Below are 144,179 nucleotides of genomic sequence, written 5' to 3' on the forward strand. Positions count from 1 at the left end.
AGCAATCTATCAGCATAATCCACTAATCTCATAGTGATTTGCTAAAGTCATTAATGTCATTCCAGTTATGAACATCATCATAGGGACTTGTCTCATTCATCCTCATTATGGTTTTGCTCAGCTTATTACATTTCAATCAAAATTCAGGAATCATTATTTTTCAATCAGAATCCAAATCAACTCATCAGTTCTCAACCAGAATTTAAAAATCATATGAACCACATTCGAATTCATCATCTGGATAGCATTTATGCTTATAATTTCAAGTCTTAGATTTACTCGTATATACTGCCAGTAAAAGAGCTACAGTTATACTCTCTGTATATACAAGTAGTCATGATCCTTGGAATTATAAGGTAAATACCATCATGTCTAGGCCTCAAGCAAGTCAGCGATTCCATGCAATTGCGGTACTTCCATTTGAAGACCCAATTACTAATTTGTGAATTTCAATCTGAATAACAATTTGTATGAATTTTATCATGCAATTACAATCTTTTACTGGTTCTTCATAAATTTTTGACATTTTTAGCTTCTCAGTTGATCCTCATTAGCCAATTCGCTTTGATACTAGGTGTAAGATCCCCGTCCCCACCGCACAACGAATTCAGTAGTGCTAGCAGCAGAAGTAGCACTTCTTGTGTGGGGCGGCAGGGTCCCACACTCGGGGCCTCGCCCACGGATATCCGGACAAGAGACTAATCCATCGGTTCTTCCAAAACCGAACCCAAAAAAAAATTCCTTGCTCGAAAAGCACGGGCGATTCCTCCAGGATAAATTTTTCTCTAATGTAGTCAAAAGTCTTAACTAACTGAACTAATCTGACCAAACCCGTAAGTCCCATAGTCAGATCAGGAAAAGATTACACTTGGATCATAGAGACCAATGCTTTTTTCCTCATTGAGAGGTACAACCTCTTTTTCATAGAACAATTTTTGTCCGGAATTTACTTCATCTATCGTACCTTAACTAACTGAACTGATCTGACTGAACCCGTAAGCCTTAACTAACTAAACTAATCTGACCAAACCCAAGCACTTGAAAACTCAAAGGTGAGATAAGTATAATAATAGGATGTTAAGAATGTCCCTACTAGGGCCATTCTACATCTAACATGCCTTTCATATTATTGAATGACCCTTGGGTCATTCTACCACGCACAATCTTTCTTGAATGTAGCATAAAGGACATGGAATGGCTCTAGGGACATTCTGTATCCAATGTAGCAAAAGAGTATGGAATGGCCCTAGGGCCACTCTACCATGCGCATTGTTTTTCTTATAAAGTGCAAGGGTTTCTAGAATGGCCATAGAGCCATTCTACCAGGGATGTATTTTATGAGTTTTTAATTATTTCTTCAAGAAGTACAAAAGGGTCTCGTGATAGTCTCTCATCATGGATTTTTTGGTGTGGTATAATCCACCCTAATTAATCTTGTTAATTATGTGCACCACCATGGTTAATCCTAAGTTTTAGCATTCTTAACACTATGAAATCCCCGTAAACTCAGTTTATTTTCCAGCACCCATATAATGTGATCACTTAGTTTGCACGAGCATATATCCTACTTGAAAGAGTGCCAAGTCTATATAAGCCATCTCCTAACTATCTGGCCACACTCGGCCATCCAGTGTCTAATCTGGGAACCCAAGTGCTCACTACCACAACGGCTACTCCTCATAAAGGGAGCCGAGCACATCGTTCACTTGTAAAAACGTCACAAAGGTGGAGTATTAAGGAACTATTTTTCCAATAGAAATGCCATCGAATAGTCGCACAAGAGTGAGATAAAAGGCTTGAACACAAAAAATGGAAGTTGTTCTAGAAGACCCAAAGAGGAACACCCACAGAATGTGATCACTGTAACTCAATCCATGAGATATTATTAATATTGTAACAAGATAGAAACATGCAGAATAGGCAAAAAAAACATCACACAAGGAGAATACGCTGACATGTCAAAGCAAATTACAAATGCCATCAAGGCCTAAATGATATGAGAAAGATGAATTGAAAGATAATCTAGAAGACAGTAAACAATCTACAAATTAATTAGAAAGGGAAGATGATCCACCCAAGCTAGATCCATGCAAAAAACTGCATGATTCTCATTATCAAAACCATGACCAACATATCATGTTTGATTAATCAATCATAGTAGCAAGAATGCCAAAAGTGTTGGCAAATAAGCCAACATAGAAATTATGGGTCAAACATTAAACGTAACTGTATACAATATATACAAACGATCATTTAGAGACTTTCAAGAATGTTGATCAATGCACAGTTTACTAAACATCATAGCACTCACAAGGTTACACAAAATTGTAAATATGAATCACACATAGTTGTATGTTGCTTTCTTCTTTGGATGTCTAATGATAATTGTATTAATATTGATAACAAACTTAAGCACTTAGCGTAATACATAATGGAATGAATTGAGGAATAGAGCATCACCTACGATTCTTCATGACTATTCAAGTCTCATTCCTAAGCTACCCCTAAACTAAGGTATAAATGAATAAGGTATGAGTGACTAATAATACTAAGGAAATTTTCCTAAGCTAATATACTCCAGTAGAAGGAATTGGAAACATAAGCTTATAGTCTCCCTATGGGCTTATCAGACGTCGTACAAAAAGTAGCAACTCGTTATACCTTGTTTTGGCTAACCTATGGGGTCGATACGGTGATGCCCATAGAGTATATCGTTCTGGTTTGAGAACTAGCACCAATGAGAGATTAATAGAAAATGCTATGATTGAGAGGTCAATTAACCTAGAAAAACTAGAAGAGACTTGACTATTAGCCATGCATGGGCTAATGGTGGAAAAGCTTAGACGTAAAAAATGGTTTGACCAAAACATCAAGGACAAAGATCTTAAGGAGGGAAACTTAGTGCTATTAATTGGAATGGGGAGTAATAAGAAAAAAAAGTTAAAACTTTGAGGATTGGGACCCTTTTGGATCACTAAGATTACTCCATAGGGCTCAATCAGAATTGAGACCCTTGATGGAGTCGAGACCAATGGGTACATCAATAGGAGCAAGCTCAAAAATTATTATGGACCCATGACTCACGACATGCTTGCGCAAATACACAAAAAGAAGAAAGGAGAAGGATGTTTAAATGTGTGAATTCTTGTAACAATAACCATGTAGCCAAAAAGGGTATATGTTATGCATGTAGGTTCTATGGAAGAGTAGGAGTACGATCTCCCTACCATGCAAGCTTTTCCTTGCAAGCTTTTTGGACCTTTTAGCAAAAGTGTGAGCTTTTTTAACCTTCTAGAAAAAGTTTGAGCTTTTTTTAGCATAGTTAAAAACTTATTCTCCCACAATGAGCACAGACTACTCCTTCATATATATGCATGGAGATATTATCACACATTACACATGCATATTAGATTAATCCATCCTAGTATGCACATAACCATACCACTAGTATATAGTAGTTGTAACATTACTCAAGTATCACAAGATAATGTAATCTAAAATAAGATTTTAGCACTTGAAAAGGGACATTTAGGGTTGATAAATTACAGCTATGCACAAAACCTAGAACTTCTGTACACCAACATGGACTTTTCCCTACATAAAATCCCAAAACACTATGAAACACTATCTTAACCCATTTGATCTTTTTGTCCACTATGAAACCCTATTTTCAACATGCCCATCCCTTGTATTGCTATCCCAAATAATATTAGCTATGTCCTTTTTGTGTGTATTCCTTCTTCCCACATGCCCATTCGTCTCCATTCTCCTTCTCATATGCCTCCATGTTTCTTTATATATAGTCTAATAATTCCTCCCCTATTATACATGCCATGTCCACTTGCATCCTAGATTCCATCCCTCCATGCTACCAATGCATAAGAGAACTCTCACAACATGCTATTCTTGTTTTCCTTCATGCTAGCATGCATCCAAATGCGACAATGATGCCATGACCCTTAGTAGTGGCGCCTCATAATTTCATTTTTTTTGACATAATGAGCTTAGAAGGCCCTAACATGGTAAAAGCAATTGTAAACATACCTATGTCTCAATGACGTTTTTTGGACCTCATTTTTAAAAAACAGGGATTCTAGGCATCCCAAATAGGTAATTTATTTATCCAATGCATGCTTATAATGTCCTAAGCATATTATTAGCCTTATGTCATGGATACTAAGCATTAGAGTCCACCATTATGCTTATGAATGGCAAGATTAAGCATGAAGTAGCTTATAAATGATTCAAAATTAAGATAATGCTTCCAATGTTGCATTAAGGTGCTCTAATTAAGCATTGGTGACACCTATGAATGCTTCAAAATCAAGATAATGCTTCCAACATGCTTCCAATGTTGCATTAAGGTGCTCTAAATCAAGCATTGTTGACACCTATGAATGCTTCAAAATCAAGATAATGCTTCCAACATGATTCCAATATTGCATTGAGGTGCTCTAAATCTAGCATTAATGACACCAACAGCATATAGAAGAGTGGTCATTTTCAATCTATCAAATCAAGCAAGCTCTCAAGTCTTTCTATGAGTACAAGTCTCAATCTTGTAAACCTAACTAAACTTGAGTCTAAAGCTTTCTCCTACACACACTCATGACAAGTTCTCTTTACTTTTATCCATCTTAGCTCATCTTCTTCTTCATCATATCCATATCCATCTTAGCTCATCTTCTTCATCATCATCTCCATAGCTATGTTAATCTCTTTCACCATCATCAAGTGTTGAGCCTTGAGCCACATCAAAGGACACCTTCATAGAGCTAGAGCTTAGGGCTTTTTGAGTCGTGAAGCACAAGAGCTTTGCAAGGGATTATGGAGCAAAAGATAACACTAACATCAAACCCTATAAGCAAGTGCAAGAAAGAACCAGCAACATAGGAGAAAGGAAAGGAAGAAATGTGCAACACAATCGTGCAGGAGCTCGCATCAAGCTTGTGGAAATATAACACACCAAGCCAAGAAGATGCAACTTGCAAGATAGTATCGGAGTGGATGTTGAAGGGCTATGTGCCAAGTAGCCCAAGAAGAGGCAGATAAAAGCAAAAAGTGTAAAGCATTCAGTTGATTGTGCACAATAAGGTAGTAGCTAAGGCTGGTCAGTAGCTCATGATGAGTTCCCTTCACTTCTATCCACCGTAGCTCATCTTCTTCATCATCATTTCCATGGCTATGGAGAGCTCTAGATCCATGTCTTTTAACATCACCTAACTGGGAACATATTAGACTATAACCATCAAAGACCGTATTGATCTTCACACGAGCCCTACAACCTGAGAATAACGTATCCTCAGCTTCTTGTCGCAAGCACTCACTAATGTGGTCACATAGCGTGCATCCTATTTGGTAGAGTGCCAAGTCTACATAAGCGGTATCCTAACCATCTAGCCACATTTGTCTATTCTAAACTTGGAAGCTTCGGGTGCATAGGTGCTCACCACAACAACTACTCCTCATTTGGGAACCTTACAAAATAAAGCACGTAACATGACGGTGGAGCATTGAGAAAATGCTTTTCAAAAAATCAAATCAAGCAAGCTCTCAAGTCTTTCTATGAGTCAACCTTGTAGCCTAACTGAACTTGAGTCTAAAGCTTTGTTAGTACACACACACTCATAATGAGTTCCCTTCACTTCTATCCACCTTAGCTCATCTTCTTCATCATCATTTCCATGACTATGGAGAGCTCTAGATCCATGTCTTTTAACATCACCTAACTAGTACCATATTAGACTACAACCACCGCAGACCATATAGATCCTCAAACGAGCCCCACAACCCCGAGAATAACGCATCCTCGGCTTGTTGTTGTGAGCACTCACTAATGCAGTCACATAGTCTGCATAAGCGTGTATCCTATTTGGTAGAGTGCAAAGTCTACATAAGCGGTCTCCTCACCATCTAGCCACATTTGTCTACTCTAAACTGGGAAGTATCACGTGCCTAGGTGCTCACCACAACAACTCCTCATTTGGGAGCCTTACAAAATAAATCACATCCATCACTCATAGTAACAATATGAGGGTGGAGCATTGAGAGAATGCTTTTCTAACATGTCATTATAGCACCATATGGGTTTACAAGGACAAATAAAACTCTAATGATACTTTGGAGAAATAGAAGACACTTGAAAAAAGATTTTGCACATGTCAAAGGACTCAACGTTCCTAATTCCAAATGCCTCACATTCACCAATCTCACGTTAACTTTGGAATAGTTTTTTGTTAACCATTGAAGCTCCTTTCCCCAATGAACACGTGTGTCATTAGATCTATTGTATAACTCATATGTACACGACTTACATCCATCTATATTACATCACTAATTCTCAATTGTTATTATTGTGCAATTTGAGTTGAAATATTGTGTTTTGAAAGATCCTACTTAAAAGTGGTTTCTATGTATCCTCTTACAACCTAAGGTGACTGGTGATGTCAACTTATACGCTTTATGTGGCAATGTACTTGAAATGAAAATCACTTATCAAATATTGTCAATATGATGTTGACATAATTGAACGTCTTTCATAAACAAATACAACATGAAATGGTGTAAACATGCCCACAATCCCTGAAGACCTATGTGATAAGATGCAAGAATTTACAAAAGCACCACACATCTTTATTCAGTGTTATTTGTAACACAAGAAAAGTAGAAACCTTAATGGCTCAATTAGACATGTAACTTCATCTTTTTTCACGTAATTGCACATGAAGTGCTGCAGTACAGTGCTTGACTAGCATGTAACCTCATGTCTTCCCATTCCCATTCACCAATTTCACATCAACCTTGCCATTGAAGCTCCTTTCCCCAGCAGACCGATCTATTGTATAGTTCATGTATACAACTTACATCCCTCTGTTACATCACTGATTCAGTATCTTTCTCCATCTTTGTTATTATGCAATTTGACTTGAAACATTGCTTTGAAAGATCCTACTTGTAAGTGTTCTCTATCCTCTTACAAACTCAAGGTGACTAATGATGTCAGCTTGTCTGCCTGATGTCTCATTGTACTTGAAATGAAAATCACTTACCAAATATCATCAATATGCTTTGACATAATGGAACGTCTCTTATAAACAAATACAACATGAAATGGTGTAAACAAGCCCACAATCCCTGAAGACCTATGTAATCAAGAAGATGCATGAATTTTCAGAAGCACCGCACATCTTTATTCAGTGCTGCTTGTAACACGAGAAAGTAGAAGCCTTCCTGGCTCGATTAGACATGTAACTCCAAGTCTTTTTTCCCATAATTGCACGTAGAAGTGCTTCTGAACGGTGCTAATAAATCAAACCAAGAGAGGACACTTAACAGCCTGAGGATTATCTTTGGCCAAAAATAAACACTAAAATTAACTTTTCTTGTAGAGAATTAAAATCAATTAGGGTAAAAATTCACACTCAAGTGACATGAGCCTAACACTTCAGCAGGCACTGTGATACATTCTTTGAGATCCTCTTGTGATTAGCAATGATGAATCACATGAGCTCGACTAATTAAGAGAGTTCTAATGCAGATCTTCACTAGGAAAAAAACACACTTCTCGAGTATAAAGCCTCCATTGAATTCATGAAATGTAATGTATGTATACATCATAGGTTGCTTAGCCGCTTTAGCCACAGTTACCCAGCAAATCATCACATCAGTGAGCTTTCGATTTCTGAATGTCATAAAGGACACAGACTTCTGCAGCCGAACGTATCTACAACCAAAAATCAAATAAATTGCCCAATGTCAATACATATACATCTCCAAATTCACCCCCCCCCTTCCCCCAAAATGTGCACACGTGTTCTGCTTTCCAGTGTTGCAACTCCTACAAGCATCCTTGCTGTGGAGTACCACTAGCTATATAAGAGTGCTTTCTTCACTAACCTCCTAGCCTAGCCCTAGCCTTCTTAGTAGAATAAAAACTAGTCTTCCCAGATTCAGACCTACCTGATTAGTACCTACATGGAACAGCTTCAATTCATGCGTGCTAAAGCAGCCCCTTAGTAGGAACCTTAAGCTCCATACTTCCAAGGGTTTTCCCTTGGGCATACCTTTCTTTTTTCTCTTTTTCTAGATCCTTCTATTAGCTAAAAACAGCAGCCATAGGCTAAGCGTACATGCTCGGAACCCTTGTTGGGAGAGGGAAAGGGGTGGGGAGGGGGAGGGGGAGGGGGGAGGGGGGGGGGGGGGGTGCACTCAATGGCCTCTCTGTGCAACGGGCCTGCCATATATGCCATGACGCTATATCCCATCTCTGACTAGTCCTGGGAGGGCTCTGACAATCTGCCAAGAGTGGGTACTCAACAATCCTGCAATAAGAGAGTCGGAGAGCCTGTCCTCCTGCCTCCTTGTAGGAAAAAGCGGAGCCTCAGTCACCTAGGCTACTGCCCCCACGTGATGGTACGCGCGGCATGAACCGTACCGTCGTGTAGAGGCGAAGGATCCTCTGCCAGTCCCAAAGGCAGTGCCATGCGTCTCATGGGATGGCTGCACCGCACAACTGTGCCAGTCGTCCTCCAATGGCCAACCAAGTGCCAATGGCGAGGCTGCAGTCGGCTACAATTGCCTAAGGAAGAGTGCGATCTTCCTTGGCCGATAGTTGTCCCATAGGCACTTCCAAAAATCTCCGAGGAAGTGGGAAGAGATGCTCTAGGAGGCCCAATGGCTGCTGTTGCCGAGGTACCATCGATCTAATGCATCTAGATCCTACAACCCATCCTCACCGAGGAATGAAAAAAGGGGGTGCTTGGGCTCGTGGGGCTGGAAGGGTCCTGCCACTCCCACTCACCTGGGTCCCACTGGACACATGTTGCTGGACACGCCACTCCCACTCGCCTGGGTCCCACTGGGCATATGTCAGTGGACACACGTCAGCGGTCGACTCTCCCAGAGCCAAAGTCGCCAAGATCTGTCGTGGGCCACCTTGGCTGGAGGAGGGTCAATGTGCCTACTAGTGATCTCATGGAAACCAATAATCCTCAACCATTGGAGCCATCCACAACTGAAATCCTCACTAGGGGACAGGGTCAACCGGCCCTCAGGGCCTACTGAAAAAATGAGTGCGGACCTGTCTGAACCGAGGACTGCTAGAACCACTGGGGGGTTGGGGGGGTGTGGGGATCTTGTAAAGGGGTATGCCAATCAAGGGGGATAATTCAGTCGATGGCGAGGATAATCTGCTCTAGGCCCCGGATCCCAGCGAGGCATCTATCTTGGCATTTGTTGTGTCTCTTTGGTTGGGGGGGGGGGGGGGGGGGGGGGGGGGGTTGTCGTCTTCTGAAGCTGGCCCGCTCTCCCAAAGACTGAGTGGGTCGTGTGCTGAGGGGCCCCTACACAATGTGAGAGCGAGTGCCCAAGGGGTGGTGCCACCAGGCATCTTGAAGTGGGGGTTCCAAATCAACGACTCGCTCAGTCTCTCTTCAGTGAGGGCTGGCTTGAGGTGACCCCAAGGACTGATCAAACTGGCTGCAAATCTCTCCTCGAATGAGGCCCACAAGCGCGGGCCTTCATAAAGATCCACCCACAGGGGTCAACATCCACCAAGAGACAGGGTGCAGGCCAAAATCCGAGCACCAAGGAAAGCCCTGTAGGGCTCACCTCCTGGCTAAAGGCCTCGAATGACCAGCTTGCCCAAAAGGGCTTTGCTCTGAATAGCTGGATCAATGATGCCCAATCCACCACGATGACGAGGCTGGAAACATATGATGAAGGGTACTCAGGCCATGAGCCGTGTCATTACGTCAATACAATGCTTCCACGTGAACACATGTTTGCATATCCCTTGGCAATGTGTACACCGATGATTTCAACAATGGCTTCTGCTCCCATGGGCACAATGTACACTATTGGAGTTTCTGAAATCATGGGAGAATTGCATCACCCAGCATCCACCTATACTCCTCCAAGAGTGCATGCTATGCCAACAAGTAGGAGAGCTGCCATGAGAATTCCAGTGTCTGCACCAATGGAAATGCAGAATGAAATGATGGCGAAATTGTGTCACCTAGCATCCACCTATACTCCTCCTGCAAAGATGGTTTCAAACCATCCACAAATCGCTCAACCTACTCTGACGGTCCTTGGGAGCATGAGCAAAAGCTTCCAAAAACAAGCGAGATAGTTATCGATTTGCCATGTTTTTGTATAAAACGCTCCCACGGTTTCTTCAGTTCATGCTATTAATCTACTGGAATAAATTGCTTCAAGACCGCCTTGCAGCAGTCATCCTAGCAAGTTAGTGGTGCCTTAGGTGGTCTTCCCACCACAAGAGAGAGGCACCCGTCAAAGCCGTTCACACCAAATGGAGCTGAAAGATATCGGAACCACCTGATGCTCCCAACGTGGCAGCCATCTCACGGGTCCAATTGGTGACACAACAACTTGTTGAGCAACTTTTCAGGTTGGATGGATTGTTTTTGATATAGTCACTGATGGGAGTCGAAGTTTTCTGGACACTTCTGGTGGCGGCTGGTTTTCCAGAGATTGGAGACTACGCTAAGTATGAGTTCCTCGGATCATCCTCAGTCTAATGGGGAAACCAAGAGAGGGTGAATCGCGTTTTGGAGGATATGCTTTGTGCATGCGTCTCCAAAAGACCATCAGATCCCGATGGTCAAGTTTGCCTATAAAGTGCTAAGCATGCAGCTACTAGAAAGTGTCCGTTTATGTTGATGTTTGGATACCAACTGATTTTTTTGAGAGTGCCCAAGAGTTATTAGGCGTTAGGTATCGGGAAGGTTGGGAAGTTATCCCCTAGGTAGTGTGGACCTTACAAGATCTTGAAAAAAAGTGGTGATGTTTCTTACAAACTAGAGTTGTCTCCGAATGTGAAAGTTCATTCGGTCTTTCATGTCACTCGATTGAAAGATATGGTAGGAGCCGAGGATAACCTTGTTACCCCTATGGAACTTCTCCAGGTTGATGGTTGTCCTGTGTTCCACATGAACCCAAGAGGGTGATAGATTTCAAAGAAAGGCAACTTAGGAACAAGTTGATCCCTGAATATAAGAATAAGTGGAAAGACAAGCCAGAGGAGGACACGACTTGGGAGTATAAGCTCCTCTAATCATCCTCAGTCTGATGGGCAAACCGAGAGGGTGAATCGCATTTTGGAAGATATGCTTTGTGCATAGGTCTCCAAGAGACCATCAGATTGGGAGAAGTACATCCCGATGGTCAAATTTGCCTATAATAATGCTAAGCATGTGGCTACTGGATACAATCCGTTTATGCTGATGTCTAGTTACCAACCTAGATCTCCAGTAGCAGTTGGACTTAAGAGTATTCATATTGACGCGGCTAGAGATTTCATAGCAGAAATGCTAGTCAATGTACGAGAAGCTATCAGGAGTGCACAAGATTGTGCACGGTTTTATGCTGATAGTCACCGAGGCATATTGCACATACGATACAAAGACATGTCAAGATCATTTAATAGAGAATCTAAAGCTTCAAAGCTAAACGATAGGGGTTGTACAAGTAGGACCGCATTTGGCTGCTGGGTCATTTTAAACACTTTTGACCGAGCAGTTTGACTACATTTAGATTGCAGTTTGACATGTTTATCCACTCCCCCAGTGTGTACTCTCTTTCACCAATAAAAAGACACTTTTTACTGAGCAGTTTGACGTGTGCTACCTTGTCCACTCCCCCAGTGTGGACTGTCTTTCAGTCATAAAAAGATCATACCCACAGAAGGCTATTGTAGACAACATACCTGCAAAAAATTTACCAATTGCTTGATTGCCCATCCAGGTAAAGCCACCAGTCCCAGAATGACCCAAGGAGATGATCTTGTGGCAGCATTATGTACCACCTGAACCTCAAAAGCAAGTTTTAGAGTAGTCTTTCACTCTCATACTAAAAAGAACTCTGTCCAGTAGAGATACAGGTTAGGACACTTACATCGAAGACATTGCTGAATTGCTCTTCTGCAATAATGTACAAGATCAAATACAATACCTACAGATGCACCTGAGCTTCAGTACACCGTCATCAAATCTCGACTTCAGTTTAACACCAACCTGAAACATGAATATTAAAAAGGTTGACACCAATCAATGATTAGTTTGTAAAAATCGGGATCTTACTTCGGCTCCAACACAGCAGTAGCCCATAAACATCCGATGCTGATAATATGCCTTCAGCAGTTTGCTCTTGCTGTCAGCCACATCCTTGTGACTTGCTTTGCTTGCCAGAAACATACTGCAAAATTCAATATCCTCCCATGAGGACAAGCTAATGCGCCCAAAAAAAACATCACCTATAACACAATTCCATACCTTTTTAAGTCCTAGTTGCCAACCTATGCATATGTCACATGCACACACATGGACATGGCTAACCTCATAGTTAATCCCTGATTAGGCAACAATCTTAGGGTAGGATTCGGGCACTAGCAGGCTCAGGCAGGGAAGAAGCAGCCAATCCAAAAGCATCAGGCATCAGGAAACTGGCCGACAGCAGCCACTCAGCTATGGGCATCATCAGTGCTGGCCGACCAGTATATTCAGGATTTAGTAGCATTTTTGCAAGAGTCATGGATCAGCAGAACTGGCCTACAGCAGTATTCTGGCCGACCTGTGCATATGGAGCCTATAGAAGGCTAGGCCCAAACATAGTCTTAGTCATCTGACTCCCACTCTTGGGGCAGGTCATAATCCATCGTTAGGTAGTTTTTTGGTCAAGAATTCAGTCCTCTTTTGGAAGGCCAAAGGCCATGGAAGTTGTACATACATATACATCTTTTTATACCATATCAGTATAATGAAAATTATGTTGTCTATTCATTGCTATTGCATTAGTGTTCTTAATCAGTAGGCTTAGGGCTGCATCAAGTACAGAAGGCTTCATGCATGCAACATTGGTATAAAAGCATTCAAGCTCAGCCATCTAAGTGCTAAGTTGTCCCAAGAACAGTGCACATGAAAGAATGCAGCCAGGGTAGCATTGATGAGGTGGTCGGCAGCAGGCAAAGCAAGAGAAAGCATTCCCTAGGAGTTGTGTTCTCAAAGGAGCATACCATTGGCTCTCAGAACAATTCCAAAGGTGGGCCATCAGGCATGATCATTCTTAGCAGGACACTATACTGTGTTAAGGGAAAGGGATTGCAGACATGGGGACAAAATAGAACAGATGCACAATTCTCTAACAAAGCTTGGAGTGCAATCAGAGCAATGACAAGGTTTTCAACTAGTCGGGCATCAGGAAGCTGGCCGAGAGCAAGTACTCAGCTATGGGCATCATCAGGGCTGGCCGAGAGCAAGTACTCAGCTATGGGCATCATCAGGGCTGGCCGACCAGTATATTCAGCAATTTTACACAGCGTGGATCAGCAGAACTGGCCAACAGCACTATCATGGCCGACGATAAAAGGCTAGGCCCAAACACAGTATTAATCATCAGACTGCCACTCTTGGGGTAGGTCATAGTCCATCATTAGATAGTCTTTTGGTCAAGAATCCAGTCCTCTTTTGGAAGACCAAAGGCCATGGAAGTTGTACATTCATATACATCTTTTTGTACCATATCAATATACTGAAAATACAGTTCATCTCTCTCTTCTCTCTAGTGTCTATTCATTGTTATTGCATTGGGCTAACCAACGCCCCGGCGGCCACCTTTTGCATGATGATGAATGATATCTTTAAAGATTATCTAGATGAGTTTTCGATCATATATATAGATGATCTGCTCCTATACAAGACTTTGAGTGAGCATAAAGAACACTTAAGAAAGGTCTTCCAAATGTTACGGCATCACAAACTGTATGCCAAGCCAGAGAAATGTGAATTTGCAGTCACTGAAGTGGAGTTTCTGGGCTTCATGGTCAATCAAAAAGGGATACAAGTAGACCCCAAGAAGATAGAGGCAGTGGTGAAATGGAATGCACCCCGAACTATGTGAAGTTCGTGAGTTCGTAGGTTTCACACAATTCTGTCGAAAGTTTATCAAAGATTTTAGCAAGGAGACCCCAAGAAGATCGAGGCAGTGGTGAAATGGAATGCACCCCGAACTGTGTGAAGTTCGCGAGTTTGAAAGTTTATCATTTTAGCAAAATCGCCACCCCCCTCACTGATATAACCAAAGGCATCAAGCCTTTTAAGTGGACAGATATAGAAAAGAGCGATTTCGAAAAGATTAAAGTCGCAATGTGGAGTACCCCGGTGCTTAAGCTCTCAGAGTTCAACAAGGAGTTTGAGATCCACACGGACGCATCGGACAGGGCCCTTGGAGGAGCTTTATTACAAGGCGGGCACCCTGTCGCATATGAGTCTCGCAAGTTCAGCGATGTAGAACGCCGATAGACCACACATGAAAAGGAAATGCAAGCAGTGGTTCATTGCCTTAGGAAGTGGCGTCATTATGTGCAAGACAAGCACACGAAAGTTCTTACAGATAACATATCTCTCAAGTACTTTCAGACGCAACCCAAGTTGTCACCAAAACAAGGCAGATGGCAGGATTTCATCACAGAATTTGACATAGACATTATTCACAAGCCAAGGAAACAGAACTTGATGCTAGATGCTCTAAGCCGTATGCCGCAGTTGAATGCAGTGAGTGTTGCAAATGGGACAGTGTTATCGACAAGATCAGAGATGCTCAGAAGTTAGATGCAGCAGTCATTCGCATGGCCACAAAGTTGCACAATGGTACATCAACCGTGGGTTTATTTGAATTCAAAGATGGAATATTCTACGCCCACCAAAAGGTGTATGCGCCCAATGACCCAGACCTCAAAGCCATGCTACTTTGGGAAACCCACGACTGTAAACTGGCCGGGCATGGTGGGCAGAAGCACTCGCTCGAGCAGCTTCGACGTCATTTCTTCTGGCCACGCATGACTGAGGATGTCATCGAATATGTTCGTACATGCCCAACTTGTCAACTTGTGAAGGCACAGCGAGTCAAACCGGCTGGTTTACTGCAAACCATGCCCGTCCCGTAAAGGCCGTGGGACATTGTCAGGATGGACTTTATTGTGGATCTCCCAGAGTCCCATGGACACAATACCATATTTGTGGTAGTGGATTATTTTTCCAAGCAGGCACACTTCATTCCATCAAAACCACCTCTCACGGCGTATCAGACTGCAAAGCTCTATTTTAGTCAGGTGTTCAAATACCATGGGCTACCAATGGCTATTGTGTCAGACAGGGACAGCAGATTCATGAGCAACATGTGGAGAGAACTGTTCAAGTTAATGGACACACAGTTGCGCATGTCTTCAACATATCACCCACAAACAGATGGTCAAACGGAGCGAATCAATCAAGGCATAGAAGACTACATTCGCAATTATGTTCGTGCCGATCAGAAGGATTGGGCGAACTACCTAGAAATTTTAGAATTCCATTAGAACAACTCCGTGCACAGTGCTACCGGGTACACGCCGTTTGAGTTCGCCACTGGTAAAGAGGTCATTACACCTCTCGCCATTGCCACAGGAGATGTGCATGCCGAAGATGCAGATGCAGAGGACTTTTTGCAGAAATGGCAGAAGAGAATGCGGGTTGCACAGTAGAATCTAGAACAAAGCAAAGTCAGATATGTCAAACATGCCAACAAGAAGAGACGTGATGACGAATTTCATGAGGGAGACTTGGTCCTGGTTAGTGCCCAAAACATTGCACTACCTGCCAAACACCGAAATTCAACCATCACTTCTATAGCCCATACAAAGTGCTCAAATCTTACAATGGAGTCACCTACAAAATAGATCTGCCCGCAACAGTACACATACATAATGCATTTCATATAAGCCTACTCAAGAGGTTTGTCCCCGATACCACGTTTGGTCGCCATGTACCGATGCTTGCAGATGGTGCAACAACTGCCGTTACGCCTTTTGAACCAGAACTAATATCTAAATCACGGTTCCGGCGGGGAACGCCAGAATTCTATGTGAAATGGAAACATCGCCCCATGACAGATTGCACATGGGTGCCAGAAGAAAAAATGATTCAAATGGCACGTCCGTTGGTTCTGCAGTTTTACAACATAGTGCCCGTTGAGGATGATGTACATCCAGAATAATGGCTTGAAAGAGACTTCAAGCTCTTCAAAAGGGGGGTGAATGTGAGGCGTGGGATTTTTGGGATTTCTATCCGGCCTCACATGGTGCTCTCGAGGTATGCTTGGACGCCCCGAATTCTTTGCATCTAGATGGGAGTACCTTGAGGTGGAGTAATGTGGCCTAGCCTAACCTCTCCTACCTTCATTTAGATACAAGACCGCTTGTGGGCAAGGGATCCTGCGCCTCGGATACCCGCAAGTCACTTTCTCTCATCACTCTTGTGATCCCATTGTAATCTCGTCGCGTGTCGGCGTTTTATCAATACAAGTTTCGGGTTGGAAGCCCGAATTTGGGTGACACCGTTTTCCATTGCCGTTTGTACATTTTTGGTCATAACTCCTTGATACGGGGTCCGATTTCGAAGTTCTAGTACTCAAAACGACCGGCTCGTCGTCCTCTTCGAGACGAGCTATAGGTCTTGGTGTGCAGCATTCAGCAAGTACTCTCTGTTTTCACTTTTGTACTGGATTTTCTAGTCCCGAGCGGGAACTCACGCCCAAAACGCGACCCTAGATCATAAACGGCTAGAAACGGCGAACGCAACGGCTAGAAACGGGTAGAAAAACGGGCAAAAAATCGCGCAACAGCTCCCTGCCATCCCCCCCAGAGTCGTCCCCCACCGGTTTCGGCGTCCCTCCGTTCCAAGCACTCGTCCCTTCCGTCCCCTGTGACTATGCTTGCACACCAGAGTGGAGACCTCTAGGGATGCAACTGTCGTAGCAAGGAGCTGGAGGTCCACTCCTGGTGGCAGCCTCGATCGGGGATGATAGAGCAGTTACCATGGAGTCCTCCTGAGGGGTGAAGACCAAAAGGGACCAACCAAAAGGGACCAAGGCTTGCCAAATGATAAAATTCCCAAGAACTAGAGGAAGCTGCCAGATGAAAACGGAGGGAACAGAGAGTCAGAGCCGAAGGGTGACGGGGGGACAGGAGAGGCGGCGGGGGAGGGAAGTGGGGGGGGGGGGGAGTTTACTATGGGGAGCTAGGGCGAGGAGAAAGAAAGAAAGAAAGTTATTAACGTCTACAAAAGGCCAAAATGACCTATGAGACCAAAAGGTTACATCATGTCCATGAAATACATCATCATGGGTACTAAAAATAAAAATCAAAGAAAGTGATAAGGGCTGAAATGTCCGATCTGATCCCAAAACAAAAAGTGTCCAGCTCTCATATCACCCTAAAATATCCCGCGTAGGATACTACGACATGGCACCCAATGTAGTAAAGCTGGGCCAGCAGGAGAAAGTCATGTGGTGGTGGGAGACGATGGCTTTGATCCTCCTGTAGTGATGCGGGCATGGGCGGGGACCATGAGGTCGAGGGCACCGGGATCTGCATAGCTCAATGGCTCTATCTAGTGGCTGAGCTCCTACATCAGCCTGAAGGTCGGGTGTAGTGGGTGAATCTGCCCTCGTCACTCTGGTCTAGAAGAGGTCCGTGAGAGCTCTGGTCTGGAAGAAGTCGGTGAGAGCTCTCTGTACTAGTCCTTTGATGGGTACCTACTACCACTAGTCTAGGCCACAAAAGGAACTCCGTGTGTCTGCGAAGCTCCAAGAGGAAAATTCCCAAGCATCTCTGGTCTGGGAAATCCATGATCCTAGAAAGTGGTCCAAATCCATCTCGGAAGAGGCAGTGGAACCTCCCCCTAATCTGATAGTATACTAGGCAACTGCATACATAGTGGGCCTCTGTCTCAGCCTCTATGTGACAAAGTTGACATATCTTGTCCTCTGGTGCAACTGCCCTCGCTCCATATCTGGTTGTCTCCACTATCAACTGATGGGATGAGGTGCGGATCTGTCCAATCGCGTATCGCACCCCAAATGACAGATGTGTCCATGTAGTGCGGGCATGTGATGAAGACGCCCTCTGTCAAGCGAAGAAAATGGTCCTTGTAAAAGGCCATCTTCATCCTAATGGGCTGAACGGGTGGGTGCCAAGTCCTCTAAGTATCAAGTCTCACTATGTCCTTCCTGATGACCCTGTTCAGCTCTGTGCAGCTGAGAGCAGAGGGGGCCTCTATGCCATACTGGAACGGAGGGAGTGCCTCCCTCTGCATGCCATGCATACCAAACCAAGTGCTCACCTCGGCATACCAACGCTACGTGTCTCCAGCTAGTGCCAGCTGTCTCCGGGACTCTAGGGCGAGCCTAGGGTATCTGTCTGGTGGGAGCTCCCATAATCTGTGCCAGTATGTCACTGTTTGGAAAATAGCCTCTGCCACAATCGGTGCAACCCCTATCTCCACCCGCACAATCTCATGTGGCACTGATGGCTTACTTCTAATCATGCGTGAGATCATCATCACTAGCGACCTCTCCATCGGCTTCCACCCATCACATATATCCTCCATGTCTGTCTCAGTTGGCTCCTCCCTCCATCTCCTCCTGGGGTATAAACTATGACCCTAGATGGGAGCTCCACATAGTGGTGCGGGTGTGACCAGTGTGTCAAATAGCCAGAGCTTTGTCTTCGGCTCCTTAAACTGTATATGTGAGCACTACCTCTCAAGTGAGCCCAAGGCTGCATAGCCACACATCAATCTAGTTTCGGCTACCATCCGCATAGAGAAACATGGTCCGGTAAAAGTGATCCCAAGGTATACATAAGAGGTCACATGGTCCACTGGCTCCCCACTACATGTAAACTGTTCTGCAGATCTGTGTATCCACTACAAGGAGGTGTTAAAGATCATAACCTTGGGGGGGGGGGGGAGAGAGAGAGAGAGAGAGAGAGAGAGAGAGAGAGAGAAAGAAAGATTTTATTAACGTCTTCCAAAAGACCGAACTCGGCCTATGAGACAAATCGGAGTACCTGTATGGGGTATCCTCTGCTGTCATCCCAACAAAATGAAAAAGTACTGAATAAAAAAGCTGAATCTGGGTGTGCAGGGGATGGAGCTCTATTACTAGGAGAATGCAAAGCTATATGCATGGAGTATACAATCATGATATGCAACCTAGCTAGCTCCATCCTGTACCATACTGGGGGTATAAAATGGTATACATCAGTGAAGGGGGTGTCCACAGCTCCCTGAAGAACATGCCTGGGTGTGCTCTGAAGCGAGCCAGTCGCTCTGCACCCTCTCTGTGAAACTGAGCTCTGATCTCTGTCATCTCTCTCTGGTATAGGCGTGGTGTCCGAAAGCCAGGTGTCCTCTGTCTCCTGCGGGCTCTAAGTGTCTCTGCTCTCTGGAGAGTAATTCCCTGCCGTGTAGGGGCTGGTAGGGGTATGGATCTCTGAAAAAATGTAGTAATCTGTGTCTGTCGCCCCCCCTCTGGAGCTGTCTGAGCCTGTAATAATGTCTCTCTGTGGCGCTGTATGTCTAGAATGTATCTCCCCAGTATGCGCTGGTCTGCTGTCTCAAAGATCTGGCGTAGGGAATGTGGCTCTCTGAATAAAATGGGATATCTCTCTCTGATGGCTTTATATGCTCTGCATCTGCATACATAATGCTCCTCACTCTCCACCTCCTCTCTGCACAATCTGCATACCCTCTCCTCTCGGGGGATCCGTGCTGCTCTGCCAGTCTCAATCTCCAATCGGTGTGATGAAACTCTGGGCTGACCAATAGCCACTCGGGAGCCGTGTGGTAAAAAGCCCTCCATGTATCTAGGCCTCTCTATAAATCCATCAACAGTGATACTCATGAAGTGATCTCTGTAGTATAGCATCTTCGGTGGAAGAGGCTGTGTAGGCGATATCCATGTCTCTCGTGTGTAGAGCTGCCATAGATCCTGTCTCAATACTCTGTTCCTCTCACTATGAGAGAGACGGATATGTGGTGCATCCCTGTCATACTGGAATGGTGGTAGATGATCCATGTCTAGGCCATGCTGTGAGAACCAATGTGTGACCTGTGCATACCATGATCCTCTATCTCCTGCCTCAGCCAACTGTCTAGATGCCTGAAAAGCTCTGTATGATAATCTGTCCTGTGGCATCTCTCTGAATCTGTCTAGCAGGCATATAGTTTGAAATATGGCCTCTACCATCATAGGAGGCGCAGCAAACTCCGCTCGGATAATGTCATGAGGTACTGACGGTTTGCTGCGTATCATGCGTGCCATCATGAGGGCCTGTGGTCTCTCTATCTGTGTCCACCAATGGGTAGCAAGGCCTGGCGCCCATACTGCTGCTGCATACATCAGTGCCGGTGTGACTAATGTGTCAAATAGCCACCCCTTCGTCCGGGGCTCCTGAAAATGCGCCTGGTGGCACTGTCTCTCTAGCATAGCCAATGCTGCATATCCCCGTGTCAATCTAGCTCTGGCTGCTGAACCCATGGTAAAGCGTGTGGCTGCTGCAGAGAAGGTAACCCCTAGGTACACATATGATGTCACCACCTCCACCTGGCATCCTGCAAGAGTGAATGTCAGCTGACTCCTGCCCTGTCTCGATGTATGAAAGACCATAACCTTGGTTTTCCCAAGGTTCACAGTAAGACCCCTCTGTGTGCAGAAATCATCGAGTGCATGTAGATGCTGCTGTAGACCACCTGGGGACTCAGACACTGATACAATATCATCAGCATAGAGCATAATATGTACTGAGGTACCTGCTAAATCAACTCCCTCTCCGCCTCCCCGTGTAATGAAGTCAGCCACCTCATCAATGTATAACCCAAATAGCGTGGGGGAAAGTGGGCATCCTTGCTTCACACCAATGGTGCTAGCAATAGTCTCGGACATACCTCCTGGACATCTGACTCGCCCAAAAACCTGCTCATATAATGCATAGATGCCCCATGTCATATCTCCTGGTATGCCAAGAGACTGCAGGCGCTGAAAGAGCCTCTCTCGTGGTACTGTGTCAAATGCCTTGCGGAAATCCACAAAGCAGCAATAGAGCTTTCTCTTCCTCACTCTGGCCTGATCAATCATACATCTCAAAGTAAATACATGGTCAATGGTAGAGAAAGCTCTCCTGAAGCCTGCCTGCCCTGATGAGCGTAAACTTGCTCGCTCAGCATATAAGCTAAGCTCTTGCTCCAGCACTGCACCATAGAGTTTGGCCAGCACGTCGCCAACCATAACCGTCCCCTGTAGTTGCTCGGATCAAGCATATCCCCTGTTTTGTGAATCGGCACAATGGTGTGCATCGTCCACTCCGCAGGCAAACCCTCTGCTAGTGCCCTGTTAAACAGGTGTGCAAGAAAAGGAGCTAAAGAATCTACTGCATATATGAGATGCTCACCCTCCAGGCCCATATGGTCGGCGGCCCGTCCATGCTGTAGGCGGCGGATAGCTTCCTGTACCATCGAGTGGGTAAAGAAGCTAGCTGTGGTAGGTCGAGGCTCCTGTGGCTGAGGTATAGGTGGCTGCTGTGGGGCATGGTATAGACCCTCTGCATATGTGTGCCATGTCTGTGGGTCTGCAATAGGTGTCGGGGTCCGGGGCTCTCTGAAGTGCCGCCATGAGACAGGGCTATCTCTACTCATGAAGAAATGAAAGATCTCTAGCTCCTGTATCTCTGCGAAGGCCCGCCTTTTGCGGCGAGTAAGCCTCCTCATCTCTCTCCTCGACTCCTGCTCTTTCTCTCTCTCCTGAGAGAGAGAGAAAGAAAGATTTTACTAACGTCTTCCAAAAGACCGAACTCGGCCTATGAGACAAATCGGTGTACCTGTATGGGGTATCCTCTGTCATCCCAACAAAATGAAAAAGTACTGAACTAAAAAGCTGAATCTGGGTGTGCAATAAGTACAATGAGTGGTGAAGGTGATGGAGCTCTACTACTAGGAGAATGCAAAGCTATATGCATGGAGTATACAATCATGATATGCAACCTAGCTAGCTCCATCCTGTACCATACTGGGGGTATAAAATGGTATACATCAATGAAGGGGGTGTCCACAGCTCCCTGAAGAACATGCTTGGGTGTGCTCTGAAGCGAGCCAGTCGCTCCGCACCCTCTCTGTGAAACTGAGCTCTGATCTCTGTCATCTCTCTCTGGTATAGGCGTGGTGTCCGAAAGCCAGGTGTCCTTTGTCTCCTGCGGGCTCTGAGTGTCTCTGCTCTCTCTGGAGAGTAATTCCCTGCCTTGTAGGGGCTGGGAGTGGGATGGATCTCTGAAAAATGTAGTAATCTGTGTCTGTTGTCCCCCCTCTGGAGCTATCTGAGCCTTTAATGATGTCTCTCTGTGTGGCGCTGTATGTCTAGAATGAATCTCCCCAGTATGCACTGGTCTGCTGCCTCAAAGATCTGGCGTAGGGAATGTGGCTCTCTGAATAAAATGGGATATCTCTCTCTGATGGCTATATATACTCTGCATCTGCATACATAATGCTCCTCACTCTCCACCTCCTCTCTGCACAATCTGCATACCCTCTCCTCTCAGGGGATCCGTGCTGCTCTGCCAGTCTCAATCTCCAATCGGTGTGATGAAACTCTAAGCTGACCAATAGCCACTCGGGAGCCGTGTGGTAAAAAGCCCTCCATGTATCTAGGCCTCTCTATAAATCCATCATCAGTGATACTCATGAAGTGATCTCTGTAGTATAGCATCTTCGGTGGAAGAGGCTGTGTAGGCGATATCCATGTCTCTCGTGTATAGAGCTGCCATAGATCCTGTCTCAATACTGTGTTCCTCTCACTATGAGAGAGACGGATATGTGGTGCATCCCTGTCATACTGGAATGGTGGTAGATGATCCATGTCTAGGCCATGCTGTGAGAACCAATGTGTGACCTGTGCATACCATGATCCTTTGTCTCTTGCCTCAGCCAGCTGTCTAGATGCTTCAAAAGCTCTGTATGACAATCTGTCCTGTGGCATCTCTCTGAATCTATCTAGCATGCATATAGTCTGAAATATGGCCTCTACCATCATAGGAGGCGCAGCAAACTCTGCTCGGATAATGTCATGAGGTACTGACGGTTTGCTGTGTATCATGCGTGCCATCATGAGGGCCTGTGGTCTCTCTATCTGTGTCCACCAATGGGTACAGACCATGAACTGATGCAAACCCTAAGGCTTCTACTGACTCTACATGCATGAATGATTCTCTTCAAGTGGGTTAAAGGACTTGACTGACTGATTGACACTCTACGGCTGAGGAATAACCTACGTAGCTCATGCCTGACATATCCCGGACTCGAGCTTACAATGAGGCCACGGCATATGACAATATCATATCCTAAAGGATCCTACTGCTGTACAATGATGCACTAATGATGAGCCATCTTGTCACCATGCACTACAGTGCAGAGTGCATGTGACATTCTCTCCTGCTTAGATTGGCGGCAGGTTCATGGCTTCCAAGTAGTCCGCCAATAACTAGGAGTACTCTTGAAAGAACTCCTCGTCTAGCCAAACGGCTTCATGGGTACCTCGATCTTGGAACTTCTTGTAGAACTAATGGAGTCTTCGACTGAAACCATGCTTTCAACGATGAAGAAGTATATGCTCAGGCTCAATGACTCTTGCTTCATCAACCACGTCTGGCTGTTGTTCATCTGAAACATCAACAACTTCTCGTCCAACATATGGTTTTGGCCAAGAAACATGAAAAACATCAAGCATCGTCCAACTGTTAGGCAACTTTAACTTCATGGAGACATCACTTAGCTTCTTAACTATAGGAAAAGGTCCAGAAAGCTTGGGACAACGTTTGCCCACTTGTTTCAATCTCTGTTTCGTGATATGCAAATAGACCCTATCTCCTTCCTTGAAGTGGACATCTGGTCGAGACTTATGTGCCTATCTGTGCACTAAATAATGCCTAGGCTCAAAAATGAGGACCAAACTGTATTGAGTACCAAACTCTGCAAAATCGACATACTGATCTTTCATGCTATCTAAGTCTTTTCCAAAGATTTTGAGAATGGTAGACTCTTGCATGGTCTAGATGCTGGTCTTTCTACTAAGAGCATCTGCCACTAGGTTATGCTTACCAAGGATGTACTTGATCATTCCTCCAAATTGGGAAAAGAGCTGACTCTTGCTGGCTTGCCAATCACTCCACTGGACACTTGGAATCATCGAGAGCCACTTAAGTGCGTAGTGGTCTGTATTGACTGTGAAAACTCATCTATAAAGAACAGGTTGCAAATGTTTGAGTGTTGTGATCACTGACTGCTTTTCTAGCTTTCCCTTGAAAGTCTTGGAAAGACGATAGGAAAACTTGGTTCTGCCCCAGGGACCAAAACGATAAGATGATCCTCAGGACGAGAGAGTGGGAGACCGGGCGGGAGATTCTCCCTAAGCAGAATATCCTGATGTCAAGAAAGGGGATATGCTAGCTAAGGGACCAAAACGATAAGATGATCCTCAAGACGAGAGAGTGGGAGACTGGGCGGGAGATTGTCCCTAAGCAGAATATCCTGATGTCAAGAAAGGGGATATGCTAGCTAAGGGACAGAAGAAGAAGATGAGACAGTTGTTATCAATGAGATAGAGGTTGTCTTAGCATGAACATAAATCAATGCTCCTTCCACTACCTTGTGGATATCTCGTCGGGCCTAGAGATAAGAAATCAATGGAATGCCAAGAATGCTCCTATCCCCACGAATCATAACAAGCTCTACACATAGTAAAAGTTTCCTATCCCCAATTGGGAATGGGTTCATGCAAGCAAAACCACTGGATTCCTAAGATCATGTCACACCCCAAACGATGCGAGACAATGAAATCTCGCTAGAAAGAGGCCTTTTGAACCTGAAAAGAAAACTGTTGTGTCTTTTGAGATTTGTGCATGCGGAGATGAGATGTAAAGCCGTCCATTTCCAAACGATAGGGCACTAATGTACATCTCATTTTAGTAGCCAACTGGGAAGAGATGGCGTCCTCAGAACTGCCCATGTCAAAAAGGACTACAAACTAGCGGCCTTCGGCAAAGCCATAAGTTCAGATCAGGCTTTTCTGTGTGGCTCAGCCTCACTCTTCTGCTTAGCATCAAAGGCACGGGATGCATAGAAGGTAAAAGCTGAACCGCACTGGTGGTAGTAGGCGGTGTAGCTGTGAGGTCAGCCTAACGCCAATCTTCTTCAAGCTTGCATTGAGCTTCCTCATAGTCCGTCTGTCTGCTTTCTCTTGTTGCTTTCTTGCTACTGCTTCAGCTTTTTCTTCTCGTCGTCTGGCCTCATCTTCTCGTTTTTGTTGTTCCATCTGAAAGAAGAGAGATGAAGTCGGGGATAGCTGGTGGATTGGGTTTTGTTGCAATAGCCTCCAAGAGTTCGAGACACTCCATGACAAGTTGGTTCTGAGCTCGGGGTACAGCTATGGTATCTGATGTGGGTGGAAGAGCATGGTCTCCTTCGAGGGAGACGTCCTCCTGCTAATGCGTACTCTCCTCCATAGACATTTTTCTGAAGTGAGTGGTCGTGCCAGAGCAACACATGACCATCCAAGGATGCTCTCACACTAGGATGCAGTGTGTGTGGACAAGCTAAATCTGATACCGATGTAACATGCAACGGAATTATGCGTAGATGTAGAATCCTGTAACTGTATCCTGAGTTTCTTGAGTCTTTAGCAATCCACTTTATCACTCACACTTAAAGAGACATTTTTCTGAAGTCGGTGGTCGTGCCAGAGCGACGTATGACCATCCAAGGATGCTCTCACGCTAGGATGCAGTGTGTGGACAAGCTAAATCTAATACCGATGTAACTTGCAACGGAATTATGCGTAGATGTAGAATCCTGTCACACAAAGTCTTACACCGCCTTCTGTATCCGGAGTTTCGTGAGTCTTTAGCAATCCACTTTATCACTCACACTTAAAGAGATGAAAGAGAAAGATAGAGATCTGTACACTTTATTGGGTCCCAAATTACCCATTGAAGGGCCCCCTCTTGTTGCTAGGAGTATTTGCTTTATCAATTGAATGATTGACTTTGGATTGTAGATAAGATAAGCCAAACGCAAGACCTTCGGAAGACCAAGAATCGGGCTGACAATACACTATTGTAGAAGCACCAATGATGTCCAATCTCAAAGCCAATGCACTCTTCCAAGGGGCTGTAGAAAGGCTGCAAACTGTGGCGGAGAAAGGGGCTGAATTGGGACTGTTCTAGGCTGTGAATATGCAAGGGGAATCACTGAATATCCTGTGTTTACCTTCACCCGGGAGGATGGAGAAAACGATGAATGATATGAATGCTGAAATCTGTTGTAGGGCTGAGATACGCAAATGGACTGAAGCGCTTCTTCCTTATGCTGATGATGATGCGTTTTGCTGAAGGGTGGATGCTTGTATGCTGCAAAACGATGATGCTTGATGTGCTGAATACTGAATCGATGATGAATGAATGATAAAAACAATCGCTTGCTATTTATATGGAGGTAGATGGCTGGTCGGCTGGCTACAGAGCTGGCCGACTGTAGCTACATGACTTGTTCATGATAATAATGAGGATAATGCTGAATAATATGCTAAATAAGCTGGCCGACTTGGCATTAAATGCTGCCGACTGGATGATGAATATGGATAAATGATGAAATATTATTCTAAGGCTTATGCAATGGTTCACATGCACATGACATGAATGCTATGCAAATGCAGACCATGAACTGATGCAAACCCTAAGGCTTCTACTGACTCTACATGCATGAATGATTCTCTTCAACCGGGTTAAAGGACTTTACTGACTGATTGACACTCATAAGGCTGAGGAATGACCTACGTAGCTCGTGCCTGACATATCTCGGACTCACGGTCACCGCGAAACGTGGTTGGTGAAACGTTTCATGCATGGAGTGAAACGTAGAACATTTCAAGGAAAGCAGTTTTTTTTTTTAAAGCAAAAAGAGACTTCTATTAAGTATGAGAAAAACATACAAAAATCACAGCTATAAGCCCATCTTCTCAACATTCAAAAATGGGCATTCAATTCGATGCCCAAATTTGGGGGTTTTGTCCAATTTGGGACAAAATTCCCTAATTGGTTGCCCAATTTGAGCAAATCTCAATTTGGATCCCCAAATTGGTTGCCCAATTCTTCCACCAATTCGAGGGTTCGGGCAAAATCCCTAAATTCAGGGTTGATTCCGGTTTGGGCAAAACCCCCAAATTGGTTGTCCAATTCTTCGACCAATTTGAGGATTATGATTGATTGATTATTGAACTGTTGGTGTGTATACTTTCAGCTCTTTTGGCACCATGCCCAACCTTCAAATTTTATATATATAATCGTTTCGGTCCATTGTTTCACTGGCCACCTCTCGGTGGTGAAACGTTTCATTCCAAAATGAATCGTTTCAGCAATGAATTGTTTCGCGGTGACCTTGCCCGAACTCGAGCTTACAATGGGGCCACAGCATATGACAATATCATATCCTAAAGGATCCTACTGCTGTACAATGATGCACTGATGATGAGCCATTTTGTTACCATGCACTACAGTGCAGAGTGCATGTGACAGAGAGTTGTAATCTGTGGTCCTTGGCCTTCCAAAAGAGGTAAATCTAGACCTAACTCTTGACCTGCCCCAAAAGGGGGTCAGATGATTACAAAAGAATCTATGCTCTGCCTTTTATAGGCTCTAAGAACCCTTCTTTAACAGGCCAACAGATGGTCAGCCAGTTCCATGGACACAACATAATACATATGCTGCCAACCTGAGGTGTGCCACCTCCTATGCCTGGCCAACTAGGTTCCCGTCCATAGATAAGCCTTCCGGTGCCTGTCTACGTCTGGTTACTGCCCTAAGCTATTGTTTATCTGCTACCCACATCAGGGATTAGCCTGTTGAGACCAGCCGTGTCCATGTGTTCACATGACATGGTAGCATTTTTACATGAGTTGTGGATCAGCAGAACTGGCCGACTTGTGCATATGGAGCTTGTAAAAGGCTAGGCCCAAACATAGTATTAATCATCAGAATCCCACTATTGTGGGGCAGGTCATAGTCCATTAGGTAGTCTTTTCATCAAGAATTCAGTCCTCTTTTGGAAGGCCAAAGGCCATGGAAGTTGTCCAGTCATATACATCTTTTTGTACCATATCAATGTACTGAGAATACAGTTCTCTCTTCTCTTTGTTGTCTATTCATGTCACATGCACCCTGCACTAAGTGCTATGTGACACACCGGCTCTACATCAATGCAACATTTGTACAATAGGATTACCCTTTTTAGGAACATTTTGTCGTATGCCGTGACCCCATTGTGAGCCCTAGTCCGGGACATGTCACGCATGTGCTACGTAGGTCATTCTCCAAAGCAAAAGCGTTTGCATGTATCGGTCCTTTTACCCACTTAGAGAATTCATAATATAAGTACATGTAGAGGTCAACCCTAGCATTAGGTATTGCATTAGTAAGCATCATAGGGGCATATGCACATGGGCCAGCCCATAAGGCACCCCATTATGGGAGTTGCCTTGCATATGGGGCTAGACACCCTATGCCACCTCTCATGACCATGTCGGCCAGCATAGCTACCATATTCAGCAAGTCCACCATCATATAAGCATCACGGAAAGCATGGACATCCAGTCGGTAGCCTGCATGGGCTTTCAAACATCAGTTGGCCAGTCTCAGCCAGCCAGCCAGCCAGCATATGGAAGACGCATGGGGAAAAACGCAGCATTTAATGCTATTATATGGTATTTTCCCTTGTCCACAGCAGGCCGACACCCCCTGTAGCAGACCGACCAGCAGAAAATATCATATATAAATAGGCGCCCAGTCCATGGCATAAATCATCGATCATAAATCAGTCCTCAAGCAGTCAAGAGCACTTATATGTGCCTAGAGCCTCCGGCCTCTAGTGCATACATCCAACATTCAGCACTTTATTGTGCTACAGTCCCCAGAGGCCTCCACGAAGATCCTCTTCAGCATTCAGCCAGCATATGTGCATGCCTCAGCAGTTATGGGCTTGCATAGTGGTAATTGAAGAGTTATTCAACGTGTCTTGGACAGCAAGTTCTTCAAAGAAATACAAGCAAATACTCCTACTTGCAGGGGCACGTCGTGACCCAATCTGGTGTCAACTCTCTATCTTCTCTCTCTCTACTCTTCTGTATCAAAGTAAAGTGGATTGCATAAACTCACAGGTTTAAAGAAGGCTTTGTTACGCGTTACGATCAACCTTTTGTATGCTACATTGGTATTAGTGTAGCAAGTTGTGACCCAACTTAACTACTCAAAAGTGAGAGCATTCCAGTCAAGAAAAACCACCCAGGCTTCCACAATGTCACGAGAGACTTCTTCAGAAAGCTACAAAGAAAATATGGAAGGAGAGATCAACAAAGAAGACACCACCACTACAAAAACACTTCCGTAATCCAAGGAAGATTTCGTCAAAGCAATCTTGGAACAAAAAAAATTGCTCGGCCAACAGTTTGAGGCTAAAAAAGAGCTGCATCCAAAAAAAAAAAAAGCTAAAGGAGGCTAAAAAGCCCAAGGAAGCACTTGGAAAGCCAAAAGATCTCTCAGAACTGGAAAGATTGTTCCTCATCATGGAGCAACAAAGGCAAAAAGAAGACACCAAAAAGGCTGAAGAACGAAGGGCCAAAAAAGCCCGAGATGAGGATGAATGAAGAGCTGAGGACGCCAAACCCGGGTCTGAAGAAGACCAAAGACAGGCACACCAAGTAGCTCGAGAAAGGCTTGATTGTGCTGCTATGCAACTCCAGAACCAGGAGTTGATAGTCGCTATGCAAGCAAACATGCTGTCAATTCTCCCTACCCTGGCGCAACAAGGTCCGAGTTCCTCCACTACCCCAACCACCACCATCATACAAGCTCAAGCAAATTTTAGTTAGTATGATGGTAAGTGTGATCATATCGCAGTTATGAAATTTATTCATCAGTTTGTGGCATATTTTCCTTTGGATAAGCTTTCAGATCCTCAAGACCGAGTACACCTGGCAACACCTCACCTCTTTGGCAAAGCGGTTACCTGGTGGCAACATTGGTCCAGTCTATATGTAGACCCGATCATAGGGGCTCCTTAGTATGTATGGAACACCTTCGTGTCCGACCTCAAAAACGGTTTCTACCTCCCTAATACGTGACCAACCTGAGGATGAGTTCTAGAGACTCTCCCAAAATGGGTCTCTAGTACTGACATCCTCTAACAAAGTTATCACATCAGCATAGCATGGGTGGAAAATCGTCCTTAAGCATAATATCTTGATGTCGAGAAAGGAGATCTACCAACTGAGGGACTAAAGATAAAGATGAGACAAATGCTATCGATAAGGTAGAACCTGTATGAGCACGAACATAAATCAATGCTCCTTCCGCTCCCTTGCGGATAGCTCGTCGTGCCTGGAGATGAAGAATCAATGGAATGCCAAGAACGCTCCTATCCCCACGAATTAGAATGCTTGGGTATCCTTATCCTCTTGATTGCTTGCATTTCTACGAGCATATGATTATATTCCACATGAGGAATCGATGGACACATTGATAGAGATCTCAGAGTACATCGCAAGGTAGATAATTCCAAATTCATTACCACATTTGAATCTGAGTTACATGTTATTCATTAGGTCATAGGATTTTCATGCTCGTTTGTGTGAGTGAAGTTTTAAAAAAAAACCATATATAAAGTATGGTGGGGAGTTGGCACAGTCCTCCCCAAAATTTAATAAACATAGAAGAATGTGCCCTTCCCCCGTTTTCCAAATAGCACTTTCAATATCAAAAGTGGACCAAAATACCTTCAGTGTTGAAGGCGGCCCTGTAATCTACACAAAGGTGTGCAAACTTGTCCTTCTTTTGGACAAATAAGATGGGTGCAGCAAATGGTGAGGAAGATGGCCGAACGAATCTAGCTCGGAGGAGCTCAAATAACTGCTTTTCTAGCTCGCCCTCTAAAGTCTTATAAGGATGATAGAGAAACTTTCTAGGAGGTTATGCTCCAAGGACCAAATCGATATGATGATCCTCAGGACGAGAGGGTGGGAGACTGGGTGGAAAATCGTCCTTAAGCATAATATCTTGATGTCGAGAAAGGAGATCTACCAATTGAGGAACTAAAGATAAAGATGAGACAACTACTATTGATGAGGTAGAACCTGTATGAGCACGAACATAAATCAATGCTCCTTCCGCTCCCTTGCGGATAGCTCGTCGGACCTGGAGATGAAGAATCAATGGAATGCCAAGAACGCTCCTATCCCCACGAATTAGAATGCTTGGGTACCCTTATCCTCTTGATTGCTTGCATTTCTACGAGCATGATTATATTCCACATGAGGAATCGATGGACACATCAACAGAGATCTCAGAGTACATCGCAACGTAGATAATTCCAAATTCATTACCACATTTGAATCTGAGTTACATGTCATTCATTAAGTCATAGGATTTTCGTGCTCGTTTGTGTGAGTGAAGTTTAAAAAAAAAAACCATATATGAAGTATGGTGGGGAGTTGGCACAGTCCTCCCCAAAATTTAATAAACATAGGAGAATGTGCCCTTCCCCCGTTTTCCAAATAGCACTTTCAATATCAAAAGTGGACCAAAATACCTTCAGTGTTGAAGGTGGCCATTAGTCCTATGTATTGATTCATGATACAAAACTCATTTTCAAATGTGATAATGAATTTTTAATTTTCTAATTTGCGAGGTACTTTTGAATGCCCATCGAACATAAGAACAGGCTTTCAAGCTCATCGATTGCCGATGTCAGTCTAGCATTGCTTCCAAGTAAGCTTTCAAATTCATAGTCATTCGAGCATTTCAAATATGCTCTACACTACATGAAGTATGCTACCCAAGCACTCACACAAAACACGGTAAAAGAATTAAAAAGAAAAAAATCTTGTTTTGCAAGCTTAAGAGCATGGAGTGCACTTGGTTTTGATTATGATGTGTGTGTGTGTGTGTGTGTGTGTGTGTGTGTGTGTGAGAGAGAGAGAGAGAGAGAGAAAGAAAGAAAGAAAGAAAGATATTAACGTCTGCGAAAGGCCAAAGTGGCCTATGAGACCAAAACATAGTACACACCTGATGGTGTCTCATCAAAAGTAAGACAAAAAGGACTAAAAAAGTCCTAAAACAGTCCTAAACAGCTATGAAAGGAAAATACTCCTATTGAGGTATAACAAAAGTGTATAATATCTACAACTAGCATAAGACCGGTGTAATCTGTAGGCATATGCTCACTTATGGCAGTGCTATGTGTGAACAGGGCTTAACCAAGGGCACTTTTTCCCATGTGGTTTTTCCCCTTGGATATCAAGTGTGAAAGGACACTCTACATATAATATTTTGTACTTCTATATTATATGGATGTGACACACATGCAAGGGTTGACTTGCATTTTGTGGCTACCACACTTTTCGCTCTCTCTCTCTCAGAGATACTCATTGTCGATACGCTCAGATGAGATCATGGTTTGACCTACATGGTTTGCGGATAGAGGCACTACCACCCTTTCAGTACAGTCTGGATTGTCCATTTTTGGATCTCACCCGCTCAGAGCAAAACCGCGTGATCAGGATGGATATCATCAGAGTGGACACAGAGAGGACATGGACTAGCCCCCTTGAGCCCTTGGGCACAAAAATGGCTCATTATAAGAGCCATTTTCTACACACCTCACCAGATGATTTTATCACCCGCCCGGTGTACATGGATATACACCTATCACATGGGATACGTTGTGCCATTGGACAGATCCGGACCTCATCACACCAACTGCGGATTGAGACACGGCAATATGTGCATCAGATCTTGGATGACCGCATTTGTCAGCTATGCTACCAGGAGGTAGAGACAGAGGAACACTACATTTGCCGATGTACAGTCGATTATGAGATCCGAGGAAGTTATCATTGCCTCTTCCGAGAGGGTTTTGGGCCGTTATGCACGGTCATGGAGTTTGGGGATCAAAGATGCCTGGGATTGTTTCTACTTGAGCTCAGGAGACACAGAAAGACCCTCTTGGCAGACAGGAGGCCGAGCCATGCTGTACCTAGACAGAGGACCCTGACGATTTCTTCGGCACCAGCGCCAGCAACCCAGCCCACACACCTCCTAATACCTCCTCCATTGGGCCATCAGGGCACCAACCACGCTCCCAGGGAGTCACCACTGATAGAGCAGTTATCTTATGTCGTGCTCGTCGGCCACGCCCACCAGGATCCCGACCACGACATCCTCACCATCGCCAGATCAGAGCCATTATTACTCTACATCGGAGGCGCCTACCTCGCTTCTACCACCTCTCCATTCTAGACAGCCCCATGGCGGAGATACTTGATCTAAGGATACGGCAACACTTCAACTGATCAGCATACATGGATCTACCTGATATACATTTTTCAGTATTTTCTACTCAGTATCATCTCGGAGTCTTACAGTTTTTGTTCTTATAACTATAGGACAATCAATTTATTGTACTTTTTAGTCTCATTTAGTTGTTCTCTTTGATGAGACAGCAACTTCAGATGTATTCTCAGTTTTGGTCTCATAGGCCACTATGGCCTCTTAGAGACGTTAATATATCATTTCATTCCATTCCATTTTTTCTCTCTCTCTCTCTCTCTCATTTCTATGTGAGCTTCTCCATCCTGCACCTAGCCCTAATGTGCAGGTTTGTGTGTGTGAGTGTGTGAGTCCAACACCAACAATTGGTATCAGAGCTGGGGCAGCTGCATCTGGATTTCCGTCGTGAACAAACAGTCTGTCCGTCGCCTGCAAAATTCCGTCAACACAGTCCGTCCGTCGCCTGCAAAATTCCGTTGATGAAACCAATCCGTCCGTCACCTACAAAATTTCGTCGACGGAACCAGTCCGTCCGTTGACAATTTTTGTCCGACAGCTTCCGTCCGGCTCTGCTCCGCCAGGCTTGGCTGCCACAGCCGCCCAAAACCGGCGGCACTAGTGTATGTAGGACCACCACCGCCCCTTAGCGCCTCCCGACCAGCGTAGTCCATCGGCAGCCACACTTCTTCCGGCGTCCAGCGCCGGCGTCGCTACTGCACACATAAATGCCGACGCCCGTTTGCGCCTTCCGAACATCTAATCCTTGGAGCTTGAATTTTGGCCTGGCAAACCTTAGCCATGGCATGCCCTTGTACCTTTCCCCTCTTGCCCTTGCTATCAACCTCTTCTCACAACTCCTTTTCCTCACAAGCCCTCACCTCTTCTCCCCCTCCTTCCTCTTCTCCCTTCATAAGTAAACCCTCTTTGCCCTTCACAAGAAAGAAAGGTCTCTCTCCACGAGCATCACAAGAAACACCTCATCTCCTTTCCAAGAAAACCCTCTTCTCCCTTGAAAACCAAGACATTTCTCTCTCCACAAGCATAAAAAGCATTAAGGTAATCTCAAGCTCTTGTATTTTTTGTTTTCTTTAAGCTTTTCAATTGAAAACAAACTAATTAATAATATGTTTTGTGTAGAGTTTACAAAGATATTATCTCTTCACTGTCTTCTCCCTTCACAAACAAGCTCTCTGTTTTTCGTTCAGAAAAAAAACTCTCTTCACAAGCATCACAAGCAAGCTTAAGATAATCTCAATCAAAAAAATGATTACATGTTTTAATTAGGGTTTAAGAGTTACCTCAATGTGCTTTCCCTCTCTTTTCTTTATGTTGCCCTCTTCTCTTTCTCTTGTATGCATGCCTTAATAGTTCACTTAAGTTATTAAATAAAATCTTTACTAATCTTTCTCTTCTTGTGGCTAGGTTAAGGTAAGCGGCCCACATCTTTGGCAAGGAGGCTTGGATCTTAGGCTTCTCCAAACTCCCCCACCTGCCCCACCACCGTCAAGATTCTAGCAAGCATAAGAGGTAAGCATTTGACTTGAATCTTTGTTTCTTTTACACCTCCAAGTGCCGAGGATTTATTCTTTACTTGTGTTTTTGTTTGCCTATGCATAGAGCTTATGAATAAACTTAATGCACAAGCCAGCCTATGCATAATCTCTATACATAAGCTCTATGCGTAGAGCTGATGCATGATCTTAATGCATAATTCTATGCATAAGCTTATGCATATAAGTTCATGAATAAGTCGGCGTCGCTGGTGCACGCGGATACGCCGCCGCCCGTTTGCGCCTCCCACGCCCGTGGCTTGAGTAGACCTCTGCCTCCGTCGTCACTGCACCTCCCGCGCCGGCGGCTTGAGTGCAGCCTACACCTCCGTCTTCGTTACCTGCTGCTCCTTTTCTCGCCCTGCGCCTCCCGCCCCGGTAGCTTGCCTGTAGCCTACACCTCCTTCGCTTGTTTGCAGGTAGTCACACACCAGCCGGTAACTTCGCCGGCCAGCTCACGATGCCCCCTGCACGCCTATACCTGCTCTTCTCCACGTCCGTGTATTGGCTAACTGATGCCTGCGCCCCTTCCGTACTTCTGTACTGTCCACGTCTGTACCATCCGGTATTGTCCTTGCCTGTAGATACTTTTTATCCAGATTTTTATCCACATTTTTAAAAAAAATTGCAACCATTTCAGGATAGGTCAGTTTCAAAAAATTCTAGGGGTTTGCCAAAAATTCCCCTTTGCCAGAAAAAATGCAGAAGGTGCCATTCATACTGTTTGGGTTGGAATTTGGGGGTTTTCCAGATTGAGGTAAAAATGAGCAAATTGAGCCTCTTTCAGTTGCAAAAATTTGGGGCTTTTGTGAAAATTGGCCAATTCTGCACATTGAAGCGATTGGAGTGCATAAAAATTGAGGCTTTTCAGATTGAAGCATGTAATTGGACATTACAGCTGTGATTTGTCGCATATGTATACACATTGCGTGTAATTGGAGAATTTGGTGCACGTTTACACTTACTTCAGTTTGCAGACAAACATTTGCACAGGACATTTGGTTGCCTGGCAGTGCACATTGGTGCTTGGTTTGCTTGCAGGTATATTTTGTTGACATGGCTCAAAATGCTACAGATGTATTTGGTGTGCTCACCCAGGAGGACAGTTGGATGGATCTAACTACTTCCTCTGGAGTTTCATGATCCGTAATTTGTTGGTAGCCAAAGGGCTTTGGGGCATCGTGTGGTGATGACACACGCCCACTTACTATACAGCCAGCCACGCCTCAAAAGGGGAGGCGCTCAAAGAGCTCTTGAAGTAGAACTTGCTCCCACACAAGAGCAAAAGAGATGGGACTCTAGGGATACACTGGCCATGTCATTGATAGCCCTTTCAGTGAAAAGGACTATTATTCCGCACATTCGTTCTTGCAAGACATCGAAGCTTGCATGGGACACATTGGAAGCAATGTATCAGGTACGCAACAAGGCAAGAGTTGCCTACTTGAAGAGGCAATTGAATCTTCTTTGACTCCATGGCAGATCATCTCACCAAAGTGAAAGATTTGCAGGAACAATTGCTCAACATTGATGAGGTTATCCCAGACAGACAGCTGGTCACCAACACTCTTCATTCTTTACCACCTTCCTACTTGGGCTTTCACACCTCTCTCAACCTCTCTATGAGAGGAGGTGGTAATCCCGTCACTTTTGAAGAGCTGGTGGGTTTACTCTTGCAAGAAGAGCAAACAAGAGCAAACTTATCGAGCAACCGTGGTGGAGACAAGGCATTTAAAGCCAAGGATAAGGGTAAAGCAAAGAGCTTTAAGCATGGGGGACAACAATCTAGCAAGACTAGTCATGGACAGCCCTCTTCTAGTGGTGAAAAGTCTGACAAAGGGGATGCAAACAAGCCCAAAAAGAAGGGCAAATGTCACTACTGCCATAAGCCATAATCAAAGAGATCACCCATGGCTAATGCAAACTCCCCACGATGTATATTCAATGCATGGCTGGAACTAGCCCTTGTTCTACTTGTGAGTGGAGCTGCAAGTTTGCTTTCTTGCAAAGTTTTCAGCAACCATCTTGGCACTGCCTTGGCTGTGTCTATGGCTGTTTGCTCTTCCCAGACAAGATTTTCCACTTCTTCCATAGAAGGGGGCTGAATGGCTGGCTGTTCCACATGTTCTACATGAGGATTTTCTTGTGTAGGGGCTGGCTGCTCTAGATCCCCCCTAATTGCAATGGGTAATAGTCCATCAAACATGTCTTGTATGCTTGTATCATTACTTTTATACAAGCTGTACATGGGCTATTCTGAATTTTGAGCGAATACCACATCTCTACTGACAAAAATCCTTCATGTTGTTGGATTATAAAGACGGTATCATTTGCTCTCATTGCTGTAGACCACAAAAATGCATTTCATTGCTTTGTCATCTAGCTTTGTTCGAATTGTTCTGGCACATGTGCATATGCCAAACACCCAAATGTACGCATATAATCCACTGTTGGCTTTCGGCTATACCAAGCCTCAAATGGTGTTATGGTTTTCAAAGCTTTTGTTGGACACCTGTTCAACACATGAATTACACACATTATAGCTTCCATCCAAAAATTGTGAGGCAACTTTTGTGCTTTCACCATGCATCTTGCCATCTCCATGAGAGATCTATTTTTCCTTTCAGCTACACCATTCTACTGCGGTGTATAAGGCACGGTACATTGGTGTTTGATGCCCTTTTGAAGCATATAATCCTTGAATGCATTTGACATGTATTCTCTACCTCTATCTGAGCGGAGTGTTTGGACTTTACATCCACACATATTTTCAGCCATTGCTACAAAGTGTCCAAACCATGTAAACACCTTATGTACTTTGTTTGCTGCATAACAATGCCATCATCTATATGCATAAACTGTATGCCGAGATAGTAGTGTAAAGGCCCCAAATCTGACATATCAAACTCAGCTTTCATTAGAACAAAGTGGGTGGACAAAGTCAAAAGGAAGTCTGATGGTACTATTGACACGTACAAAGCAAGACTTGTGGCTAAAGGCTACTCCCAGAAAAAGGGAATAGATTATGAGGAGACTTTTGCTCCTACTTCGAGAATGACCACAATAAGATCAGTGATTGCATTGGCTGCACATAAAGGATGGAAAGTGCATCAATTGGACATCAAAACTGCATTCTTAAATGGGGATTTACAGGAGGAAGTATATGTAAATCAGCCCATTGGTTTTGTAGTTCCTGGTGAGGAACATAAAGTATGCAGGTTACACAAAGCATTGTATGGGTTAAAGCACGCTCCAAGTGCTTGGTATGATAAAATACATGCTCATCTAACCAGCCAAGGTTATGTGAATAGTCCAGCTAAAAGCACATTGTATGTGAAGAAAACCGGTGCCGATATTCTCATAGTCATCTTGTATGTAGATGACATGCTCATTACAGGTACTAGCAAAGCACAAATTTCAGATTTCAAAGCTGATTTGAAAGCAATCTACTGTAGTTGTGAAGGCTGCCCTGTACTCAGCCTCACAAGTAGATTTGGCAACAGTGGGTTGCTTTTTACTCAACAAAGATATGCATGAACTGCCAGGAAAAAAACAATTCCCACTTGTGGATTGCCTGGTATCATAATCACTGTATGCATAAAGTTGCAAGCTGCCCCCCCTGGATAGAACAAACCAAGATCCAGGGTACCCTGAAGATAACGAAAAATGCGTTTGACTGCTTGTTTGCCAATGCTTTGTGCCTGGGCTGTGCATGAATTTGCTCAACAAAGACACCCCAAAAGATATGTCTGGCCTCGTGTTACACAAGTAAATGAGACATCCCACTGCCTGGCTGTAAATGCCGTCCTCAAAAGGCTCTCCAGTATCATGCATAGTAAGCCGTACACCTGGTTCTACTGGAGTAGAAATGGCCTTACATTTATCCATGTGAAACCTTTTTAGCAAACTTTTTATGTACTTTGTTTGCTGCATAACAATGCCATCATCTATATGCATAAACTGTATGCCGAGATAGTAGTGTAAAGGCATAAATGGAAATTAACTTCAATAGCATTTATTAAATTATGTAACTCTTCACTACTATTCACCAATTAACTTCAATAGCATTTAAAAAACCATACCAATTAAGCTTCTCAAGCTTGAGAGGGGTTGAGAAGAGAGAAACATTGAGAAATTATAGAAAAAATCAATATTCACTAATTACCTTACAAATTGCTTGATTCTTTATTCACGGTAGAGGCCCCCAACCAATCAATTGGTTAAGTATGTTGATGGAGCCACTAGTATGGTTGAGGAGATTATTGGCTAATATTCATGAGTGTTAGCAGACACCCACCACCATTCTCACTGATAGCCAGAGTGCTATGGCCGTGGCACGAAATCCAGTATTTCATGCACGTACCAAGCACATTGAGATTCATTATCACTATGTCAAAGAGAGGTTACATGCAGGGGAGATCAGTTTGTCTTACTGCCCTACACAAGATAATGTTGCAGATCTATCCACAAAGGCTTTACCTCGAGAAAAGTTTGAAGCTTTCCGCAAAGCTTTGGGCTTACTCTCATACAGAGAGTGATCTGCTACCTTGTACAGGTTCACACTTCCACTACAGGGGGGATTTGCAGGCATATGCTCACTTATGGTAGTGCTGTGTGTGAACAGGGCTTAATCGAGGGCACTTTTTCCCATGTGGTTTTCCCCTTGGATATCAAGTGTGAAAGGACACTACATATAATATTTTGTACTTCTATATTATATGGATGTGACACACATGCAAGGGTTGACTTGCATTTTGTGGCTACCACACTTTTGGCTCTCTCTCTCTCTCTCTCACTCTCTCTCTCTCTCTCTCTCTCTCTCTCTCTCATTTCTGTGTGAGCTTCTCCATCCTGCACCTAACCCTAATGTGCAGGTTTGTGTGTGTGTGTGTGAGTCCAACACCAACATAATCTGCTCATCTCAGTATCTCTCTCATGAGGTGCTGTAAGATAGAGAGACTAAAGTGGTGGGGCAGTCGTCTGTTGTGGCGGGTGATGATGGCTCTAATCCACCAGTGATGAAGTGGCCGTGGACGAGGTCCTGGTAAGCGTGGGCGTCTCGCTCGACAAAGTGCTATGGCTCTATCAAGGGTGACTCCTCCTGAAGGACGTCTATGGGACGTCTGGCTCTCCGAGGGGGTAGTGGAGGTTCTGGTCGTATCTGCCGGGGTGGTTCTGGCCCTAAAAAACTGTGTCATGGCTCACTGGCGAGGTGGATCCTGGTGTGTTGTCCTGGCTCATAGGAGAGCCTCTCGATGGCGTCTGAGCTCCAATAAGAAAAGCCCCAAACACCTCTGATCCTCAAACTCCATCACACATCGTAATGGTCCAAAACCCTCTCGGAAGAGACACCAGTATCTCCCTCATATCTCATAGTACACAGTACATCGACATATGTAGTGCTCCTCTGACTCCACTTCCTGGTGACATAGCTGACAAATGCGGTCTTCTGGCTTCATCCCCTCGTATCTGCCAGTCTCTACCCTCAGCTGATGTGATGAAGTGCAGATCTGTCCAATGGCACTGCAAATGCCATTGAGAGATGGGTGTCCATGTATGTAGACCGTGTCACAAAGCCATCTGGGGGGAGATGTAGAAAATGGTCCCGATAGTGGGCCATCTTCGTGCCTAGTGGTAGGGGGGGCTGGACCATGTCCTTTCTACATCTAGCCTCACGATGTCCATCTTGATCACCCTATTGTGCTCAGAGCGACTAAGGTCCAAGACATAGTTTTTTTCATACTCGTATGGAAAATATTCCATACTTCCATACCCGTATGCGTATGGTCACGTATGGAAAAACTTTTCATACTTGAGCCAAAAAAAGAAAATGTTTTACATCTTTTCTAGACACTGACAGGGTCCGCATTTGTAATTGATATGCTTAACAAAGAAAAAGATGAGGAGCGCTTGATTGCCTTGCAAGATTTGCAAGAGGCAGATGAGGCTTTGGAACCATTTTCGATTGCTCCACCCTCTACAGATGGCCAGCCATCCTCTAGCCATGTTGGGACATGATCATGCTGAGGATGAGGGGAGCTTTGATGAGACTTAGGGTTACTTAGTATTCTTCCACTCTCTACGTATGTTTTGTCCACTCCCTACTTATGTTTTTCCTCATTGCTCAGGAGTCAATCTATAGGTTTTGCGGCTTGCCCACTGAGCAGTGAGCACTCCATCATGATTCATCCATGTTTTTGCTCGCTTCCATCTCATGTTTTATTCAGCTTCTTCAGGCTTGGACCTCCTCATGTTTGTCCGCATGGCACAACCTACAGGTGACAGGTTTTGGCATTTGCCCACTCCACACTCCCTAGTCCCTACTTATATAACATGTTACATGATACATCATTGATCATACGTGTATGATGTAAACAAGTTACAGTAATATAAAGTCGAGTTTGGATTATGGCTCTACATCATTTATGTTTTTTCTAATCCCAAAATCTTTGCAATTTCAAGTTTCTTTGGTTTTTCGTGTCATATGTAGCATGTTTTTCCTTAAATTTAGGGTGCCGTATGGTATCCAACGTATGGAATTTATTGGGGGTGTGAACCGTACTTTTTTCGTACTTCCATATCTGTATGCGTTTGCCGTATGGTTCTCGTATGGAAAAACTATGGTCCAAGAAGGGGCAGTCCAGGCTGTAATCAAATGGAGGGAGTGCATCAATCGTCATGCCACGTAATCTCACCTAGGTACACATCTGGGTGTACCAACATCGTGTATCGTTGTCTGCTGCTAACTGCCTGGAAGAGATAAGTGCTAGGTGTGGGTATCTCGGTCTAGGGAGCTCCCATATCCTCTGCAAAAATGTCACTAACTGGAACAGGGCTTCGGTAACCACTGGTGCGGCTCGTATCTCTGCTCTAACAATCTCATGAGCCGATGGTTTGCTCCGAATCATGCGTGCGATCATAGCACCAGTGGTTTCTCTAGTACCTGCCATCCATCATAGAAATCTCTCTCTGGTCCGACCTAGCCGACAAGCGGCTCTCTCCTCGTGTGGTAGAGGCTGGGTCCCCATATGGGTGAGCCATATAAGAGTGTAGGTGTGACCAATGTGTCAAACAACCAGAGTTTGGTGCGTGGCTCCTGAAACTGAATGTAGGCACATTGTCTCTCTAGTGCCCCTAGAGCTGCATATCCACGTGCCAATCTAGCCTCTGCTGCCTGCCTCATAGAGAACTGTGGTCCGCTAAATCTGACTCCTAGTTACTCACATGATCTAGTGTACGCCACTGATTCACCTCTAAAAGTGAACTGATGGTCGGTTCTAGTCACCCAGGCCTGTGCGGTATTGAAGACCATAATCTTAGTCTTCCCAAGGTTCACTGTGAGGTCCCTATCTGCACAAAATGACTGCAAAGCATCCAAATGCTGTTGCAAACCCTCAGGGGAGTCTACAATAAGTACAATGTCATCGGCATATAGCAATATGGGTATCCAAACCCCTGCCAGATTGGCCCCTTGCCCCCCCATCCTATCAATGTAGTCGGATATTTCATCAATGTAAAGTCCAAAAAGGGTGGGTGACAGTGGGCATCCCTGCTTCACCCCAATGGTGCTAGTCACTGTATCCGACATGCCTCCGGGAGTCCGTACTCTGCCTATCAACGCTTCATATAATGCATAAATGCCCCACTGCATCTCCTCGGGAACACCAATGTCATGCAATCTCCTCATGAGTCTGGCACATGGCACCGTGTCAAAGGCTTTGCGGAAGTCCACAAAGCAGTAATATATCCTCTTCCCCAGTGCTTGTCCCTCCTCAATGAGAGCCCTGAGGGTAAATATGTGATCCACAGTCGTGAAACCTCGTCTGAAACCTGCTTGCCCAGGTGCTTTGAGTCCATGTGTCTCAGCCCATCTACTGAGCTCTCGATCCAAAATAGATCCGAATATCTTGGCCAAGCAATGGCCAATCATGATGGTCCTGTAGTTCCCTGGTATCATGGGGTCACCACTCTTAAATAGAGGTACAATAGTATGTGCCAACCAACTATCTGGGAAACCTTCACAAATGGCCCTGTTAAAAATGTGTACTAGCAGTGGTGCCAATACATCTCTGGCATGTGAAAAATGTTCTGCCACCAAACCATCCTAGTCTTGGGCTCTTCCACTACATAGTCTGTCAATAGCATCCAAAACCATCCGAATGGTGACAAAAGTACTATGATCCAGGCGAGTCACTGATGGATGAGGGATGAGGGGCTGCCCTGGTACTTCATATAAAGTTCTTGCATATTCATGCCATGCCTCAGGTGCTGTGATAGGTGTGGGTGGCTGTCGCTCATGGAACATCTTCCACGCCCTCTTGCTGTCCTGCCCCAAAAATAGTTGGTATATCTCCATCTCAAGCTTGGCCAGGTAATCCTGCTTCTTCTTCCGCACAAGACGTTTGAAGAGCGTTCTGGCTTGTCTATGTGTGTGGATGGGGATCTCCTGCTGCAAGCGGTCATGAATCTCGCGACATTCATCATCGTACCAACCATTCTGTGGGGCCGTATGGCGAGGAGGGGTAGAAAGAGGGGGGGTATACGGGAAAGCATATGCTGCTGAACCATGTAATACATCTGCCAACTCTTTCGTAAGCTCATCAAGTGGACTGCTCGGGTCAAGAGCGAACAGACCATCATATACTGCACTGCCATATACCCTAGAGGTCTCCCGAGTAAAGTGATATCTTGGGTATCTCGTATGACTAGAGGGTGGTGTGCCTAACATATCCACAAGTCACAGAAAATGTCAAATATGCATGGTCTGCTGCTATCCCAATGGGTCTGCCCGAAATCCGTGTGTCTGATGGAGGAGACATTAACAATACATCTCCATAATATCGTGGTGATCAAGCACAACTCATACATGTTCCAAATGCATGACAGAAGTAGTAGTACGGCAGATCATATACATAGGCCACATACACAAAACAGGAAACCTATAAAGCGGTAACAGAAAGGAACCTTGGGTCTCTGGAAAGGCAGCAGCAGCAACCCTGTCACTGGCCTCCATGCAGACGGAGGACAAGGCGGAGGGTGGACTCCTCCTGAATGTTATAATCAGCGAGGGTGCGACCATCTTCAAGATGCTCTCCGTCGAAAATCAGCCTTTGCTGGTCGGGCGGGATCCTGGATCTTTGCTTTCACATTGTCAATGGTGTCGGAGCTCTCAATCTCCAAGGTTATGGTCTTCCCAGTCATGGTTTTCATAAAGATCTGCATACTTGCATGCAGGCAAAGCACCAACCTTCTTCTGGATGTTGTAATCAGGGAGGGTGCGGTCGTCCTCCAATTGCTTTCCGACAAAGATAAGCTTTTGCTGGTCGGGCAGGATACCTTCCTTGTCTTGGATCTTAACTGCATCACAGATCTTATCCTAGCTGGGATACGATGGTATAGTTTCTCTGAAAACAAATTTTGGACAAAGGTTTGATTTACCATTTTTCTTAACTGCATGGCCGAACTCATATTCTACACCGATGAAAGTATGCACCTCTGCCCTACTATAATATGAGGGCGCACCGTTATTATATTGCAACATCATCATGTCCCCATGATGTTTCAAACAGAGCTCAGGTATGAGTCAAGAGATTTACAGATTCTCTCAAGTTCCTTCTTGATGAAGTCGTGGAAGGTGATGGCGTGCGCTACAGGCCGGGCTGCACACATAGATTCTTCATCGCCTGGCTCACAGGCGACTGCCTATAGCTTGGTCGTGGTATGTTCTTGTCAGTTAAGGTTTTGACGAAGATCTGCATACCTCCACGACGCAAGACAAGGTGGAGGATAGACTCCCTCGGGATGTTGTAGTCGCTAGGGTTCAACCATCTTTGAGGTGCTTTCCGGCGAAGATTAGCCGCTGCTGGTCGGACGGGATGCCCTCCTTGTGCATGAGCCATGGATGCTCATGTGCAACGCAACTGGCTATAGTAAACCGCCGTCACCACCATCACGTAGATGCGTTGCAATCGGGCTACACCTTACTCACAGTCAATTGGCTATTGTGCTTCTAAGCATGGCCGAACTCATCTTCTACACGGGCTGATGGCGTGCGCTACAAGCCGGGCTGCACACATAGGTTTATCATCGCCTCGCTCACAAGCAACTGCTTATAACTTGGCCGTGACATTGTCGATGGTGTCCGAGCTCTCTACCTCCAAGGTATGGTTTCGTCCATCTTCGAGCTGCTTTCCGGCGAAGGTTAGCCACTGCTGGTTGGGCAGGATGTCCTCCTTGTATTGGATTTTAGTCTTAACATTGTCGATGGTGTCCTCCAAGGTGATGGTCTTGCCGGTGAGGGACTTGACGAAGATCTGCATGGCAGCAAGGGGAAATCGAAGCGGATGCAAATCTATTTTTAATCTTTATAAAAATAACTTTTGCCTATATTTGGGTAGCCACACATGGTCTTCTATGGTTGCTTGCTTTCGTGCAAGCATCTTAGGCTACCCAAGGTAATCATGACAGGCTCACGAAAACCTTTACAGATAGTAAAAGTGTCCTACCCCCAATTGGGAATGGGTTCATACTCGTGAAACCATTGGATTCCTAAGATCATGTCACACCCCAAAAGAGGCGAGGCAATGAAATCTCGCTGGAATGAGGCCTTCTGAACCTGAAAAGAAAACTGTTGTGCCTTTTGAGATATGTGGGTGCGGAGACCAAGTGTAAACCTGTCTACATCCAAATGATAGGGCACTAAGGTACAGCTCATTTTGGTAGCCAACTAGGGAGAGATAGCGTCCTCAGAACTGCCAATGTCAAAAAGGACTGCAAACTGGCGACCCTTGGTAGAGCCATAAGCTCAAATAAGGCTTTTCTGTGCACTCACCCTCTTGCTTAGCATCAAATACCACGGATAGCATGGGATGCATAGAAGGTAACAGCTGAACTGCGTGCCCTAATGTATGACAAAAGAAACAACGGTTCTCTACCTGATACTTTCTTTGCTCCTTTGGAGAAAGATAGCCTCCAGTTATGCCTGCTTTGGCCTTTTCCTCGGGGGTTTTCTCAGGCTTGGATTCCTTGAACTAGAGCTAGAACTGTTGTCCTTCTTAACGTCTTTAGAAGATGGGATACCCTTCCCCAGCTGCAAAGAAGAATGCTGTTGCTGAGGTTTGGTACTAGACTGCGGTTGTTTTGGCTTGCCTCTGTTCATCTTCATTTCCTCATTTTAAGCAAGAGTTAAAGCCCTATCATAGGTACTGGGTTCAAAGTTACAAACTATGAACCGAATGTTAGGATCCAATCCACGAATGAATTGATCCATCTTGGCCTGCTCAGATAACCCTAACTACTATGCTAAAGTGATAACCTTACCGGAAGACTGAAGCACGAGCGGCCCGTTCTGTTTGAGTCCATAGAACTCATCTGCCAGGTTGGTCAAATACTGGGGAGGGAGAAATCTAGTCTTCAAGTCATGGACAAAGGTGTCCCAGTGAGAAGCTGCCTGGGTGACTTACATCACTGTCGTGTTTGGTAGGATGTTGACATGATAGATCTTCGCTAGTGATTCTACAACTGGACTACACCAGCTACTTGACCACTAAGTTATGGCATAGTTATCTTGCAAGCTCACTCACTTAGCGTGTTCATATTATGGACCGCATATACATAGTACTTTAGTACTTATGTTGTATTTCTCTTATCTCTTTGGTAGAACCTTTTTGTTGTAAAGAAGAAGAACAACAACAAATTTTCAACCTCTCCTCTTGTGTTTTCTCTTCTAGGATTTGTGTGTGTGTGTGTGCTTGCAAGAGCTCAAGCTCTCTTCCTCCCTACATCTTTTCATGGTACCCGGTTCATGCTAGGAAGCTGAGCGGCAAGCAAGAGAAGCACATGAAGCGGTACGAGAGTAAGAGCTTCACCTACTCTTTGTGTTGGCTACTACACCCTTGTCGGGAGCTCTTCGAAAGGCACCCGCAAACGAACTCCAATTGAGGAGCTGTCTTCGCGGGAGCGAAGCTACAAGGCAACTATATTGATCTTTGGACAGAAATTTGTGGGACCAAAAACGCGTTTCGGGTGCGTCTTGACCTCCGTTTTCTAGTTCGCATGCGTTCACATGCACTGCGAGTAAGTTTCGATTCTCTGCAGAATTTTATCTTTGGAACTAAGAAAGGGCATTTGGTTGTTATTGGGTGTACGTATAAAAGTTGAGGTCACTGGTTGTGACAGTTGGGTGTATGTATAGTACCGCTACAGAGAATATAGCAGTTTGTGCAACTCAAACAAGAGTGTTGTTTCTGGTAAGTTTGTATTGAAGACAAGATGTCAAACAAGAGTGTTGTTTCTGGTGAGTTTCTTCACCGCATAGAGGCCGGAATGAGCCGAACCCCCCTCCCCCCCCCGCCCCCCCCCCCGGAGTATTTTATTACCCAAGGAGAATAATATCATATACAAGCTTTGAGGGCCTTACTCTCCCCACGGGAGATGCCGGATTATCCATATACAAATGCCATAACACAGCCCAACACGAGGCAACCAAGCTGGAACATAGGCTATAGAATTCATATACCTCTGTGTGGGTACTGATTCTTTCCCAAAAACCACGGGTCTTTATGCAATAGAGTTGGTACAACAAGTACAACACTCCATTCAGCTGGTACAGCAGGTACAGTGGCTGGTGCAGCGAAATGCTGGTACAGTAGGTACAATTGTTTGTACAGTAGGTACAATGGCTGGTACAGCAAGCTTCGTGATGGAAGCCTCCAAAACAGTCCCCAACAGCTGGTATTCTTCATGGACAGCCTTCAAGAGAGAGAGAAAGAGAGTAGCCATCATTAGGGCAGCCTGTAACGGTGGTAGAGGCTAGTATGCAGCAAGAGAGCCTCTATTAATGAAGAGAGAGGGCTCCAATTTAGAGATTTGGACCTCCCATGAGCTAAAATGGCAAGAGAAGGCTACAATGACAAGTGGAGAGCCACACAATAGCTGAAGTGATAAGTGTGAGGCCACTTGTCTCACTTTGATCCACTTTCTAACAAGTGTCAGATCACTTGTCTCACTTTGGTCCACTTTCTTGCCACATGTCCCAATCTAAGAGATGGGTCCTTCCATAAACTTTACCTCTAAAATTATCCCAACTAGTAGACATTCTGTCATAGGCACTTTGCCAACTCTTGGTATCTGCTCAATTCGAGATATAATGACACGAACAGAATTTCCATCGGAGTCGAGCCAAAAAAAGCAACTCTCCTAAATTTTTGGTCCTTTGTATTCTAGGATAATCCACCATTCCCAAAGCTTGTACTTTCCAAATATTTAGACATCTTGGAGTCCACCAGACCCCTTTCATACTCGAAAATGTCCAAGTTGGTGACAGATGACTACACGAGAAAAGCATGGGTGTTTTTCATGAAGGAGAAGAGTAAAGTTTTCACTCATTTTCAGAATTTTAGAGTGATGGCTGAAAAGCAGACTGAAAAGCATGTGAAGAACCTAAGGTCAAATGGAGGGGGAAAGTACTTCTCCAATGAGTTCTCTAATTTTTTAGAGAAGAATGGCATTCAAAGACAATCTACATGTAAATACACTCCGCAGCAAAATGGAGTTGCTGAGCAGAAAAACAAGCACATTGCAACGATAGCATGAGCATTGATGACAAAGAAGAATATGCCACATAGCTATTGGGCTAAAGCTATTTCTACAGCAGTTTATATCATGAACAGGACTCCTACTGAGGCCATACATGATATACCACCAGAGGAGAAATTCAATGGCAAGAAACCTAATTTGTCAGGACTCCTACTGCAACCATACATGATGTAACGCTAGAGGAGAAATTCAGTGGGAGACAAGAAACCTGATTTGTCTCACTTGAAAGTTTTTAGATGCATTGCCTATGTGCATGTGTCAAATGAGTTGCGTACGAAGCTGGATCCAAAGGCAGAAAAATGTGTGTTTATTGGATATTCCGTTGAGCAAAAGAGATATAGATGCTATAACCCTACTACACGTGAGTTGAAACTTGAGGGTAAGTAGAGATGTTGTGTTTGATAAAACGAGAAAGATGTCATTTGGGTTGATATAACTGGAAAAGTGATTACACAGAATGCAAGTCAGCAATCAGAATGCAAGTCAGCAATCAGAGTCATTGAGTGGACCTGGAAAGTTCTCTTGTGCTGGTTTGTTGATAGACCATGTAGTGGAAGGCTTCATCAAAATACTAGTCCTGAAAATGTAGTTGGTACATTATGTAAAGGCAAAGAGAAGGTTGGTGAGCCTCTTAGTATGCCCAACATTTTTGCAGGACATTCTTATGTTGATGGAGAGTCTCGTGGCTCAGAGCAGAGCCTTCAATCTTGATGATGAGCTTGGGATTCCAACTATTAGAACACATGGTGTAAGAAAGGCAAGAGAAGTTGCAAAAAATGCCAGGTAGTGATCATGGACAACGCACGTCAGGGAGATTTAGAAAACATGTTGACAGGTTGACATATGATGGTTATGTGGCTCATCATTATGCATATATGGCTAAAGTTGTGCAAGGTGTTGAACCCACATGCCTTGAAGAAGTTGTTGGGAATGTAGATTGAAAGAAAGCCATGGATGAAGAAATGGCTGCATTGGATGCAAACGAGACCTAGTACTTGGTGCTATTGCCTGAGGACAAGAAGGCTATTGGATGCAAGTGAGTGTACAAAATAAAGCACAACTCAGATAGAAGTATTAGCACAACTCATGTGGCAGATGCTGATCATTCACTCTATGTGCGGAAGAGTGATAAGGACCTTGTGGTCATCACAATCTATGTGGATGACTTGATTGTTGGAGGTGACAGTGAGAGAAAGTTGAGAGTGTGAAATGTCTTCTCAAGCAGAAATTTGACATAAAGGATTTGGGTGAGCTAAGATATTTTTTTGGCATTGAGGTTATAAGGACGGCCAAGGATATATGGTTGTCACAGAGGTAGTATACACTAGACGTGCTGTCCAAATATGGTATGGCTGTCTATAAGCCAATTTCTATGCCATTAGATTCAAATGGCAAGTTGAGTGCAGTTGCGGGTGAGATTTTGGAGAACCCCACTATGTGCACGAAGATAGTGGGTAGCTTGATCTACCTAACGATCACCTGGCCAAATTTGAACTATACAGTTGGATTGAAGAGTCAGTTTATGTAGGTTCCTCAAAAGTCACACTTGGATGATGTGACGCGCACATTGCGCTATGTGAAGTCTACATTAGACTATGGTCTCTTTTATGAGGCTCGTATAGAGTTGCAGGTGTTTGGATACACCGATGCAGATTGGGCTGGTAGTATCGCAGATAGGAGATCTACCAGTGGGCCAATAGTTGCCTTGTCAAGTACGGAGGCAGAGTATAGGGGTGCTGCAATGGCAGCATGTGAGGTAGCTTGGTTATGCAAGCTACTTGGTGATTTGGGGTTGCAGGTTGACAGACAGGTTGTCATCTGTTGTGACAACCTTAGTAGTATACAATTGGCGAGGAAGCCCATTTTTCATGCGCAGACGAAACACATAGAGGTTCACTATCACTTCATGAGAGAGAGGGTCTTAGCAGGAGACATTGATCTCATGTATGTTAGCACAGAGGAACAAGTAGCTGACATTTTCACAAAAGCATTGGGAGCAAAGAAGCTTCGTAGATTCTGGACTATGCTTGGAGTCCTAGAGATGCAGTTGAGCTTGAGGGGGAGTGTTGAGGTGTCAAGCTCAACAAGAGCTGACACTTATGATATGCCTGGGTGACCGTTTCCGCCACTTACATCACTGGAGTGTTTGGTAGAATGTTGACATGAAAGATCTTCGCTAGTGATTCTACAGCTAGACTACACCAGCTACTAGTCCACTGAGTTATGGCATACTTATCTTGCTAGCTCACTCACTTAGCGTGTTCACATTAGGACCACACGTACATAGTACTTTAGTACTTACGTTGTATTTCTCTTCTCTATTTGGTAGAACCTTTTTGTTGTGAAGAAGAAGAAGAACAACAAATTTTTAGTCTCTCATCTTGTGTGTTCTCTTCTCGGGTTTGTGTGAGTGTGTGTGCTTGCAAGAGCTCAAGCTCTCTTCCTCCCTGCATCTTTTCAACCTGTGGTCGAGTTTGTATATAAACTAGACCAATGCTACCACCAGGTAAGTGCCTTGTCTATAAGGTGGGGAGCCACTACATGGACTTTCTCTTGTGGATCTATCAACTTAGCCAAAAGAAAATATGCATTAAACTAATGAATAAATTGACTGACAACTGAATGATCACACTTACCATCATACTTACTAAAGTTTGGCTAAGTCTGGATGACGGTCGTTGATGCTACAGGAGGCTGGCCGGTGGCATTGATGGGTGGAGAGAATGAAGACAGGGTATGTTGGAACTGCAGATGCATGGTCTCTCTTTTCCGCTTGTGTTCGAGTAACATTCGCTCATGATCCAGCTCTCACTGGTGCTCCTAAGTTGCGAGGTCAGCGTAATGCCGGTCTTCGTCAACCCTACGTTGGGCTTCCTCACGTTCTCGCTTTTCTTCTTTTTCTTGTCTTTGCTTTTCTTCATTTTGAACTTACTCGTCTTCTCATCTTTGTTGTTCCATCTGAAAGAAAAGAGAGATGAAGTCGGGGGAAGCTAGAGTAGTTGGTTTTGCTACGGTAGCCTCCAAGAGATGGAGACGCTCCATGAGAAGTGGGTTCTGAGCTCTGAGTAGAGCTATGGCATCTTCTGGTGGTGGAAGAGAAAGATCTGCTTTGGGAGAAGAAGGCTCCTCTGATGATTTGTACTCTCCTCTATAGACATGGGCGGTTCAGGGGAGTTTGGACATGTGTGGACGGCCAAGGCTATTTTAGCCGGCTAGGACTCCTATATCCGAGTTGGGTGGAGAGTTTCCCTATTCTCTTCTAGCAGGTTTCATAGAGGCCTCTCAAAGACCATGGCTCAAACATGGCAAGATTAAGCAGAATTGGGAGAAATACACCATCACGATCAAGAAGAGTAAGAAAAAGATCAAACTATCAATATGTCCCAAGATGTAGATAGATCCAACTGACAAGCCAACTCAGAAGCCATTGTATGTTAAAGATCTAAATCTCATGTATGGTGTAGAAGATGATGAAGAGGAAAGAATTCTAAGAGAAAATCCAAAATTAGTCTCGCTATTCATGCTAGATGTGGAGAGTATTACCTCTAAATATACCCCAATAGTTTTGAGAACATGCAACTTGCAAAGCTCATGGAGCTAACAAAGAAAAATAAGAAAACGGAGTCTAGTTAGCCGCGATGTTGGACTATCCAAGGATGCTCTCACACTAGGATGCAGTGTGTGTGGACAAGCTCAATCTGATACCAATGTAACATGCAGCGGAATATGCGTAGATGAAAGAACCTGTCACACAAATCTTTCACCACCTTGAGTCCCAATTACCCACTGAAGGGTCCCCCTCCTATTGCTAGGAGTATTTACTTTATTTCTTTGAAGAGAGAGAATGCAGGACTAACTTTGGCGTGAGAATAAACCCGAATGCAAGACCTTCGAAAGACCAAACGATGAGCTGACTGCACACTACTGTAGTAGAAGCACCAAAGATGACCAATCTCAATGCCAATGCACTCTTCCAAGGGGCTGTAGGAGAGCTACAAACTGTGGCTGGGAAAGGGGCTGTTTGGGGACTGTTCTAGGGCTGAATATGCAAGAGAATGATGGCTGTAGATGACTGTATATGCAGGCTGAGAGTAGTATGTTTTCTACAACAGAAGGGATGATGGATGAAGCTGCATTGCAAGAGAGGAGCACAGAGGGAGATGCGTTCCAGCCTTGATGAAGATCCATGATGCATGAATGAGAGAAACGCCAGGCATATATATGCATCTAGGGGCTGGTCGGTTTGCTTAAGCAAGTCGGCTGAGTCCTAAATAATACACGACCTGGAAATAGGCTTTAAGTGTTGTTTATAATGCTTTGAATGCTTCCGACTGGTCAATTAGGCTGCCAACTAGGTCTTGAGGGTACAAATGCTAAAGAAAGGTTCACATGCACATGAAATGAATGCTATGCAATGCAAACCATGATCTAAATGCAAACTCTATGGATTCTACTGACTGCTACATGAATGAATGATTCTCTTGAAGTGGGTTAAGAGACTATCCCGACTGACTGACCGACCTTCCTTATATGGCTGAGGAAAGACGTACGTAGCTCATGCCTGTTCGGGACTGTGGCTTACGATCTTCCAAGGAAATCCTCTTCATGGATGATACCCTGTTGTGGAGAGAGGCCAAATGCTGCCATATACCTCTGGCCAGCGTCATATGCTTTACATGATTGATTACCTGCGGTGTGCAGTTGAGGAAGATAAACGAATGGACCCTGGCGTTGACACGATCCCACATCTGTGCCTGTGCCTCCCGGTCCTTTCGGATCGACGGTAACTCCCCTTCCTCTACTTCCGGCCGTGGAACCCCAACAACAACGAGATCAGCGAGGTCGTAAGACTCCAGAACAGATTCCATCATAACCTTCCATATGCCGTAGTTGTTCCCGTCCAACTGACGGTCCACCGGGAACGTGGGGAGTGTAGGGATCTTCACATGCCTCTCGGCCATCTCTAATAGATCTGCCATTGCGGGGATGTACTCTGAAAAAGGGTGGGTGGGTGGGAGCAAAGAAGAACTTACACCTGCAAGTGGCTGTCCAGCAAATCAGCCCGCCGTCCTCTTGCTTCTCCTCTTCCCAAACAGTCCCGTACAGTCCACCAATCAGCAACCCAATAGTCCCCCTCTTGCTCACACAAATCCCAAGAACTATCTAGAGCCTAGGCTTTGATACCATGTCAAAATACGCAGCGGAGATGATGACCAGATCTGGAAACACAAGAGCAAACGCAATGCAGAAAACAACAACACGAGAAAGAGAGATAGAGGCGTGTAACTCTGCTCTGTACACACAGAGAAGATCCCGGAATGATACAACTGTGACAAGGGGCTGTGGGGCCATTTTATATGGCCCCCAAACAGCAGTCGGCCTGCTGTAGGGCAGCCGACCGGACCACAAACTCCATGACCAGCCATCATCACCAGTCGGCCAGCAGCAGGGGTGTCGGCCAGCTTATGTGGGAGGTCGTGGACCTAAAGCAACACAAACAGCCAGCAGCAGCATGTCCAAATGCAGTCGGCCAGCTTCAAAGGTCCTCCTTCCACCACGGGGCTGCCACCCAAGCCACAAAAAAATAGGGAAAAATGGGGAAAAAAACGGGGAGTGAGGAAAAATGAGAAAACACCTACAAGGGCGGGCACACCCACAACAAAGGCCCTGGTGTCTACAGAAAGACAGGAGATGACTTCTAACAGCTCATAGTCCATCATAAGGTAGTCTTTTGGTCAAGAATTCAGTCCTCTTTTGGAAGGCCAAAGGCGATGGAAGTTGTACAGTCATATACATCTTTTTGTACCATATCAATATACTGAAAATACAGTTTATCTCTCTTCTCTCTGCTATCTATTCATTTCTATTGCATTAGTGTTTTTAATCAGGAGGCTTAGGGCTGGATGAAGTACAGCAAGGCTTCCATGCATGCAAGGGTTTATGGATACCCTTCTTGATTGTGTGGGAGGGTCTTGGATCAGAGGTGTCAATACAACAGGCATCCTGGGGAGACAGTGCTGCAACAACACAAGCTTCTTTGACATTCTAGGACACATTACATGTCGGCTTGATTTATGTGATGCTTTGTTGAGTGATTCCATTTGATTATTTGAAAAGAGCTCTTAAAAGTGGCATTTAGTATTGCAGAGAATTTTCCACCTAGTCAAAGACCAGTAAAGATTGTCTTTAACATGTCTTACCAAGTTTTCTCTTGTAGCTTGGCAATTTGATGAGAATTTGGTTTGCCCCAAGCACCTTGATATTTCTATATGCAGAAAAGGCTAGTGGTTTGCAGTACACCGATGTCCCTGCATGTCATTGGGAAGCCCATTCAGGCTGCCCATCAAGGATGGACGTCCAGCTCCCTGCCCCCATCGACATCCCTGCCTGTCAGTGGGAGGGCCATTCAGGTTGCCCATCAAGGATGGACATCCCACTTCCTGCCCATCCCACGGGGCGGGAAATATTGGTAATCCGCTTCAGTTCTTTGAGCACGAGGATATACATTCTGAAGTGAGTGGAGGTTCTGGGGGAGAAATCCCGTGAAATGACTTGTATCAAGCAAACAGAGCTAATAAGCAAACAATTTTGCCATTGGTTGCTTTAAGCCCATGCACATGGGCTGTCATCCTCTTTGTAAAAAGAACTTTTCTTATGGGTGGATGGATGGATGGATGCATACACACACACAAAGATATATATCCATTTACACAACTGCAAAAAAAGATAGGGACTTCTAAAACAACATGTTAATAATTTAGGATCCACGAAACAGAAGACCTATGCACATACACAACATTGTGATATCTGGGGACTAGCGTCCATTGAACATTCATACAATATTTCTTAGCCTTTTACATGCATGGCAGCTTGTATAGATAGGCATACACACATACCCAACATAGATTCAGTATTACAAAGATGAATGAAATGCAGGAGTATAAGTAATACACAACCCACCTGTACATTTGAAGCCAGTGACTTGCAATGTCTAGAGCCAGCAAACCAAGAAACAACCCAAAGCAACTCCTACATCACCAAAACAAGAACTATGAGCACACCAAAGCTTCAAAAAATACACCTAGGAAATTTTCCAGAAACATGCAATACACAACTCACTTGTAGTTGTGTGAAAGAACTACTAAAAGTCCTGCTGTGCTCACCCTGGAAGCCAAGAGGTGTTAACATTCATAATCTGTCTAGTTTAGCAAAAGCATAAAATTTCAAAAATTATGTGCGCCTTTGAAAGCTAGGTCAAGGTACCTATCCGTCACCATGTCAAGGACGGCTCCAAAAGTGGATGCTGTACAAATCAATAGCAATCAAACAAAATTGTGAAAGTTCTTTGCTAGAAACTGGCATTGATTTAAAGAGCCGTTCTTCTATATCAGCACAACCCATGACCTCAAACACAATAACGATGGTAATGTCTCATTTTAATTAAAGAAAGCACTTGAAAACAACCCTTCTGGTGTCGCTATAGGTTTTTCAACTTACAACCAAAAACTCGCATCTTTAAAGACCCTGGTTGGCATATGAATGTGTCTAACTATTCACCACCCAACCACGGCTATTTCTTGCCAAGAGCTTGTGCAATCCTGGTGGTCATGCATCACATCATAATGTTCAAGTACTAGGCATTCTTTACTTTTTGTAGTCATGTAATTTTGTAGGCTTGGCAAGAGCCATGTCGATGAACAAGCATGGGATGTAACTAATGTCACTAGGTAGAGTATGTACATAAGCAGCATAGGCAACATACCATGTCAACATAGCACATGTGATATCAAGTCAACATGCTTAGTCCATGTGCAACGTATGCAACATATGTGGCACCATCTTGATGTAAGCATTGAAGTAAGCAAGTTCTCTAGGTTATAAGATAAGTAGCCTTCAACACGTTGAAGGGCCATTTGTGTAGTGCAAGCTAGCTCCTTAGAGGAGGTAAAGTCTTCTATAGAGAGGAGTTAGTACCTCGCTTCATTGGTAAAGTTTGCTATTAAAAAGGCTGATATCACATGTCCACTAAGAGAATCATTGGAAAAACGGGGCAGATGATGGGTTGCTTAGAAAAATCAAACGCACTCAAGATGATGTCATGACACACTACTGGAATGGGACTCATTTGACAATTTGGACAAAAGGTGCTTTCACTCTTGTCAAATGAGTTCAAGACTGAGGCTTTGCAACAGGTCAGGCATTGTGGTTGAGGTAGATACTAGAGATGTGGCATACCTACAGACTAGCAGCACTATGCAGCGACTATCAGGGACAGGTTGCCCATGTGTGCCGGACAAGTGCAGCAATTGGACGGGTGTGCCAAGCAGTCAGGTCTGTGTTAGAATTTATGCATCTCAGTGTTTTGGGGATCTACCATTTATTTGGTATATTATGTATTTTCTCCTATTTATTTTGTCCAAGGCCAGTTGGCCAGCCCTAGAGGCAGTCGGCCAGGTCTCTCTAGCACTATATAAGGAGTTCCCCCATTATTCACTCATTCATCCACTTCCCTTGCACAAGTTCAACAATCAGTTGCTGGCTATTGCCATTGTAAAGCTTTACTGCTGTTATAAAAGGTGATCTTGTCCAACTCTCTCAATCTCCGTTGCACTCTCTCATAAGTTTTACTGTTTAAGCTTCTCCCTGTGCATTCTCCATCATGGTATCATACACTTAGGTCCAGGCTGCTCCAAGCTCTGCAAATCTTCCCACCTTTCTCTTCTATGTTGTGCGTTTTCCTCCATCACTCTTCCGGCCGCAGATCAAAGACAACAATGGCTGCGTTTCCCAACTGTGCTGTGTTTTCAGGTCCAGCCAGCCTGCTGTTTGCTGTCGGCCAGCCCTTACAGGCTGTGTTTTCTTCTACAGAGGCAAGAGGTGGAGTTGTGGCTGTGTTTTCTGCACCGGCATCTGTTTTTGGTGAGTTCTTTGCATTTGGTGCTGCTCGACACCTACATTGTCTTCTTCCTCCATGAGTCCGGTAGGAGGTTCCCGGTGGATCTTGGACTGTTTTGCTGCTGTCCAGCCTCTTGCTCTCTCAGGTTTGAGAGGGGGCTGATTGTTCCTAGTGCCTCGCTTTGTTGGAAAGCACTTGAGAGAAGTGTTTGAGAGCTGAGATTTGTTCTTTGTTGCTGTGAATATGGCTCCCCCCTGTACGAACAAGGATGACAAGTTGAAAGGACCCAACTATGCTCATTGGAAGCTTCAGATGCGGATCTGGTTCATCCACAAGGGTTTGTGGGACATTGTGCAGGGCACTGAAAGGAAGCCCGAGCGTCCTCAAAACTCTAGGCAGTGGACTCGGGATCATGAGCATGAATTTGCTGCGGAATTACAAGACTAGGAGAATTGGGACTCGAAGGCACATTCTGTGCTTGTGCGGACCATCACAAAGAAGGTCTCACCGGCAGTACAAACTCTCACCAGTGCTCATCAGGCATGGTCTAAATTGGAGGATCTCTTTGCTCAAGATTCATCGATGAGGGCAGTTACCTTGCAAGGGAAGCTCTACGGTTTGTTAGACCCTGAAAGCAATTCCATGCAGTCTTTTCTCATGAAGACCAAGGTTATCCATGACTAGTTACTGGCTATGGGTGCTGCTTTGTCCTCTTCTCAGCTGGCTGCTCTTATCCTAACCAAGCTTTCTCCGGACTATGATGTGATTTCTCGATCTTTGCGGTACCAGGTCACTTCCACTCAATTGGATTTTGATGATCTTAGCTCCCTACTTTTGGAGGAGGAGTCCGTTCTCATCTCACAGGGTAAGTTGAAGGTGTCAATCAACAGTTCTGATCAGGCACTTTCCTCAGTTCAGAAGAAAGGTTGGAGTCGCTGCTTTACTTGTGGAAAAAGAGGCCATCTGTCCAAAGATTGCTTGTCCAAGAAGAAGGACAAGACCAAGGGCAAGGTTTCATCTCAGAGAAAACGCAAAGACACGACACAGGATGGTGATACAGATTCTAGTACCACTTCTAGAGCTCCCAGAGCGCTTCCGGCTTAGGAGAACCTAGATGGTATACTTCTCTAGTACACATGCAGTTTCCCCCCATGTGCTTCCAACCAGAGGAGGCTTGGGGGCGGGAGAGGGGACTGATTGCAGCTCCACTTACTGGTGCATGGGGACCGTGATTCGGAGTTCCAAGCATTACACATATGGCAAGACATGGTTATCTTTGGTACAGCAGAGATTATGAACCGGATCTGTTCCAAGTTCATTGTTCGAGGCCTTTTGGGACGTGATGTGTTCCGTCCACTGTTGGGGATTATGAACGCGGTGTGTCCAGCAGCTCATCATCTATTCTTGGAGTGCACTGCACACTTGTGTAGGAATTCGTGGCCAAGCAAAGTTCCTTGATGGCAGGTGCTCTCTCCAAGGTGATTCCAGTATTCGCGATGCTGGAGGGTCCATGGTTGCATCTTCATCGACTTATCTTCTTCCGACTCCTGAACACTATGAGCTACAGAGGGGGTGTTAGAATTTATGCATCTTAGTGTTTTGGGGATCTACCATTTATTTGGTATATTATGTATTTTCTCCTATTTATTTTGTCCAGGGCCAATCGGCCAGCCCTAGAGGCAGTCAACCAGGTCTCTCTTGCACTATATAAGGAGTTCCCCCATTATTCACTCATTCATCCACTTCCCTTGCACAAGTTCAACACTTAGTTGCTGGCTATTGCCATTGTAAAGCTTTACTACTGTTATAAAAGGTGATCTTGTCCAACTTGCTGGCTATTGCCATTGTAAAGCTTTACTACTGTTATAAAAGGTGATCTTGTCCAACTCTCTTAATCTCCTTTGCACTCTCTCATAAGTTTTACTGTTTATGCTTCCGCATGTGCATTCTCCATCAGTCTACACTGATTAGCACCCGACCGATCATGTATGAATGGTGCACTTTTAATTATAAGATTTTATTGCAGATTTTCCAGCTAACTAGCCCACAACCTTCATGGATCTAGCTGAGACTAGATCACAACCAGGGATAGTAGGCGTGTTATCTTCCCTCATTAGATCATTAGATATTGTAATTCCACCGGTTGGTGTGGAATGCTTTGGTTGAACACAATGCTAATCAATACACTTAAATACACTGAGATTTAATGGACAACGAGCACAATACAAGATGTAATTTGCTGAATTGACAAGAGACACACAATGAGCCGAACAGCTGGCCCCTCCCTCAAATAGTGTATATTAATCTTGGGAGAATCAAGTACATGGTGTCATGGGCATTTCTGACCACATTTCCATACCAATGCATATGAATACAGTATTGCAAACAATATGGCTGTTGGTAAAGACCTTCAACACACACTACCCTCTCAAGTGCCCATATTCTCTACCATCTACTCTCTATTGTTCCACCCACACATGGTAGAAACGATCTGCAAGAGAGCATGTAGGACAAGAGAACACTACACAAGGTATGTGAACATGGAGTCCTGCTCCTCCCTCCTACTACTTGCTTCCATAATTGAGCATTAAAGCTTACCAATTGCAAGTAGAGTCGATGTCAACGAAAGTCTTCGCGATGGAAGCATATGGAGTGCTGAAATCTTCAATTTGTTCTTTTATCACGATTTTTCGTGATAAAAGTCTTCAAGTGGATGTAGGGAACCTTGGAAAAGCTTCCCCTATGATTCAGCTTGAGAAAGGAAGGCTGAAATTAGGGTTTTCAGTCATAAGAGCAAAAATTACAGCAAATAAAAGGGCTGTTTTGCTGAATTTCAATCATTGGGAATGTATAGGAGAGTGACAAGCTTGGATATGGTGTTGTGAAGGCGAAAGTGTCAAAATACAGCCATAAAGCCTCATGAAAGGAGACGCTAACTTCTACAGAGAGTTGATGAGATGTCCACCCTCGGTGTCACATAGAGAGGGAAAGTTAGTTGGAGTCCAGGCGAGGACTGACACATGGCTAGCACAAGTCCCAAAAACGAAAAGCCAAATCCACAGTTGCACATGACTGGCATCAATCCCGTGCATATGCAACTACCATGGATGCCAGTCCAATGTATTTACATAATGAGAAAGCACGGGTGGACCAGTTGGGTGGCCAAATGGTGACAAACCCCGGAAACCTTTTTATGTTCATCTTGTGCTCTTGCAATGGTTGTATGCACCTGAGCAAAGGCAATATCCAAGCCTCTTAGATACATAGGGAACTACATGCACATTGACCTTTGGTGACTTGTTGCTTTCATTCTTCTTCCGTTGACGACATTCTCTAAACATGTGTTTTTTGATTCCACATGCGAAGCACTTCCCTTCCTTCACATATTGATCCCTTTGCTCCAGAGTGAGTCCAAACTTATGCCTCTTGTTTGTGCTATCTTTGGTAGAGATATTCTCAGCTTTTCCTTCACGTTTGGCCTCTTTTGAGAGGTGGCTGTCCACCTTGTTGCAAGTTTGGGAAAGCCCTCTCTTTGCCCTTATTGGCATGCCCATCCTTGTTGGATTGATTGATCTTTTGCTCTAGTTGTTCGGTGGCAAGAGCGGAAGCTATGAGTTGTGGAAAAGTTTGATTTGGGTGAAGTTTTAGTCCCGATTGATAGAAGGGATGCCTCAACTTCCTCTTTTCTTGATCACTAAAATGTATGAACGGTGATACTTCCAAGAGAATCTTCCAAAATTTTGATACATAAGCTTGCACCGATTCATGCTCCTTTTGATCAATGCTGTCCCACTTCTTAACAATTCTCTTTACGGCATTAGGAAGCAAGAACTGGGCATAAAACCACTCCTTGAACTCATCCCAAGTGGCAACGGGATCCAGAGATAGCTTTTTCGGAGATCCACCAATGGGCAGCCGTGCCCTTCAAGAACATGCTCACATGTCTAATCTTGGACTTCTCCATGAAGTCCTCATCACACTGAAGGCAACATCAAATTGGGCAATAAAAGCCATGACCTTGGAAGCATCATACTCCCCACGGTATGACTCAAATTGGACCGACTTGTCACCTGCTTTGAATTCCTTGAGCTCCTTGCGATGGTGCTCATCATCATCATGCTTTCTTTTTCCCCTATCCAACGGGGCAGCCCTTGCAACACGGGGCTCATGTGCAACTCGAGACACAGGGGCATCTGCTCTTGGAGTTGGTGGCCCTGGCAACAGTGGCCTACCTACATGCATAGATACATCTTTCCTTGCATCACCATGCTCACGGGATACTCTTTGGTATGAGTACCACGAGCTGAATTGTCATCATGTGCATCACCTGTATAGCGAGAAAATCTCAGCCCATGTGTGGTTTCTCCACGGGCCAATTCTGTAGGCAATGTACCATGTCTTGCATGTGATGCATTCCCTGCATATGCATATCCACCTGGCTGTCCACCCTCTCTGGCATAGGCATGTCTCTCATCCCTCGTGTGTCATGTGGTGAAGAAGCATGGCAAGACGTCACCGAAGGCTCCTCTCTTTGCACGAAAGACTTGATTATGCGAGAGAGAGCACCACAAGGCTCTATGCGAGGTGTTTTCTTGAATTGTAAGACACCGATATCACCTTCCATTACATCTCCGTTCCGTACAAGGTAGGTATGTGAGGGCTCATTCCCTTGGCTTCTCACAGCTTCACCTGTTTCAATTCAGCCCTCGATGGATTGGGCTCCTCTTCATGCACCTTCTCTTTACCTCGGGATGACTATCCCACCAATACCAGGTTGGGATCATGAGGTTAGGGTTTCCGCCGAGGCAAAACATGCACTACAGTGACAAACTCCATCATGCATAGTATGGACTAGATACTACGACATCCCCACTAACGTCATCAGTGCCCAATAGTGGGTGTAGAACTTGGTATCAATATATGCTCCCACCCCCCACCCCCCCCCCCACGCGCGTGCACATACACATAAGAGCATACATTCATAGAAAGGTCTGTGTATTGAGTTTTTGTCAGAGCTCCAGAGATGCGGGGCAGACTCAGCCATAATGAAGCCTAGCACTAAGGATCATAACAAATAGAAAGAATTATTACAACACAAAGGTAGTGATAGGGCACATGGACCACTTAAGATAGAAAGAATTAACACAATATCAATTGGCCACAACTTGGACGAAAACTTCACGATGTGAAATTTGCATGTCCGCTAATACAGCATAAAGATGTACCTAGATGAATCCAAGAACATGCCCAAATTCACCTTATAAGAAAGCGCACTTTATAACCTCATGGTAGTCATCCACAGGACAATAGACCATCGACTCCATCATGCATAGTATGGACTAGATACTATGACATCTCCACTAACGTCCTCGGTGCCCAATAGTGGGTGCAGAACTTGGTATCAATATATGCTCCCACACACACACACCCCACGTACACACACACACACATAAGAGCATACATAGTGTACTGAGTTTCTATCAGAGCTCCGGAGATGCAGGGTAGACTCAGCCATAATGAAGCCTAGCACTAAGGATCATGACAAATAGAAAGAATTATTACAGCAAAAAGGTAGATAGGGCACATGCACCACTAAAGATAGAAAGAATTAACATGCCTATGATAGAGTTGATTGGGGATTTCTGGAGGGGACGATGTGCCAGGTGGGATTTCCGGAGGAGTGGATCCATGGTGTTTCCGGACTTTACTCAGACCCTCACAACCAGGTTCTCATTCAGGAAGCCAGAGGTGATAGATTCCCCCTTTCTCGCTCGGTCCAGCAGGGTTGCCCTTTAGCACCATCTCTCTTTCTATTTGTTGCTGAGGCCATGAGCAGTTTTCTCTCAGCTCAAGAGTCTGGGCTTCAGGGATTGCGTCTCCCCATTTGTGCACAGGAGAAGTTGCTAGACTCAAAGTTCACAAATGGCACAACAACATCCTTCTCAGGAGACGTGGGGAATCTTGAGAGATTTGCAAAGGTAATAGAGATCTTCTCTCGCGCATCAGGAGCGCAGATCAACTGGCACAAGTCGTGTGGATTTTGGGTTGGCTCTCAGCACGCCCCGACTTGGCGCCCAAGTGAGGCTTTCCAGTGGATCCCGAGGGGCACTCCAATCCGTTATCTTGGATGCCAAGTGGGCATCGATATCTCCCCAGAGCAACAGTTAGCCCCTCTTCTTCTGAGCATTTGGAAGAAGCTTCTATACTGGAGTTCAGCGAGGCTTTCCTTAGTCAGTTGAGTGGTGGTGGCGAAACAAGTTCTTGCCACAATGTGGTATATTACTTCTTGCTAGGACTTCTCACGGGCCTGCATTGGTCAGGTTCAACGGTTCATCCACAACTTTCTGTGGGCTAGCAGCAACGGGAGGCCAACCCCTTGGAGAGTGATCATACAGCCGTGCCACACAGGGGGTTTGGGCATCATCGACCCCGCCATTCAGAGTCGTGCCCTTCTGGGCAAGTTGATTGTTAGAGGACTTCTTCCATGAGGTGAGCCATGAAAGGATTTCCTCCTAGCCAGAGGCCAGGATATCCGCCCGTACACCGAGTCTGGGGGGCCCTTGGCCGCAGAGCTCTTCACAGAGATGCAAGCTCGTGGCTTTAGCCCAACTTTTGAGGAAAGATTTGTATCCAGTCTATTACCAGTTTAGGATCACCTCAAGCTGGCCCTCCAACAGTCTGTTCCGGTAGCCTCCGAGGAGCATCTCCAACAGCCCTTGATTTGGAACCCCCTGATCCATATACCTAGTGGTCACATGCTAGGGGGTTGGCCTCATGTATCTTGGGGTGCTTTGAGCATGGGCCCTGCTAGGTCTCTTGGAGATTGGCTTGCATTCAAACAACTCCCCCCAGTGGCTCAAGAGAGAGGCCTCACTAGGATCCAAGGTAGAGACAGACTCAACCTCGACATCGACTCTGCCATTCCTCCAGCAGTTATGCTGACCTCGATGCTTGACCCTATTCCCCTGCACTGGCTAGGAGTGTTTACCACGCATGATATTCTCTTGGCAATTCATGGCACGGATTAATGAGACTAGAACCCCTTGGAGGACTGCAGGGGATGCACGTTACATAGGTGACCCTAGACTTGTATGGGCATATGCATGGGCGATATGGATGCGTGTACGGAGCTGTACGGACATGCACGGACAAAAAAAGTCAAAAACCCTAAAAAAACTACTTTTTGGAGGTTTTTATCACCCAAAAAACCATTAAAATAGATTTTATATCAGTTTTCTTGCCAAAAAGAGCTTTGCCATGGTTTTATTCATCGACAAGGTGGTAGGAGTTGTGGAGATTACTCATGGGAACTTGGACTACTTGAACTTGGATATGAACTTGGACATAGAGCTTGGACATGGAGCGTAGACATGGAGAACTTGGACATAGAGCTTGGGCATGGAACTTGGACATGAACATGGAACTTAGACATATAGCTTGGACATGGATCTGGACTTGGACTTGGACTTGGATTCATTACACTTGGATTCATTGGTTTTGGATATTGGATTTGATACTAGCCCGGTGAGAGATACTTGTGGGCCATCCCCGTGGTGTGCTCGGCATCAGAGATCTTGTGCCTAGACATCAACATCAACTTGGATATCCTACATTGGCATATCTGTTTGTTTTGTATTCATTGATTGTATTGATCCTGGCCAGCGTGCCCGTGGATTGTTCCTGAATAAATTCCTGAAAGGGGGCGGGGCTTGCTCCCCGCTCAGTGTGGTGTATTGTGCAAGATCCCTATTCCCTTCTCTTGTTATCTTATGTCATGCTTGTCGGCCACGCCCAGCAGGATCCCAACCACGGCATCCTCACCATCGCCAAATCAGAGCCATTATTGCTCGGCATCGGAGGCGCCTACATTGCTTCTACAGCCTCTCCATTCTAGACAGCCCCATGGCGGAGATACTTGATCTAAGGAGAGGGCAACACTTCAACTAATCACCATAAATGGATCTACCTGATATACATTTTTCAGTATTTTCTACTCAGTATCATCTCGGAGTCTTACAGTCAATTTATTGTACTTTTTAGTCTCATTTAGTTGTTCTCTTTAATGAGACGCCAACTTCAGATGTACTCTCAGTTTTGGTGTCATAGGCCATCATGGCCTCTTAGAGACGTTAATATATCATTTCATTTCATCTCTCTCTCCCCTCTCTCTCTATATATCTTTATCTCTTGGACACATGGTTGAGTCTGTCACTGCACGCCACATTGGGCTTACTCAAGGCAGTACCAATAGAGCTCGTACAGCAGCTACAAAATCTAAAACAGTAGGTACAGCCCTCCACTCAGTCGGTACAGCATGTACAATGGCTGGTACAGCAGGTACAGAATCTGAAAACAGCAGGCACAACCCTCCACTCAGCCGTTACAACAAGTTCAATGGCTGGTATAGAAGGTACAGTGGTCGATTCAGATCGTTCAGCATGCACAACGCCATGAAGAGGCTAAAGAAATAGAGATACGAGTCCGAGTCACAGGGTGATATGCAGTGCATCCGACACCAGAGCTAGCAGCTGAAATGCGTTTGGAGCATGCAGCTACAATCTGAGCATCTGTCATGCCCAGCTGGAGAGTATACCGGGCAAAGCAGGCCACCTGACTCGCTGACTTGAATCCAAAGGCAGAACAGCCATCCGGCGTGCTAACCCCGGAAGTCGCCCGGATTGAGGATTCCGGAAGTCACCTGGACTGAAGACTCTGGAAGTCACCCGGACTGTTGATTCCGCAAGAAACCTAGATTGCCAACTTCGCCTCCACCCGACTTCCACTGATTCTGCATTCTGCATTCTGCCCGCCATCCAGACTACTGACTCCCAACACTCCCTGACTTGTTGAATCCGGAAAGCGGATAAGTATTCCGCTTGCAGACCCGAAAGGCAAATCAGGCATCCTATGGAGCACCCTTCATCATGTTGGTATAGAGACAAAGAAACTGGCCACCCGAATGGTCTTCTCACAGTCGAAGAGTCCAATGCCACCATGCCTTTTCTCCTTGTCTACTTCTTCGCCCATCGACACCTTCTCAAACTTGCTTTTCAGCTATGTTGCTTGCTCGGTGGGGGTATCGTGCAAAGACCAATACCCATTCAATGGAGTAGTTTCTTGCTATCTGCGAAAGACTGTTGCGTGCAACGGGAAGGCTGCTTCACCAGTGGTTCGCGGCAAATTGCAATGCTTCCCTCAGGGTCCTCTTGGCCACGGTCCATCACTCTTCTTGTCGGAAACTGCAGTGGGTGTGTGAAGCCCTCTACTCCCGGATGCCTTTTTTCCAGTCGGCCAGCTTCAGATGCCCAGTCGGCTAGCTTCAGCATTTCCTGTCGGCCAGCTCTCCCCACCTATAAATAGGTGGGCTAGCCTCTCAGTTTTGTATCTTGCCCAGTCTATCTTTTGCTCCCTCACTTATGAGGCTACTTCTGTCTCTTGCTTGGGACTGTTATACGATCAGAAGGGGAGGTTCTTATACCTGCACACCTCAAAAGCTAGAGAGAGGAATCTTACATCCTACCCCACTTAAAAAACGCGAGATGTCCTCATCTCGCAACTAGAGGACAACTCTTTCCCTTAAGATCCAACTGATTCTGGGGTTCCTTATAGTCTAGTGAACCCAACAGAATCCTGGGATAAAGATCCCTTATATAGAACTCATCATCAAATAACAATTCACTCAGATCATATCATTTAAATCCTTATCACAATAATGGTCCATTAGACCGAAATTTCCATCTGAACACTCCTCTATCACTTCAGTACATTCACCATAGTTGCTCCATATCTCTCTCGCTCTTGCACTCTCTACTCAGCACACTCTAGTGCGAATTTGCTTCCGCTCTGTGCACTCTTTCATGGTATCATCGCTCCCAGTTCAGCGATTCCCTCTGCTGCCCCTGATTCAGCCCTATTTACAGCCCCTTTATCTCTGCGTTTTTCCTCAGATTTGCAGCCCTATGGTTGCTGTGTTTTCTGGACAGCTTCTACTGATTGCTTTCCCTTCAGTTTGGCTTCATCGCTTACAGCCAGAAGGTAATTTCTCATCAGCGTTTTTTTCCCTCTTGGAGTTTGGAACTAGGCGGCCTGATTTTTTCAGGACAGCAGCCCCTCTTTGGCTGCGTTTTCCTCTCCGGTGGACATTCCCTTTTGCAGAGGGGGTTTTGTGGTGGTTCGGGCTTTGGTGGCAACCTTGGTACCTATGGTGGACACTTCTTCTTTTGAGATTGTGCGTTTTTTTCTTGAGGAGAGCCCAAGCTATAGTCCTAGTTGATGCCTTTCCCTCTTGCACCCTCTTACAGCCTATTCCCAGGCCCTGTGTGGCTGCCTTTTCTCTATATATCAAATCTGCATTTTTTGCTTCCCTCTTCTGGTAGCCTCAAGGTTGGAGGTACAGTCGACAGAAGCTTCTGCGTTTTTTGCTACAGGAGGATTTTCGGGTGCTATCCAACCTCTTAGGGATGCGTTTTGGTGGGAGGAAGGGACCTACATCAGCATTTTCTGATTTGGACAGTTTGTTTTTCTTATGAGGTTTGGTCCTATTGGTTGGATCAATGATGACAGCTTCAGATTTGGCTCCCGTACCACTTTCTTGTTATTTCCTAGATGAGGCAGACAAGTTGGATGGTGGTAACTTTCAATCATGGAAGTTGTAGAGGTTACTTCTATTCTCAGGGAGTATGGTTTGATGGAGTTTCTCTCATACAAGAATCGGTGCTTGCGGACCTTGCCTCTGCGGAGGATGTGTGTCGGTGGAAGAAGACTGATGGACAGATCTATGCCGTTCTCCTCCTGAATTGTCAAGATTCGGTTCTTCGACACTTCATCTATGCTCCTGATGATGTTTCTACTTTCTGTGTGTGTGGCAGTTGCTTTGTGACCTGTATGGTGATGCCAGTGATGATCGGCAGATGGTTTCTACTTCTGGGTGCTATGTAGCCAGTGATCTTGTGGATACTTCTTTTGGAGATGTTCCTATAGCGAAGGATAGTGAGCTAGTTTTGCTCACTGCATCTGAGGAGCTTGTTTCTCCTGTTGCCTTGCCTTCAATTTCTGTGCATACTTCTCCTTGCCAAGATGATATCTCTGGTAATGTTTTTGAGGAAGACAGTGGGCTATCTTTGCTCACAGCTTCTGAGGGGGATTTGTCTCCTATTGCTTCGCCTCCGACTCTTTCTTCGACAACCAGTGACCAGGATGTGTTGCTGGTCCCTTTGCCTTCTATGGAGGAGCCTGCTTCTATGCTGTGTGATGCTATTGAGGAGGCTACTACTACTTCAGTTACCATTACTATGAATGTTCCCATTTCCCTTACTCTGTGTGAGGATTCTGGATTGTGGTCAAGTGTGTCCGTGACCGTGCTTGGGGCACAGTGGTACTTCCAGGGCTTGAAGGATTGGGATTCGGATTTGGTTGGGCTTGTGGAGTCCCGACATCAATTTTCAGAGGGGGTAGTTGAGTTCTTACATCTGGTGATGCCCACCTTCGAGGAGGATGCTATTGTATAGCATTTGGCTACTCTTGGTACAGAGTTGGGGCAGATGGACTCTATTTCTTTTGAGGGTATTATCTTCTTGGAGCTACAAGCTTCTAGGGATTTCTGTGGCACAATGTTTACATTTGGGTTTGGCACCAATATTTGGAGCAGCACGACGTAGCCTACATGGTTGTTTTCTTCTAGAGGAGCAATGTACCTAGCAGCTTGTTCTATTGCTTTTGTAGCTGAGTTGTGGTGGAGATTGCTTGTGGAGCTTTCTTGGTACCTGTTGTTGCTGCATTCTTTTGTCTTTGACAGAGGACGACTTCTTCGGCTTCTTGGAGTATGTTCAACATCTCGTGCTGAGAGGGGGTGTTAGCACATTCATCCCCAGTTTCTACCCATGTCTGGTGTCCTTTTGGTCCCTTTTGCATGGCCCTTGATTGTGGGCTGGCCACCCTTATTTTATATATTTTTCTGGGATTTTTCCCAGCCTGGATGCCTTTTTTCTAGTCGGCCAGCTTCAAATGCCCAATCAGCCAGCTTCAGCATTTCCAGTCGACCAGCTCTCCCCACCTATAAATAGGTGGGCTGGCCTCTCAATTTTGTATCTTGCCTAGTCTATCTTTTGCTCCCTCACTTATGAGACTACTTCTGTCTCTTGCTTGGGACTGTATCACTTCAGTATATTTAGCATAGTTGCTCCATATACCTCTCTCTCTCTTGCACTCTACTTAGCACACTCTAGTGCTTATTTGCTTCTGCTCTGTGCACTCTTTCAATCAGGACTTGTCAGGGATGCGAGATATGTACTCTTTGGACATAGATTTTCAGTCTATTTCGGCTTATTTGAATGGGGGTACTATTGTCCCATCTTATTCAATACGAGATGGTTTTCTATTGATGCAAAACCGCACTTGTGTGGCCCAAGATTTGCGTTAAAAGGTCATAGAGTGTCATGCTCCCCCGTATGCAGGTCCTCATGGCATTCTGGCTACTACACAGGCTTTGAAACGATATTTCTTTTGGCCAGCTTTATGCAAGAATATTGAAACTTATGTTCGTGAGTGCCTCGTGTGTTAGAAAATCAAATTTGACATGCATAAAACACCTGGTTTGCTTCAACCTTTAACCATTCCACAGGAACCATGGGAAAGCATTGCCATGGATTTCATTATGGATTTGCCGAGATCTCTACATGGTAATGATGCTATTTGGACTATCATTGATCGCTTTAGCAAATAGGCACATTTTATTCATGTGAGGAAAACAATCAAGCGAGAGCACATGACAAAGTTGTTCTTGGCTCAGATTTTCAAACATCATGACATACCCAAATCTATTGTGGGGGATAGAGATCCTCGAACCACTAGTTTATTTTGGCAGGCATTGTTTGATAACATGGGCACAAAGCTGAATTTTTCATCGACTTATCATCCTCAAACAGATGGTCAAAGTGAAATCACAAACTCAACCGTACTTGATTTGCTCAAATGTTATGTATCTGAGCAGAAAACAGATTGGTAGAAATATTTGCCTTTGGTTGAGTTTGCATACAACAATACTATGCATTCTTCAACTAACAAGGCTGGTGCTACCACCTATCTTACGAACAAAAGATGAAATCTATGCGCAGCAGATGAGTATGTACGAGATTTAGATACCGCGTTTCAAGGAAGGTGATTGGGTGTAACTTAAGTTCGAGAAAGCTCACCTGCAAAAGCAGCCAGGTAAAGATATCCTAAGCTTTTGAACACGTATTATGTGCCATTCCAGATTTTACAGAAGATAAATGAAGTGGCTTATAGTTTGGTATTTACCCGATCACTGGAAAATACATCATTTCATGTCAGCTTACTGAGGCCTTATGTGGGATCACCTCCTGTGGAACCAGTTTTGGAAGATCCACTAGAGGTGGATGTGCTTGAGGAGGTATTGCAACATGAGCACATAGTTTTTCACAAGGAGCGTAAGCCTGCGGCGGCAGGAGGCAAGCTAGCACGCAAGACTCTTGTGAAATTTAAAAACTATTCAGTTACGGATGCAAAATGGATGGACGAGGATTATTTTTAAGATTATCCAGAACCTTTGACAACCTATCTAGAAGCTTTTCAGTTGCGGTCAACTACTTAGAAGCCGGGGGGAATGTCATAAAACTCCTCATTGCTTCTGTTTTCTATTGTTCATGTGTGGCATATGGAGTCTGACATGACATACATGTATGGCTTGTGGAGCCTGCCATGGTGTGTTTGTGTGGCATTTGGAGCCTAACATGACAGTACATGTATGGCTTGAGGAGCCTGACATGATGTGTTGTCCCGGGACTAGCTATCCTAGTGATTTATGTTTTGGGAATATTCCGGAAGGATTTTGGATCCTTGAACACTTTACCTGATTGATACAACTTAGCAGATGGGTGTTTCTTCCAGTCTAGTTGCACTCGTGTGTGTATGACTTTGATTTTATATTTGGATGACTTGTCTTTTTTGCCTAGACAATGCCTAAGATTCTTGCTTGTGTTGTCCATGGGGCCAGGGATGCCTAGGCACCCTATGGACGTGTATGTGCACACCTGTTTTGGAGTGACAAGTGGTCTACATGAGTTTTGCAGGTGGTAAGTGTCCCTGAAAACTCAATTTACAGCTTTATGTTTTCATATGCTAATACTTATCGATGCAGGTTCACATTCACTTATAAGTGACCGGACAAACTTATAAGTTGTACACACTCAGCAGGACTATTTTAATACACGTGGCGGCCAAAGGACGGGCACTGGACATATTTTGGACTGTTTCCTTGTAGGCGGCTCCCTCTGGACCTAAAAAGCACATGATTGGGTATTCCCGGCGGAGAAGTCCTAAAACTAGAGGTAGAAGCTGGTCGCATGCTTTCTAGGTGGCCGGTGTGTGGTGGTCGACCTGTTCTGGAGAGCAAGAACTACTGGCTGTTGCGATAAAGACCCTCCAGAGTGTTGGTCGACGGAGATCAGAACCTTCTCTTGTGCTCGCCATAGTCACATGGAATGGGAACGGACAGATGGAACGGGGGTTTGTTCTGGAACAAGAACAGGAAACTGGAAAGAAAATGGGAACGACACGTCATCACCATATGGCTACCATTTGCAAGCTAAGGAGATGCAAGGGCATATATTGCCAAGCCTTTTAGATGCAAGGTCATACACCACTGTCATATGATATGATATGATCATAGAAATTACAAAAATTCTCATTTACTCAAAAATTAGACCCAGAATTCCTTTAGCCAAGGATGCACATTTGCGGAACGGGAACCGGAACGACACAAGTTATGGAACACGTTCCCATTCCCAAGGCTATGGAACGGCGTTCCATGTTACTATGGTGCTCGCCGACTGCTATCAGGCATCAGAAGCTGTTGTACGACTCTTCCTGGTGGAGCCAGAGGGCTGGTCGACTTGGGGCTGTTTCCCATGTGCTGGCCGACTCATTCTGGCATGGAGAGACTACTGGCCAACTTGTCATGTGCACGCTAGGGGCAGGCATATTGGCGAGCCAGAGAGTGATATGTTGTGGGCAAACATGTGCTTTTTGGTCAACTATTGATAGCATGTGCTTTTTGGGCGTTCCTTCCCTATTTATTGGGGGGAGGCCCGAGGGGTACCAGTTGGGCACACACTGACAGATGGAGCACAGGATTGCAAAGCACGTGGAGCGGGAGCACCATCGCATAAGAGGCCGTCGTCCTTGGGGGACAACCTCGGGTGGTAGGGGACACCAGATGAGGACGATGGTAGGGCACTCATGGGGGCATGACGCTCAACTCGTGCCTCGGTGGGGACGGCCAAGATTGTGAGCCTCACTCATTGCTGTCACGGTTGGGTGGCGAGTATGCTTGCACCCAGATATGTTTCTTCCACTTTGCCTTGTGTTTCATGGCTTGTATTGCAAGTTTCCTTCTTAGAGAGATCTCGGGTTTTGAGAGTGGTATCAGAGCAACTCTGAGATGGATGAGGAAAAGACGCATGAAATTTTTTCATGCTGATTTTTGTATGCGAAGAAGCAGCAGAGGCTGTTTGCAGACTGTTTTTCAGCCAAGAACAAGGGTCAGAGAGGGCCAGAATCGGCCAGCTTGCGCAAGAGAAAACAAGCGTGTTTCAGCCACAGCAGAGGGCTATTTTCAGCCAACTGTAGACTGTTTTCGGCCTCGAAAACAGTGGCTTTAGGACCTCTAGATTGAGACTCAAGGGGGGAAGGAGATGGGAGGTCAGAGGGGCTGACTTTAGGCCCTATTTCCAGCCTGCCAGCAAGCTCCATACCGTCTGCAGAGGTGCGCACAGCAGAAAAAAAGCACCTGCTGTTATTTTTAGGCTTCCACCACTACAAACAAAACTGAAAAAAAAAAAATCATACTCTCTCTCTCTCTCTCTCTTGAGAGTTGCGCGATTTTCTCTCTCTAGAAAGCAAGTTAACAAAAAAGTTAAGTTTAGAGAGAAGGTTAAAAAATCGGGTGGTTGAGCTTTTTTTTTTTTTAAGAGAGCAGCCAGTGTGAGTTTTTTTTTTTCAAGGCCATTTATTTGCTGATTTGTGACCAGCCAAGAACATGAAGCAGCAGAAGGTTGTCTTTGCCGTGGTCCCGTCACCTTGTTTCCCAACGTTCTCTCCCACATTAGTTTCTCTCTTTGGCTGAGTTTGACGCAAGGGCACAGATGATGCTCAAGGCTGACGGCTGAAGGAAGTTTTCGCCCAAGGGCACAACAAGGGCTGAAGGCACCCGTGTACAGGGCTGTCGGAAAGCAGATCGTGGGCTGTGGGCTGTTGGAGAGAGAGGCCCACGCATGTCACAGCACCCAATTGGATTGCCCTCCCACGCATGGCCCACAGATATCTCAGATTCTGCTTCTCCTGGATGTCCAAGTAGTGTACTTTCAGGACTCGCTACAGGTGCTTTGTTATACCTCAGTTTTGGACCAGAGTGTCATGAGGTATGTGTTTGTTTTTCACATGCAAGATAGGGTTTAACAATAAAAGCAGTGTTGTACCGTGTTATGCAAGTACACATGTTTGTTTTAGGGTACACATGGGAGTTTTTACTCCAAGAACTTCACGGACACACACACGAGTTAGTCATGGACTTGTACCATGGAAGACATAGACCTAATACCCTACAGATATTGGAATGACCATTGTTTTCGTTGTTGGGCTTTGATAGGCAAGACTTATCTGCATATGTAGGATTGAGGAATAGTTGACCACACATTGACACTGTGGCTACACGGATATTTGATAGAGGGCATCTAGATTAAGTTTACATGTTGGAATTCATTGTCAGATTGCATGACAAGAAGGTTATGCAACAATACGCAATATGTACCTTTTCAACCTTACAATCCTTAAGGTTTTGATGGTCCTCTAGCTTTATATCCATAGCAGAAGTGTGTACAGATATTCATGCTATTCCAAGTATACCCGCCTATTCTTATACCAAGACTATTGAATCATGGTTATTCAAGAACTTGCGCTATGCACATAAGTTTTTGGAAGCAAGTTTTGGTTTCCAGGATTTTTTGGGTTTAGACTGATGCTTCGACTGGGATGCTGGTCAAGGAAGCCTTCTTTGTGCATACACATGTTGTCTAATCCCTGGACTGTGTTTTGGTCACTTGTCTCGATTGGGGTTCGTTCTTTCGAGTAGTTCTTTAAATTTGTTACACGAGGTCAGCCATTGGCATTTATTGTTTCTGATAGATCGCGACAAATCCACAAACTAGTGGTTGCAGTAATCGTAGCACGGGTATGGGTCGTATCATGGTGGTATGGGACACCATGATCCATCGCATGTTACGGGGCTATGCTAGATTGTGAAGGCTTCATTCGAACTCTGCACCTACAAACACAAGGCTATCTCAACATTTTTTAGGAATAGATACTTTACTTTTGATGCACACAGTTATGATAGATGCTGGCTTGCGTCATAACTAGGTCTGTTGGAACAATTGTTCCTTTCATGTCCAAGGTACTCAGACTTTCCAAGGTCTGTTTGGGAAGTTACACTTCCGAGGTGACGAAGTGTAGATTGATGATTTTCCTAGAAGATCGATTCTTCTCTTGTTTGGGAAGAGACTACTGTTGTGTTCCACTTGGTTCAGGCTTCACTAGTAGGTTCTGGGTTTTCCCAGTTTTGTGGTTTTTTTTAGACCAGATTTATAGAGGACATCAAGATAAAAGCATGGTAGTCAAATGGAAGATACTTTTGGTTTCAAGATAACTCTTTAGGACAGTGGTTACTTATCTCTGGTACTCGTAGCATTGTCAGCTTCGAGTTACCCAGACGATCCATTTGCTCCAGATTTGGCTTTTGTGACTAGGAATTGACGCTCATGTCATGTTACTTGAGCAAGTCGATCTCTTAGTCGGATTGTCCTTGAGACTATTGGTTTCGACCAATATAGGGTGTTTCTCTGGTGTTGCGAATGATGTGACAACTTCTCCTTGAGTTCTTTTTCTTGAGCTCAAGAGTGAGCTGAGTGTGTCATGTGCACGCTAGGGGCAGGCAGATTGGCAAGCTAGAGAGTGATATGTTGTGGGCGGACATGTGCTTTTTGGTCTGCTATTGATAGCGCGTGCTTTTTGGACGTTCCTTCCCTATTTATTGGGGGGTGGGGTACCAGTTGGGCACACACCGACAGATAGAGCACAGGATTGCAGAGCGCGTGGAGCGGGAGCACCATCATGCAGGAGGCCGTCATCCTTGGGAGACAACCCCAGTTGGTAGGGGACACCAGATGAGGACGATGGTAAGGCACTCACGAGGGCATGACGCTCTAACTCGTGGCTCGGTGGGGATGGCCAAGATTGTGAGCCTCGCTCATGGCTGTCATGGTTGGGTGGCGAGTATGCCTGCACCCAGATATGTTTTTTCCACTTTGCGTTGCGTTTCATGGCTTGTATTGCGGGTTTCCTTCTCAGAGAGATCTCGGGTTTGACACGACTACTGCTGGGAGCTCTGAGGGCTGGTGGACTATTGGTTCAGCCTCCTTGAGGCTGGTCGAGTTGCTATGTGGGCTTGGCAGGGTTGGAGATAACTTTACAAGGCTGTCCCTCACTGATGTGGGCTGTCCATGGTTGTCCCACATGTGCTTTAAGCAGGGAAAGCTCTCCTGTTCTGTGAAGGAACACTGAATTCAGCATATGTTTTGTTATTGTTTTCATCTTGTACTAGAAGATTCAAGTATTAGTCAGTGGAGAATCCCTGGGCTCCCGCTAGGTTGTATCTAAAGCAGACTCCTTTTTGATAATCTAACCATAAAGGGAAGGGGGGGGGGGGGATCAGCCCATCTTCTGGCCCCTAGTGTGGTGTAGTGTGCAAAGTTGTCTTCTTCTCTCTCTCTTCTCTAGAATGTTCATGTGCTTGATCAATATTCATGATTGATAAGATTTCCGTGTTCCAGTTGCCCTTCCGTTATAGTTGGGCGTGTTTACTAGGCATGACATCCTCTTGGTAATTCATGGCGCAGATGAGAGCTGCGTCTTGCTCACTTTTTTGATTGGCCGCCTCGACCAGAACCGATCTGATGGTGGAGTGAATGTCAAGCGTCTGTGATGGGAGCATGACATGTCGGCGGAGAACCTCACGAATCCGTCTCTATGCGGTGGAGGGTCTTGATGCTCTGGGTCAGGGACGTCTAGCTCGCAGAATGGATCGAGTTCTCTCACTAAGAACTCCTTTGGGGCGTGGAGCTGGAGCGTGGGTACGGGTGGTGGGCTCTGATGTCGTAGTAGAGGAACTGTTGTGGGCAGGAGATTCCGATGTGGATGTATGTACCACAAAGAAACCTCTGATGGCTCTCTGTGAGGTGTCCTGTCGGAGCCGAGGCTGTCTCTCAGCATGCTGCCTCTACATCCCTGTGTCGTCTGAGCTCCATCAAGTACATGCCCAAGCACCTCTGATCCTCAAACTGTATCGCCCATGTGAGTGGTCCGAATCCCTCTCGGAAGAGGCAATGGAATCTCCCCCGTATCTCACAGCCCCCTTTGGATGACTTTAGTGGATGCACCTTGCAGAGGGTGAGGGTGATCGGATTTCATGTACATAGGTGGCACATTGACCCCCCTCCGGCCAAGGTGGCCAGGGGAGACTGGCGTTAATGGATTTGGGGGAGCCAGCCCCTCACGCACCTCAACTGGGACCCGGGGGAGTGGACTTGCCATGATCCTACAGACAGGGAGGAGACTCTAGGTACCCTGTTCTTCGCATACACTGCACGGCTAGGCCGCAAGATTCAGATGCCCAAGGTCGAGGGCACCCCAGCAACAGCAAGACACTGGCAATCTCACGGCCTCTCATCGTGCTCTCTCTCAGATTTTTGGAAGAGGCTCTAGGACAATTTTCGGCCTCAAAAGATCACCCTCTTTTTGTGGCTGTTGGCACATAGGAGTTTGGCGGTTGGCACGTGGTTGGCCATTGGCAGTAGAGCAACAGCTTGTCCGAGGTACGTCCACCCTCAAGAGTCTCAGCAACATTGTCTTCGGGATTGCCCAAAAGCTCAGCAGGTTTAGCAGCAGGTTCTCCGCATTTTCATGATGGACACGACCTCTACCCGTATCATATTTCATGGGGCACTATCGCTTGGGCCACTAAGGTTGAGATTCTCATGGCTTATGAGGAGGAAGGTGGAAGTCCAGTCCTTAAGGTCTCTCACATTTGCATTTCTTCAATACCAATCCCAGCCCCATCTATTGATCACTGGACTCAAGGTTCATGCCAAAGATGGGAGATTTGTAGTAGCGTTACTCAAGAGCTCGATGCAACAAAGTCATCGAAGGCAGCCACACTCCGCCTACGGAGTCCATCAAGAGCATTTGGCTCGACATCATTCATACCCTCCATGGCCAGTTGTAACATGCGGAAGCTTCGGGGGAGATCAGTAACTTCAATGCTCAGAAATCAGCACACTTTTCATGACAGAATTAACGCACAAAACTGAATGAAGATGTGTAGAAAATAGAGAGAGAGAGAGAGAGAGAGGGAGAGAGGAGAGGACACAGTATTGGGTCCCAAATACCCTTTGTAGGGCCCCCACCACGGATGGTATTTGCTTTATTAGAATGATGTGAATCTGAAAAGAAAATACAAAAATCTTGACCTTTCTTGGCTAAGAAATCTATGCCCTTGACCTGCAATCCTTCACCCCTTTGCTTTAGCAACTCCTTGGCTTGTCTGGCCCTTGTTTGCCTTGGCTCTTGGTGAAATAGAAATATGAGATAACACACTGATTTGTGGGCCTTGGTATTTATACCACCAACTAACAACAGTCGGCCAGCTATAATCCCTGTTGGCTGCTTTAATTCTGCGCACGACTGATGTATAGCATTAAATGCTGAATAAAATCAGTAAAAATGCTGCACTTTTCTTCATGGCTGGCTGGGCATCAGGCACAGGAAGACCAAGGGGCTGGATACTATCTTGCAAACAGTTTGGGGACTGGGCTGCCCCCCATACTTGCCCTACAGCCATACAAAGGCTGCATATCCTGTATGTTTTCCCCTAGCCTGCCCCTAGGGCTGTCCTAGGGCCCCTCCATGGCTGGTGGGTTCAGCCAGGGCCTTCCTGGCCCTCATGGGGGTGGTTTCACACCATCTACATGCCCACACTAAGACTTGGGGTAGCCCTATGGGCTGGCCCCTTGTTCTAAAAGCAAACCCTAACTAACTACACAGTGATCTGGCATCCGGTACCATACCCGATACACAGAATCACTGACATCATTCCAAAGGGAGACTCACAGCGCGGACTAGCACTATTTCATGTGTAGGACAGTGCACACCTGACCTTGGACTCCTATGCAGCAGGACAATGCACACATGACCTTGGACGACTGAGATGGATCCCTGGCTAACTCGTCCCGAACTGGGCTCACATGGGACCAGTTTACCATCCCAGGTCCTGCACCTTCTGTACAAATATGTCTACGTGGCATCCAAGTGCGGGATGCACGTGACATCCCCTTCTGCTTAACTTGACAGAAGCTGCATAGCCTCCAAATAATCCGTCAATAACATCGGATAGTCTTCGAAAAACTCTTTGTCGAGCCATACCGCTTCGTGGGTCCCTCGGTCCTGAAACTTCATGAGGAACTGTCTTTGTCTTCAGCCTGAGCCATGCTTGAAACGGTGCAGAAGGATCTGTTCTGGAACCATAACTTCTGCTTCATCAACAATATCTGGTTCCTCCTTGGAGATCTACCCTTAGCTGTGTTCCTTGCCTCGGACTGTGCACCTTCTCTTGGGACTGCTCTTGGAGCACTAGAAATCCTGCTAAGTGCTGGCGCTCTGATACCAATGACACATGGGGAAGCTTCTGTGGCGGCCAGATCATTACTCAACGGAAACACAGCACTCCCACTGGATGCTTGATGCACAAAGAACTGGATAAAAACGCAAGAGAGAAAGCAGTTACCTAACCTACTCAAAATCTTATTTATATACTTGTTTGTTACAATGCCATGATGGAAGCTGAGCTTCCCTTGAAAAGGTACTTGCACTTCTACCTAATGACCCAAGTCCCAAGTGGGAACTTGAATGAATAACTAAAAGATCCGGCCCTCTTTATATAGGCCCTTATAAATCTGCCCGACTGGCCCTCTTTATATAGGCCCTTATAAATCTGCCCGACTGGACCAACTCTAGCCGACCAGCACAATCCTGGCGTTTTCCTCCTGTCGGGCTGCTACTGGTTGTCTACCGACTGCTAGCTGCACTAATGAAAGCTCCACACTACCCTTCACAGCCTTGTGAGGCTGCCACCTCATCCACGCCTTCTCATCCACTGTTGCTGGTCACTAGCTACAGCCCTCTTGGTCCCACTCAGCCCTAAAAAGGTGTCTGACTCTATCCTACTGCCTGTCCAGATCAGAAGAAGCATGTCCACGTGACATCCCCCCCTGCTAAACTTGATGACGGGGATCCAACCTACCTCTTTGGATGACTGTCATTATCCCTCATTCCCTGCCGTGTCTCCTCACTGTCATCCTTGGACGTCTGGCAACTTGACTTGACCTGGAAAACATTGCTATCCTCCGCGACTGCTCCGCTTGAAGAGCTTGCATCCTGATCCACCGAGTCCCCCTGCCTTCATGCCCTGTCCCTTGAACACGGGGTCTTGGTGTCCTTCCCTGAGGCTAATCACTGGCATCTTCGCTCCACCCTTGGATGACTACCATCCCTTGGAACCAGTATTCCTATGGGCTCACCGGTATGCCCTTTGGCATCCACCCACGGACTACCTTTTCCCTATGGTTTTGCTGAACACCGACCATCCTCCTTGGAGATCTACCCTTAGCTGTGTTCCTTGCCTCGGACTGTGCACCTTCTCTTGGGACTGCTCTTGGAGCACTGGAAATCCTGCTGAGTGCTGGCGCTCTGATACCAATGTAACATGCGTTGTGGAAGCGTGTTCAAATTTAACCCTAAGCAAAGAAGATAACACTATTCCTATGTTTAGCAAAGACACAAAAGAGAAGGAGAGATAGACCTAATCTACTGTATATTGCCAAAACATGCTATATATACAATGATCTTGCTGATTCACAGCTTCATGATGCATACCAAAGATCCTTGCAACCCTCTACTTGCAATCGAACAAGAGAAGCTCCTGCTGATCCACCACTATGTCCTTGCTGCCTTGTAGACTATGACAAATGGATCCTCTTGATCTTTGAATGATCATTCTAATGAATGCCTAATGATCCTATTTATAGGAAAAAGAAATGAATTCATAATCAAGTCGGTTTTGCCTATTTTTCCCACAAAACATTGTCCAAAAAGTCATATTTTGTGTCCAAACTATGTCCAAAAGGTGTCCCAACCATTGGACTATGTCTTGGGCACTTCCGGGGGATTGTAGGGCTGCAAAATCTGCTCTAAATCTGCCCCTGAATCTGCCCATATATTTGCTAATGAGAATATACATGTCTACGAGCATTGGGATGAACGGATGCACATGACACCAGTGGGGGAAGTTGCACAGTGGCTCTGACCATATGCGGAAGCGGTAGGAAGCCTCCTTGGGGCTCTGGCAACCCGGCCCTTTTCTTATAGATAGAGGTGGTGAGCCCACTTGGCACTACAGACAACCTGTGTAGTTATTCCCTCCCCCACCCTCTGTATGAGATAGCCTTCTCCTCATAGAATGGCCAGCCGGAGAAGAAGTGCATCTTTCTCCCCCTCCTGTTCTTTGTTCCTCACCTCATACATGGAGGCAAGTTTGTATCTAGCCCTTCAAGGCTGTTTTTTATTAACTAATAGAAGGATCTTGTTTCCGGAAAAAAAAAACTTGAGTAAATATGAGGCAAAGAGCGGAAAGCTGTGTTGTTCGCATAAATAGGGCCTGAAAAGGTACAAATGAAGAGGCACATCCCTGACGAAAGGGTGTGACTCTTGAATGAATAGTTATGTCCTTTGGACATAGAGATGTGTCATTGATCAATAGATGTGTCCCTTTGAAGAGATGTGTCCCTTTGAAGAGATGTGTCCTTTAGTGATGACTCATGTGACACGGTGTGACCCTTCACTAGTACCCTTTCAATGATTGAAGGCTAACCAAGAGTAGTTAGAGAGATAAAGTCACAATCGTGACATTGAGGGACGACTTGTGCCTTTTACTTAAGGCGCCTCCAAGCCCACGAACATTCCACGAGACAATCCTCATGGCTGAAAAGCCAAGTGACGTGCCACAGCAAGTCTATCCATGGCACTGACAATCTTCGGGGTAGATTTCGATGGGTAGTAGTGGCAGCCGGCGCAAGAGCGAAGCCTCTCCAAGTGGGCTCGGATGCGAGCGGAAAGATGTACCCACTCCTCCCCAGCTTGCTGCCTGGCCTGCTCCGACAGATCCTCCTCTCTATGGAGGTGTCTATAGACTCCGCACTCCGTTGTGAAGCTGAGGTGGAAAAATATGAAGAGGTGTAGCCCCTTCCACCTTGGGCTGAAATGGAGTTTCATCCTGGAAGTCTCTCAGGGAGCACTAATGGCGTCTATGGTGTCAACCATCTGGGAATGAAACACTGCCTGGTCCTGAAGGGTTGACTACGCAAACCCGCAAGGATGCCCGATCCTCAGAGAATTCTCCCACCTCCACTGGAATACAGCAGAAGAAGGTGCACTTCACGAGGAACCCCACGAATAAGGAAGACCCTCCTGGGGCACATAGGTGGGATGTGAGGATTACTGTTACTACTTAGTATTTCATCCACTTATCTGTGTATTTAAGACTGAAACTGAAAGTAGACTCGAGAGACTTGAGCACAGATGTTTGATTAATTGATTGAAACTGTGATACAACATGCTCCTTATATAGGAGTCCAAGAGACACGAATGAAAAGACACATCCCATGACCAATAGTCATGACTCTAGGCGAAGAGACACATCCTTTGGACGAATAGCTGCAACCATTGGATGAAGAGTTGCAACCTTAGAGTGAAGGGGTGTGACCAGTCGTCGAAGGAGTGTGGCTCTTGATGAAGAGGCATGTCTCTAGAGCGAATAGTTGTGACCATCCGAGTGTAGGGATCCTCTATAATCATGTCACTTCAGTATCTGTAACCATGAGGAGACTGTGTATAATGAACTAAGTCACAATCGTGACATTATGAACTAAGTCACAATCGTGACATTCCCTCCCATTTAAAATAAAACCCATGTGATTAAATGAGAGTCGGTTGTCTGCCAAAGAATTCTTGGAGGAGTTGAGGATACTGTTGCATTTCTTCATCTGTCTGCCAAGTAGAATCTGACTCATCCAAGTCCATCCACTTAACAAGAAATTCTGTAGTATTCTTCCGTCTTGTTTCTTTCTGACGAACGTCAAGAATCTTCTCAGGAACAAGAATAATGTGATCATCTTCAATCTCAGGAACATAAGAAGATAACTCCGGAATAGATGAATCTCCTTGTATGTATTCCTTGAGCCAAGAGATGTGAAATGTCGGATGAATTTTTCCCCAAGATAGTGGAAGATCCAACTTATAACTGACAACTGAAATCTTCTTTATAACTTTAAATGGACCATAGAAACGCGGTCGCAACTTCGGAAAGACTGACTTTACTGTCTTATATCGATGCGGTGCAACATAAAGCAAACCCAAGTCACCTTCTTGAAACTCAGTATGCCTTCTGTGCTTATTCGCATACTTCTGATACTTCTGCTGAACATGAACCAGTCTGTCTCGAACTTGCACAAGAATATCTTGCATTTCTTGAATCAACCGATCTGCTAATGCCACCTTGTGTTGAAGAACAAAGTTTGTGGGCACAAGCGGAGTGTGACCATATGCTGCTTGAAAAGGAGTCATTCCAGTGACTGAATACGGAGAATTATTGTAAGCAAACTCCACAAGAGGCAAATATTCTTCCCAAGAAGCTAATCTTGTCTGAATATAATGTCTAAGCATTTCTTCCAAAATTTGATTACTCTTTCTGTCTGTCCGTCTGTCTGAGGATGATAAGCAGAACTGAACAAGAGATTCGTACCAAGAGATTTGAATAAGGAAGTCCAAAAATGTCCAGTAAACTTCGGATCTCTGTCTGAAACAATAGATCTTGGCAATCCATGAATTCTGAAAATATGCTGTACGAACAACACTGCAAGATCTGGAGCAGAAACTGTCTTCTTGCAAGGAATAAAATGTGCCATTTTTGAAAACCGATCAACCACTACTAAAATTTGAGCATTGCCTTTCTGCGAACGTGGCAAAGTAGTGATGAAATCCATGCTTATGCTTTCCCATCTTTCTTGAGGAACTGGCAAAGGCTGAAGCAATCCTTGAGGAAGTTGTTGTAACGCGCGGAAGCTCTGGGTAGTCTTCTTTCAGCCCTAAACACTCTTGGAAACCTTCTGATGCAAAAACGCACCATCTGATGCAAAAACGCAGGTAGAGAGAGAGTAGAGAGAGAGAGTGAGAAGTGCTGGAATTTCAGTATATACTATGGTACAAAAAGGTACATATCTTGCAGCCCTTGGCTGCCTTCATAAAAAGGTGGTTAACCCTAAAATCTATCCCCTATGGGACCTCTAATGATCCAATCCCCTAGTGGGAGAGAATGAGATAAATGATGAGCACTTGAGCCCTTATATATGGGTCTTGGACAATGTAGGAGCTGGCCGACTGCTGGTCGGCCAGTTCAGAATTTCCTTTAATGCTCTTTTTAGTAAATCCGACCAGATCTACTCCTGGCTAATGATGCGCATGTTGCTGCCCGACTGGACTCCAGTCCACACACTCTGCGCCTGCAGCCGACTGATGCTTTTACCATCTTATGATGCATTTCAGCCGCCTGGTTCTGTGAGCATCCTTTTGGTCCTTCTCAATCCTTACTCCAAGTCCTGCTCCAGTTTACACTGCCATCAGTGCTCTGTGCTCTGTGCTCTGTCATCTTGGTTCTTCTATTGGGTTCATACTCTTTATCTGGTTGCCTTTTTTGGATCTAGCCCTGAGAATGTCCATGGCATCTATGATGCACATAACACCCCCCTCTGCTAAACTTGATGACGGGAATTCAACCTGCTCTTGGAAGACTGTCATCATCCCAATCCTGTCCCGAAGTCCCTCTGTCATCATCCATTTCTGGCAACCCTTTTTCTCTGAAAATCCGATCTGTTCTCCAAACCACTCTGTCTCTGATGAAGATCTATGCATCTGGTCTTCCTCTAGTCCACAATCCATTCCTGCCCTGACTCTGAACACCGTCTTGGTCTTCATTCCTGGAACTGAGTCTGGCACTCTCACATCACCCTTGGAGGATCAACCTCCCTTGGGACTGTTACCTGAGAACCTATCTGGCTCACGGAACTGCCATCCCCATCTGGCACTGTGGAACACCACCAACAAACCTCCTGGGAGTTCTTCCCGCTTCTATGCTCCTCGCCTTGGGCTTCGAATCCGTGTACTTTCCTGTACCTTGGACCTGTACACCATCATCTGGGACTGATGCAACGTTTAGCTTTGCTGAGCCTGATGCTCTGATACCAATGTAACGTGCGGAAGGTCTGGGAGTCTTCTTTCAGCCCTAAACACTCTTGGAAACCTTCTGATGCAAAAACGCACCATCTGATGCAAAAACGCAGGTAGAGAGAGAGTAGAGAGAGAGAGTGAGAAGTGCTGGAATTTCAGTATATACTATGGTACAAAAAGGTACATATCTTGCAGCCCTTGGCTGCCTTCATAAAAAGGTGGTTAACCCTAAAATCTGTCCCCTATGGGACCTCTAATGATCCAATCCCCTAGTGGAAGAGAATGAGATAAATGATGAGCACCCCTTATATATGGGTCTTGGACAATGTAGGAGCTGGCCAACTGCTGGTCGGCCAGTTCAGAATTTCCTTTAATGCTCTTTTTAGTAAATCCGACCAGATCTACTCCTGGCTAATGATGCGCATGTTGCTGCCCGACTGGACTCCAGTCCACACACTCTGCGCCTGCAGCCGACTGATGCTTTTACCATCTTATGATGCGTTTCAGCCGCCTGGTTCTGTGAGCATCCTTTTGGTCCTTCTCAATCCTTACTCCAAGTCCTGCTCCAGTTTACACTGCCATCAGTGCTCTGTGCTCTGTGCTCTGTCATCCTGGTTCTTCTACTGGGTTCATACTCTTTATCTGGTTGCCTTTTCTGGATCTAGCCCTGAGAATGTCCATGGCATCTATGATGCACATGACAGTTGTCGTGAAGCTTTCATAATTTGACAAGAGTGACAAGCTTTAACAAACTTAATAACATCCTGTTGCATCTGAGGCCAAAAGTATGTTGCTGATAACAGACGATATGTCTTGTTAATTCCAGGATGAGCTGCAAAGGGTACTTCATGATGCTCTTGAATAAGGAGTTTCCGCAAAGATGCATTGTGAGGAACACAAATGCGATCTAAGTAATAAAGTAAATCATCTGCAATTGTATATGCGGCAAACATATTCATTTCTGCAACAGTAGGATGAAGAGATTTGAGAGCTCGAAAGACATCTCCAAAGTCTCTATCTGTCAGATACTCATGCTTAAAACATGCAGGAATCTCCATCTGCACATTTGAGATAGCAAAGTTCGTAGCTCGAGGCATGCGGCTCAAAGCATCTGCTACCACATTCTGTAATCCAGGAACATAGAGTATCGCCATGTGAAAATTTGCCAAAAATTCAACCTATCGTCCTTGACGAGGATTCATCACTGGCTGAGTAAAGATGTAAGTCAAAGACTGATGATCTGTCTTGACCACTGAATCTGCACCAAGAAGATAATGCTTCCACGTTCTATAAGCATGAACAATTGCCAAAAATTCCTTGTCATAAATGGGATATCGCATTTGAATAGCCGAAAATTTATGACTATCAAAAGCAATAACACGATCATTCTGCATAAGAACGCCTCCAAATGCTCTATCCGACGCATCTGACATGACGTCAAACGGCTGAGTTGGATCCGCAATAGCCAAAACAGGCGTAGTTGTCAACGCATGCTTAAGATCATTAAAGGACTTTTCAGCTTCAAGTGACCATTGCAATTTATCTAACTTTGTAAGGGCCGTCAACGGAGCAGCAATATCTGAGAACTTGTGAACCTTGGTGTGGTAAAAATTTGCTGATCCCAAGAAAGATCGCACATCTGAAATTGTAAGTGGCAAAGGCCAATCAACAATGACCTTTATCTTCTTAGGATCAACTGCAATACCATGTCCAGAGATGATGTGTCCAAGATATTCCACATGATCTTTGAAAAACTGACTCTTGTTCTTGTTGATGTACAAGACATTCGTACGGAGTACGTCGAAGACAATCTGCAAATGCTGCTTGTGATCTGCTAAAGTCTTACTGAAGACCAAAATGTCATCCAGATAAACGATGACAAACTTATCCAAGTAAGGACCAAAGATGTCATTCATCAAAGTCATGAAAGTAACTGGGGCATTGGTTAACCCAAAAGGAATGACCAAAAATTCATAATGTCCATACTTTGTTCTGAAAGCTGTCTTATACTCATCTCCAATTCGAATCCTGATTTGATGATAGCCTGACTTCAGATCAATCTTCGAAAATACCTTCGCACCAAGCAACTGATCAAAGAGCTCATCGATGCGAGGCAAGGGAAACTTATTCTTGATTGTCTGCTTATTAAGGGCACGATAATCAATACAAAGTCGCATAGATCCATCCTTCTTCTTGACCAATAAAACTAGAGCACCAAAAGGACTTTTGCTTGGACGTATATGACCTTTATCCAACAACTCTGCCAATTGTCTCTGAATTTCTTGAGACTCTGAATAAGAAACTCGATAAGGAGCTCGAACTGGCGGTGGTTGTCCAGGGATTAGATCAATCGTATGATCTACAGAACGTCGAGGAGGCAATGTCGTTGGCAGCTCGTCAGGAAATAAATCCATATAAGGTTGAAAGAAGGGCTGCTGTAAATAAGAAATATCTGATGGCGAGGATTCCGATTGGTCAACTGTATTGTCTTCTGCTTCTCGCAACATAACTAAGGCAGAAGTGCTGTCGCGTTTACGCACTAAGCGTTTGACTTGCATAGCAGAAACCACAGTAATCGGCTTAGAATTAAACAGACCTCGTAATTCCATTTCTCGATGATTATGATAAAGTCGAATGGAATGATCTCGAAAGCTGATCAAAGGATCATACTCATATAACCAAGACTGTCCAAGGATCATGTCATAGTGTGACAAAGGCATAATAGAGAAATTCAGCTGATCCTGATAGTCCTGAATCTGAAAATGCAACTGCTGAATCCGTTTGCTGCAATGCAAGAAAGAACCATCTGCAAGTTCCACTTGGAAAACTTCCGCACTCTGCTGAGTAGGTAATCGCAACTTGCTGACGAGAGTAGTTCCCACAAAATTAGTTGAGCATCCACTATCAACAAGAACATTGATAGGATGCTGGCCAATAAATCCCAATAAGCTCAAAACTTGATTGGAAAGGTTAACAGGCACTGAAGTATGGTTGTGGGCATTTAACATTAAAGCACTGACAACTTTAGAAACTCGCACTGCATGAACCACCTGCTTGCCTTTTTCTGGCGCAGAAGGATGATGATGATGTCCATGTTCACCTTCTGGGAAACATTCCATGTTGGAATTTTGGCGAGAATTACGCTTTGGGCACTCATACCACCTGTGTGGTCCATTGCAAATTGTGCAAAGACCTGGAGGGTTGGCTTGAGAGGTTGAAGGTGCCGATGTAGAGGCTTGCTGACCTGCTGAGGTATCGCGGCGAAAATTGCGGCGATTGTTGGGTCGGCGACCTTGCCAGTTGCGTCCTCGATTCCGATTGTTGTTGTTGGAAGAGGATCCTGTTTGTGAGGCTGCTGCCTGACCTGAAAATCTAGGCCAAAAGGGCTGTTGCCGAGTAGATTGCTGACCAGAGGATTGGGAATATTGAGACTCAGGTTGAGATAAATTTCCTCTGCGATTGTGCTGGGAGAAACGAGCACTGTTTGAGGACCGATTGCCAAAGAAGAATGTCCTGGGTTGTCGTCGTAGATCTCCAAGGCGCTCTACATAGGCAATGGCAGCATCTATGGTGAGAGGGTTAAACTTCTGCACATCTTCCTGTAAGTTGGGTTCAAGCCCATCGATGAAGCTGTGTAGCTTGTCAGCGGGGCTGAGGCTCTCAATTTCCAGAGTTAAACGTTGGAACTCTGTGATATATGCAACTGAGGATCCTGTTTGCCTCAGGCAGCGGAGAGCAGACCGGGCATGGTAGTCCGCACTGGCAGGTTCAAAGGCCTTGCGGAGGGCGCGCCGGAATTTATCCCAAGTAGGAGTGTGCTTACCATCTGCAACACGTCGTTGCCACCATAGAAGTGCTGCATCCTTGAGTAGGGAACTGGCTAAAGCCACCTTCTTGCTTTCGACCAAATCGGTATTGGTCAAATATACCTCCATTTTGAATATCCATTGGTCAAGCACGCGCTTGTCGCGGCGACCATTATAAGGGGCAGGCAGTTTGACATCGAGTTTCTTTTTTTGTGCAGCATTAAATATTTTATAAGAAAGTTGGAGTTTTGCATTGTTTACCTCGGCAGCTGGATCTGGTTCATCTTCATTTTCTGCTACCGAAGTCTCTGAAGAAGATGGTTGTGGATCACTGGCTGGTGTGCGCGCTGGATGGGGCCGCTGCAACTGGTCGAGTCGTCTGCTGATGGTAGAGAGACTTGTCGAAAAAGTCTACTGAAGTGTCTCCATCTGCTCGCGTAATGATGTAATGGCCTGCATTTGCTCGTCGTGTTGCTGGCCCTCCTCCTCTGAGATAGATGGCATGTTGGATCTGCTAGAGTGAGTAGCGCGGAGAAGCTGGTGAAATATGTGGTACTGCTGGAGGAGAGAGTGACAGTGAATCGTCCCCCAATTTTGCTAAGAAATTGGAGCCTAACTCCGAAGGCTCGTAGTCTTCCACCTCGTCGACAGGAGGTGTCTCTGCAGGGGTTAATGGAGTGTAATCTGGCACAATGAGCTCGCTGTGTACTCGAACCAAGGACTGAAGCGAGATGATCCGGTTTACTGCATCCACACTGCACTCGTCCAAGGAATATGCAAGATGTGGGTACCGTCCCAAAATAAACTCGTAATGAGCAAGATGGTGTGCTGGACACGTCAAGTAAATATGCCAGATCACCCACGCCTGTAACTGAGTGGCGTGGTGGTGACTGACGTATAATAAATATTCCAGGGGACCTGGTACATGAACTGGAGCCGAAACAGGTTCGGGAGCCGGAACGGGTACGGGTGCGGGTTCGGGTGCCGGAACAGGCTCTGCCAACAGGTTCGGGTAATGGGGAGGGCTCCGGTGTGGGTGTATCGGGTATAATAATTATTTCCGGGACTGGGCGAGGATTTTCGGGCAATATGGCTTCCGGGACCTCGTCTATGTAAGAGATGTAAAGCTCTGGCTGATTGCTGTTGGGTTCCATTGGACGCCTGGTTGAGAAGGTGAATATGTGCCAGAGTGGAGAGGATTACCTGGCGCGACAGAACCTTCCCTGGAACGGCGTGAGAGAGGAGCGAATGGGTTGGCCGGCTGATTATGACACTGCGCTGGCCCCATGTTCTCCTTTTTTTTTTGACTTATCGAAAGGGCACGTAAGTTAATAAAAAGGACCGGCTGAGGTGTGAAAACGCCCAAGTTAATTAATGGGCTGGCTGGGTAGGCTGCCGTTTATTAAACCCACGAAGGGCTGCACGTAAAAAGGGACCTGCGCTAGCTGAATTGTAGGACTAGCGCTTATTGCACAAGTGGCCAAGAGGTGCACAGCCATGGGGCATTGCGAAGAGGTGCCATCTCTTGGGAAAACGTGCGATGGCTGCGGTGAAGAGGCACCATGCGATGAAGAGGCACCAACGCTGATGGAGGAAGTGCGCATGAAAGGGCACGTCCCGATGAAAAGGCACACAAAGGGTTACCGGCTACCGGCAAGTCACCTCCGCACACATACCGGGTATGCCACACACACATCTGTGTATCTGTCTTATGTATGTGTAATTAGTAAAGAAGTTTTAGGGTTACCTCATACTCGTAAGTGTAGGTTCCATCTTTCTTCTGCTTCCATACAACGCCGGGTAGGGGAGTAGAGCGGAGAGGGTGAGAGGCTCACAACCGTAGGCCCGGGAAAAATTTTGCTCTAATACCACTGTGAGGATTTGCACGCCCTCAATAGTTTCAATCATGACTGACCTTTGAGGCACATGTGATTTTTGACACTTAGAAAGGTCCTAATCCTCCACACTTGAGTTGTTTTTTTCTAGTGCTTCTGACATGAGGACGAGGTCCCTTGTTTTTAGTTCTTTTTGTTTCAGGTTATTGTCAAACCATCGCTTCCTGCACAAATTTTCAACCATAAGACCATGTGATGCAATTAGGTGGGTTTGGAACTAAGTACTCCATAGGCATTCTAGCCTCAATGCCATAAGCTAGATGGAAGGGAGAATATCCCGTCCATACCTTATACGAAGTTCAATATGCCCATAGAGTTGCAGTTAGCTTATGTTCCCAATCCGTGCGACTTGCTTCTAAAGTTTTTGTCAAGATAGTACACAAAATCTTATTTATACTCTCCGCTTGACCATTGGCTTATAGATAATAAGGGGATGACTTCCGATGGGACTACAAGGAATCCACCAAGTAAGTGATCAATCACCTCATTAATGAAATGTGAACCGCGATCACTAACTAACTCCAATGGACAACGGATTCTCGAAATCATTTGTTCATATAAGAACTTAGCCATCTTTTGTGCATCAACTCGCTTAGAGACTTTTTCTTCTACCCATTTCGTGAAATAGTCTGTGGCCACGATCACATATCGGACTTGTGATGGATGTGCAACTAGACTAATGGGTCCAACAAAATCAATTCCCTATTTCTCAAAAGACTGTCTTACAATCACAGGGGTAAGTTGCATCCTGTCTCTTTGTTGTGGAATAGCAAATGGTTGACACTACTTAGTATTTCATCCACTTATCTGTGTATTTAAGACTGAAACTGAAAGTAGACTCGAGAGACTTGAGCACAGATGTTTGATTAATTGATTGAAACTGTGATACAACAGGCTCCTTATATAGGAGTCCAAGAGACACGAATGAAAAGACACATCCCATGACCAATAGTCATGACTCTAGGCGAAGAGACACATCCTTTGGACGAATAGCTGCAACCATTGGATGAAGAGTTGCAACCTTAGAGTGAAGGGGTGTGACCAGTCGTCGAAGGAGTGTGGCTCTTGATGAAGAGGCATGTCTCTAGAGCGAATAGTTGTGACCATCCGAGTGTAGGGATCCTCTGTAATCATGTCACTTCAGTATCTGTAACCATGAGGAGACTGTGTATAATGAACTAAGTCACAATCGTGACATGGGAAGTAGAATCCATCACTTGTAGTCAATTTTTAGCGGTAATATCAGCATTGATCTCCATCTCTATTCATTTGCAATTTGTGCTCAGTTTTGCTCGTGGAAGATCCTACATTTGTACATGCACCACAATATATAATTTCTTACAACTCTAAATTGGGAGGTTGTGGGATCAAAACCTCTTGGAACTATCCCCCCCTCACCCCTTCCTCCTTGAGGGTTCACATCATCTAATGTGTGTCCCATGCCGGTGGGCATCATTGTCGCTAGACCCATAAGTTGGACGTTGTTGATGACTTGCCTAGAGCTTCCCACCTTCATCTGAGGCATTCATTGAAAGACAACCACCTTCATCTGAGGCATTCATTGAAAGACAACCACCTGCAATCCAACCAACTGCTCAGCTTCATCAGCTTCAGCACAGGGACGTCGGTTGCCATGAACATCAAAGGTCGTGACTCTGCTCCAAGGCATGTTCTCCTAACATTCACTTTAATTGGACAAATGGCTCACTTGTAGGGCTCATCCGGCATCTTTTCTTTTCCACTGCCTTCACTGGTTGTCCACTATCTTCACTTGTAAAAATATTGGAAGGGTGATATCCCCTTGTGGTACTCAGGAGTGTGAGAGTAGCTTGCCCTAGGAAACGTCACCTATCATCTGTGAAAATACTCTTCTTAAACCTTCAAATCAGCACAGAAGTCTTTCTTCTAAATATTAGCATATTTCACTTGACACTTGACACTTGAGCCAATCTACAATCAGTATTTGCTGTCCAGCCCAGGAACTAGTGGGATAAATTTCTTTGTGTGTGTTTTTGTGTGTGGTGGTTTGGGGGGGAGATAAGGCAGGAGGAAGATTTTGGTGATTTTAGTATGTTGATTACATGCTCATGACTGTAGAGAAATGAGTAACCTCAGGAAAATCAAGTTTTCTTTCTGAAAAAGCTTGACCAAAAATCAGAAAAAAAAAATTAAGCATGATTACTCACTTTGATTTAAGAGCCGTGCAAAACGTCCATCTAATTCGTCGCAAATGAAACTGTAGAAACAGGAAAAAATAATTAAGTGATTTCTTCAATAACTTTTTTAAAACTGAGTATTCACTAAATTTTATTTTATTTTTGGATTAAAAACAAAACCTCATGAGATAAAGGCCGGCAAAGAGCTTCTTGTTGGTGAAGGCGAATCCAAAAGCCACAAGGTTTGCCAGAATTCTGGCATAACCTGCAAGAGAGTTCTCTTCATCTTCACTAACCTTAATCTTCGTGATTAACTTCAGTTTCAGAATAATTACGAGAGGTGGATTAAAGGCTACATTTTACCGATCAAATTCGGGACGTAGAGATAGATGGGCCAACTCCTTGCCATTCGTAGAAGCAAGCTCCTCCTCCGAGCTTAAAAACGCTGTGAGATCCCAAGTTTTAACTCCCTATAATAATAACTAAAAAGTCTCCCCATCTAGTGCCAATCGATGACGTGGCGAATTGGAGTTGGCTTGCCCCGTCACACAATGCAAAGGGCCAGCGCCCACAACATTTTTTCATGGTTCATTAATTTATTACTTATGGGATAAAGAAATGTCGCATACTTTGTGGGCGTTTGTGGGCGTAGATTATTAAGGTAGTGTTTGAGAGTTGTCGTTTGCATGGTGGGGTTGGTGAGGTTTTCTTTTAGAGCGGTATTTTCCTCTCATGCTTCTTTCACCATAGTGTTGTTGCCATGTCGATTTTCAACTAACGTTGCTTTCACCATGCTGCTTCCCACCCGAGGCTTTTGATGGTGTGGTCACCGTGCTTCTTCCGAGGCCTGTGGCGTGCTAGTGCTTCGGTCGCCTTCTGAAACTGCATGTAGCTCGTTTTGCAACATGGCTTCTTGCGTGCTCGTGGTTTGGTCGTTTGTTCCTAGTTGGCTACGCTTTTCGTGAGCATGCGAAAAGCGTAAAACTTTGATAGATAGAGTGGTGTCTTCTTCGAGCCATGCACTAAGTTGAACGAAATACACCTCCTTTGTTTTGTTTGGGGTTTTCTCTTGATGAGTTGGGCTAACGGGATGTGAATCAACAAAAAATGAAGTGACGCCTTGCATGTCCAAGCTTGTGAGGATGGACATTTTTTCTAGAATGTTGGGCATGAGAGCGGAAGCTTGGTGGACCTACAACCTTAGCCCCAAGCACCCTTGTATAACTATGTTTTAGCCATCCAAGAGTCACCCCACATTTGGGAGGGTTGGCATCCCCTTGTAAAGCCACCCTTAGTTTGTCAAAAGTGACACCCTGACATTAAACCCCTCTCCTCCTCTTCCCTTCCCTCCCTCCAAACCACATGGGATTATTTTGCCACATGGGACCTGTAAATTTCTTTAAAGCTTTGAATATATGTCATTTATTTCTTCAATGGTTTGGAATTCTTCTGCCACATGAGACGTGTGTAGAATTTTTCAATGGTTTGAATATGTTCTGAAAAAGCAACACCCCATGACAGACTATCCTCATGCAAGTGACAGATGTATCCTCAAGAAAAAACTTCAAGTAGGCTTCATCAATGAATGCAAATAAGAGTTTTTCTCTTGATGACAAAGTTCTAAAAGCATGCCAAGGTTGCATTGCCATCAACGATGGTGACACTCTAGTGCTTAGGCGGTGAGGACCAAGGACAAGGATAAGCAAGGCATGCTTAGGATAAGTTGTGCGAAGAAAGCATTATTAATAGTTAAGGGAGCATGCGATGGTTTACAAGTCATGAGTAGGATCAAGCGTATAAGGCAAGCCACATAAGGATGTCATGGTCATGGTTTCATTGTGTGAATCTATGCACGAGAAATATGAAGGCATTTGGTCATGTCATAGTCGTCTCTCTGGAGGACTCAAGATTTAGGGAAGGTAGATAGACACAACAACCATATAGGAAGAAGAGAAACCTCCACCTCTATGTAAACTCTTTGTCATTGACTTAAATTTAAAAAATCCTAATCTCATGTAGTGATTAGTATTAAAACTCTACTAGTTGTATTGTTTTGAACACTATAATACATGACATTTCTTAGTAGAGATTCACATTAGAGCTAGGGAATGAATACTAGGCTTTTCAAGTTGGTATTAGATACAATATTTATCCCACTCCTCTTCAACATACCAAATCAAGAACACCGTTTAAAACCCTAATTTAAGAGCCAAAAACTCAAGTGGTGGAAACTGAGAAGGGGGGGGAGGGGTAAAGAGAATACGTGGGAAAGGAAGAGCTTAAGTTCCTTTTGTGAGCACACACACACACACAAGAGAGAGAGATGGATGGCTAAATTTTCTTGTATCTTCTTCTCTTCTTGACAACCATAAACTAAAGATATAAGAGTACATACTATAAGGGAAAGTACTCTCCTACTATAGCTTCAAGAAACTAGGATTGCCCCCTCAAGGCATGGAGTGACAACATGGGTGTGGGTCACCATCCTCACATCTCATATGGGAGAAGTTCACCCCATGAAAGCTTGGGCATGAGAACTCCAAGGAAGGTAATAGTCAAAAGGATCAAAATGTGTGTACAATGCCCATGAGCCCTATGTATCATATAGCCTAAGGCCCTCAAAGGCACATATGTAAATGACCCTAAGGCCCTCAAAGGCACATATGTAAATGACCCTAAGCCCAAGTGCTTAGGCCCCATCCCCCATGTGCATATGACACCAAATCTACTTCATTACAAACCATCCCCTCCTACAATGATTTTGCCCTCGGAATCAAAACATGTCCACAAGAATATACAAGAGGCTATATATAAAAGCCAAAAAATGCACTCACAGCCGCCATCAAAACATGTCCACGACACCCGCCCAGATTAAATGGAAAGGATAGGAGGGTGTCGTTAATGGTGTGGCTAGTGATAATGATACCTGGGCTAAATGGAAATCCACGACATGCCTCACCCATAATCGTATTAATCTTGCATCCTCCTAGATCAAATAGATGATGTAATGCACCACATCCATCAATGAGATACATCCAATATCCCCCTGGGTCAAAAAGATAATGCACCCATGCATAGGATCCTGCGGGTCCATGATAGCTCTTCCTTTGAAATGAGAAGTCATTTTCTTCACTTTGGCAAGCTTGTCACAAGGAAAGGCATGAAAATAAGCATCCCAATTATGAATCCCAATTATGAATCCAATCCTTGAGTCCCATGCACGTGACTCCTTCGCCATCGAATGCAAGAAAACTTTGTGCAAATGGCTCTCCTCTTTTGAACCATAAACTACTCACTTGAGTAGATACCATATAATCAAGAAAAGTTTGCACTTTCATTGATTCCAACAACCTTGTATGCAAAAGTACATCATGATTCATTGATTCCAACAACCTTGTATGCAAAAGTACATCATGCATCATGGCAAATCTCAGCCTTGCTTTTGCATCATAATGTTCTGTAATAATTATTTCTTTAAAAGCATATTGTTCTTTGTCTTGAATCTCAAATGATAAAGACCTTTGATAGGCATTTCCATCCATTGCCTTCGGCGGCGGGCTGGTCTTGCTGCTTGAGAGAAGCCTTGTCCTTGTACACCAAATATGATTGAAGAAGGTGTCTTGGAAAAACGTTTCTTCTTGCTGCTTGAGAGAAGCCTTGTCCTTGTACACCAAATATGATTGAAGAAGGTGTCTTGGAAAAACGTTTCTTCTTGCTTGCATGTCCCCAAAATCCTCTTCATCACTATCTACAAGATCCTCATTCACCATTCCCCTATCTTCCCTTATCTCTTGAAGTTCCATCGCTTGCTTGAATAGACGTCCACTTGACATAATGGTTGGAAATGGAAAATGGTTTGCAGAAGGCTCAAATGGTGTCGGAATTTGATGATCTAGGGCTCTATTGAAAGATCTTGTGACGTAGAATGCAAATATGCAAGAACAGAAGATTTTTGAATAGCCCTAATATTCTTTGTTTTTTTTACTGCACTGCAGAGAATGGGAAAATGGTCCTAAAACACAAAATATGGGTCCAAATCAAGTACTTCTTGGCTTTTTGGATAGCACTAGCGATATACCAATCATACGCCAAGTGGTTTGACCAAGTCAAATTTCAGTCAAGATTGAATTGACTTTTTATGAAAAAGTCAACTTGCTAGTTTTGACCTATCAAAACGATGTCGGAATAGAGTGGTTTTTGGCTCATTGGATAGCCCTAAGAGAGTATTATGAAGACCTCCAAACACCTTTTTGACAACCCTAAGGGTCTAAGACTGAATTAGGGTTTTTCATTTTCTGCTAAACCCTAATTTGGGTGTCCTACGGGTGTCCAATTCAAAAGGTCAATAGCTCTCTTTGTAGCTTCCAGATGGCTCTTCCAAGATGTGTCATTGTCCAATAGAGACTCTTAATTACCAAGTAATGATTAGTGATTTTCTTGATCAGCTGTGTAGAAGACTTTTGAAAAAAATTGGGCAGCATCCCCTTTGTATTTTGGATCAAATCTCAATATAGATATGTTCCCAATCCAATCTCCAACATTCACATCAATTCTTATCAACACTCCATCAATAAATTTGCATCACTTTGCATCCAAACGAAGGCATGATTTGCCCAATCATGCATGTAACATAAGCGCATACAATGCTATTTCCCACTTTACCACATGTGGCATAATTGCATTTGCCCATGCAATGCCAAATGTAAGATGTTGATGCCAGAATCAATCCAATTGTTGATGATGTAGTGCGTCGATGCTTGTCGATCTCCCGACCAAGCACTTCCCACCCTCATTACCTAGGTTGAAACTAGGCATAAGTTGGAGCCATTGCATCACTTTGCATCCAAACAAAGGCATGATTTACCCAATCATGCATGTAACATAGGCTCATGCAATGCCATTTCCCACTTTACCATGTGACATAATTGCATTTGCCCATGCAATGCCAAATGTAAGATGTTGATGCCAGAATCAATCCAATTGTTGATGATGTAGCGCGTCGATGCTTGTCGATCTCCCGACCAAGCACTTCCCACCCTCATTACCTAGGTTGAAACTAGGCATAAGTTGGGGCCATTTCTTCACATCCAAGTACCTAATCCTCTTCCTTACCGCTTTACCATGACACTGTCTCACGGGATCTAAATTTCTAAGGAGATAGAAATCAAATCATTTCCAAGAAATTGATTTAAATTCAAGAATTCACCAAACATCACATCACCATGTTTAAAATATTCAAAAACAATTGAAAATACTTAGCTCACAAAGATGCGACTCCAATATTGGGTGCAATCATCCCCCCCCCTCATGTGTGTATGGCTTATTTTTCCCCACACGAGTATTTATTACGAGATATTTTATTCCAAATTAGACCATAGCCTCCAAAAATACAAAAAAGGGGTGCTGGGAAGTAGCCTATCCACCAAGCTCGAGCATGGGTCAAGAGCTCCACCATAGCCGCTCGTCTCACCGCCGTCCTCCCGCACTCATTGTCACTCTGAGACGGTTGCTCTAATCCAACAGGTGATGTAAGCTCTCTCATGAAGATCATGTGGGATCTTTGCAAAAGAGGATCGCGTTGGTTAGCCTAATCACTCAAGAAAGAGAGAGAGAGAGAAAGGAAGTAAGAGGGAAGTATGAGAAAACAAGTGATTAGCACTAATCACTCCCAAACCCTAACCCTAAGCACACCACACATGCTAGATTAGAGTTGCAAGAGAGAGGGAGAGAGAGAACACTCCACTTCTATTGCACAAATGGGAGAATGAGTTACAAACAAGATAAATTGGCGTTTATAGTTCCAAGCCTTTTCGCACACTAGGCTGCCCGGGAGTAAGTGACCCTGGATGCCCAAAACATAGTTATAAGGCTTTTCTCTATGGTTTGGCCAACTGACCAAGATCCTCTTGTCTGTCCTTTGAAGCTCAATACTTGGGAGCGTCTTTAGGGTATTTCTCTCATCAAATGACAGGATTTACAATATATAGTGTTAGTGCCCATTACATAAGTGTGTGGACATAGTTGTCATAGGAATGTGTTAACCAATATGTGGTTACACACTCTCCTTCCTAAAGTTGATTGCGTCCTTATGATCGGTGAAAGGGTTGTCGAGGCATGCGGGAAAGTTTTGCACTTGGTTGGTTCTCCTGTCTCTCCGAAAATGAGAGGGGGTGGGGAAGTTAGTAAGATGGAAAGAAGTTAGTGGAGCACTGGTGATGATTAAGTATCCACAGGTGATTAAGTATCCACTGGTGATTAAGTATCCAGCTAGAGTCTGGTGGGCTCTTATCAATTTGCTTTGTTGGATGTTCCCAATAGTACTCTTTATTTTGTTTTTTGTGTTTTTATTTTTTTTATTTTTTATTACCTTTGTGGGGCAGGACACCCTCATTAAAGGAGTTAAGAGTACTTGAGGTCTTAGTTAAGAGTACTTGAGGTCTTAGTTAAGTAAGTTTTGGGTGCCCAAGTATGAATAAGAGCCAAATGTATATTTTCTCATGAATGAAAAGACACAATCCCCCTTTGTGCTATTGAGAGCCCTTCTTTGTGTCTTAAGAGAGATTCATAGAGAGCATTCTAGCATTTGTGCCTCTTCTATGCTTGTATGTTGCATGCTTGTGTTGGAGAGTGAGAGAGAGTGATTGACTTAGCGACAATGCGAGTGACTCTACGGTGACAGCGTGGAGGTGGAGCTTGGAGGTTTGGAGCTTAACAAGTGAGCTTAGAGGCCTCAAGGGACTCAAGCTCGAAGCATTGGTAAGTGCCCTACGACAATTGTGTTCTATTACTCTTCCTTAGGTAAATGCATTAAGTTACCTCTTGGAGGTGTGGTAGCCCATAACTTTTTTGGCACTGTTGCTAGGGAAACACCTTTGTCTCTTCCTTCCTCTTGAAGTTTCAACTCCCATTGCATAAGATTCATGTTTGCCTTTGCATTCTGGTAATGCATTGTCTAGGAAATGAATGGATAAGATTTTTGTGGAACTAAAAAATTATGAGGAATTGGTTGTGTTCGTTGTGTATTTGTGTGGTGCAGTGGTCTTGGAAGAGAGTTTCATTGTTTTTTCTAGTTAATTTTTATGTTTGCATTACTAGAATCATCAACGTGAACGAGTGGGTTGGTGTTCTATTTTTCTTTCTTTTCAAAAAATTACCAAAAAAAAAGAGAGAGCCATTGATTGTGCCTTGAGCTTGTATTACACTCCTTAGGCATGGCACAATCATTTTGGAAACAGTTGGATAAGTATTTTGCACCCAAAATCACCTTAGTCAACGCGGGAAGTTCCCATGTGAAACTATAGGAAACTCGTTCATGACGTGAACCGTTTTCTGCAACTTCACACCATGAACTGCTCTTGGCATCAACACCGCGATTAATGTCGCAATTCACGGGATTATCCTGACACCTTTGACACCACGAGGTCTGACAAAATTTAGAATGTGAACGTGTAGAAAATCATTCATGACGTGAACTCTTTCAGAGCACTTCATGGTGTGAAACATTTTCATTCAGGATGTGAACCATTTTAGAACCCTTCACGGCGTGAACCATTTTTAGTTCACGACATGAACCAATTGCTTTTCACAACGTGAGATGGGAAGTGTAAACTTACCCCAATCACGGGGTAAAGAGCCGAAAATAGCCATGGGAAGAAGTGAGGGAGAAATTCCAAACTTAGAACCCATTAATGAAGAGCCCAGAGTGGAGGAAGGTTTTAAACCCTAAAAGAAGAGGATAATCTACCAAGAGCAGCGGGCAAAGTGGAAGACCGCCTGTACACCAAAAAGGACATCGCGAAGATGATCAATCATTCTACGTTCTTACAAGACATGGAACTCTTAATTCTACAAAGGCGTACAGAGTCGGCTAATGATGAGCCATTCCCCATCTCATAGACCGGAGATGCCTAGAGAAGAGACAACATAGGAAGAGGAAGAGGTCTAGGTAGGGGGGGAGCAATTCCTCAAAGACCAAAGGGTGGATCCAACCATTGATCTTAATGCAGCCACAAGGACGGATCTATTGAATATGGCCGCGAAAATCGGCCAAGGAATGGTCAGGGAACTAGGCATTGCTCTAGAATCCAGACCCTACCAAATGAAGCTACACCATCTCCAATCTCGTTCAAAAATTCTCTGGGGATGGGGATCCTATTTAACATGTAGAGATTTTTGAATCCACATGCGAAACCTATGGGCCAGTCTAGTGATGTAACAATGATTCATGCTTTCTCTCACTGACCTAGAAGGGAAAGCACATCAATGGTTCCAAACCCTCAAACCTAAGGATAAGGTTAACTTCACACGACTCAAGAATGTGTTTGTGCCCAGCTTTGCCAAAAGTGGCGACAGATGGAGTCTTATGGCACATCTACACAATATCAAGCAAAAGAAAATGGAGTCGATGAGAGACTGTGTGTCTCGGGCTAAAGCACTTAAATTCAAGGTGCAAACTACGAGAAAGACTAACTGACGATCAGTTATTGCCTTGCTTTTGGAGAGGAGTTAAAGACCACAAGATGCATGATTATCTGGTATTAGCCCGATCGGCTACTCTAGATGCATGTTGCAAACTATGAAGATAATATGCTAGAATTGCCACAGCCAGAAGATGTCATAATATCTTTGACAACAACGACTTTGCGTGTTTCGAGTCACCAAGAGATTAGAACTTGGAGCAAGCAAGTCAGAGACATGAATGTGGAAGAGCTCAGTAATGTAATACTAGAGAAATTGAAGGTAAAGGAGGGAAGAGAAACATATGGGCATGGGCATACCCATCTTTAGCCCCATAGGGAATCGGTGTGGTGCTCTATGTGAATCACACTACCATCGAATGTCCACAATTAAGAGCAAGGCCACTACTCTATTGTGCACACTATGTAAAATTAGGGAATCATGACACTCCCATGTGCAGATATCCAAGGTTCCAAACAGTTGCACAACTGCTGGCACCTAGAGCTCCATTGGCCTTACCAGCACCACCTGTGCAAATCACTGCAGCTACAGGACAGCCCAACTCTTCCTATTTACCTACGGGGATGTTTCACGTACATGACACTTCACCTCTACCACCACTTGTTCTACCACCACAGGCTAAAATCAACCAAGTATTGATTGAAGAGACATTTAAAAATATTGATATGGTGCGTGAAGTAGAGCTTAGTGGAGAGTACTATGAGGAAGCTGTGGAGATCGCACCAAAATTTTATGTCCTGTAGAATAACATGCTAGTACCTGTGTTTGAAACAATGGTACAATGAAAGGGAAATGACATAAACTCAAACATGAGGAGAGGAAGGGAAAGGACATAAAATCAAACATGAGGAGAGGACTACTACAATGAAAGGGAAAGGACATAAAATCAAACATGAGGAGAGGAAGGGAAAGGACATAAAATCAAACATGAGGAGAGGACTACTACAATGAAAGGGAAAGGACATAAACTCAAACATGAGAGAGGAGTGCTACAATGTTTTGGCTGCGATGGCCCGCATCATCGAATCGCTAAGTGTTCAAACAAGAATGTGGTTCATACGTACCAACCCTAACAATTGATTGCTCCTCCCAATGACATGCCAGTACTTACTTGTACTAAATGCGACATTGATCATTTGATCAAGGATTGTCCATACCGCGCAAGTGGTTCGACTTCCACTTCTAACCAGGCCACCTTTCGGACCATTAGTGTGCAGCTTGGAAATATCACGTCACTTAATGTCCTGGTGACACGAGCCCAGGCCCAATTGGGGGACAAGGGGAAGAACGGAGCAGATGGGACCACTTCCAAAACTGGTCAGAGAAGAAGAGTGAAAAGTGGGTAAGAGTGATGCCAGGGTCACAATCCAAGATGGATCCGAAGAAGATACTGTAAGGTTCCTCCTCAGCTCTAAAGTTGTATAAGTTCTCCTCTTAGTCCCCTATAATCATCCCCTAATTCTTCAGAATGCAAGAAAACATTGTTTTCCTTGTTTTTGGTCTAGAGAGAGAAAATATTCTAGAGAGAGATAATATAGTTTTGAGATATTTTTGGATAGAAAATTATCCCTTTTATTTAAGATGAATTCCCATGACAAAGAAGTTAAAAAAGAGTTTTCTAATATGTATTAGAAATTAATTGAATATGTGCATTAGACACCTTAGCCTAAGGGTCCACGTTTTCAGAAAATTATGGATTAAGGTCCAAAGAGTGTTATAAAGGGCCCATGGGGTTAATCCAATTGTTGGGATGAGAAAAATGCTAGAATAAAAGAAAATCCCCCAAAAAGGAGTAAATTCTCACATAAGATGAAGAGTTGACTAGTATAAGTACTTAATAGTAAAAAAAATAAGAATTTATTAGTTAAAAATTAGAATTTTGACACCTCAGGAGCTCATGAAGGAGGCACCTAGAATCTCATCATTACTCCCAAATTTTAATTCAAAAAATGAGATATTTTCTCTCTCCTCTCTCCTCTTTCAAACTAGATCAGAAAAGTAAGCCAAACTGGTCCAAAAATTATCCAAATTGGATCAAACTGAAGCTGGAAGCCTCTAGATCCTAGTTGGACTTGGTTAGTGGTCTCCCTCTCCTATAAATAGAACCCCATTGTATTTTCATATTGGAGTAACTCTATGCTAGTGTAATTTTTAGTTGAAGTGTATTTCTATTATCCCTCTACCTTGCCTCTCCATTGTGAAGCTTTGGAGCTTCACTAATCCTCTTCTTCTCTTGGGGAGATTACCCTCTTCTTCTTGGTGGCTAAGCTTCCTCTTGTGGGCTTCACTTCTCTCTAAAGAATCAAGCCAAAAACCAAGAGTAAGCCTAAAACAATGGTGTTTTACTCTCTTCTTCAATGGTAATCTTCTTCCCAACCTCTCTAATGCTTGGGAAGCATTTTAATCCATGGTTTCTTCTAAAAACCATGCTTTTATTGATTTATATTGTTTAAATGGATTAATGTTAATCTTTTATGCTTAAATATAATGTTTTTGATTTGTAAATCTCTCTTTTTGTAAGAATACTCACCTTTATGGATTAATCCTTCTTGGAAGGATAGATTGTAGTCCTACTCTCATTTTTAAACCCTAAACTCCAGGCCTAACAAGCTAGAGATAGAGATTAAGCATTTTTATGATTTTTAATCTAATTAAAATGAGGATTAATTCATTTATGCTTGCTTTGATGCTAACAAAATTCATAATTATTCATTTTGAAATGAAAGTGAGCTTATACTAACATTCTTATAATTATTTTCATATGGAAGTCATATTTGGGTATTTTTTCTTAATAAACAAGATGCTTAAATGTAATTATGGTCATATTTATGCCTAGATTAATGCATAAACAAATTTTTATATTAAAAGTGGAACTTTAAGCATTCACATTTCATAGAAAATGTGGGGAAGTTATGGCAAAATTTTATCATTAGAGAATGCAGGTTTATGCATATTTTTAAGAATACAAAAAGAGGAATTTTCATCATATTCTATGCATAAACAATTTAAATGCTAAAAGAAGGATTTTTGTTACATTTCTAAATATACATTTATAGTATGTATACATAAATGTTTAAAAGTTAAAAAGAGGAATTTTTGTCATATTTAAAAATAGGTATATTCATGGTATGTATATACATGGGTATTTTTATTTATTTATCAAAAGTGAAATTTTTATCATATCTTTAATTAAGAAAATGCATAAATTAATTTTGGTATCAAAAGAGAAAGTTTCATCATATTTTGATATAGATAATTTATGGCATGTTGATGCCTAGGTCCAATTGGAGAAAAGAATATTTTAGTATAATTCTATGTGAATATTTTAAATAAATGATAAATGCATATTCATTAAAAGGATCATTGGAAAAAGAAATATCCTTGTTAAATTCCATTATTCATGATAGAATTATTTATAGCTCTATTATATCCAAGGAAGAATGAATTTTTATAATTTTGGGTATTTACTCTTATGAATAGAAATCATAGTTATTTTTATAGATAAATGGAAAATATCTTTAGGAATAAATTCAAGTAATTCGGTACTAGACCATGACCACGTGGGAAAGGTGGGTTCGTAAGATGCCTGCCCATCTCTTGAATCAGAAATTAAGCCAGATCTTGTGACCATTCCCATTTCTTCAGTACGAAGAATGGATAACCGACTGATTTAGAGAAGTTTTTCCTAAGACCCGAAATCGTCTAGAAATAAGTTAGAACTTCGTTGTAATTAAGGGATGGATCATCAAGATACGAGATTCGTGATTCTCATTGGAAAGTCTTGGTTTCAGGAAAAAGAAAAGGTCATGTGAAATCAAACTCAATGGGAAATTCTTACTTGCATTGAAACTCTGTTTTTATAAAGGACTATCTTATGCTAGAATGCTGGAGGAAGCATTTGGCTTATTGTTAATCTAAGGAGAGTTTACGGGTGGCGATATTGTGTTGTGGGCATGCCGCGATACGTGTGTCCTCACTGCCAGCGGTGCTACAATCCTACTCCTTGGGATAAAACGACTGAGAAGCCTGTAAATATCCCTAAAATCTTGAGGTGTGGGTTGATAAAGTATAACACCATAAACCACTCCTAGTCTCATTAAAACCATGGCTAGAGAGACGTTCTGTCTCAACCTCCGGAGCTTATTGCAACAAGCATGGATATATCCTCCTGAGAACCACATGTGCAGTCGTCGTCCCCATTGGGTCCGGAAAATATAGCTCCTCAAAATGATTAGCAAGACTTGCCATGCTTGTTCGAGTTCTGGTGGTGGCGGAGGAGAGGATATGCTCAAAAGCAAAGGCAATCATATCCTAATTTTGGGTAAGGTCAGGGATACTAGATAAGTACGGGGTGTCCATCTATAAAATCCAATTTATCAATTATAAGTCTTCATCAATGAAGCTTAATCCGAATGAAAATACAACATATGAATGCACCTTTCTAAGATTTCATTCTAAATTTCTAACAAAACTCATCTTCGATTCTTGAGCTTTCAACAAAGCTCTGATACCAGCTATGAGACCCCTGTCCCCTCTACGCACCGGACTCTCGAGTACTAGCAGAGCAGAAGTAGCAACCTCTCATGCGGGGCAGGGTTTCCCACTCGCAACCTTGCCCACGAATGTTCGGGCAAGGAACTAGTCCGGCGGTTCTTCTGAAACTGAGATCGGAAAAACTTTCCTCACCCAGAAAGCACAAATAAGTCTCAGTTTTTTTTTACAAATAAGTCTCATCCGAACCCTCCGTTTGAAGACCAGCTAGTCAACCAAATGAGATCCAATTTCAACGGAGGTATGCGAATCGTGGTAGACAGCCAGATCCTCAAACAAATGAGGATGAGCTTGACCCTGATGTTTGCAAAGCTCTACACAGGTCTCAGCCAGGTCCCTTCAAGGGCGAAGGGGAACACTTAGGTGAGGCTGTAGAAAAGTGGATCGATTGTAGAAATAGCCAGAGTGGCATGGAGGAACCATTGTGAGACAAACTGCTTGGATCAAAACACCCAGACATGGGACGATCTCAAAGCATACCTGTTAGATTACCATAACACCACTATGGGCGTTACCACAGGAGGGGACGGCCTCTGGTTCACCACCCAGCCGCCGCCCCGCAGAGGAAGAATGAGTATTGCCCCTCAATGTTAGATTATCGTAACACCACTACGGGCATTACCACAGGAGGGGACGGCGGCCGCAGAGGAAGAATGAGGATTGCCCCTCATCCCCCAGGCTATATAGTGTGTGGCCTGCCGTCCACACTAGCCTGGTCGCCCATGACTCTGCATGGTGGGCATCCTCTCCCACTGAACCCCGGATGGCCATGTCTTCGGTGCTCCAATCGAGGCGTTGATGCTAAAGCCCCGTCTGGCCATCCGGTCTACCGTCGTCGATCATCACAGGCGTTACAGCCTACGTGACATAACCTCCCCCTTAAGAAGAGTTTTCGTCCTCGAAAACAAACTGGGGAAACCTCTTGGAAATTGTACTACGGCGTTCCCAAGTAGCTGCCTCTTCATCCCTGTCTGTCCATTTAACAAGTACCTCCTGGTACACTTTATGTCGGGTTTGTCTATCACGATACTCTAGAATCTTTTCAGGTTCATGTGGTATCTTTGGTGGCTCTATCAAGTCCACCAAAATCTCTGGAGAAACTGCGTTCTCTAACCCGTGAACTGATTTCTTCAGCTTACTGACATGGAAGACAGGATGGACTTGAGAACTCTCCTGTAACTCAAGTTTATATGCTACGTCCCCAACCTTCTTAAGGATTTTAAAAGGACCACAATATCTCGGAGAAAGTTTATCACACTTTCCCATTTTCATGGTTTCTGACTGCACAGGAACCTTAAGGAATACAAAGTCACCTTCTGCAAAGGTCACCTTTCTATGTCCTTTATCTGCATAAGTTTTAGCGCGATCCTGAGCGCTACGAATGCTCTCACGTGCGGATATGAGCATATCATTCATATCTTCAAGGAAATCCTTGACAGATTGAATCTTCTCCTTTTCTAGGCCTACAACCATCGAAGATCTCGGCTGGAATCCATACATTAACATGAATGGTGTAAATCCAGTCTCGCTAAGTGTTTGGAGCTGTATAGGCAAACTCCAATAAGGGCAAGTACTCTTCCCAATTAGATTGCTTCTTATTACTAACATAAGAACGCAACATATCCTCTAGAATTTGGTTAAGACTCCGGATGATCTGCCGTACTCATACTTAGAGTAGTATCCAACTTTTTGAAGACTTCCCTCCAAAAATGACTGTTGAACTTTCTATCTCTATCCGACACTCTATCCATATAGCTTGTAGAGATGTTCAATAAAGAGTTTTGCCAACTCTGGCGTTTTAACAATTTTCTTCGTGGTAATAAACTTTGCCATTTTAGTTAACCTGTCCACTACCACCTACACCGAGTCATTCCCTCGGGTAAAGCGGTAATGAAATCCATGGAAATGCTTTTCCATTTCCCTTGAGGAATCTCCAGCGGATGGATAGTCCTCCAACCTTAAGACGTTTGTGTTTATTAACCTGGCACTTATTGCATTTCAGCACATAAGTCTGGACGTCCTTAAACAAACTAGGCCAATAAAACTGTCTTTTTACAGTGCATAGGTCTTTTGAATCCTGGGATGACCCGCACTTGGACTATCATGACTTTATTTAAGAATTTGGGCCCGAAAGTCACCAATAGTTGGTACACATAGTCTACCCTTGTAGAGTAAGCACCCGTCGTGTAATTAGTATATTTCTCCCCCTGACGAAGTTTATCACTCCCCTTTGAAGCCGTGGCAGTCAAAGGTGATGAAGGGCCTACGTCAGAGCTCTCCGGCTCCAAACTATACCCAGAAGACACGGCTAGTCTCTCCGGACTAACTCTCGCTTTCCTTCCCGTTGCACCTTCGGCCAGTCTCTCCAGGCTAGCAATCGCTGTTGGGATTCCCCCCAACTAATGTTTTTAGTTTTTGACCGTAATTGGTCAGTCCAACGGGATTGCGATCTTTGTGTAGTCCTTTACATACTATCGGTAGAACCCCGACATGCCAAGAAAAATCTGCAGTTCCTCGAGATTCTTTGGCGCTCCGCCGTTTAAGAATAGCCTCTACTTTTTCTGGCTCCATCCGCGTACCATCGGCGGATATAATATGGCCAAGGTAGTGAATTTCTGCTTCAAAAAATTCACATTTGCTCTTCTTTGCAAATAGTTTGTGCTCTCGCAACAACTCAAACACTAGATGCAAATGCTTTATGTGTTCTTTTTGTGTCTTACTGTACACAAGAATATCATCTAGGAAAACTACTACAAATTTTTCCAGATATGGACGTAAAATGCTGTCCATCAGTGTCATAAACGTCATTGGAGCATTGGTTAGCCCAAATGGCATAACCAAAAACTCAAAATGCCCGAAACGGGTCCTAAATGTTGTCTTTGCAACATCTTTTGCTTTAATTCTAACCTGATGATATCCTGATCTCAGGTCTACTTTTGTAAAGTATCTCGATCCATAGAGTTGATCAAACAACTCATCCATGTGTGGCATCGGATACTTGTTCTTAATCGTTATCTGATTAAGAGCCCTATAGTCTATGCACATTTGCATAGATCCGTCTTTCTTCTTTACCAAAAGAATAGGCGATGCCCACGGACTTGAACTAGGCCAAATGAAGCCTTTGTTTAAATATTCCGTCAATTGTTTTTCCACCTCCTGTGCCTCGGAGTGGCTTAATCTATAAGTAGGTTTGCTTATAATAGGTTTTGATCCTGGCACAACTTCGTTCGATGCCATGGTCTACTTCTCTAGATGGTGGGAAGCCATCTGGCAAATCATCAGGAAAAACATTCTGAAATTCCCATAATAAATTCATTAAAGTATCTCTACGTACTTTTTCTTTAATGTCTCTTTCGTCTTGGATTTTTTCTTGTTTGAATCACATTCATGCCAAACACGGTTTTCAAACAGTGGGTCTCGTCCAAGGCTATTTTGTTTTCCTTGTTTGTCTACGCAAACATCATTTACAGTTTCATCTACGAAAACAGAATTTAAAAGAGGGTAACAAGCATATACCTCTTCTATCTGGTCTCTGCGGACCGCTGTGCACAGCTCCATGGAGGAAATAAGTGGTGTGGCGGGGACAGTACGGTCGCCTTACAGGGTAATGACTCTACCTTCATGCTCAAAACGTAGCGTATTATGTAGGTAATTTCGAGCTAGACTAGGGCCCAAGCCATATAGCCACTCCCTGCCTAGATATACGTCTACTCTGGCTAAGTGCATGACTTGAAAGTCAAACGGAGCCGCGTAGTCTTGCATAGATAATGGGACCCCCAATACTACGGTATTCCATACCATTTTGTCATACCTGTTGGCTAGGACAATAGTATACTCATGATCGCCCTGGGTCTCAGTCAACCGCAACTTCTTGACTAACGAGTAGTTCAAGAAGTTGTGGCTAGCTCCATCATCGATAACAACTGTGACTCTACGGCCACCTATGGTGCCATACATGCGCACCATGTCATGTGGACCTACAGTAGGCTGCCACATTGGTGGTGTCACTAAACAAGGGTGATGCTCATCTCACAAAATGACACACTGTCACCTCTCTGAACTCTGCGAAACTAAGAGGGAGTCTCTACATTGCATGCAAGTGCCTAGAGGATTTACCATCTCTTTTAGGCTCGTTGCCACCCGTGGTGCTGGCTTTAGGCTTTGGACACTCAGCCTTCGTGTGCCCTACATCATTGCAATTAAAGTAGTGATTTTCCTTTCGCGCTTTAATATATTGCTCTTTCTTTTGGATTTCGCTGTCTCTTTTCTTCTTGGATGGTCGCGGTTTTTTAGACCAATGACCACCCTCTCCTTCTTGGTCCATCCTATCCCCTTGCTTATCACTGCGGAACCCTTTTCTTTTGAGACCTGACCTCCTCTTCTCACTACCCTGGGCTCTGCTCAAACCACCACGCACACTACAACGCTTGATGTCATCAAATATCTGCGCATACTTAATTGCCTCTGTTAAGTCTTTAGGCTATAAGGGCTCTACGTACTCAAGGTAATCATCTTTGAGGCCTCTTTTAAAGCCTCGCAATGTCTGGAATGCATCGATCCCCTTTAGCTTGAGTACTATCTCCCTATAGTCTGAGATGTACTGAGTCAGGGATTTGTTCTCCATCGACACTTGTCCCATAACTCCCAACTTCTCTTCCCAGCTTCTCTCTGCCTCATTAACACGCAAAAACTCTTTTCGAAACATCGTTTCAAACTCCGTCCAAGTGGGAGGATGAGTTGTCAAACTCATCCACCACTTGTACGCTTTGCCAGTTAATGAGAGGCTAGCCTCTACGGGTTGTATCTAGCTAGGCTGTTGTCGCAGAGCGTGCAAGTCTGACCAGTTCTCTAGAAACATGTTGACCGAGTCCTTGTTTCTCTCCTCCTCGTGACCAAAACTAGGCGGCTTCAAGTCTTTTAATAACGACGAAGCTGTCTCTACGGATGGCCCCACAGGCGCATCAATCGGCCTGTACTCCTGCAAACCACTGGCGAGGCTACGGTCACCCGTGCCACCGCAGGAGCTTGGCTACCACGAGGAGTCGGAGTACTAGCCGAGGCGGCTGTCAGTGCATCTAACTGTGTGGAGATGCTCTCTAGCATCGTGACTAAGTCAGCCTGGACTTTACCCATATTGTTCAGTTTTGCATTAAGATATTTTTAAAAGTCCACTAGAGAGCTCCATCTTCGTCAAGACGTCGGTAGGGTTCAATAGGTCATAATCATCGTTGTCATATTCCAAGAGGTCCTCCTTGGTCCTCTCGGCGACGTCGGTGTTCATGTCATCTGGCGGCTCATCAGCCAGAAAGGGGTCATCTGCCTACTGCGGCCATTGCGGGCTCGCTGGGTCCTAAGGGAGGGTCAACAGACGAAGAGGACGCTGGCGGATCACGTGTGATCGACGAGCGCACTCCAGACCGGACAACGGTCGAGCGTTTACGGCCTGACAACCCGTGACCGGGGACAAGAGACCTGAAAACCCTAGAGAAGTAGAAGGCGGTCGGGACACACTACGCCTAGCAGACCTTTAATTCTTGCACAAATAAAAATGCGAGAACTTGGATATTACCAAAAAAACGCTAATAAAATGAGTAGTGGTGTAGAGAGAATAGTCACCCCCCTTACGGTTGCCTGTGAGACTGTCGTCGTCTGTCGATTTGTGTTGTGTTGCGAGCCTCTACAAGCATCACTACTCTGGGATGCTCCAATCCGAGAGAAAGGTGCCTGCAACTCATTAAAAAAAATAATCTCGTGGGAACCTATGCCTGAACACCGTGGATTATCCCTCACCCGGGATTATCCCTCCACTGCTGGGAGATGTTGAAATATACAAGTGAATAGGGTGTGTGTGGGAACAAGCTCTTGGATAGAGGCTGTAAAAGAGGAGATGTAATTGTGAAAGAACCTGTGAAAAGGTTAGGAGAATCTACTGGGAGAGAATAATGGGTAGCATGAGGGAATTTAGGAGTGTGGAGTTATTCTGGGAGATAATCAGGGAAAAGAGAAGAGGTGGAGAGAATCAGGCAAGAGGTGGAGATATTCAGGGAGAGGAGTGAATCATGGAGAAATCAAGGGGATTTGATGCTTGATGTAAACACTATAAATTGAGGCATAGCCCTAATGAGAATTTGCTGGTTTTTGAGTATCCATGCCTACATTAATCTATGTGCTAATTATTCACTAATTACGTCTTAATCACTTACTAATCACTTTATTAATTATGTTGATTCTAGTGTATGATCCACCCTAGCTCATCATTTAGCTCAAATTTTAACATGGTATCAGAGCCATGCCTAGAATCAACCAGATTTATGAGCCCATTAGTGGATTAATCAGGATTAGTAAGTAATTAGCAAAAAAATCAGGTTTTAGTGAGTTTTTCATCTTCCCCTTCACCCCCAGCTAGTGGAGGGTCTCTAGCACTTAGCACACATCACATTAGGTCACAAGCTTCTAGCTTAAGCTAGCCAACACCCCTGGCTACCAGCCCATCTACTCCACGCAGCAAACCGCCAACGGAAGAAGCGAAAATCAACGTTTTAGCCGGCGTGTTTTTTCTGAAGGAAACTGCAGATTTCTCCTTGCTCCAATCAAATTGCTTCAATTCCTCCTAGCCCAAGGGGTAATCAAGCATGCTCTACAAGCTGGTGAAGACAGAATTCAATTTCATCAAGTCTACAGTGAGATCCAAGCTCTTCATCAAATCTACAGGTGACTTTGGTAAAACAGAGATTAAGCTTTCATTATTTGGTCAAATCTTGTGTTTCTTCGCTTAATCCTCTACTAGACTCATTGCTATTGATGCCTTTGAAAGCATTTGAGCTCATTTGAAGTGGAAGGCATCAGATCTGGGCTCCCCGTATACTCTGTTTTCTGCACACAAACCAGAGCATTAATTTGCTAATCAGTGATTAATCAGTGCTAATCATTGTACTTTGGTGCAATTGAGGGTTCAAATTAACCATTAGGTATCTGATACAGATCCCTAAAGCTTCAGATTGTTGCAAATCGGAGTTGATTTGATACTCCAACCATCCCGTACAAATTGGTTACTCTCAATTTGATGTAATTTCTGGTGATTTTATGCTGATAAAATTGTTGTAATCATCTATTAAACACCAGATTGAGTTGTAAAAGGGTAGACACTGCCCTTGAATCTTGAATTTGGATCAAGAGGTAAGACCCCCTTCACATCACCATGAATTCAGCACAGGAAATAGCCAAATTTAATGGGGAACAGTTTTATACATGGCAAACAAAAACCATGTATTTGCTGATGAGGAAAAATCTGTGGGGATTAGTTGAAGGGAGAGATGAATGCCCAGAGAGAGGGGAAAATGAGTGGAAGAGTAGGAATGAAAAAGCATTGGGGCTTATTGCACTCAGTTTAAATGATGAGATCATTCATCATATCACAAGGATACAGTGGGCAAAAGATGCATGGGATGAACTCAATAAATTATTTCGTACACAAGCAAAAAATTCCAAGATAAATCTATTAATGCAATTCTACAAACTGGACATGAAGGAAAGTGAACCTTTAATCACACACTTGAACAAATATAAAAGCATTAAGCAACACAGCTATTGGCAAAAAGGTAGAAGATGATGAAGCATTAGCTGTACTTTTGAAGAGTGTGGACAAAGGAGATTATGAAAACATTATAGCAACACTAAAGAATGTACCTGAACTGAAGATACATGAGATAGAAGCAGCTCTACTAGAGCAAGAGAGCAGAGGCAAAGAGAAGAAAGAGCTCGACTCAACAGCAGGATAGGAAAAAGCATTCTTCACCCGAGGAGGATTCTCTCGAGGACGAGGACGAGGAAGAGGCAGAGTAGGAGGGAGGACCTTCACTTGCCACAAATGTGGAAAGCCAGGACACATGGCGAGAGACTGCTACAGCAAACCCCAGTGAAGAAGGAACGACATCGGCAAACTTCATGGAGGCTCCAAGAGAAGTGGAGTCGGATCATCTTTTCTGAGAGAGAGAGAGAGAGAGAACCCACAACCCAATGTAACCTGCCCCAATAAAGTAAAACCACCTCTGAGCCACCGATGATGTAGGCCAAGTGGTAGATGTATGTGTGAGCACTTTAGTCAAGGTCGCGGGCACTTATAGTAGCCTTGGACACATAGAGAGAGAGAGTATCAAGGACTATGGAGTTTAGGGACTTGAGGCACTGGTCGCGGGCTATCAAGTAAGAGGGAAACTTGATACAGGGTCCAGGTGTGTTAGGATTATTCACTTGAGGGGAGGTGTTGAAATATATAAGTGAATAGGGTGTGTGTGGGAACAAGCTCTTGGATAGAGGCTGTAAAAGAGGAGATGTAATTGTGAAAGAACCTGTGAAAAGGTTAGGAGAATCTACTGGGAGAGAATAATGGGTAGCACGAGGGAATTTAGGAGTGTGGAGTTATTCTGGGAGATAATCAGGGAAAAGAGAAGAGGTGGAGAGAATCAGGCAAGAGGTGGAGATATTCAGGGAGAGGAGTGAATCATGGAGAAATCAAGGGGATTTGATGCTTGATGTAAACACTATAAATTGAGGCATAGCCCTAATGAGAATTTGCTGGTTTTTGAGTATCCATGCCTACATTAATCTATGTGCTAATTATTCACTAATTACGTCTTAATCACTTGCTAATCACTTTATTAATTATGTTGATTCTAGTGTATGATCCACCCTAGCTCATCATTTAGCTCAAATTTTAACAGGAGAGAGGTGTCCGTTTGATTTTAAAAAAATAAAAAAATAAAAAATTATTTTTTGTCACTAAACAGCGTTCGTTGGATAAAATGAAAAAATTAATGGCCGCGCTGGCCGTCGCTCGCTGTGGGCAACAGGCCGCCCCCGCCGCCATCGTCGCTGGGCCAGGCGTCGGCCGCGTGGCCCACGTGGCTACGCCGGTTGTGGGTCGTCGCCTCTCTCTCTTCACAACGGACTCCTCTCTCTACGCCAGACAAAAAACGCTTCTTTCGCAGACAAGCTCCAAAGCAAAAAAAACGACATTGCTTACCTGCAATGGAGTGCTTTGGTGTGTGCAACGGAGAGAGAGAGAGAGAGAGAGAGAGAGAGAGAGAGAGAGAGAGAGAGAGAGAGAGAGAGAGAGAGAGAATTCTTCCTTCCAGCTATGGCCGCCTCCCTCCACACAGTCGATTGTGCCCTGTAGAGAGATAAGGATAAGATTTTTTTTTTTTTGAATGGTTGAAAACCATTGAGTGGGCTCTGGTCCCTGGTCACTCACGGACCCTGACCAAATCGAAACTGACGCTCTAATACCAATGTTAGATTACCGTAACACCACTACGAGCGTTACCACAGGAGGGGACGGCCTCTGACCTCTGGTTCACCACCCAGCCGCGTAGAGGAAGAATGAGGATTGCCCCTCATCCCCCCAGGCTATATAGTGTGTGGCCTGTCGTCCACACTAGCCTGGCCGCCCATGACTGCATGGGCGTCCTCTCCCACTGAACCCCGGATGGCCACGTCCTCAGCGCTCCGGTCGAGGCGTTGATGCTAAAGCCTCGTCTGGCCATCTTCCCGTCGGTCCACAGGCGTTACAGCCTACATGACAATACCTCAGGAAGAGATTCTATCCTGCTGGCTTCCTAGAAACAAAGGTGAATGAGTTCTTGGAACTAACCTAGGGAAGCCGTACCACGGAGGAATATCACCAGGCATTCTCTCTTCTCCTCAAATACTTGCCACCCTTCCTAGATGAAGAACATCTGATGGCCAGGTTCATTCGGGGAATGAACGAACCTTTGGATACCTTGGTGAAGAATGCTAAGCCAGTTTCTATGGCTGAAGTAGTGTGCATGGCAAAGGATTTCACCAAGGCCTTTGTTGTCAAGATCTCGCCGAAGCCAGCTCCCTCGTCCTTTAAAAGATTCCAAACCCCATGAAGTACTTCCAACTTTCCACCTCCTTAGAGACATCAAGGTCCCAATCAAAACCAGGAGATAGGAAGTTTCAGAATGGAAGGAAGGCCTTTTCCTCTGAGCACATTTTCTAGAACTCTGGCTCTTTCCAGGATGTAGAAGGAAGAGCTTCAAAGTGAGAACATGTGTTTTGGCTGTCAAGGTTTTGGATACTAGCTCAAGGATTACCCAAATCCTTCTATGACAATGGGCCAGGGTAGCCAAGGTCCTAGAATGCCAAGACCGACTCCTTCATATGAATCTAATCAAGGTCCCTCTTGTGCCAAAATAAGGGCAACCCCAGAAGAGTGCCAGCTTAGCTTGCAGCTTCAATGCAAAGTAGTCTCAAAACCCCCTCCTAGAATTGGGGAAGCTAGGGAGAGAGAATTCTACCCCAGATAGCACATCAGCCAGAGCCGTCACAATAGGTGATGTAGTGGAGGAAGAAAGATGATAGATTTATGCCGCCATTGAACATCAAGGACAGAATCGTCAGTTCTCCTTCAAACTCTAGCATAGTACAAGGGTAAGCACTTTAAGCTTTTGATTGATTCAGGTAGTACACATTCTTTTATTTCCGCAGGATACTTGCGTTAGTTAGTCCTAGATCAAAGAACAGGGAAACCTATGCAAGAAGAATTGGCCAGTGGGAAGATTCTTTTCACACATCATGAGACAGACTGTATTCAGTTTAATCTAGATGGGAATGCGACAGACTGCCAATTTAGAGTCTTACCCTTGGGAATCTATGACGGAATCCTTGGAATGGATTGGCTCCATAAGAATCAGGCTGAAATTCACTATCACAATAGAACCATCTCGTTCCTTGACCTTCATGGGAATCAAGTTCAAGGAATTGGAATTTTTGGATCCTCAATTTTGCTAGTTAGTAAAAGCTTCTAAATTGCTGAAGGGACTCAGAAAGAAGCAAGTTATCTATGTCGTTAAAATGAATCCAGTAGATTGAAAATGCAAGGCTAAGGAACCAAAACGGCTAAGTGAGTATGCTGATGTATTCCCAGAAGAGATGACTGAGATGTCTCGGACTCGTGAAGTAGATCATGAGATAGAGCTAACCCCCAAAGCTCAGCCAATAGCCCAGTGTGCATAGAAGATGCAAGTTCTTGAAGTCATAGAACTAAAGAAGCAGTTAAGGCAATTGCTAGTTAGCAAGGATTCATAAGACCCAGTGTTTCACCTTAGGGTGCGCTCGTTCTCTTTCAGAAAAAGAAAGATGGAACGTTAAGACTCTATATTAATTACAGAGGATTAAATCAGCTTGACAATAAAAAATAAATATCCTATCCCTAGGATTGATGAACTTTTGGATCGATTAAGTGGAACCCAAATGTTCACAAAGATAGATCTCAAATCTGGATATTACCAAATCTGGATATTACCAGATCAGAATTAAGGATCAAGATATCCCCAAGACAACCATCAATACTCGATATGGGCATTATGAATTTATAGTCTTGACGTTCAGACTAACAAATGCCCCAACAACATTTAATCGCCTCATGCAGGACATTATCAGAGAATACTTGGACGAATTTGTTCGTCTTCTTCGATGACATCCTCGTATACTCTAAGAATACAGCTGATCATGAAGATCATGTGCGTAAAGTCCTGGAGATCCTATAGAAGCACCAACTCTTTTGCAAAGAAGAGCAAGTGCACTTTCTCTCGTGAGACCATGTCGAATACTTGGGATTTATAGTATCTAAAGACAGGATTTCTCCTAACCTCGCTAAAATCCAAGCAGTCATGGATTGGCCAGAGCCCAAGACAGTGAAAGAAGTCATAGGATTCCTAGGATTAATCGGGTGGTATAGAATCTTTATACCCAGGTATGCTCAAATAGCATCCCCTTTGACTAACCTTCTCAAAAAGAGTATCGTATTTCATTGGACCGCTATGTGTTAGAGTGCTTTTGATAAGCTGAAGAGAGCTTTAGTAACCAACCTTGTTCTAAAATAGCCAGATTTTTCTATGTCCTTTGAAGTAGTGATGAAGGTCATATAGTAGCCTATGAATCTAGAAAACTCAAAATGCATGAGAGAAATTATGCCGTCCATGACTTGGAGTTACTTTCAGTAGTTTATGCTCTAAAGCTGTGGAGAAATTATCTCTTGGGATAGAGATTCACCTTGATGACATATCATCAAAGTCTGAAGTGGATCTTCACCCAAAGATATCTCAATATGCATTAAAGAAGGTGAATGCAGACCTTGTAGGAATTTGATTTTGAGATTAAGTACCGCCCCTAGGGAAAGAAAATGTGGTAGCCGATGCACTCAGTAGGAAAGCATCCTTGCTTGCAATAACATTAATGTCAAATCCATTGATCAGTGAAGCAAGAGAGAAGATCATGCAGGAAAGATTCTTTGCCCCTATTGCTACCCTACTGATGCAGGAAAGCAAGACTCCTCAGGAAATGAGTCGAGTTCTTGGGTACAGATTGGACGAAGGATGCATGTACTATAATAATCGACTATGCATTTCCAATGATGAGGAAACAAAGGGAAAAATTTTGAGAGAAGCCCATGATAGCCTGATAGCTGGACATCAGGGTTCATAAAGACCTACGTGTCTGTAAAGAAGAGCTTCTTCTGGCTAGGACTCAAAAAGGATGTACTTAATCATATACTTTAGTGCTTAACATGTCAAAGTAGAAAGGGTTAAGATGCCAGGAAAGCTGTATCCCTTAGACATTCCACAGATGAAGTGGGAATGTGTCAGTATGGATTTTGTTTTACTAGATTACCATCAGTGCAATCAGGTTACAACTCCATTTTTGTGGTAGTTGATAGATTAACCAAGGTTGCCCATCTGATTCCAGTAAAATAAACCTACACTGCAGTGAATGTTACTAGGGTCTTCCTCAAGGAGATTTTTAGGCTGCATGGCTTACCCAAAAGGATAGCGAGCAAGCGATAGAGATCCTAAATTCTTGTCAAGGTTTTGGACTGCATTCTTCGAAGCAGTGGGAACTTCCTTAGATCTCAATACAGCTTATCATCCATAGACAGATGGCCAGACTGAAAGAGTAAACCAAGTAATTGAAGATATTCTTCGGTCATGCTATGTGGCAGCCAGAGAACCCAGAAAGTGGTTAAACTACTTACATCTAGTTGAGTTTGAGTATAATGCCTCTTATCATCGAAGTATCGGGATGAGTCCATTCAAAGCTCTGTACGGACAAGATTGCCTCACACCATTAACTTGGTCCGACCCATTGATTAGGGTCAAGATGTCTAGACAGATGCTTGATGATATATGGAGCAGCAAATGCAGGCAATCAGCAAAGATATTAAGGCTCCCCACGATAGACAAAAGCAGTATGCTGATAAGAAAAGAACGGAGAGAGTGTTTGAAGAATCAAATATGATCCAAGAGAAGTTCTTTATCTCTAGGGAAGTACAAAAAGTTATCTCCAAGATACTGTGGGCCGTACACCGTCACTAAGAAAGTAGGAGATTTAGCTTATGAACTTCTTCTACCTCCCCATCTCAAGGTACATAATGTGTTCCATGTTAGTTTACTTAAAAAGTATGTACCCAACCCGAATCATGTGTGCTGGATGATGAACAGTTGACTTTTCAGAATCAAGGCCAGCAGATGGAACTCCAACCTGAAGAAATTCTTGATGTTCAGGAGAAGGCTCTCAGGAACAGAGTCCTTAAAGAGTTCTTGGTCAAGTGGAAGTTCTACCCTTTAGAGGACGCCACTTGGGAAAAAGAAGATCAAGTGATAAAGGACTACCCCCACTTTGCGAGATGAGGACATCTCACGCTTTTCAAGTGGGAGAGGATGTAAGGTTTCCCCTCAACCCTAAAGATGTATAAGTTCTCCTCTCAGTCCCCTGTAATCATCCCCTAATTCAGAATGCAAGAAAACATTGTTTTCCTTGTGTTTGGTCTAGAGAGAGAAAATATTCTAGAGAGAGATAATACAATTTTGAGATATTTTTGGATAGAAAGTTATCCCTTTTATTTAAGATGAATTCCCTTGAAACAGAACTTAAAAAAGAGTTTTCTAATATGCATTAGAAATTAATTGAATATGTGCATTATACACCTTAGCATAAGGGTCCACATTTTCAGAAAATTATGGATTAAGGTCCAAAGAGTGTTCTAAAGGGCCCATGGGGTTAATCCAAGTGCTGGGATGAGAAAAATGCTAGAATAAAAGGAAATCCCCCAAAAAAGGAGTGAATTCCCACCACATAAGATGAAGAGTTGACTAGTACAGGTACTCAATAGTAAAAAAATGAGGATTTATTAGTAAAAAATTAGAATTTTAACACCTCAGGAGCTCATGAAGGAGGTGCATCTAGAATTTTATCATTACTCCCAATTTTTAATTCAAAAAATGAGATATTTCATCTCTCCTCTTTCAAACTAGATCAGAAAAGTGAGCCAAACTGGTCCAAAACTTATCCAAATTGGATCAAACTGAAGCTGGAAGTCTCTAGATCCCAGTTGGACTTGGTTAGTGGTCTCCCTCTCCTATAAATAGAACCCCATTCCTTTGTATTTTCATATTGGAGTAACTCTATGCTAGCGTAATTTTCAGTTTAAGTGTATTTCTATTATCCCTCTACCTTGCCTCTCCATTGTGAAGCTTTGGAGCTTCACTAATCCTCTTCTTCTCTTGGAGATTACCCTCTTCTTCTTGGTGGCCAAGCTTCCTCTTGTGGGCTTCACTTCTCTCTAAAGAATCAAGCCAAAAACCAAGGGTAAGCCTAAAACAATGGTGTTTTACTCTCTTCTTCAATGGTAATCTTCTTCCCAACCTCTCTAATGCTTGGGAAGCATTTTAATCTATGGTTTCTTCTTAAAACCATGCCTTTATTGATTTATATTATTTAAATGGATTAATGTTAATCTTTTATGCTTAAATGTAATGTTTTTGATTTGTAAATCTCTATTTTTGTAAGAATACTCACCTTTATGGATTAATCCTTCTTGGAAGGATAGATCGTAGTCCTAATCTCATTTTCTTACCGTAAACTCTAGGCCTAACAAGTTAGAGATGGAGATTAAGCAATTTTATGATTTTTAATCTAATTAAAATGAGAATTAATTTATTTATGCTTGCTTTGATGTTAAGAAAATTCATAATTATTCATTTTAAAATGAAAGTGAGCTTATGCTAACATTCTTATAATTATTTTCACATGGAAGTCATCACATCACATCTTATCACATCCACATCCACATCCATTTACATCACATCACATCACATCTTTTCACATATCCTCACATCTCATTCTCATCTCTTCATTCACATCCACATCCTTTCACATATCCTCACATCTCATTCACATCCACATCCATTTTACATTTAGTAATATTTTCTATTTTTGATACCGATGGGACTTTTCTAATATTTTTTGCCAATTGCTTGGCCAAGGTAAAGGTTCTTTTTCTCAACGGATATTTTCATATTCTTTCTCAATTTTCTTAAATGAAATATATTCACTATTCTTCTTTTTGAGTAAAAGATTCATGGGATTTACAAAAATCAATTCTACCCATATTTCTCAATAATGCTCAAAATTCCACTTTTGATAAATACTCATAATTTGAATTATGCTAAAAATTCCTCTTTTTCCATTTAACTTCTTGGATCTCAAATATCATGGGAATTCCTCTTTTTGCATTTAATTGGTTGAATTCTAAATGTCATGGGAATTCCTCTTTTATCATAAAATAAATTTATCTAAAATTTCTCTTTTCTTAAATAAAAATATCCATTAATTCAAATATGCCAAGAATTTCACTTTTACCATTTAAATGATTGAATTCCAATTGTCATGGGAATTCCTCTTTGATCATTTAAATTTTTCTCATGCATAAAATAAATTTATCTAAAATTTCTCTTTAAAGTTTAATAAAAATATCCATTAACTCAATTATGCCAAGAATTTCACTTTTACCATTTAAATGATTGAATTCCAAATGTCATGGGAATTTCTCTTTTATCATTAAAATAAAATTACCAAAATTTTCTCTTTTCTTAATTATTTATCTTTTAGCCTAGGATATTCAATCCTAGAATATGGTAGGAAGTCCTCTTTTCACATTATGCATAAGAATGAGTTATGTATTATTTTCTTAAAATTTTTACCATAGCTCCGCTACTATTACTGATAAATTTTAATATTTTCTAAAAGAATAAGACTTAACAATACAATTATGATAGTGTAACTATCTTTTAGACTTAAATTCAATTTATGGATTTTAATTATAAGATTACCATAATTTTATTAGTATAAAAGTATAAAAAGCCATTTTCTTAACTTCTAGCTTCACAAGCCTAGAGTTTGATTTGTGAATTGAGATTTTATCAATGAGAAGGATCATTTGAATAAGAATTAATCATAGGAATGATTATTCTTTTGGGGAGAAAGAGATAAACATAAAAAGCATCCTAATTAAGCATAAATGTAAACTTTTCTTAATTATTCATTACAACTATTAAGAAAAGCTTGATTTGCATTATAAACACTTAATTAGAAACTTCTCAAGCTTGAGAGGAGTTGAGAAGTGAAAACATTGAGAATAGTAGAGAAAAACCATGAAATTACATCTTACCTCTTGATTTTACTTGCTTCTCTATCTTAGAAGAATCCCCCAACCAATCAATTGGTTAGTGTGTTGAGAGGAAATCTCGAAGGATGGTTGAAGAAAGAAAGAAGCTCCACTCTCTCCAAAAGTAGAGGATTTTTAAGGGATAATAGAAAATATGAGTATTTTAATGTAATACTGGCATAGTATAGATCAAAGATGAGAATACAAAAGAATGACGGTCTATTTATAGGTGAGAGGCTACTAATTCAGTCCAAATAAATTTTAGAATTTTCTAGCTTCAATTTGGCTGAATTTGGACAAGATTTGGACCAGTTTGGCTCCCTTTTTGATTTGGTTTGATCCAAGAGAGGAGAGATAAAAATATCACAAATTTTTTAATTAAAAACTCATCCACATGTGTGAAATAGGCGCCTACCTCAAAGTCTCCCCCCTCCTTACCAAGGTGTCAAAAAATGTATCATTATTCCAAAATATCTCATTTTTTTAGTAATATCTCATAGTTTTTAAGTAATAGACCTTGTACTCAGTCAACTCTTCATCTTATGTGAGAATTTACTCATTTTTGGGTATTTTCTTTTATTCTTTGGATTCATGTCATCCCAACACTTGGATTAATCCTATTGGTCCATAGGAACCTTTTTTCTTTCTGTGCAGCACTATCTCCTTTTCTCCATGAAGGATATGCTGATCAAACAATGGTGTACTTGCAGTTTGCATTACATTGGCAACCATATTAGGGATCAAAGTCCTTCCCATTGAAACTCTATGTAATAATGTTTCTATATCAGGTCCTGTTTCCATAGTCCTGTTTCCATATAGCGACCAGTCTCAAAACCTAGGTACTTTCCCATGGGCTATGACCATACATCACAAAGCACACAATTATGAAAAAAAACTTATATTTAAAGGCTATAAACTTAATTAAATAAAGCCATTATACCTCGTGTTGACTTCCCCAATGGAGAATTCTAAGTTCTTCCCACCAATTAAACCATCGCCCTCAAAGCTTTAATATTCTAAGTTCTTCCCACCAATTAAACCATCGCCCTCAAAGCTTTAATATTCTCTTTCAAAACATTGTCTTTTCCCCACCAATCCTTGATAGAGGTGGCTTGTTTTGCTACACACTTCGGTGTTTGAGCAAGCCTCCATACTTCGCACATGTTGAGATGTGTCTATCTATGGTGAGGTAGCACCAATTTTTTGGTGTGCTTCTGTAGAATCTGTTCCCAATGAAAGAGACAAGAACGCTCTCAACCATCCAACACATTGTCAAGGCCTCCATTGTACACAGTTCTTATTGCAATCCAATTGGCCCCAGCCTTGTCAGCCATAAATCATGCAAAGTCAGCTCTGTTGGGAATCCTTCTTATCGCATAACATTGTTAAGGTTTTGCTAGAATAGAATTTGTGCCTCTGCATCCTCCTCTTTTGTTTCACATATAGTGATTACCATCAGGCTTTTTAAACTGCAAATTTGTGCCTCTGCATCCTCCTCTTTTGTTTCACATATAGTGATTACCATCAGGCTTTTTAAACTGCAAATTTGTGCCTCTGCATCCTCCTCTTTTGTTTCACATATAGTGATTACCATCAGGCTTTTTAAACTGCAAATTTAAATTAATTATTTTATAGTATGCGTATGTATTGCATGAAATAAGTATTTTATGAATCATAAACACAAAATTGCTTTACACAAACCTTGGGTCATACACCAAACATGACATGGTGACCCAGCCATCAACTCTATGAGTGTGATCAAAGTGTACCCACCAAGAATCATGCAAGTCTCCAGAGCCAGTTCAATGCATCCTATTTACTAGATCAACCCTTAAACCTTTTCCTTTTGTGGACATCTTAAAGAGGAAGCACTTGTCTCGGAGGCTTTTCCTTGACCTAGGAACCGACTACTGTTGATAAATGTGGTGCCAAAGAGCATAAGGAAAATATGGAGTGAGTGTGAGAAGCCACATCGCCAAGTGAGAATTATCCCACATGCAAGAGAAAGGCTATGTTGTACTCTCCTCATATAAAAGGAGAACATTTGAAGCATTGGAATATAAGCACAATATCTCAAGTCTTTTTATGAGTACATGTTTCCATCATGTAACCTAACTGAACTTGAGTCTAAACTTCATTAGCACACACTCATCACAATGAGTCTCTTTAATTTTTATCCACCTTAGATTAGAAATGTGATTAGAGTAGATTAGTGTTGTGATTAGTGTAGGATTAGTTTATCATTAGGTAGATGTTATGTCTTTAGGAGGCTTGATCCATAATTTCAACATGGTATCAGAGCTTAGGTCTAGCTCTTCTAGTTTAGGTTCAGCTCATTAGCAAAGTAATTTAAGTGTTAGGTTTAGGTGAAGGGAAAAGTTATTTTCTTCTTCTAGTACATTTTGGTTGAGCTGAATTATTTTCTCAATCTTAGTAGCATAGAGAAGAGAGGAGAAGTTTCTTTCTTCATCACTGAGTCGATAGGGGCACTCTGTCTATAGCTAACAGAGTTGGTGCATTCAAGCAATAACAAATTCAAACATAAGGGTTGAATAACACTGCAAAGGCGGCCTTTATAGCATCAATAGCAACACCTCAATGACACAAATTATGGGCATCTCCATGGTGACAAATGGCTACAGAGGCTACATCAATCGTGGTGTAGTAGGGCATAATCATCATGTAGTTAACAACCAAAGTAGTAGTTTTGCTCACAAATCCCAATAGTATAGAGAAAGCCCAAAGCAATGAAAGAAGGCAGTGGTAGCCAGTCGCCAAGCTAGAGAAGCACACGGTAGCCCAGTCACCACAAGAAGAAGAGACGCAGCATGCATGCAAGATAGTCGCCAAGAAAAAGAGAAGGTTGTGGGACAACAAACACGGCCAAGAAAGCGATGCACTGCTATAATGTGTATGGTGTGTTGTCACAGCACGTACACGCCAGAAAGCAGTTGTCTAAACTCTAGCTCACCAAAGGAGGAGCAACAAAGTTTGAGAGAAGGAGGCCTCCACACGCAAGTGCTTGTTAATACTGTTGAGATGTCGCATGCATAGAATAAAAGCTGTCGACTAGTGGACTTGCTGAACACGGCCTGAAGGAGATGAAAGCAGTCTACATCGCACAACCAACCGCACAACCAACCGGGGGTGTTGAGAGACGTGATTGTGGTGTTGTGTGTATGTGGGATGCAAGATATTGTGGTGAGATAGGAATGCCACATGCAATATTGAATGGTGTGTGAGTGTTGACCAAAAGAGTGGAAAAGGGAGTGCCACATGGATGATGATGTGTAAAGTGGGATAAGGCTAGAGGGCCGATATCATTGTATGGTTCATTGTGATATGCAATAGAATAGAACTTGTGTTGAGTGTGCAATCTCTCTCTCTCTCTCTCTCTCATGGAGTTTTTTAGTGTGGTTTAATCCACCTTAATTATGTTGCTTAATCTATGTCCTTCACCATGATCAATCCAATTTTAGAATTGTTAACAATGGAAGAACTGCAATAGGTAGACGACCATGGGCAGCATTAGGAAAAATTTGGACTCACTTTTGGGCCTTTTAAGCTCTTTGAGATTCTAGGGAATATTCCATAAGGACCAATGAGGGTGAGGCTTACAGAACTTTTGAGGTTACTTTTTGGTGGGGAGGCCATAACTTGAGCATAAAAACTCCAAATTTGTCAGAGGTTGGTGTGTTAGAATCCTCTCATCAAGATCTTTCCAATGATATGTTACATGATATAGTTTTGAGGTACTATGGATAGAGTTATCCACGATCCCCCTTTTTGAGACTTGGCATTTCTTAGAGGGAAAAAAATGAGTCCACATTTTCCCTAATGTGTATCGGCTGCAACGAAACGAAGAAATAAGGTTTTTTTCAACCAAAAAGAAAAACCCTAAGGTTGAAAAACATCCACACCAAGTCCCTCATAAGGGAGCATTCACATGCTTTACATGAAATTTAGTTCTATGGATGAAAAAAGAATGTTGCGTGCATTAGAGATGTATATAATCATGATTGTGAAAGCTAAAAGCTCACATAGCATTCACGCATCATCAAAAAGAGCTTTAATTAAAAATTTGCCATCAAGAAAAAGTTTTTTTGTAGAAGAAGTGAAAGACCAAGCACAAGCATCATCATTGACAAAATGTTTTCACCAAAAAATGTAATCTTTGTAAAAATGCCGTAGCCACATGAGTATGCAAGCATGTTTGAAAACCATAAATGGGAAATTGCATCTAGTCCACATCAAAGAAGCTATCCACCTCACTACTGTTACCATATTATAGCAGTGATGTGTGTGAACACACTTAGGACCGCCGGGGCACTTTTTCCCTCACTAGGAGGTTTTTTCCCCTGTGCATTGTATATACGCCCATTATCTTCTAGGGCTTGTTATCTTTCATTTTTGGCACTCATAATACACTACTGTGTTGTGCTCAAGCTTCCTCATCTTCTTGAAGTTGTGTGTGCATTCCTGCAACCCTAATTCCAACAATTGGTATCAGAGCAGGCTTCCTCCTCCCGGGCAGCATCACCGGCACCTGCCGCTTCATCTCCTCCGATTGCGACGAGGTTTCACGAGCGTCTGCAGGTTAGTATATGCCGTGGGAGAGCCCGTAGGGCTTGGTCATTTCAGAATTTTGATCTGAAGTCATTTCGCCCTCCGTTTTTGCATTCCAAGTACTGCGCAGGCAAAATCGTCCTACTGTGCAGATTTTCTGTCAAGATTAAAATCTGCAGGACAGGTGCCCATTCGTCTGTTTTGGGCTGTGCTGCATAGCACAGGTCGATTTTATACAGGTTTACCTCTTACAGACAGCATTTACATCTAGTAGTACAGTCATTGGCCATGGTGGCTGACAACAATGATGTGTTCCGCATGTTGGCTGCTGAGGATAAGTTGGATGGCACCAACTATCCATTGTGGGCATATATGATGCGACATGTATTGGTAGCAAAGGGGTTATGGAACATTGTGCAGGGTATTGATGCACGTCCTATTGTGGCTGGGAATGCTGCAAACACATCAGAAACAGGTACTGTTGATGATGGTGCAGGCACAAGTGCTGTAGCAGCTGTTCGAGAACCACCACTTTCAGCAGAGCAGATTCGTTGGGATGGTAGAGATGCGCAGGCTCATGCCTTGATTGCGCTGTCTGTCAAACGTACCATTATCCCACATATTCGCTCCTGCAGGACTTCTAAGGATGCTTGGGATGTACTTGCCACATTGTATCAGGCAAGAAATGAGGCTCGTGTTGCTTACCTCCGAAAACAGTTGGAGAGTGAGCATATGAACGAAGGTGATTCTATGGATAGCTTTTTGACAAAGATCAAGGATTTCAAAGAGCAGCTCATTTCTGCAGATGAAATCCTGTCAGACAGTTCACTTGTGCAGACTGTTTTGAATGGTCTACCAGATTCTTATCAGGGTTTTGCTTCCACTCTTCGCTTGATGATGAAAGGCAATCCCAATGCCTTATCATTTGAGGAGTTAGTTTCTGTTTTGCTGCAAGAAGACCAGTCAAGGCAAAACAGGAATATTATGCGTGTCGCAGATCAAGCTTTCGTTGCTAGTCAGAGAAGCGGGAAAGGTAAAGCTGGCTTTTCTTCTAGTAAGCAGAAATCTGCAAATGCTGCGCAACCAAAGAAGGAAGACAAAGATGAGAAGAAGGGTGACAAACAGAAGACATTTTGCAAGTACTGTAAGGGAAATGATCATGTCATCAAAGCGTGTCCTAAGCTGGCTGCGAAAGAGGCTAAGAAGAAAGAGGCTGGTATGGCTGTTGTTGCAGATGCCTCTCCTTCTAACAATGAATCTGCTAATGTTGTGCTAGATACAGAATGGGCATTCAATGCGCAGTGCAGTTATGACCCATCTTTGCATGACACATGTATGTCTGCAGTAGATTCAAATGTATGGTACTTTGACAGTGGTGCCACTAAGCATATCACCTCGCAGCGCAGTTTATTCACTTTCCTTGAGTCTGCTCCCACAGGGAATACTGTCACTTGTGCCAATAACTCCTCTTATCCCGTTGAAGGAGTTGGACAGATTGTGCTGAATGTTGCAAATGGCAACACCTTTACACTTTTTGATGCATTGTATGTGCCAGGGATCAAAAAGAATCTGCTGTCAGTCTCCGCATTTGCCAAAACAGGTTTGGTTGTAAAATTTGTGGATGACAGATGTACTGTTCATGATCTCTCTTGTGGTGACATCATTGTAGCATCTGGTTCACTATGTCGAGGGCTGTATAAGCTCAATATGGATGACAAATGTGTAGAGGATTCAGCATGTGCTATTATGGATACGCAGGCTATTTCAAATGCAAAACTGTGGCATGCACGTTTTGGTCATCTGAATTTTGCAAGTTTGCTGCGCCTGCAGAAATCTGAAATGGTGTCTTCTTTGCCTAAGCTTGAGGCACCTGTCAAGCATGTTTGTGAGGGCTGCATATTGGGTAAAATGCAGCGTGCTTCCTTTCCCAAAGATGGATCAGTGAGAGCTGAACGCAGATTGCAGCTTGTTCACAGTGATGTTTGTGGTCCCATGCAAACTCCATCATTTGGAAACTACCTTTACTTCGTGACTTTCATTGATGATTTTACCAGGCATGCATGGGTATATCCTTTGAAGGCAAAGTCCGAAGTGTTTTTGTGCTTCAAACAGTTTTTGGTTATGGCTGAAAATGTGTCAGAAAGTAAGATGGGCACCCTCCGTTCAGATCGAGGGGGGGAGTATATGTCTTCAGAATTTAATGCATTTCTGGCTGAGCGTGGGATAAAACACCAATGTACAGTGCCGTATACACCACAGCAAAATGGTGTGGCTGAGAGAAAAAACAGGTCTCTCATGGAAATGGCAAGATGTATGGTTAAGAGTCAAAGTCTACCACATGGTTTTTGGCTTGAGGCTGTCATGTGTGCCACTTATGTACTAAACAGGTGTCCCACCAAAGCATTACAGGTTGTCACTCCATATGAGACTTGGCATGGCCGCAAGCCATCTGTTGGCCATTTACGTGTTTTTGGTTGCCTGGCATATGCGTTAGTGCCTGTGCAACATCGCAGAAAATTGGATGACAAAGCTGTCAAATGTATTTTTGTTGGATATAGTGCTGAGAGCAAAGGCTATCGTTTGTATCATCCACAGACAAAGCGCATTTTGGTTAGCCGTGATGTTGTATTTGTGGAAGATGCAGTTCAGCCCTTGGTTTCATGTACTAAGGAGACAGATATCAGCTCACGTGATGTCTATGATACATTGTTGCCTCTTTTCAGTGGTGCACAGTCAAGTGCAATACCTCATGAGGCAGTTTTTCAGCCTATGCAGGTTTTAAATGATGGCACAGATCAGCCTATATCTGATGCAGATGTGCATGATGCACTTGAGGATGAGAGACAAGAGATTGAGGGCTCTAGGAATATGCCTAGATGGCTGGTGCAGACTTTGCGTGACAGCAAGTTGGATGCCCCTTTGTCTAGTCGCACTCGTTCTGGCTCTCATGGTGCCTCTTATGCGTCAGATTGTTATGCATTGGCTGTTTCTAGTATGTGCGATGAAAGTGAGCCTGTTTCATTTGACGAGGCACAAAGTTCAGAAAATTGGATGGCTGCTATGCAAGCAGAATACGATGCTATTATGAAGAATAGTACATGGTCTTTATGTGACTTGCCCCCTGGCAAGAAGGCCATTGGCACTAAGTGGGTATACAAATTGAAGCGTAAGCCTGATGGCACAGTGGATCGCCATAAGGCTAGGCTTGTTGCAAAAGGTTATGCTCAAGAGAAGGGCATTGATTTTGATGAGACTTTTGCTCCCACATGTCGTATGACCACTGTTCGTAGCATCTGTGCATTAGCAGCTCATAATGGTTGGAATGTACATCAGCTGGACATAAAGACTGCGTTCTTAAATGGAGATTTGCATGAGGAGGTGTATGTATCGCAGCCTCGTGGTTTTGTTCAAAGAGGGCAGGAAAACAAAGTGTGCAGGTTAAAAAAGGCTTTATATGGTTTAAAGCAAGCTCCACGAGCTTGGTATGAAAAAATACATGCATATTTGACTGCACATGGGTTTCAGAATAGTCCAACAGAAAGCACTTTGTATGTTAAACGTGTGGATGGTGTACATCTAATCATTGCTCTCTATGTCGATGACATGCTGCTCACAGGACCAAATGAGAGTCATATTGCTGATTTTAAGGCTGATTTGAATGCCTCTTTTGAGATGTCAGATTTGGGGCATTTGCATCATTATTTGGGGATACAATTTAAGCAGTGTGATGGAGGTATTGCTTTGTGTCAGACAAAGTATATTGAAACATTGTTGCGGAGATTTGGCCTTGAAGACTGCAAGCCTATTGCTACTCCAATGGAGACAGGTTTGAAGTTGAATCTTCATGATGCTGGAGATCACTTTGATGTCACACTCTATCAGACAGCTGTTGGTTGCCTCATTTATGTATGCATTACGAGGCCAGACATTCAGTTTGCAGTCTCACAGGTGAGCAGATTTATGCATAGCCCAGGCATTAAGCATTGGCAGGCAGTGAAGCGTATCTTTCGCTATTTGAGTGGTACTCGGCATCTTGGGTTGTTTTATCCCAAGGGGGGATCATTGCCGCCAGATTTACATGTTTTTTCAGATTCTGACTGGGCTGGTTGTTATGACACACGCGTGTCCACGAGTGGTTTTTGCTTCATGCTTGGAAGCTCATGCATATCATGGTTGAGCAAGAAGCAGCCTACTGTGGCCACTTCTAGTTGTGAAGCTGAGTACAGGGCAGCTTTCACAGCTACGGTTGAGTGTGTGTGGCTCAGACGCCTTATGGCTGATTTGGGTGTTGGGCAGCCATCTGCCACCACCATCTTCACTGACAGTCAGAGCGCATTGGCAGTTGCGCGGAACCCAGTGTTCCATGCTCGTACGAAGCACATTGAGGTGCACTACCATTATGTCAGGGAGAGACTCTCTGCAGGAGAGATCAGTTTGGCTTATGTGCCAACACAGGATAACCTTGCAGACCTTTTCACAAAGGCTCTGCCTCGTGAGAAGTTCGAAGCTTTTCGCAAAGCTTTGGGCTTACTCCCTTTTGTGGATTCGTCCACATAGCTAGACACTTCCCTATACATGAGTGCTAGCTCTTGTTCACCGCATCACTCCAGGGGGGATTTGTTACCATATTATAGTAGTGATGTGTGTGAACACACTTAGGACCGCCGGGGCACTTTTTCCCTCACTAGGAGGTTTTTTCCCCTGTGCATTGTATATACGCCCATTATCTTCTAGGGCTTGTTATCTTTCATTTTTGGCACTCATAATACACTACTGTGTTGTGCTCAAGCTTCCTCATCTTCTTGAAGTTGTGTGTGCATTCCTGCAACCCTAATTCCAACAACTACCAAAAAATTGTAAATCCTACTTCCTACAAAAAGTGCTTGTAACTAGCCTCTGGGACTGATGATGCACTCAAGCTAGAAATTCATCCCTCACCTAAGAGTCAAAGTAGCATTAAGGGGGGGGAAGTGCCAAAGTAGCATGAGGATGAGGATCCTGGATCTCTCATGAGGGTAATCTACCCATCATTTTGTCTGATTGTCCAACTAGATTCTTGGTGAGTTCGATCAAAGGAAAAACTAGTTTAGTTCCGGTAGTCTACTCTTTGTATTTAGGAACTAGAATTGGTTTCACGAAGTTTCAGATCGAGAGATGGACAAGTAGGGTTACTGTCCGTCCCTCTCGAAGTCTAACCAAATTCATTCGGTTTAGTTTTAATAAGGATTCCCTTCAGATAAACATCTAATTTTGGGTAAATACCAATTCAGTGATTTTTCTAATTAAAATATCCAAAGATATTCTTTATGCCACATAATTTCTTGACCTTAATTCATTAGGTAGAATTATGGTGGAAATTCATCTTTTGACACTAAGATTTAATTCAAATCCATCTTTTCTTAAATATCATAAAAATTCTTCTTTTATCTAAATACCAATACCTATTTTTTTAATAAACTTAATATCATGGGAATTCCTCTTTTACCATAAATTAAATCTATCTAAATTTCTTCTTAAAAAATAAAAATATCCATGAATTCCATTAAGCTAGAAATTCCACTTTTCTCATTCAAATGATCGAATTCCAAATATGGTGGGAATTCCTCTTTCATCATTTAAATTTATCTATGCAAAAAGATAAATTTAAGTAAATTTTCTCTTAAAAATTAAATAAAAATCTCCATTAATTCCTTTACACTAGAAATTCCACTTTTCTCATTTAAATGGTTGAATTCCAATTATGGTGGGAATTCCTCTTTCATCATTTAAATTTATCTATGCAAAAAGATAAATTTAACTAAATCTTCTCTGAAAAATTAAATAAAAATCTCCATTAATTTCTTTACACTAGAAATTTCACTTTTCTCATTTAAATGGTTGAATTCTAATCATGGTGGGAATTTCTCTTTCATCATTTAAATTTATCTATGCAAAAAGATAAATTTAACTAAATTTCCGCTTAAAAATTAAATAAAATATCCATAATTTTAGTATACCAAATTTTTCTCTTTTCTCATTGGAATACATGGATTTCTATTGTCATGGGAATTTCTCTTTTATCATAAAAATGAATTACTAGAAATTTTTCTTTTTCCTAATTAACTATTTATGTATAAACATAAAAATCAAATTTTCCATGGTTATGATGAGAATTATTCAATTAACCTAGGATGATTAATCCTAGAATATGGTAAGAAGTCCTCTTTTCATAATATGCATGAAAATGATTTATGCGTTAATTTTTCAGAAATTTTACCGTAGCTCTGCTGCTGCTATTACTGAATAATTTTCAATAATTTTGAAAGCATAAAGTTTTAGTAATATAATATGATAGAATAACTATCATTTGGATCAATATCCAATTATGGATTTGATTCCTAAGTTTTTCATAAATTAAGTAGCATAAATGCATTAAAAAGCCACTTCTTTGGCCTCTAATTTGACAAGCATAGAGTTTACTTTTAAAATTAAGAATCACTCCATGAGAAGCATCATTTGAATTTAGAATTGGTCATAGGAATGACCATTCTTTGGGGGAGAGAGATATATGCTTAAAAAATATTTTAATTTAAGCATAAATGGAAACTTTATAAGATTTATCACTAAGCATAAAAAATATTTTAATTTAAGCATAAATGGAAACTTTATAAGATTTATCACTAAAATTCATTAGAGAGTTCCAATTGCATTAAAGAGCCATTCAATTGAATGCTTCTCAAGCTTGAGAGGGGTTGAGAAGTGAGAAACATTTTGAGATTAAGAAAAAAGACCATAAATCACACTTTACCTCTTAATTTGCTTGATTCTTTAGTCTATGGAGAGGCCCCCAACCAATCATGTTGATGAAGACTCCAAGGAAGGTTGAAGAGAGAGAGAAGCTCCAATCTCTCCAATTTGTAGAGGATTTTTAGAGGATAATAGAAAATAAGCTTATCTTAGAGTAATACCGGCATGGCTTAGTTCACAGATGAGAATACAAAAGAATGAGGGTCTATTTATAGGTGAGGGAGGCCACTAGCTGAGTCCAACTAAGTTCTAGAATTTTCCAGCTTCAGTTTGGCTGAATTTGGACAAGATTTGGACTGATTTGGCTCCCTTTTTTATTTGGTTTGATCCAGGAGAGAGGAGAGATAAAAATATCTTATTATTTTTGAGTTTAAAACTCCTCCACACATGTGAAATAGGCACCTCCTTGAAGGCTCTCCCTTTCCTTACCAAGGTGTCAAAAATGAATGATTACTCCAAAATATCTCATTTTTTTAAGTAATATCTCATAATTTTCAACTAATAAATCTTGTACTGAGACAACTCTTCATCTTATGTGGGCATTTACTCATTTTTGGGCATTTTCTTTTATTCATTGGATTTATCTCATCCCAACACTTGGATTAATCTTATTGGTCCATAGGAACCTTAATTGGACCATAATCCAAAATTTTCAGAAAATCTTGACCCTTAGGCTAAGGTCTTTTAAATCATTTTTAATTAATTCCAATTGCACCTTGGAAAATTTATTTTGAATTTTTGTTTCAAAGAAATATATTTTTGGTATTTGTAGAATTTGTATATCAAAAAATATCTTAATATTAAATTATCACTCTCTAGAAATTTTTATCTCACTAGGCAAAAACAAGGAAAATAATATTTTCTTGTATTCAAAAAAAGAGAATGATTACAGGGGATTGAAGTAAAGGCTTATCCACTATTCAAGCTGAGGAGGAATCTTACATCGAAGGTCATGAGATTGTGTTTTCCTATCGAATAAAGTTGTGCTTGAGCTATGGTCATTTTATTTGCAATTTTCAATCCAAACGAAAATCCTAGGGGTCTTTTTAGCAAGTTCCAGCTACTGCAAGGTTTCTTCCTCTCTTAAAATAGCAATTGTACATTGCCTGCACGAGTGTTCAAGGTGACTATTTGCATGGATTCATCTAGTGAATACAATGACTCACTTATCCTAGGTCCACCAAAGACGACATCATACTCAAGGGAATCTAGGGTAACATGAAATGTAAATTCCATATCACCCATCGATTGTTTGAGTAGTGTATCTAAAGTAACCTGGAACTTCAATGTTTTGTTCATTGGCTCCATTTGCAAGACTATTGCTTATAGGAATGAGTTTAGGTTGTCCCAATGACACCCAAGTGTCTATTGTCTCACGATGTTATGACTAGCTCGAGGGCTAATCAATGCACGTTTGCGAAAAAAATCGTTGCCTGAAGGGAAATCCAACCATACCATGATAGAATCTTCCAAAGGAACCATGGGTGTTTTGGTTATTATTTCAGCTTCAGATCCTGTGTCTATTTCACATTCTCATTCACTTTCATCCTTTGTTTGGGTTTCAGCTTTTTAAAGAGTAACCAATGCATACACTGGCACACTTGGCCCTCTGACAATTCTTAATGAGGGCTATTTGGAAACTTGCAAATCCTCATAGTCCTGTTTTATGGAATTCATTATGTCCTTGTATAATTCAGGTTGAGCCATTAAAGGTGTAAGTGTTGATGTGATGTTGGCTTTATTATGAGAGAAGAGCATTCCTCCGAATGAGGTTTTGAGAGACTGTTTTAATCTTGTAAGGGAATTATCAAATTCCTCACGTGCTTTCTCAAGCCTATAGTTCATACAGTCTGTCTCAAATGACTCTTCTGTAGAGAGTATGTCTTCCTCTTGAAAGGGAAAGCGGTACTCCTCTAGGCTTTGTATCTTGGTTGTTGTTTTAGGATTGGCATTATGAGGCTCAATCCAACCGGTGACCCTATAAGACATTCAACCAAGGTAAGCATGCTCTCCTGAGCTTGCTTTTTGCGTTCTGCATATGTCATGTGATCATCATTATCCACTTGGGGTGGTGGGGTTGGTTCTAGTTTCTTGATTGGTCTATGTAGTGCACTGAGCGAAGAGTAAGAACTTGTTTCATCCTCACTTAGTGATGTTTTAGAACTTGTTTCAATCTCTGACTTTCTTTGGTTTGTTAGTTTTTCATTATGTTTACGCATGCAACCAGATCGAATTTTCTTTTGGTTTGTTAGTTTTTCATTATGTTTACGCATGCAACCAGATCGAATTTTCTTTTGGGTTTTTGTATTTTGTGTCGCACATATGGGTGTCGAGGTGTGTGGTGGTCTTTGCGGTGGATGCTTCTACATCATGTATAGCTTTTGGCTCTTTTGTGTTTATGTCCCTTTTTGGGTTTATGTCCTTTAGAGACTCCTTTTCCCTATCTTTTAGTTCAACCTTGGTTTCGATAGTTTTTTGTCCCTTGTCTTTCTTGGGTTTAGAAGGTTTTGTTTTCTCTTTTGGGTTCTATTTTAAAGCATATTCTTCTATCCATGTTGAGGTGTTGTCTTTTACATTCCTTTTGACTGTTTCTTGTGCCTTGGCTTGTAAGCGTGTAAGCACATTCAAGGGCATCGCATCTCCCGTGAGTGTGTTCACACCGTCGCATTGCACTATGGGTCCTTGTCCCTCCTCTCACCTCACTTCGCTCACACACACTCACTAGCATGCGTTAGGGAGAGCGATTAGCAAGAGCAAGACTCAATTTTACAATGGGAGAGTATGCTGTATTATGAGAGAAATTCACTTATATACATGGCCATAAGTGTTCACACTCACTTAAACTATGGCCGATAGGGCACTTTAGGCTCATAAGAGGCCTAATGCTATTACAATGACTACTCTCCTAATATATCCATGAAGTACATCACCTAGGACTTCATCCTAACTTGCTACCACATGCTCTTGAAGTGGGAATCGCCATAAATACTCCGTCACACCATTACGGGTGCCCGTCCAAGTTGTAGCTTTGGACACTATTACTTTATATCTTGAATGTATGACCCTTTGGTGTATCTACCATGACTCCTTAATGTAAGATAATGGCAATAGCTCTTGTTAATCCTAGAATTGGATTAACAGCCACCAAGGGTCTTGGTGGCTCTGCCAAGCCGACCCACTGTTATGTAAAGAGAATATGGGGGAGAGGGAGAGCTTCAAACCCTAGCAAGCAAACACACACACACAAGAGAGAGCAAGACACAAGAGAGAGATGGATAGCTGAATTTTCTTCTATCTTCTTCTTCTCTACTCAACCATTATAACATAAAGATAAGAGTACACACTATATGGGTTAGTACTCAACTACTACAACATACAAGGGTCGGTCTATAATGTGAACCTGACTAAATGAGTTGACGCTATAACTATGCTAGTATCTAGTAATCCAAAATGGTTATCACATAGCCTATCATACCACTGGCACATATCACCCATAATCGCACCAACCATGCCAGTGGTGTAGATGTGGAAGCTATCACCCAGGCGCGCGGGTCATCAATGTCTGCCGTAGCACTAGTTGAGCTTGATATCTCAACACTCCCCCTCGAGATTAACTCAACACACTACACTCCAAGTAAGCTCCTAAACTTGTGGAGCTTCTCAGGCATTTTTCTGAAAGGTGTTTTGGGCTTGTGCATATATGGAATGCATGGCGTGTGGAGAGTTTTGCCCTGAAATGCCTTGGCTAATGTACAGGGTGGATGTTTTGTTTTGGGCTTGTTGTTGCAGGCTTGTCCCCGGAGTGTGGTCCGCTGGAGGTGGTATCAGCCGTTTGGTCGCTTTGTTTGTGTGCGTATCCCTAAAATGGAAATGGGCACTAGCAGGTTGCATTTGAAAGAGTGTGTGGAAGCATGGGGGGTAATTAATTATTGATGCAGCCAATGTTGCCTTGTAGATGGTGTGAAATGTCAAGTTTGGATGGGCGTATGCATGGTAGCGAAGGAGATGGCACAAAAGCATTGGATGGAGGGAAAGGGTGATGATGACCATTTTCTAGGCTTTAGGAAAAATAAAAAATAATAATCAACGTGGCCAGCAATGAAATAGCCACGTGGTCGTTTGTTCAACTGCCAGCTCCCTCGCCAGCGTGAAAGAAGACTCTAGAGGGTTGGTGAAGAGCTGCCAGCAAGTGAAAAAGTTACCGCCTTGTACCGAGCTGCCTCTTTGGCAATGACAGGCTAGGCACTGTAGAGAGAAAAGCCGCCTAGATGGGTTACTGCAGCTGCTGAAGGGGAGCGGCCGCCTGCAGAGCAGAGGCATGGGTGAGGTGACCTTGTTGGGAGGCCGCCTATGAGGGAAGAGCTGCGAGGAGAGCAGCCGGCGAGACGGGAGAGAAGAGAAGCCTTGAAGACCTGGCAGCGACTGTTAGCTAGCGCGTTTGTGGTGACGGTTGGGAGACGCCGACACAGTGTTTTTTGGTTGGCGACAAACAAAGAGGGCATGGCTGGTAGTGAAGACGGCCTCTGGTGTGTGCTGGCAAGGCTGGAGAAGTCACCTTGGTGAAGAGTTTTGGTGGACAGAGACGTGAAGCAGACAGGGGCTGGCGAGGCGTGAAGGTGGCCTTGGTTTGCTTTACAGGCGAAAGAAGCTGGTAGAGCTGGCAGATGGTGCCAACGTGAAGGACCGTCAGAAGAGAGAGAGGTGTTGGCGGTGGTGGCTGACGCAAGCGAATGTAAGAGAGGTAGCCGTTTCAAAGAGTGCTGCGACACACACAGAAGTGATGGGCTGCAGAGAGAGTTGAGGGTTGGTGGGGCGCCCTCTGAAGAGAGAGAGAGTGGTCGGGTTCTTTTTGGTGTGGTTGGCACAGCCACGGACACTACTGGTGGCTGGTCGTTTCGTGTATGGTTGCCGTTCAGGAGAGAGAGTGGAGTGCAAATGCAGTGGATCATGTGCTGTGGTTGAAGAGGCTTGGTCGTCAGACGTAAGGTGTAATTCCAGAGGTTGTGAGGCCGTGGTCGAATTCCCTTGGTAGTAAATCCAAGCCTGAGTGTTTGTATGGTTGTGTGAGTAAGGCTTCTGTGTCGGAAGAAGCTTGTATATGAAGTGTTGATTTGGAATTTAACGGGTGTTTACTTTGTCTATGGTGCCCCTATTTTACTTTGTCTATGGTGCCCCTATGATTTGGAATTTAACGGGTGTTTACTTTGTCTATGGTGCCCCTATTTTGTGGTGTCTTTCTGGTGTGGGTGGTGTGGTGAATCATGAGAGAAGTGTTCCAACCGGCGGTGGGGCTGGTGGTGCCCCTGTTCGTGGTGTTGTTTCCAAGGCTGTTGGAGTGGACAGCTATAGAGGCAGGTGATTCTGTGTTCGGAATTTTCGACAGCTTTCTGGTGCCCCCACTGAGGAGAGCTCAGAGATTGTTACAGGTTTTCATGATGTGGTCTTATCCAGCATTTCATGGCAAGAAGGGTGAAGATGTGTTTGACTTCTTGGAGCAAATGGAGTTGGCATGCATTAGCAACCATGTTACAGATGAAGAGCAGGTTTTGAGGCTAATAAAGATTTTCTTGAAGGGAGATGCCCAAAGCTGGCTTAAGGATTTTGAAGTACAGGACACGGCATATGAGCTACATGGTGTTTTGACCTTAGACAGGTTGAAAGAAGGTCTTTTGGAGCATTTTCAGCAAGCGGAGGAGCCTAGTGTGCTTTGGCAGGAGTTGAGCATCTTGAAGCAGGTCCATGGGCAATCACTGGGATGATTTTGTGAAGGTATTTACATGTTTGTGGGGTAAGTGGTGTATGACATTAAAGCAGGAAATTCCTCCTATGTTTCTGAAGAAGGTATTTACATGTTTGTGGGGTAAGTGGTGTATGACATTAAAGCAGGAAATTCCTCCTATGTTTCTGAAGAAGAGCTTGTTTATTAATGGTTTGCTACCCCATTTGAAGGTCAGGGTTGAGTTGAAGAATCCCAAGTCATTTGATGATGCAGTTAAGATTGCTAGGGAAAAGGAAGGCAAGATTTTGAAGCAGATGGAGATGGGTATTTATCCGTATAAAGGTGTTGTGTCTGCAAGGGATATGCATGTAAATTTGGTTGAGGTGGATAAGAGTCCTATGCAAAGTTTGATTAGACAGTTGATTAGGCAAGAACCTCAAAGGCCTATACAGGTGCAAAGGGGGATGTTTTATGTGCCTTCTGATTTTTTCCCAAAGTCTTTAAAGCATGTGAAGGTGGATGAAAAGCAGGATGAGGAATCTAGGTCAAGGTTTGAGACTTTTGCAAATGAGAAGTTGCCAGTGGATTCTTCTTTGGATTTGGACATCATAGCTGTACATGATAGTGATTTGGAAGGCTCTATTGAAGATCATTTGCATTCGGATCTAGATGACATGCATGCACATGGAAGCAGAGAGGATGATGCCTTGGGATTGGCTGATGATAAGAAGGAAGAGGAGTTGGATACAAAATGCTTTGAGGATGATTCTTTGCCAAATTCTACAAGGGAGGAGGATGGGGTAGAGACTTGTGGTGAAGTGAATATGGTTTGCAATGTGGATGTGGAGAGCATAGAGGAAGATCCTATTATTATGGATTGATGGTGGTCTGGTACTTGCGATGAATGATGTGGATGTTTTTCCATTTGATGCATTATGTGCTGTGGGGAGTCTTCGGACGATGATACCAGGGGGGTTGGCAACATTAAAGAAGGTATGCATGTAGATTGAGCTGATGAAGAGCATTGTGATGTGAGGATTGTGCTTGAGGATGATATGTGGGAAGTTGCTAGCCTTGATGAACAGGAGCTAGAGATGGACATGGATGCAAATATGGTCGAGAGTGTAACTAAGGCTTCTTTGCATGTTGCTGAAATGCTAAAGACAAAGTGCATGGATGACAAGGATTCTGAACCACTTGAGTCGTATGGTTGTGAAGAGATGCCTGAATTACAAGAGCTGGAAGTGCTTGTGGACACTGCTGTTGGAAAGGATGTGGATTTTTGGGTGCATAAAGATCAAAATGTTGGAACCTGGCCTTCACTGGTATTGATGAATTGGATGCTAGATGTTGCAATGCCACAGGTTTTGAAGACAAGGAGGTTTGTTGTGGGTGAAGTGTTCTCTTATGGTTTATTTGAAGAGCAAAGGCTTGAGGGTGATGCTGTGTGGTCAGAGTCTGTGAGTGCTTATCAGATGATGGATGAAAATGATTTTGTGGCACATTTGGTTGATGTTTGGTATGTAGTGATGCAGCCATTGTTTTTCACAGATGTTGGGAAATGGGATGGTGAGTTACAGATGTTTCCTTTTGATCCTGGTGGATAGCTATGGACTTTATCTTTTTGCTGCTGAGCATGAATGCTCTAGCAGATGGGGGGGTTGGCAAAGTATGTCAGGCGTTTTTTTGAAAGGTGTTTTGGGCTTGTGTATATATGGAATGCATGGCATGTGGAGAGTTTTGCCCTGAAATGCCTTGGCAGATGTACAGGGTGGATGTTTTGTTTTGGGCTTCTTGTTGTTGTTTGCAGGCTTGTCCGGAGTGTGGTCCGCTAGAGGTGGTATCAGCCGTTTGGCTGCTTTGTTTGTGTGCGTATCCCTAAAATGGAAATGGGCACTAGCAGGTTGCATTTGAAAGAGTGTGTGGAAGCATGGAGGGTAATTAATTATTGATGCGGTCAATGTTGCCTTGTAGATGGTGTGAAATGTCAAGTTTGGATGGGCGTATGCATGGTAGCGAAGGAGATGGCACAAAAGCATTGGATGGAGGGAAAGGGTGATGATGACCATTTTCTAGGCTTTAGAAAAAATAAAAAATAATAATCAACGTGGCTAGCAATGAAATAGCCACGTGGTCATTTGTTCAACTGCCAGCTCCCTCGCCAGCGTGAAAGAAGACTCTAGAGGGTTGGCGAAGAGCTACAGCAAGTGAAAAAGTTGCCGCCTTGTACCAAGCTGCCTCTCTAGCAATGACAGGCTAGGCGCTGTAGAGAGAAAAGCCGCCTAGATGGGTTACTGCACAGCTGCTGAAGGGGAGCGGCCGCAGAGCAGAGGCATGGGTGAGGTGACCTTGCTGGGAGGCCGCCTGTGAGGGAAGAGTTGCAGAGGAGAGCAGCTGTGGCGACGGGAGAGAAGAGAAGCCTTGAAGACCTGGCAGTGATTGTTAGCTCGCGCGTTTGTGGTGGCGGCTAGGAGACACCGACACAGTGTTTTTTGGCTGGCGACAAACAAAGAGGGCATGGCTGGTAGTGAAGACGGCCTCTGGTGTGTGCAGGCAAGGCTAGAGAAGCCACCTTGGTGAAGAGTTTTGGTGGACAGAGACGTGAAGCAGATAGGGGCTGGTGGGTGCGAGCGCAGGCGAGGCGAGAAGGTGGCCTTGGTTTACTTTACAAGCGAAAGAAGCTGGTAGAGCTGGCAGATGGTGCCAACGTGAAGGACCATCAAAAGAGAGAGAGGTGTTGGCGGTGGGCTGATGCAAGCGAAGGCAAGAGAGGTAGCCGTTTTCAGAGAGTGTTAGCAACACACACAGAAGTGATGGGCTACAGAGAGAGTTGAGGGTTGCTGGTGGGGCGTCCTTTGAAGAGAGAGAGTGGCCGGGTTCTTTCTGGTGTGGTTGGCACAGCCACGGACACTACTGGTGGCTGGTTGTTTCGTGTATGGTTGCTGTCAGGAGAGAGAGTGGAGTGCAGATGCAGTGGATCATGTGCTGTGGTTGAAGAGGCTTGGTCATCAGACGCAAGGTGTAATTCCAGAGGTTGTGAGGCCATGGTCGACGAATTCCCTTGGCAGTAAATCCAACCCTGAGTGTTTGTATGATTGTGTGAGTAAGGCTTCTGTGTCGGAAGAAGCTTGTATGAAGTGTTGATTTGGAATTTAATTGCTGGTGGGTGTTTACTTTGTCTATGGTGCCCCTGTTTTGTGCTGTCTTTCTGGTGTGGGTGGTGTGGTGAACCGTAAGAGAAGTGTTTCAGCCGGTGCTGGTGGTGCCCCCGTTCGTGGTGTTGTTTCCAAGGCTGTTGGAGTGGACAGCCAGGGATTTCATTAACGTCTTCACAATTTCGTGATCACGTTAACAAAACATAGTGTTAACATATTAAAACTTGTGATCACAATGTATATTCACATGACCTGAGAAATGACCTGCCGGAACCCACTACTCCAGTAACACCTCCGGGCTTTCACCTTTCCCGGCGGGCCCGCCGGGACATGTAGTTTTCCCGGCGGGCCCGCCGGGAAAGATAAAAGCCCGACGGGCCCGCCGGGAAAAATAAGAAATGCCGACGGGGTACTATTCTGTATATAAACACTACCCGACACCCATCGTACAACTTTTGGGAAGATAGTCCTTGTTTTGGGGGCGTGATATCTCTCCTCAAAGTACTTGTAGAGCTCTCGAGTTGCTAGAAGTGTCCTCTTGGGAAGAACGTCCTTATTTTAGGGGCTGTCGTCTTTCCTTGTAGGCACTCCTAAGGCTATTGAGCCACTCGTCCTTAGTTCTTTGAACTGGGGGCAGGGTGTGGTTCGTAGCTAATACTTGCGGAGATTTAGGGACAAATTTGGAGTCATTCAGCTTTGCATTTGAGCCACGTACGTAATCTACCTCATTCTGCTTTATGAATGGTTTGATGGAGCCAAGAGTCCTGCTTAGGGGCTTGTATTGGTTCTTGATACTTGATATAGTTTAGAGTAGACAAGGGTCTATTGTCCTATACTAGAGTATTGGGCAAGCATAGATCTTTGATTTTTTTTGTGAATGTTAAAGAAGGTCTATTGTCCTATACTAGAGTATTGGGCAAGTATAGATCTTTGATTGTGTAAAGTATCCTTAATTGGGTACAAAAGGCATCCTTCATTGGGAGTGCAATGTGCATGATAGTTTTGAAGTAGTTTTGTAGTAAGACCTTGCAAGATAGTTTGAAGTAGTTTTGTGTTATGTGATGATCTTTTGAATTTGTCAAGATAGTTTCGAAGTAATTTGTTTGCTAATGTATGTTTTTGTTATGCGTGAGTGATTTGTTGTTTTTTCATTTGTGTATTCATTGTTATACGCTTGGTTGAATAGGTTATCTGTTGAGATGGAGGACAATGTTGGATCCAGTGGTACCTCCAATAGAGTCCAAATTTCAAATAGTAGGAAAAAAAAGGCACCTGGGATAGAGTGGCAATATGCAATTAACATTGGTGATCGATTCATAGATTGGGAGTGCAAGCTATGCCATGCAGTAAAATCAGGTGGGGCTCCTCGACTAAGAGAACACTTTTTAGGCGGACCGAAGAAAAAGTCATGTACCCACCCCTCTGCACCTATAGTGGCCAAACGCATAAGAGAAGAAATGCAAAAGAAAGATTCAAGAAAAAATGACACTCCTACCGTTAATGTATCAAGGCAGCAAGAACACTGTTGTTCTAATCATCAAACTCCCGCTACATCGCCTACTTGTACCCCGAACGGCAATGTGCAACCAGAAAGTAATCTACCCAGTGCATCTTCTTGCAAGCGAAACTTTGACGTAGGAAATATACCCATGCGTCAAACTTCATTGCAAGAAAGCCTACGTCAAGGTCGACTCGATGATGCACAACTCGTCCTCGCTAAAGCGATTTACTTTTCTGGGAGTGCTATGATGATGGTGGACAGTGACCACTGGAAGAGAGCATGGA

The 144,179-nt window shown here is 43.7% G+C and overlaps 1 protein-coding gene and 3 pseudogenes across 2 annotated transcripts; all 4 read right to left on the reverse strand.

Annotated features, from left to right (window-relative positions):
* Positions 1-6,611: 6,611 nt before the first annotated feature.
* Positions 6,612-93,131, reverse strand: LOC147605257 (putative CDP-diacylglycerol--inositol 3-phosphatidyltransferase 2). Of its 2 annotated transcripts, XM_086793770.1 has the most exons (11): positions 92,978-93,131; positions 92,795-92,879; positions 92,645-92,694; positions 55,663-55,702; positions 55,519-55,563; positions 55,360-55,428; positions 12,102-12,216; positions 11,917-11,973; positions 11,729-11,827; positions 7,648-7,723; positions 6,612-7,301 (listed from the first exon to the last, which is right to left on the reverse strand). In XM_086793770.1, the coding sequence occupies exons 1-10, from the start codon at positions 93,021-93,023 to the stop codon at positions 7,664-7,666; spliced, it is 666 nt and encodes a 221-aa protein (XP_086649896.1). In that variant the 5' UTR covers positions 93,024-93,131; the 3' UTR covers positions 6,612-7,301; positions 7,648-7,663. The 2 variants fall into 2 exon arrangements, with proteins under 2 accessions (XP_086649896.1, XP_086649895.1); XM_086793769.1 differs by lacking the exon at positions 6,612-7,301 and having other exon boundaries at positions 7,361-7,723.
* On the reverse strand, positions 43,693-45,122 carry LOC147605258 (polyubiquitin-like; annotated as a pseudogene).
* On the reverse strand, positions 82,451-89,082 carry LOC147605259 (uncharacterized; annotated as a pseudogene).
* On the reverse strand, positions 89,078-89,851 carry LOC147605260 (uncharacterized; annotated as a pseudogene).
* Positions 93,132-144,179: the final 51,048 nt, after the last annotated feature.

This window comes from Cibotium barometz, chromosome 60 (genome assembly GCF_041138505.1).
Source record: "Cibotium barometz isolate CiBa-2024 chromosome 60, ASM4113850v1, whole genome shotgun sequence".
Lineage (NCBI taxonomy): Eukaryota > Viridiplantae > Streptophyta > Polypodiopsida > Cyatheales > Cibotiaceae > Cibotium > Cibotium barometz.

Bases quoted from the DNA above. Each gene is read 5' to 3' on its own strand.
- LOC147605257 (XM_086793770.1), bottom strand. From the start codon at position 93,023: ATGGCAAGGAGTTGGCCCATCTATCTCTACGTCCCGAATTTGATCG. The intron at 55,703-92,644 runs GTGAGTAATCAT...TGATTTGTACAG, and splicing joins TGCACGGCTCTTAAATCAAA to CATCCACTTTTGGAGCCGTC. The intron at 11,828-11,916 runs GTAAGTGTCCTA...TTTGAGGTTCAG, and splicing joins AATTCAGCAATGTCTTCGAT to GTGGTACATAATGCTGCCAC.